This window comes from Castanea sativa, chromosome 3 (assembly GCF_040712315.1).
Source record: "Castanea sativa cultivar Marrone di Chiusa Pesio chromosome 3, ASM4071231v1".
In the NCBI taxonomy this organism is placed as follows: Eukaryota; Viridiplantae; Streptophyta; class Magnoliopsida; order Fagales; family Fagaceae; genus Castanea; species Castanea sativa.
This window is the reverse complement of record NC_134015.1, coordinates 42,111,534-42,255,712: the sequence shown is the minus strand read 5'-3', so window position 1 is coordinate 42,255,712 and position 144,179 is coordinate 42,111,534. Positions and strand designations below refer to the sequence as shown.

General features: G+C 34.8%; 1 protein-coding gene, 3 long non-coding RNA genes and 3 pseudogenes across 11 annotated transcripts; 5 read left to right on the top strand and 2 right to left on the bottom strand.

Annotated features, from left to right (window-relative positions):
* The first annotated feature begins 6,572 nt into the window (after window positions 1–6,572).
* Window positions 6,573–16,083, top strand: LOC142628978 (uncharacterized; annotated as a pseudogene).
* LOC142627633 (uncharacterized) lies at window positions 9,270–10,137 on the top strand. The gene is made up of 3 exons (XR_012842900.1): window positions 9,270–9,337; window positions 9,758–9,854; window positions 10,024–10,137. It is a non-coding gene; the product is annotated as an uncharacterized LOC142627633 (long non-coding RNA).
* Window positions 16,084–19,246: 3,163 nt separating the features above from the next.
* LOC142627012 (uncharacterized) lies at window positions 19,247–23,894 on the bottom strand. Of its 7 annotated transcripts, none has more exons than XR_012842732.1 (6): window positions 23,239–23,894; window positions 22,020–23,127; window positions 20,800–20,863; window positions 20,650–20,722; window positions 20,291–20,386; window positions 19,247–19,545 (listed from the first exon to the last, which is right to left on the bottom strand). It is a non-coding gene; the product is annotated as an uncharacterized LOC142627012 (long non-coding RNA). The 7 variants fall into 7 exon arrangements; XR_012842735.1 differs by lacking the exon at window positions 19,247–19,545 and having other exon boundaries at window positions 20,254–20,386; window positions 23,239–23,344; window positions 23,475–23,894; XR_012842738.1 differs by lacking the exon at window positions 19,247–19,545 and having other exon boundaries at window positions 20,254–20,386; window positions 23,239–23,344; window positions 23,681–23,894.
* A 4,121-nt stretch (window positions 23,895–28,015) lies between these two features.
* Window positions 28,016–34,028, top strand: LOC142629928 (putative ABC transporter C family member 15; annotated as a pseudogene).
* A 27,413-nt stretch (window positions 34,029–61,441) lies between these two features.
* On the top strand, window positions 61,442–138,471 carry LOC142628977 (uncharacterized; annotated as a pseudogene).
* LOC142627595 (putative ABC transporter C family member 15) lies at window positions 83,839–89,891 on the top strand. Its single transcript, XM_075801472.1, has 10 exons — window positions 83,839–84,773; window positions 84,871–86,300; window positions 86,396–86,482; window positions 86,580–87,185; window positions 87,288–87,452; window positions 87,715–88,009; window positions 88,329–88,849; window positions 88,961–89,024; window positions 89,146–89,385; window positions 89,737–89,891. The coding sequence occupies exons 1-10, from the start codon at window positions 83,948–83,950 to the stop codon at window positions 89,859–89,861; spliced, it is 4,359 nt and encodes a 1,452-aa protein (XP_075657587.1). The 5' UTR covers window positions 83,839–83,947; the 3' UTR covers window positions 89,862–89,891.
* LOC142627596 (uncharacterized) lies at window positions 131,152–133,285 on the bottom strand. 2 transcript variants are annotated; one of them, XR_012842889.1, is made up of 2 exons: window positions 133,153–133,285; window positions 131,152–132,548 (listed from the first exon to the last, which is right to left on the bottom strand). It is a non-coding gene; the product is annotated as an uncharacterized LOC142627596 (long non-coding RNA). The 2 variants fall into 2 exon arrangements; XR_012842888.1 differs by having other exon boundaries at window positions 131,152–131,443.
* Window positions 138,472–144,179: the final 5,708 nt, after the last annotated feature.

Sequence of the window (144,179 nt, the reverse complement as noted above, 5' to 3'; positions counted from 1 at the left end):
GACAATCTCTCATTTTCAATGCACTGCTCCTAGTACGTGACTAACCAATTGCGCGGATCCTAGTACGCAACTTCAATCACCAACTTGAGAAAGATGTTGGCTGCAAAGTTCTTCAGTTCATCCTCACAATGAAGAACAAGAAGATGCTTGGTTACAAAACCCTATGGGGCATAGACACAGCAGCTTCTTCACAAAGAGATGAACTAGGGCAAACTTTGTCTCCGGTCACAAATTGCTTGAACAGACTTTGCTCAATGCTTGTGCAACTTGTGTCTTCTTTTACAGCCCTTAAAATAATCCTTTTATATGTCTAGGGTTATGAGAAAAGAAGGCCCAAAGACATATCCACGGATTGGAATCAAAACAGATCTAAAAAACTGTTTTTCTTAAACCTCGACAGCTAGAGGTGTCGAGATGCTATCGAGCAGCTATCAAGCCTTGGGGCCGAAACAGCTTCTTAAAGCTCGATAGATGTAGATGTCAAGCCAGCTATCGAGCTTTAATGACAAGCACTTCTTCAACTTGTTTCTTGGACAGACTTGCATGGCTTTAACAATTGATCTTAAAACTTTGTTTCTTGACGTATTAAAACATCCTAGATCTACCCAAATACAAGTAAAGTGCATTTTGTCAAAGGATTAACCAAGTACATAAAAGAATGACATATGTTCTTAACAAGTGAACCACATATGTCCTAACATTTATTTGCCCAACAATTAGCTTAGAATCAATCCTTAATCTCAAATTCTTCATTCCCAAGGCTCTTGCAATTCTTAGGCTAGCAAGGACAGCTTCATACTTTGCTTTTGGAGTTGAACTCCATACTTAAGGACGCCGTTCTCCGGTGACGTCATAATGATACCAACGCCTCTGAGCCCTAGAACAGACGAGCCATCTGCACAGATCATCCATTACTTTGCCTTTTGATCTAGATATGGAAGAGTGAATTCTACAATAAAATCTGCTAAAGCCTGAGCTTTGATCGCTGTTCTTGGCCTGTACTTAATGTCAAACTGGCTTAGCTCAACAACCCATTGGACCATGTGCCCTGCAGCATCTGGTTTGCTCAACGCTTTTTAGATTGGCTAATCCGTCATTACCATGATGGTATGAGCTTGGAAGTATGGACAAAGCTTCCTTGAAGCCACAATTAATGAGAAGTTCATCTTCTCTATTCGTGGGTACTTTGCTTTGGCACCCTGAAAAGCTTGACTTGTGTAGTACACGGGCTGTTGTACCTTGGATTCTTCACAGATTAATGCCAAGCTAACGACTGTTTATGACACAACTAGATATAAAAACAAATCCTCTCCTTCTACTGACGAGCTCAATAATGGAGGCTTGGCCAAGCACTGTAGGAAAAACATAGTTTGCATCGCATACAAAACATACATAGTGAAAAATTAACGGATCTACTTTATTCGCAATTGATAACATGTACTATGTAAATTTTTAGAATTTAAAAACAAGAAAGCGTACCATGGTGTAGTGAAATTCAAAACCAAAAATTAGAAGTACTTGGGAACACTTTTAATCTTCACTCCAATTTTACTTATGCCCAAGAAGTGTGGTCTCTCAATAGGTTATACGTATGTGTTCAAGGGAGAATAAGAGAGTGGCTTACACTCACATAGACACAATTTTCATATCTTACCATACATACTAAAATTTTGTATGTTTCTTTCCTTATATATAACTGATTATCTAATTGGGCTAGCCTTTTGGGGCATTCCAATTGGGCTTTAGTATGTGGCTTGGAGTGGGACCAAAAGGGACAAATAAGACACTAGATCTAATGGGTTTTTGGCCTTTCTATCAACTCTTGATAAACTCAAAATTACCATTAATTATATTTAATACCACTATATAAATATGATTGCACTCTAGGCCTTATTAATAAATTATTTTCCAAGACTTTATTATACATTCAACCCCTTCATTAAAATATTCGTAGTAATATAAAGTCATGAATGTTGACTGTCACTTTGAAGATTACTGCATCTTAATCCTCGAGTACCCGGTTTAATCTTATAAATTATTCATCATATATTTATGAAATTTAATTTCATAAATATATACTTTAGTAATTTCTTACAAAGTGGTTAGGCCTAACACGCTGAATAACCAAACACATTAAACTTATCTCAAATGAATATTTTATGTCTCTATTAAGAGATTATGAATTTCATCTTGAGAATATATGTTCCTTCAACATTAAATATGGCTAGCCAACATACTGAGGTTTTGATCGTGACTTAGATCTCACTCTTGATATATCAAAGTAACTTACACTTCATGATCAGGTTCATTATTCTCTCAAGATTGAGAGTTCCTGTAAATAGAAGTCATGGGATTTATTATTCATTTGATAGTCGTTAGTAGAATAATAAATCTCACAGCGGTCCAGTTCAATATGTCTTAACACTTAAAACATATCAACATATCAACTACAAGTCTCCACTTCCATGATCAAGACAAATCATCTTAGTTGATATGTTATAGTCTTCGTAGATGAAATGTCCAATTTCATCATCGACTACAAACTAAAATTATGAGTTTACAAAAAACTTGTGATTTATATCTTCTATGACTAAATCACATATTATGCATCTCATGGTCTATATGATAATATCCAAATATTCATGTTACCATTATTTTAGATAATAATAAAAACAATTTTATTAATCACAACATAATATCATACATAATGTCATACATAGCATCATACAATAGGATTTAAAGGGCACATATCCTAACAAGTACTCTGTGAGATTCTGAAAGTTTGCCTCACACTCATCCATCCAATGGAAAGCCTACTTAAGAGTTTTTAAGAAGGGGAGACACTTATCAGTGGCCTTTGAGACAAACCTATTTAATGATGCCACTTGCCCTGTCAGCCTTTGCACCTCATTGACTATCTTGGGAGAAGTCATGTCAAGTATGGCTATAAACTTCTCTGGATTTGCCTCAATTCCTCACTGAGATACCATGAAGCCTAGGAATTTTCTTGATGAGACCCCGAAAACACACTTCGCGAGGTTGAGCTTCATTCTATTCCTTCTTAAAGTATTGAACTTCTCTTAGAGGTCTTCAAGGTGGGTTTTGGCCTCCTTGCTTTTTACTAGCATGTCGTCCACATAGACCTCCATATTCCTGCCTATTTTCTTGCTAAACATCTGGTTTACCGATCTTCGGTATGTGGCACATGTGTTCTTCAGTCCAAATGGCATGACTTTATAGCAACATAGGCCCTGGCTAGTGACGAACGCAGTTTTATCCTAATCTTCCTTCTTAATTAGGATCTGGTTATAAGTTGAAAAAGCATCCATGAAGGTTAGCAGTTCATGACCAATTGTCGAATCAACGTGCTGGTCAATTCTGGGAAAGGGAAAACTATCTTTGGAGCATGCATTGTTTAAGTCTATGAAGTCCACACACATTCTCCACTTTTTGTTGGACTTTTTTACCATGACAACATTGGCAAGCCATTCGGGGTAGTAAACCTCTCGAATAAATTCAGCGGCTAAGAGCTTTTCCACCTCTTCCATAATTGCTTTGTTCCGCTCTAGGGCGAATACTCGTCTCTTCTATTGAACTGGCTTCTTTGTTGGCTCGACATTGAGACTGTGCTCTATTACTTGTTCGTCAATCCTTGGCATATATTCACGGCTCCATGTGAAGACATCCAGTTTCTTTTTCAAAAACTTCACTAGCTCGTCCTTTAAGGACTGTTGAAGCTCCTTTCCTACCTTGGTAGTTTTCGATAGGTCTCCTTCCACCAACTCTAAGTTTTTTGCTTCTTCCATGGCCTTGGGTAGTTCCTCCTCTACCATCCAGGTGTGATTCTCTCTAGACGCCAGGACTGCTTAGTAACATTCACTGGCTAAAAGTTGGTCTCCATAGATTTCTCCAATCCCGTGGGGGGTCACGAATTTCACTTTTAAGTAGTATGTGGAAGTTGCAACCTTAAGGCGATTAAGGGTTGGTCATCCAAGAATCACATTATAAGATGAAGGGCAATCGACGATCAGAAAATCTACCTCCCTTGTCACCTAAGTGGGGTAAATCCCTAATGTAATCTACAATGAAATGATGCCCTTTGGATAAACATGGTCTCCACTGAAACTGACCAACAGGGATCCAAAGGGTTTGAGGCATTTTGGATCCAACTTCATCTGTTGGAAAGCCGTCATGTACATTACATCTATCGAGCTTCTGTTGTCCACCAGCACTCTTCACGTGTTATTCCCTTCAATGATTAGCATAATGACAAAGGGGTCATTGTATGGCTGCTTGATCCCCTTCACATCTTACTCGGAAAAAACGATGTTGTCATTCCCGGTACGATGATGTTTTGCTATTGGGTGTATGATATGAACAATGTTTACTTGCCTTTGGACTGCCTTTCTCAGGGATTTGTATGATCCCCCAACAATCGTCCTACGGTGATCGTCCTTATTTCTCCCACGATCTGCTTGGGATTGTCTCAATCTTCTTCCTTATGGTCATTGATAGACTTCTCTTCCATCCGCTAGCAAACCTGATAATTTTTCTTGACAAACTTTTGAAGTTTTCCCCTCTAGATCAACTCCTCTATCTGTTCTTTCAAATCTCGGCACTCGTCAGTATAATGACCATGATCCTTCTGGAAGCGGCAGTATTTCTTTGTATCTCTCTGTTTTGAGGACGAGCTTAATGGTTTGGGTCATTTTAGTGCAGGGTCGTCTTTTATCTGTATGAGGATTTTGTCATCAACAAAGGAGTGAAATTCAACTTTTTCTTTGATGATGTCTCTACACACTTTTGCTGGCCTTGGCTTCAGTGAGATTATCTTTGCGATCCCTCTTCTTGCCTTGGGACTCAACGCTTTCTTCGTTCTTTCGCTACTCGTCAGTCCCTTTGCAGTCAGTGCATCTTCCCCATTCATGTATTTTTGCGCTTTGAACAATAGATCTGTCATTAAAGTTGGAGGAGTCTTCCCTAGAGAGAAGACGAGGTCAGGATTGTTCAACCCTGCTTGTAAGGTCGTCATTATCACCTGGTCATCTACTTCATCAATTTCCAGTACTGCTTTGTTGAAACGTTTTACATACTCTCTTTCGGTTTCCCCTTCTTGCTGCTTCACAGTTAACAAATAGAAGGTGGGTCTCTTATGGCATTGTCCCCCAATGAAATAACAAACAAATGAGTCGCTTAGCTGGTCAAAAAATGTAATTGATGTCGCAGACAGCTTACTAAACCACACCCTTACTGCTCCCCTAAGGGTTGCTAGAAATGTCCTGCAAATGACTTCATCTGGGGTCTACTAGAAGCTTAGAATTGTCTTGAATTCCCCTATGTGATCCAGGGGATCCTTAGTGCCATCGTAAACTTCTAGCTGAGGGAGATGAAATTTGGGAGGCAAGGGCACTCCAAAATGCTGGAAGTGAAGGGTGAGTCCGTCCTTTTGATCATGCCATCAAGGTTTACTGATGTCTTACCCTTCATGGCGTTTTTGACTTCGTCCAACTCCTTCCTTATGTTCTTCATCATTTGATCACTGCCACAAGTTGACTGCGCAGTGTGTTCTAAAGTTTCTCTTCTGCTATTTCCTGGGCTGTAGGCTTCATCATCATTGTCGTTGCGGTTACACTGAGACTGCGACATACTTGTGCCCTCAGGACATGCTTTCCATTTCAAGTCTTCATTCTTTTTCATCAATTCTTGCACATTAGCTGTTAGTGCTTGAATTTGTTGAGCCATTACCACTGGATCCAGTGGTGCAGTAGTGGTTGGGTCCATCAGTTATGTGGAACTTAATCAACAGTGAATTCAACGACTTATGGTCGATTCCCACAAACGGCGCCAAACTGATGAAGCAAGATTTCGCCTTGTCAGTATATTCCTCATCAGTATGATGAATGACTTGGAGATCCCGTGCAAGAGAAAACACTAAGTGGATAATGGCACTGGTTTGGGGCTTGTTAAGGACCCTCCGATGCCTTAATTAGCTTAGGCTCTTTAGAAAATAAGTAATCTGCAGAGCAATCTGTGTGTATATGTGTTTGTATGAATCATTTACTTGGCTTTCTTGGCTTTATATAGCCTCTGTGTGAATAAATGCTTTGTGTAACGTTGTACTACAGCTGGAGGAGTTATGGCTCAATGATGACCGCTTAATCCCAGCCTTTTACTATCCGTAACGGTCATTTAAATGCACATTATTGGATGGTAATAACGGTTTCGCGCTCATTTATCACTCAATTATTGAATATTGTCTGGAATTAATGCATTTACGTTCATCCATACTCTTACTCGTCATTATTATGGACGGTTTGCAAGTACGGACGACCATTTATATGCTACTTATCAGTAGTGGATATATTATTTTATTCTGTTGTTTATATTATTTTATTTTTTTGAAAGCTAAAACAAAACTACTGACGTTGGGTGTTTTGTAAAGTGAGAAGGTAAGATAGATAAAATAGTTTTTTGTGGGGCCATATTGCTAAATTTATGACTCCACCAGTGTGGATGCTCTAACAATCAACCGCCCTTTGCATTGCACTCATCAATCAATCATACACTCTAACATGGCTCCATCTGTTTCCATATCCATTCTAATAGTAGCATTATGGATTCTTTATATCTTGATGCACTCCACAACTATGGATATTGCAGCTAGCTCTGTGGCAGCATCTAATTCATTAGCGCTTGAAGGGAAGGTTCTCTTGGAGAATGGGTGGTGGAGTGGTGAGTCTACCGATACGTCCTTAAATCATTGCATGTGGTTTGGAATCAAATGCAATGATGGTAGAAGCGCCATAGAGATTGACATGGCTAGGGTCGATCTGGTGTTCTATCTGGGAGATGAGGGAGATGAGTTCAGTAAACTCAACTTCTCTTCTTTCCCAAATTTAGTCTATCTTAGTGTTTCTTATTATGGGCTTCGAGGGAGCATCCCAGTTGAGATAGGCATCCTTTCGAAGCTCACCCACCTTGATCTATCCCATTATTATTTCATCGGTGAGTTATCTCTTTCATTGGGAAATTTAAAGAATCTTCTTGAATTGGATCTAGGTACAAATAATTTAACTGGTGTGTTATCTCTTTCACTTGCAAACCTCACTCAATTACTGACATTTGACATTTCTTCTAATCATCTCGGTGGTTCCATTCCCATAGTTTTGGGAAATATAAAGAATCTTCTTGAATTAGTTCTAGGTGGAAATTATTTTAATGGTTTCATTCGGATTGAGATCTGGTGCAATTATTATCCTAATCCTTCCTGTTAATTTTCAAATTGTTTTATCCAATAATAAATTAGATTCTCAAAATTATATATATATATATATAAACACAAGTTTTTTTTTTTTTTGCTACAAAATAAACGTGTAATATTTGTTCATTTTTTGAAACTGGCCTCATAACACTCATGGTTGTATTAGTAGTTCTAAATGCGTAATATTAATGAGAAAAACGTATAAACACTACAAAAAACGCGCTTTTGGGCTGCGTTTTTGTAAAACGCAGCTACAGTCAGGGGTTTTGAACCGCGTTTTACAAAAACGCAGCTCCAGGAAACACGTATAGCTGCGTTTACTAAACGCGGCTATAGACCCGCACTGAAGCCGCGTTCTTTGGTGTTGAGGCTGCGTTTGGCAGGTAGAATTTCAGCCGCGTTTTTAGAAACGCGGCTACAGGGATTTCTTTATTTTTTTATTTTTTTTTCTGGAGCCGCATTTAAAAAACGCAGCTCCAGACCCGCAGAAGTTGCGTTTGATTAAACGCAGCTCCTAAATGTTGAAGCCGCGTTTGATTAAACGCAGCTCCAGACATGTTGAAGCTGCGTTTAATTAAACGCAGCTTCAACATGTCTGGAGCTGCGTTTAATCAAACGCGGCTTCTACGTTTAGTATAAATATAAAACAAAAAAAAAAACCTTCCCTAAATCATTCCTAAATCAGACGCAAAAAAACCCTAAATCAGAAACCCCTCCTCCATCTGCCCAAACCCAAACTCTCTCTCACTCACCTGCCCAAACCCAAACTCTCTCTCATTTCAAAGCTCTTCTTCGGCCTCACCGACTACTCCTCCTCCTCTCCCATGACCGCACGATCAAGCTCTAGAACACCCTCGGAGAATGCAAGTTCACTATCTCTGACCAAAAGGCGCACCAGAACTGGGTCTCGTGCGTTCGTTTCAGCCCCAACACTCTCCAACCCACCATTGTTTCGGCGTCGTGGGATAAGACTGTGAAGGTTTGGAACTTGACCAACTGTAAGATGGGGTGATCCTTTTGTGGGATTTGGCTGAGGGGAAGAAGCTGTACTCGCTTGACGCGGAGGGTACTGGCTTTGCGCCGCCACGGAGTAGAGCATTAAGATCTGGGATTTGGAGAGTAAGAGCATTGTTGAGGATTTGAAGGTGGATCTTAAGACTGAGGCTGAGAAGGCCGATGACACCACCTCTTCCAATAGTACAAAGAAGAAGGTATAATTTCAATTTGAGCAATTGTTTTTGAATTTATATTGTGTGTTTATGTTAATTTCAGTTATTCATTAATCAATTGAATAACCCTCCTCTCCCACCCTTCTTTTTCAAGCCAACTAAGTGTCATTTGGTTTCCAGGTTTCACCTTCCCATTGCGTATCATGGACGGGCTTCATCTATTGTTATCTCTGGAACAGACATCATTCGGCCAAGGTTTGACAATATAAAAATTTTAAATTTTAAATTTATAGTTTTTATTTATTTATGTTTTTGATAGGATTTTTTTTTTGATCCTTGGTTTTGTTCCTAAAACATAAAGATAACAAAGATGTCATTTAGCAAAAGTACCCTGAAAAAAGAAATGCAAAGAATGCAGAAATGGGCAAAATCATACAAAATAATGTCATAGAAATTTTTATCTTGTTTGTTACTAACTTACTATAACTTTTTTAAGTACTAATAATTTCTTACAAATAATAGCAAAATCTGGTTTATCAGTATCCTTGGTTTTGTGGGCATGTGAAAGGTACATTCGCGTGTGTTCAGTATTATGTGTTGTTTCTCTAGCATCTATATACATGTTTTTCTCATGCTTAATGAGACAGGCTACCTGCCACTCGGTGTCACACAGAACTTGTGCCTGAAGTGCATTACATGTTTTCTTTTTATGTTTTGATGTAGTGTTCAATCTGCTGTAATCTTCTTTATATGTCTTCTAGAAATGTGTTTTTCTTAGACTTAATATAGTTGAATCTTATGGCTCTCTAAAGAGAATGATGAAATTGCATTCTTGCTACTAGGTTCAAATTAAACCTGCTGGACAAGAAAATTCATCTGTGGTCACGAGGAGTAATTTCAACCATTTGTAAGGAGTTCAATTACATAATACATTCACATTGTTTCTGAAGTTTCTTTGGATGAGATTGGTTACTGCTTGTTGTGAGTTATAACATCCATTGTATCAGTCTCTTGCTTGTTATGTACTGGGCAATAGAATATCTTATGTGCAATGCTAAACATTTTTTATTTTCAGAAAATTACTCTCCTGGGCGCATCATAAGCCCCTCATATTGTTAACAAAATGTTCACAACTCCAATTAAACAGAAGGCTTGAAAATAATTATATATCAATATGTTTTTCTTTTGGGTATTCTATATCTATATATATGAAAACCTATATGAATCTAAATAAAGAAGAGTTCTATTTTATTATTTTGTGTTTGTGTCATTGTGTGTATTATGAGTTTGGTGCTTCTGTTGTATATCTTAAATTTTTGTGTTGCAGATATTGGACACTGACTCAGCAGCTTGCACACCACACCATTAATGGTTGCAACTTAAGGCCTGGTGATCTCCTTGGAACTGGGACCATCAGCGGACCTGTATGGTTTCATCTCACTTATTATAATTTATTTTATTTTCATTTCACATGGTTGTACTTCTGGAACCGTGCTCATTTTGTTTTTTTTATAATTGTGTAATTTAAGTTAGAAATGTATAATTTCTGTGTTGTTCAATTGAAGTTCAGCCACCACTTGTATTTCTGAACAGGAGCCAGAATCTTATGGATGCTTGCTAGAGTTGACATGGAATGGACAAAAACCACTGTCCCTAAATGGGACAACTCGAAAATTCCTAGAAGATGGAGATGAAGTCATTTTTAGCGGTTATAGTAAGTTTTGTGAGCATACAAGTTTTCTTCAAATCTCCTAAGCATATTGTTTTCATATTTTCTCTATCATGACCAAGGAACTCATGCATTTTATCTTCTTAACTTCAATTTTTTCAATGTATTTTTCAATTTTAACTATATTGTATCCATCATGTGAAATTGTAAGTTAAATTCATTGATTTGATCACCAAACACCCAATAGTATATGAGAAATTTATAAAGACGAGGTTTTTTCAAAATCCTTTTTTGTTAAAATTTTTCAGCTGCTGCTGTTGGGGCATGCCCAGCATCAGCTGCTACAGCTGGGCATGCCCAGCTGCTGCTGCCCAGCAGCAGCTGGGCATGACCCAGCAGTAGCTGCATCAGGGCAACTTAGTATAATTGTAATTATAGCAATTGATAGGGATACAATTTTTTTTCACAACTTTTTTTTTTACTATTATTGCCCTAATTTATTGTGATCAAAGCAACATAATTTTTACATAGGTCAAACATTGACAATACTTTTTTGTACTACTCAATCATAATGGATCACGTCAGCAGTTATATCAAATGTTATGTTTACAGACTCTTATAATGACTCATAGACAATCAAATGAAATAATGTGATAGGAAAAGCGGTAATAGTGGTGTTACAAAAGGGTCAACGGAATGACAATTATAATGGCACTAAGAAAACTAATGGGCTAGGAGGGCTGTGATAGGGGTAGTTGGCAAAGTGGTAGTGATGTTGGTACTATTAACAATAGGGGTGGGGTAAGTAATGCTGGTTGGGGGGACTGTATATATTTGGTACCTCTACAAATGTTGGTTGGGGAGCTAGTGGTGCCATTTTTGGCAAAAAGGGTGAAGGGAATGAAAATTGGGGCAATAAGAAAACAATTGGCTGGGAGGGCTGTACTATAGTGATGCTGGTGTGGTTGGGGTAAGTAATCTTTGGATGGGGTGCTAATTACGGATGGAAGTAAAATAGTTTTGGGGTGGTGAAATCATGTGCACGAGAGAGTTAACAAGATGCGAGATCCTCTTTAATTGTTTTTACCCTCGTGACCAAATATCATTTGTCGATTTGTTTAATTTTTGTTTTCCATTTTCAAGATTGTAATATTTGTTTGTCTTAGCTGTATAATTCCTGCTTCAATTACATATTCTATTGACGGAGTGCATTCGTATTGCATGTCATATTGAACACTTAAGATTAACGTCATTCGTATAGAAATAGTAGAAAGAATAATTGATAAGTTGTGTTGGAAACTTGTGATAGCAGGGATAAATCAATTCAGTTGTGATAACAGGGAAAAAAGAAAGAAAAAAAACAGGGAAGAGGAAAAAAAAAAAAAAAGAGACGCTATAGCCGCGTTTTTTATAAACGCGGCTATAGTTCTAGGCTTCTCAACTGATAGAGGGCTATAGCCGCGTTTTTTATAAACCCGGCTATAGTCCGCAGCCTATAACCGCGTTAATAACCGCGGCTCAATCGGGTCTATAGCCGCGTTTTTTAAAAACGCGGCTATAGACCCGAAGCCTATACCCGTGGTTCAAAAATGCGGCTTCAGGCTTGAGCTGTAGCCGCAGTTATAAAAACGCGGCTACAGACCCGCAGGGTCTGTTGCTGCGCCGCTTAGGCATGGGTTGTAAACGCGGCCATAGAAAACGCGGCTATAGGTTATAGCCGCGTTTTCGGGGTCTATAGCCGCGTTTCTATTTTTTTGTAGTGAAACCTCAAATTGGAATAAATGAAAAATTATAACACTATAAAATTTTTTAAAAAAGGGGCCTTATGCGAAGTCTATGTAATGAGGCTAGTATATTTTAAGTGCGTATTGATTGGAGTCAATCTATGCAAAGAGACCCAGTCAATAGTGGGTGATACAAAAATCTTTCAGAGAAAAATACGGACGCGGAAAATTTATTTGACAGTAACAGTATCTTGACTTTGATTTGGTCCTCATTGCATTTCCACGGATGGTTCCCCTTCCTTGATAAGTCACCAGTCTACACTGAAAAATCAGAGGATCACGACTTCTTCCTGCACGTTGGCGTGGCAACATGAAGTTTTTGCTATATGAGAATGAGAGAACCAATTAATCCACTCGGTCACTTATCAGATTTTTAATTCTCAATCGATTTTCAATTTTCAACTATATTCTCTAATATGTAAGGATAACACTAAACCTAAAAGTCTAAATCTATAGATTTTGATATAATTATATTATATATCCACTAACTAGGGGGTAATTATCCAATGTAGGAATTCTAACAATTAACTAACCACATTATTTACCAAATAAAAAAAAACTACTAACCACACTATTCTCACATGAATATTTTAACAAAATGTGCTACTTGTTGCTGCAGAAATAGTAATCCAAGGACAGTGCAATATAGAAATGTTTCACCTCAATTGCATTAGGAGGAAAATCCAACCAAAAAAAAAAATCCAATTACAAATCCTTGAGAGGTTCTTAGCCTAAACACTTACCTCATTCAATCCGAGTGTTGAGAGAAGTTTTGGTGCATATGGGAAGTATTGGAAGAAGCTATTGATTGGCAGATGCAATTTGCAGTTAATTGCGGGATTCAGATAACTAATGAAGATAAGACTCGGTGAAATTCGTTGGGAGTTGGAACTCAGAAGGTTTAAGTACAGTAGGTAGATTACGCTTGGAGGTTCTTTTTGATATCATTGTACTCCAACTTTATTCATTAGTGGATCATTTCAGTTTGGAGGGCCGCGGAGAGGTTTTTCACCGAGTATTTCGGTTTCCTCTTCGATAGCACGTCTCGGTATTATCTTATGTTTGCATCTCTCTTTCCTTACTCTTTGTGCTTTACATGTATTGTTTATTGTTTATGTTTATGCACTAGAGAGTAGTTCCGGTTTATTCCATTTCATTTACTCTTATTCCGCACTTAGTTAAGTATAGTAAAACCAATTTAGCAACTAGTTTAAAATTGGGGGTCTAAACAAGTAATAGTGTTTTGCACTATTTGAGCTTTCACACTTGGAAGGTAAGTCAAGAAAGAGAAGTGAAGAAGCAAGATGGAATATTCATTTTTAGAGTGGATTTGTTTTTATTCGTGACTACGAGCACTTAAAGGCCGAGGGACCGTGTGGACCTCATGTGGAACTTTTAACAAAGTGTTCACATTAAGATTGTTGGTAACGACTCCTGACTTGGAATTTGGAAGTGCAAGCTTCATAGAAAGTCCGCTAGATATAGTCAACCAAAGACTGAAAAATTTGAAAAATCATGAAATATGGTAATGAAGAAATTTCCAAGACATCCAAAATGTGAAAGCCATCGTTTTGATTGCAAGGAACTTTTCTGCGCTTCAATTGGGTTCAACAAGGCAACATTTCCACATTCACTTTCCAGTTGTGTCTAAGTTATTGAAGAGTGTTGAATCATAAATATAACAATATATCGACCATTTTCTCTTACATTCATCAACCAAAAACTTCAACATGGCTCCCTCTGTCTCTATTTCCATTCTGATAGTAGTTCTTTGTATCTTCATGAATGTCCCAACTATAGTTATTGCAGCTGGTTCTGTGGCAACATCTAAATCCTCCTCGCTAAAACAAGAAGTGCAAGCTCTGATGGAGAGTGGGTGGTGGAGTGGCTCTTCCAACTATACCTCAAGTCATTGCTACTGGCTAGGAATTAAATGCAACTTTGGTGGAAGCATCACAGTGATTGACATAGCTGGTAATATCTATCTTGCAGATAAGTTTAGGAAATTTAACTTCTCTTCCTTTCCAAATTTAGTCCGTCTTAGCCTTAGTAATAATCAAATTCTGGGGAGCATCCCATTTGAGATAGGTTCCCTTTCGAAGCTCACCCACCTTAATCTGTCCCACAATTATCTGACAGGTCAGTTGCCTCTTTCACTTGCAAACCTCACCAAATTAGTGAAATTTGACATTTCTTTCAATAGAATTACTGGTTCCATCCCCAAAGAATTCAGAAATTTCAAGAATCTTCTTGAATTAAATCTGAGTCATAACAAATTCACCGGACCGATCCCTTCAACTCTTGGCCTTTTAACCAATCTTTCCAATCTGAATTTGTCCTTCAATGAAATTAACGGTTCTATAGTGTCAGAAATTGGACTGCTAAAGAATCTGTTAAATTTGGACCTCAGACAAAACAAGCTCACTGGTCCGATCCCTTTATCACTGGGTCATCTGACCAATTTAGTCTCTCTATCTCTCAGCTACAATAACCTCACAGGCAATGTTCCCATTTCTTTTATTGAGATGCGTGAATTTAACCTGTCATATAATTCATTGGAGGGTCAAGTCCCAATTGATTTCAAAAATTACGGATTTGAAGTATTTATCGGCAACAAGGATTTGTGTAGTGACATCAAAGGTTTTGCTAAATGCCCATCTCCATCTTTAATTTCCCCTTCGGCTCCACCTCTTGCTCTTGAAAATATTGTGTCTAAAGATGAACACCCAAACTTCAACAAAAAAAAATTAGTTCCCCTCATAGTTTTCTTTATTTCTTTTTCATTTTTTACCCTTTTACAGCTTTTTGGGTATTTTCTCCACTCTCAATGTTGGGTCAAGAATCTTGTACTTCCAATGAAAACACACGCTGAGTTAAAGGGAACAAAGCATGGGAACTTGTTCTCAATATGGAATTATGATGGCAATATTGCATTTGAAGACATCATTGAAGCCACAGAGGACTTTGCCATTAGATATTGTATTGGTTCTGGTGGTTATGGTAGTGTTTACAAAGCACAGTTGCCTAGCGGCAAAGTGGTTGCCTTGAAAAAACTTAATCGCTTAGAGGCTGAGGACCCAACTGTTGACAAGAGTTTCAGGAACGAGGTTAAAATGTTGACAGAAATTCGACATCGGAACATTGTGAAACTTCATGGCTATTGTTTGCATAAACGATGCATGATTTTGATCTATGAATACATGGAAAGGGGAAGCTTATTTTGTGTGCTAAAAAATGATGTTGAAGCTGTGGAATTGGATTGGACAAAGAGGGTGAACATCATCAAAGACATAGCACATGCCATATCTTACATGCATCATGATTGTATCCCAATAATTGTTCATTGAGATATAAGCAGCAATAACATTTTATTGAACTCTAAGTTGGAGCAAGCATCTGTCTCTGATTTTGGTACAACTAGACTTCTTGATCCTAACTCCTCCAATCAAACTTTAGTTGCTGGGACTTATGGTTATATTGCTCCAGGTGAATTGTTTTTTATACTATATCTTATATCTCTCCCATTTTCCAACATATTATATTAAAAAGTTAGCTATGTGAGGCATTGCAAATAATCATGCTAGTTTGGTTACCTTATTTTTTGTTAAAGGAATTGAATCATGCACAGTATCAAGCAATCACTTCCACCATGTAATTTTTGTGCAATGACAAGTTTTGACCAACCTTTCCATGAAGAAAACTTATAAAAAATATATATAAAAGAAAACAAAGAACAAAGATATTACATTTTTAATAGCATTCTTTTCTCTTTTTTCTTCCTATGCAGAACTGGCATATACTATGCTGTTTACTGAAAAATGTGATGTTTATAGTTTTGGTGTGGTGGCATTAGAAATATTAATGGGAACACATCCAGGAGAACTCTTGACTACATTATCATCATCATTGTCATCGTCATTTTCTCGAAATATGATGTTAAATGAAATATTAGACCAGCGCTTGCCACCTCCAAATCGAATAGTTGCACGGGATATTTTCTTTGTTGCAACTATAGCATTTGCATGCTTATGCACCAAACCAAAGTCTCGGCCAACAATGAATTGGGTGTCCCAAGAATTTCTTTCTCGTAAGAAACCAATAGCCAAGCCCTTACATGCAGTTTCACTATAGCAGTTGAAGAACCAAGAAAATTATATGGTTGGAGATATTGAAACTCAATCATGAAGTGCTTATTGCTAAGTTTAGTATCAAATTGCTTGAAGAACTTATACGAAAAGAAAATGTTGTGTACTAAAATAAGCTGTATAAAATTCTTGTAATTCGGTATGGTATATCTGTTCATCTTTACAATTATAGCTTCTATTTTTCATCATAAAATGTATGTCCTTACCACTTATCTAATGCGACATATCTATAATCCTCATACACATTGTGGAGATTGCAAAGGCTCATCCATACTTGACCACAAGGACTTCCACGTGAACGTTGTTGACGGAGACTTTGGAAGTGATGGTAAGGCTTGACTCACACTGTTCACTATAGCATCTTCTATCTTCCAACTTTTGACAGTCTTGATCTCTCTACCTTCATGTTTCATGCCTGCTGCTATACTCATGATCAAGGCAAGGAATTCTTGACTAATAACATATATTTCATCCCGATTAAATTGAAGGCTTTTATAATTTTATTCATAATTTAGCTTGCAAAATTTTATATGTATTACTTTTTTTTTGATAAGTTATATGTATTAACTATTAAGCACTCTCATATCTTGCCGGTTAGAAAAGCAAACCATGACATACTTTTACAATTTTTTTTCTTTTACCAAATAATATATTTGCAGATTTTATGCACAATTTTATTCAACGTATGTGTAGAAATATTTGCATACTAATTAAGCTAATTTTTATCTTTTATTTATTTTATATATCATTTGGTTGATTGGTAAATAATTTCAACAGTAATCAAGACTAATATCGCGAAGTGAACATTGGCTTGTGTCCAATAGCTATATATAAGTATGTTTCCATAGGGTTGCTTTCTGTTTAGAGGATGTGGCCTTATAAGTGAAGTTTGATCTAGATTAATCTTGTGTAATGTACTCTGGGCATGACAAGCCATATTCTTGCAATTAAAAACGATATGTTTCAACTGTAAACATTTTTTTTTTTTCTGAGAATAAAAAATTTTTTTATTCTAATGGTGGAATTTCCCATAGGGTTTGTTATGATTATGTTTTTGTTAAATTTTTACTTCTACTCAGTATTTAAAGGGAGAAGTTAACAGATGTCCTAAGAACATTGATTTATGTTATTTTTTTAGAAATTTTTCTGTGAAAAGATAAAAATAAGTTCACATGAAAGTGGTGTTAAAATTTTCTTAAAATGGATTATTAACAATTGACCTAAGAGCACTATTAACATGATTCTTTTTTTTTTTTTTAGATAAAAATGATTCATAGTTAAAATAACATTCTTAGTTTGAGTTTTCATGCATTACAATAATAATAATAATAATAACTAGTCACTAACCCGCGATGCACGGAAAAAGTGTTAAGTATGATATAATTTAATTTCTTTGATGAACATATATGATTTAATCTTGATTTATTTTAATACATTCAAATAAATTGAATTTGTAAATAACACTATACAGCTAAAATATATATTAACAATTATATGTTATAGAACGAAGAAAACATAAAGTGGATTTCATCTTCAAAATCAAATAAGGTGGTCCTCCAATATGTACAACTTGGATTTCATCTTCATCTTCTTTTTCATTTTTTTTTTTCTTTATTTTTTTTTATGAATAGATGGGTTTGTTCTTCTAACACTCTAGAATCAAGAATTGGATAGTCATAAAAACAAACTAATTTAGAAATTCAAAAACCGAAAATCAAAACCAAAGTAGGAGTGGAAAAATTAATAAGAAATTGGAATCTTATGAAGGAATTGAAGGTTGATGGTAGGGGATTTGGGATGCTCACGCTGTTTTTTTTTTCAATAGTCCTCTCTGATCTTTTGTGTTTGCCTTATGAGAAGGAAAAAAAAAAAAAAAACACAATTTTTATAAACTCCATTATGCAAGAGCTTGGAAAACCCATCAAAAATAAAAATAAAATAAAATTCTGCCCAAACTCGAGCACTACAAAAAACGAGGGCTATAGCCGTGTTTAAAAAACGCAGCTATAGGCTATAGCTGCGTTTTCCATAGCCACGTTTTCATACACGGCCTATCCTGTGCGACTGCGGCTATAGGCTTTTTTTTTTTTTTTTTTTTTTTTTTTTTTTTTTTTTACAATTGTTTCTTCCTAAACACATTCCTACAACCTGCCCAAAACAAGAACTGTAATTCCTTGGATAAGTTGCAAATGTCATTATTAGACAGATCCTAAGGATCTCAAGGATCTCAGGAAATCGTTAGTGCCATAAGCCTGCTCTGATACCGTATTCAGATATGAGCCATTCCATCTCATTTACTAACCACTATAAGCCAATGACTTATTTTTCTACTAATAAAAAAACACACTCACACACATCTTCCATCCATCCTACTCAACAATTTGATACTTTTTATGTTATTTTTCTTAAAACTAATCATCATAAAACTTAAAGCTATACTTCATATGCATTTTTCCCCCTAGTAATAAGTAGTTATTGTGTTAGCGGCTTAAATACACAAAAATAACTTGGCTTTCAAACGCGGCTATGTAAAATAACTTAATGAAAACATTATAATTAAATCCACATTCTCAATTATAAAAAAATTACAAAACCTCAAGATCAAACTTTAGAGATGCCTGTGAAACTTAATCAGCGTCATTTGGACACACACATGAAGCAACTTCACAAATGACAAACGATCAAACAGGACACAAATCATCAAAGAAACCCATGTTGGAGGTTGAGGAGAGGGGAGTTGTTCTTTGCAATTAAGCAAAATCAAAACAAAGTGATTGGAAAATAAGTTACTTTGCAAAATCAGAACAAACAGAGGGGAGTTATTCTATCCTCTCATTTTTCTACCCTTCCAACCAAATACATATGAGAGAATTAAATCTCTTCTATCCTCTTACTTTTCCATCCCTCCAACCAAATGGGCCCTTAGAGAAAGCTGTGTCACCATGTAGCTGACTGTTAAAGAGTTATTTAATGTTATAAACCCTAATATAAATATATGCTAAGGTAGGGGCTGACTATTAACGCCTAACCTTATTTTCTTCTCTGTTATCTGTTGCTCTCTCCCTTTTATTTTCCCCTTCTTCCTTCTCTTTAGCCTAAACTTCCATAGTTTACAATTTAACTCTGACGAAAACTAAACATATTATTTTATCAGTAACATACTAACATGTATATGAAAACTAAACTTTTCTAGTTTTTTAGTAAAACATGAAAGTCCTTTAAGAGAGAACCCACCAAATGAGATAGGAATCATAGCATAAAAACAAAGACCCTTTCCCAATGCTCACTCAGCAATACAAGTAATCACCTCAATTGCAATGCCACGTGCTTTTTTGCTAAGTTGCTCTCAATTGTTTCCCTTTATTTGGGGCAAAAATTAGTGTGTGTGTGTATTCGAGAGAGACCTGAGGACCAGGAGGAGCAGCAAAACTTTGCTTCATTAATGTGCTTCACATCAAGCCCAATAAACCATGATCCAGAGCTTACATCATCATGGGCATATGTACGAAGAATAGATCTGGAGAACCAAAAAAAGATGTCAACTCAATAATGCCAGGTGTCTATATTGTAATTAAAATTACCATAAAAGAGGGAGAAAATACTTGTTTATTGATGAAGGCTGTAGGCTATAATAATCAGCATAGACTATAGGCTGTACGCTAAAATTACAATCAGCATAGACATAATAATCTGTTTAGGACTATAGGCTTCAAGTTCTCTTAATTGATGAAGGCTGTAATTGCTGGGTTTTTTTTTTTTTTTTTGCTTAGTAAATTTCTTTTAATTCATGTCAAAATTGAGCTTTATACTGTGATAATGATGTATTTAGTGTTCAAACATCAGCTAGTATGTAAAAGGATTGAAATAAAACTAACAAATTTCTGTGACAAATCTTAATGGGGTAAACAAGGGAAAATGTCAAGGAGGGAGGAGGATAAACTAGTTTCCTGTAACATTTCATGTGCCATGTGTTCTTGCATAGCCTACAAGATTCTCTCTCATTCTTTGTATTCTAATTATTATTTACTATTGCTCTTAAATTTGGTATATATTTATATAATGTAAAAAAAGTATGTTTAGCAATATATTAAAAATATAAATAAAAATATTTTTAATAATTTTTTAATCGCCGCACCCCGCCGCACCCGCATCCTACTTTTTCAAAAATTGCCGAGTCCCGTACCCGCTCCCGCACCCACACCCGCACCCGAATCCCGAAACGCACCCGTGCTTCATAGGTTAACATAGACATCATCATTGACCCTAGCATAAAACACAGCATCCCAATTCTCTACTGCATGAATAAAAATTGATTTCATCTTTTTTGGAGACTCCTCAGGTGCCTCCACTTGACCATCCTGTAGGACAGAAGACAAAAGAATTGGACTATTAATAACTACTCCTAGTTTGTATTCCTATTTCCTATGAACAAATCAGCCAACTGCCAACTTCAGCTATTAACAAGTGATTCAACTGTATTAAAAAAACTGAAAATAATAAAACTACATTTAAGATCTATTGAACCTTTAAGAGTTAGATATCTTTATGTGAAAGAATTGTTAAAGCTCTAAAACACCTACTATTTATCATTGACTTAAATTTAGTAAATGGTTTAACGTACAAGAATGATGAAATCATTGGTGTGCCTATTTTCATTGTCAATTTCTCTGTCCAAACTGTCTCCATGATTTGCACTGCAAGATATATAAACTTAACTAAATTAAAAAATAGAAAATTCTTTCAATTAGTGTTGAGTTAACAAAATAGAGACCTTCCTCCTATGACAAATCGTACAATGATGCCCTTTTCATCGGCCAGTTTTTCTACAGCTGCACCTGCACCTGCACATATATTTTTTTAAAGCTTTACCATCATAAAATTCAAATAAAAAATGCAATCAAGGAAAAAAAAAAACCCTGAAAGTAGCAGTTGCAAGATACTCATTCAAAAGCACATGTAATGCATGCATAAGAATCCAAGTGTGCGTTCCACCGAGGAGAGAATGCACGTGAAACTGTTTATCATGTTCCTAAGCTATGCCTCTAAAGAGTGTAATGTCATCTACTTGTGTTAGAAATATTACAAATCTTACTACATCATTTTTATAAAGTAATATGACATTAATTATATAAAAAAAAGGTAATTTACACATTCGTTTATTGTGTTTTTTTGAAATCCATTAATCACTTTTGTTATTATTACATTGTAGATGTTATCATAAGCGGTAAATTCTGTATTATTTTAACATTTTTCTTGTATTCTATCAAGAGCTTCCATTTCAATATGATATCTATTACCTTAAAAAAGCTGTTTACTTTTAGAGTATATAATCGACAACCATTGGCTCAACGCTCTGTTTGTTTCAGCAATGATATTTTCTAGAAAATGAGTCATTTTCTAATAAGTATTTTCTATAAAACTATCTCATTTTTCAATGTTTGGTAGCAACTTTAAATGAGTTGAAAAACAGCTTCCTAACTTCCCTTAATTAGCTTATTATGAGATATAGTTGTTTTCCAAAAAAATTTAATGGAAAACAATCTCTAAAAATAAGTCATACTTTTTATGTTTATCAAAGATAATTTTCCACTGACTCATCTTTTCTTATGCTACCAAACACTGGAAAACATAGAAAACTATCTTTACATAAGGTTTTCCATCGAAACAAACAGAGCGCAAGTGTGGGCTATCAGTTTTTTGTTTTTTAGCTTCATTTCTATAATCCATGAAAGTCTAGAATGCATTATCAATATAAGAGCCATTGAGCCAATACAATGAGGTCATAAGTCAGAACTCTCTCTCTCTCTCTTCTCTTTCACTGAGATAGAACCACATGCAAGAACAATAATCAGCAAAGTGCCATAATTAGCTTTATATATTTTAAAAACAATACGCACGCATTAAATATATTTCTCAAAATTATCTTAATAAAATTGCCAACGACTAGGTAGTTTGACAAATATATTACTCATTTAAAACCCTTATCATTACCTTAAGTAGTCAGTGCCATATTCTTTTGGAGTAGTTTTTAATGGCCAACTCATTTGGGAATTTTCTCTCTTGTCTACTTCTTTCTCTTGTTTAACAAAGTCTTTTCGATGAAGCCAATATCCTGTGTCAGAAAGAAGGGGTTGTCCAAGACCAGTATATGTGTCATGTATGTATGTTTCTCTAAACTAGCAGTCTTAAAAAGGGCTTTTCTTTTTCCAACAGGTGGATTTGCATTGTCACATTTGGTTGGGTGGAGTGGACCAAGCATTTGCACGCCACACCTCACTACGCATTGATAAAAGTATAAAAAATTATGGATTTCTATATTATATTTCTGAGGCTTGCTTTCATCTCACAGTACCTCATATATGCCATGAACTCTTGGTCTCTAATAGATTAATTAAATTAAATTATTTCAAGTTAAAAGGGCAGCCATATGAGGATGAGGTCATGAATCTCACTGAAGTGAAGTGCTAGGTTTACATTGTGTTTGGTAAATGTGGTGGGGGGGTGACATTGTGAGGAAAACTATATAGGATGGATATTGTTTGACAAAATCAAAGCAAAAAACCCAAAAGAAGATGAGAGGAGGGAAAGGAAACCTCATCTCGACCCTTTCTATTCATGAGAAAAGGGAAGGGAATCATCAATCATCACACATTATGTTCGTTTATGACAACAAGGTATTTGGAAGATAGCTTAGATTAAAATATCTTTATAAGCTTACTAAGACTTATTACATTAGTGTTTGATAATTCAATCATCCTGCAAAATCTCATATATCCACTATAAAATGGACGCCTCAAAAAGTATCGCAAGCTATTAGCAAGAACCTGCAAAATCTCATAGAATGTTGATCAAAAAGTTTACAATCATGTTTCTCATATTCATTAAGAAAATTAAAAAACATAGGTAGTGGACCTGGGACAAATCAGAAATGTTTTTTCAAGTGACATGGATGTTAGGAAGGTACTTAAAATTCACTTGAAATTAGAAAAAACAATTCTAAAGCTTTATTGTTAACAGAATGCTAGCTTACCAGCTGGAGTGGCTTGCTAATGGGTTTATCCCTGTAACTAACATGAAACTTTGCCTTGGCCAACAACCCCTAGGTCCAAAAAGCAAAACATACAAATAAAAATAATGTCACTCAATGTCCAATTAAAAAATAATAATAATAATAATTTAAACTTGCAGAAATCAATGAGAAATAACCCACCTCCGTGTCAAATTCTCCTGATTGAACGGCAATATTGATGTCAGTTATGATCTTTACAAGATCCACCAATAACCCCGGGCAATCAGCTGTTTCCACAGAAAGCAAACTGCAAAAATAGTATTATAATTAGTAGAGATCACTTCAATTCTGCGAAGAACACAATGGTTAAAAAAAACCAATCTTTAACAAATCCCATAACAAAAATGATTTAAAGATTATAGTATAAAGAGAACCACCAGACACAGCCACCAAAACCCAGCACCGATCGAATTAGCAACCACGGCTACACCATCAGAACCCACCCAAAATGAAACCCAACAAAAGCTAACACACACAAAAGCCTTGGAATAACGTTGCTCACTAAGAAGCTTGGCTCACTCCATTGGGCCATGATCATGTGCAACAACCCTGCCATCAAATCACGATGAAATTGTTTTATTACCTTCAGCCTTGAAATAACGTTGCTCTCTAAGAAACTCTTAGGGTTTTGTTCTTCTCTTCCTAAACGTAGGATTATAAGTCAGAGATAAAACATATAAGAGGTTGCGAGATATTGGCTGAATTGGTAAGATTGGAGAGTGGAGATGGAGCCAGGTAGAAGGGAAGGAGTCATCTTTTTCTTTTTTTCAGAGAATTTAGTCGGCTATAAAATCATAACATAATATTTATTAATTAATTATAATATTTATTTAAATAATGCTTACGTGGAAAGAAATAAAGAACAATGTTAAGAACACAGTAAATTCACAATTTATTGAGGCAATATGTTGTAATTGGTGGGTAAACATGATTCCTGTCACTATTATTTTTCCATTTATAAGCTGTAAAAGAGTATTTGAAATATATGGGTTATTATATACATATATTTGCTCTATAGTGTCGTAGTGAAATCTTACAAAACGCAATAAATAAATAAATAAATAAAAAGGAGTTGCATGAGGTTGGAATGAGGACATACATGAACGTTCTTACTTTCTTAGTGTGCAAAAGTGACAGCTTGAATTTATGAAAATAGATATGACTGTTATTAAGATTCTGGTCTCCATTTGACTTTTATTCATAGTATTCCGTTCAGGATTAGAAGTGACAGAGTTTTTTTTTTTTTTTCTTTGAGAAGTCAGGGATAGTTTATCTGTTTATGTGATTGTTGTTTTATTTATTAGTGTTGTGTACAACACTTTCAACACTCCTTGTGTCCTTAAAAGAGCCACTTGTGTCCTTTCACATTTTCGAAGGTTGCTCCTATTATAAACTGTTGGGTGCAAGCTGGCACCAAAGTCCAGCCCACGTAAAGCTCCTTACTAAGCTAAAGCCCAACTGATGAGGGCTTCTATTTCAACTTGAAATAGGGGATACGTGAAAAGTCAACCCTCCATATGTTCAGAGGAGTGTGAGGCGGCAGAATTGTGCTAGAGAGCAGTACACAAAAACAAGAAGAAAAAGGAGGTGCCGCGTAGTGAAATGAAAAGAAAAAATAGTGGGTAAATGTTCCAGTTAGTTCAATTAGTAAAATTTTTGATAGTTGTATAAGAAATTTGGAGTTCAATCCGGCTTCACAAAAAACTGATTAGTGTCTTGGTTTTGATGATAAAGAGCTATCATCAAGAGCGAATGCCATAAGTTGAAACTCTCTCTAAAAAAAAGAATGGTACGTGCTGCATAGTGAAAAAAGAAAAGAAAAAGAATTGCCGCCTTTAAAAAAGATAATTTGTGTGTGTGAGTAGGGATGGAGCTAGAACTTGGAGTTAGAGGAGGCAAAAAGTATAAACAATTTTTTTTTTTTTTTTGAAACTCTAAATAAGCATTCTTTTAGAAAGTTAATTTTGTTTTTTTTTGTTTTTTTTTTGTCTTGATCTTTAGCTGTTAGACCTTTTTTTTTTTTTTTTTGTCTTGCGTGTTGTCAGATATGTGTAGGTGTTCACTTAAACTAATTAGAATCGGCTTAAAATTTTTATTTTTATTTTTATTTTGTCTGTGTCTTGCATGAGTTTGTTTTGGGGTGTTGTTTGGGTTGAAGCTTGTTATTGGTAAATTTTGTTGTTGAACTTGTTAAATTTATTTCAAATTTTTTATCAATGAAATTTCTTATAACCTTTAAAAGGATCAATAATTTTGTTGAGAGGGGCTAAGTGCAAATTTATTGAAATAAATTGCTAAAACTAATACATATAATATATACTAAAAAAAATTGAAAAATTTGGGGTGGGGGGGGGGGGGCAGTCCAAGCATAGATCTGTCACTGTGTATGAAAGCAAAGAAAAATAAGAGAGATTTTTTTTTTTTTTTTTTTTTTTTGCCGTGAGGCATACACAAGAATTATTGTAATTGATTTGATAATAGTGAAATTATTCGGAGTTTTTCCTGTGATTTTTCCCTTCAAAGAAAAAGGGTTTTTCAAGTAAATATTTGTGTTCTTGTGTGTGATTGCTATTTTGAATTGATAGTTTTTTTTTAAAATATTATTTGGGACCCAACAAGTGGTATCAGAGTTAGGGTTAGAGTGGAAGCAATGGCCAGAGAAGTAAGCAAGGGTTCAGGAATTGAGAAATTTGATGGAACAGACTTCGCATATTGGAGGATGCAAATTGAAGATTATCTCTATGGGAAAAAATTGCATTTGCCTCTTTTGTGGACGAAACCTGAAACTAAGAAGGATGAAGATTGGAACCTTCTTGATAGGCAGGTATAGGGAGTTATTCGATTAACTCTATCAAGATCAGTTGCGCATAATATTGTGAAAGAAAAGACTACAGTGGATTTGATGAAGGCTTTGTCTAGCATGTATGAAAAGCTGTTGGCTAACAATAAGGTGTATTTGATGAAGAAGTTATTTAATTTGAAGAAGGTAGAAAGCACTCTTGTAGTGCAGCATTTGAATGAGTTCAATACAATCACAAATCAATTATCCATGGTGGGAATCGAATTTAATGATGAGGTTCATGCATTGATACTTTTGGCTTCTCTGCCAAACAGTTGAGAAGCCATGAGAATGGCAGTGAGTAATTTTGCAAGAAAAAACAAACTCAAATATGATGATATTCGAGATTTGATTTTAAGTGAAGAGGTTCGCAAGAGAGATGCAAATATAGACAATGCACAATATCAAGATTTTGTCACAAAGAACAAGAGTAGAGGTAGAAGCAGAGGATCTAATGATTAAAAATTCAATGGTAGGTCACAATCAAGAGATAGATCTCAATTTAAGGAAACTAGAGAATGCTTCCATTGTGGGAAAAATGGTCACTTAAGAAGTGATTGTTGGCATTGGAATAAGGAAAAAAATAAAGGAAAATATGAAAAGAATGATAATGAGAAAAATACTACAGCTGCTGTGATTGATGATGATGTTGTTGTGCTCTTTATTAAAGAGTAAAAGTGTGAGCATGTTGCTAATAATAATGTTGAGTGGGTTGTTGATTCTGCAACCCCCCACCATATTATCCCTACGAAGGGGTTGTTTACCACGTACAAAGCAGGGAACTTTGGTATAGTTAAGATAGGTAATTATAATTACTCAAAAATTGTAGGAATTGGTGATGTGTGCATTGAAACCAATGTTGGTAGCACTATGATGTTGAAGGATGTGCAACATGTTCCAGATTTAAGGATGAATGTGTTTTCTACATTGGCTATGGATTGAGCAGGTTATTGTAACTACCTTGGTAATGGAAGATGGAAACTTACTAAGGGGTCATTGGTGTTGCAAGAGGACATGCGTGCTGTTTGTATAGGACTCATGTGAAGACTTGTAAGAAGTTCAATGAGATTAAAGATTTTGAGAAGACTCTGAAGATAAGTGTTGGGATTAATGGCGTTGAAACCAAGAAGGTGAAATTCTTATTGCCTAATAGTGCTTCAAAAAAGGAAGTGGTAGGTGATGAAGAATATGAAGATGCTAATTCTACATGGGATGATGATGAAGTGAAAGATCCTAGAGGTCTTGAGCAGGGAGAGCAATATCCTCCACAAGATATTGTTGAACCTCATGAGAAGATGATTGCTGGAGAACATCGAACTGTTAGCTTCAAGAATAATTAGGCTTCTGATAAAGGGGAGCCAAAAGATTGGATTAAGGATATCCAAGATAAGATTAATTATTTGAGAATGAAAGGGATTGACGTTGATGATGTGTTCTCAATGTTAATGGAGATAATGAAGAAGGTCAAGCTTGGAGTCGGCTTAACCGACATGGAATTGAATTGAAGAGATAAATTGAAAATCTCCTCCTATTGGTGGGATGGAGGGGAGATTGTTGGGTGCAAGTTGGCACCAAAGTCCAGCCCAGGTGAAGCTCCTTAATAAGCTAAGCCCAATTGATGATGACTTCTATTTCAACTTGAATAGGAGACACGTGGAAAGTCAACACTCCATATGTTCCTAGGAGTGTGAGGTGGCAGAATTGAATATATAAAAGGCATGCGTGTGGTGTGCTAGAGCAGAACACAAAAACAAGAAGAAAAAGGAGGTGCCGCACAGTGAAAAGAAAAAAAAGGTGGGTGCTGCATAGTGAAAAAAGAAAAGAAAAAGGATTGCTGCCATTGAGAAAGATAATTTGTGTGTGAGAGCAAAGAAAAATAAGAGAGATTTTTTTTCTTTAGCCGTGAGTCATACACAAGAATTATTGTAATCGATTTGGTAATAGTGAAATTATTCGGATATGCAGGTCTTGTTGATTGCAGACTCACTTTTTGTTCTTAGTTCTTCGCCACGTATTTCATCTTTTGGTCTTTGGTTTGTGATTAGTGAAGACTAACTTGAACTGGGACTCTTGTAGAATATGGAGTCAGTCATCATTGATATCTCCTTGGAGATTCTCATCTTAACATTTGTCATAGCATTTCTGACATGGGTTTTGCAAAACGTTTGGAGACAAAGGAGAGAGGGTGAAATAAATGAGCATGGACCAGTTAGAGGGTGTAGAGTTTTTACAATGATCACTGTTCTATCCAATGTCATCATCTCAATAGTGTACCTTGATTTTGGTTTGTATGAATATTGGAATCATAGGATCATCACTATTAAATCTGTCTTCTTGTTCATGACTTGGATTTTAGCAACTTTAGTAGCAGTCTTATCAAAGAATAGAACTCTTAGTGGAAACAAAAGGTGGCCATTGATCCTTATCCTCTGGTGGGTCTTTTCCTTCATCGTTGATTCAGTATCTCTCACCATTTACACTATCACACATTTGAAATCCATAGATTTTCCAAGTCCTTTTCCAGAACCTAATATAGTTGATTTTGCTTCCTTTCCTTTCGCAATACTTCTTTGTTTCAATGCTTTTCCTACTAGTTGTACTAGGAAACACAGTGACATAGTAGAGCCTTTACTGCAAAAGGAAAATGAAAGTTCCCTTGGTGATGATGGTGCATTCACAAATGCTGGAATTTGGAGCCAACTTACCTTCCAATGGTTAAACCCTATTTTTAAAAGAGGTCGAGTTCAAAAGCTTGAATTACCTCATATTCCTCCAATTCCTCAATCAGAAACAGCCGAAAATGCTTCCTTGTTGCTGGAAGAATCGGTCAGAAAACAGAAATTTGAAGCATTGTCATTACCAAAGGCCCTAGCATGTGCCGTATGGAAACCCTTGTTCATGAATGCAGCTTTGGCAGGTACCATTCTGTCCTTGTAGTCTAATAATTATTTTATTTTCTCCTTCACATATTTAATATACTTTTGTTCTTTTTCTTTTTTTCTTTTTCTTCCCTGTAGGAGTTAACACAATTGCATCCTATACCGGTCCCCTACTAATCACAAACTTTGTGAATTTCCTGCTGGGAAAGGAAGATGATTCAAGCACCCACTATGGTCTGATTCTTGCATTCATTTTCTTCTTTGCAAAGACAGTGGAGTCACTAACTCAAAGACAATGGTATTTTGGTGCTCAGCGAATTGGCATAAAATTACGGGCAGCTCTAATGGTATTAATTTACAAGAAATCTATATCCACTAAGTATGTTGGTTTAAGCAACGGTAAACTGATAAATTTAATCAATGTGGATGCTGAAAGAATTGGAGACTTCTGCTGGCATATTCATGGAGTTTGGCTGCTTTCAGTCCAGGTCATTCTGGCCTTGATCATCCTCTACAGGAATCTAGGAGCTGCCCCCTCCTTTGCTGCTCTTTTTGCCACACTTTCAGTGTTGGTATGCAACACGCCTTTGGTTAAGATGCAAAAAAGGCTTCACTCCAAGATCATGGAAGCTAAGGATTCAAGAATCAGAGTGACTGTAGAGACTTTGAAGAGCATGAGAATTTTGAAACTGTATTCATGGGAACCCTCATTCTTAAAGAAGCTCCTACATCTCAGGGAAACTGAGAGAAGCTGGCTGAAAAAATACCTGTATTCTAGCTCAGCAGTGGCCATTCTCTATTGGGCTTCACCAACTTTTGTTTCAGTTGTCACTTTTGGTGTCTGCATTGTATTGAAGACACCATTAACAGCAGGTACAGTCCTCTCAGCCTTAGCCACTTTTCGAATTTTACAAGAACCTATCTACAACCTACCATCTACCAGAGCTCATTTCAATGATTGCTCAAACAAAGGTCTCAGTTGAGCGTATCCAAGATTTCATTGGTGAAGAAGATCAAAAGAAGCTGATACATGATCATCCTTCAAATGCTTTGAATATCGCAATTGAGATTGATATAGGGGAATATGCTTGGGAAACAAGTGAAGAAAAATTAAGGAGACATACAATAAAAATTTTGGAGAAGATGAAGATAATGAAAGGTTACAAGGTTGCAGTTTGTGGTCCGGTTGGGTCAGGAAAATCAAGTCTTCTCTCTAGTATACTTGGTGAAATTCCCAGGATTTCTGGGGGAGGAATAACAGTTTATGGAAGGAAGGCCTACGTGCCCCAAACTGCTTGGATTCAAACAGGTACGATTAGAGAGAATGTGTTGTTTGGCAAGGAAATGAACGAGGCATATTATGAGGATGTACTAGAAGCCTGTGCTTTGAATCAGGATATCAAGATTTGGCAAGACAGAGATTTGAGTGTAGTTGAAGAGAGGGGGATGAACTTGAGTGGAGGACAAAAGCAAAGAATCCAACTGGCAAGAGCTGTCTATAGTGATGCCGATGTTTATTTCTTGGACGACCCTTTCAGTGCTGTTGATGCACATACTGGAACCTATTTGTTCAATGCAAGTTACATTTTTTTCATTGTGTCTTAACTTCTTGTTTGTTATGCATGCTCCATTCGTGGATTTCAATTAAATATAGAATGCTTTTTTGCAGAAGTGTCTCATGCAACTATTGTCACAAAAGACTGTCATCTATGCTACACATCAAGTGGAATTTTTAGATGCTTCCGACCTTGTTTTGGTAAGTTATTGAAATCCTTGTCCAACCCCTCTATGAAACTATGATCATTGTCCTCTCAAGCTTCTGATCACTTTGTTTTAAATGCATATTTTGATAGGTGATGAAAGCTGGAAGGATAGTTCAGTCAGGAAGGTATGAAGATCTGATGGCAGATTCGAATGGTGAACTTGTTAGACAAATGGCTGCTCATAGAAAATCACTAAACCAAGTTAACCTACTCCAAGATGATAATACCTTAACTACTAGATCCCATGAGATGAATCAGATAGAAGTTACAGAAGAAAATTTTGAAGGTCCCATCAACAATGGAAAACTTAAAGCAAGAACTGAAGAAGAAGAAGAAACAGAAACTGGAGTAAAATGGAGTGTTTACTCGACCTTTGTTACTTCTGCATATAAAGGAGCTCTAGTTCCAGTTATCCTTCTCTGTCAAGTTCTCTTCCAAGGACTACAAATGGGCAGCAATTACTGGATTGCGTGGGCAACAGAGGTAGAAGGAAGAGTCAGTAGAAAGCATATGATAGGGATATTCGTTCTGATGTCTGGTGGGAGCTCAATCTTCATATTCGGAAGGGCAGTTTTGCTAGCTACTATTGCTGTTGAGACTGCTCAGCGTCTCTTCTGTGGAATGATCACATCAATTTTCCGAGCACCCATTTCCTTTTTTGACTCCACACCTTCAAGTCGAATCCTTAGTAGGGTATGTTTTTGGTTATTTAAAAGTAAAAAATATATTGTTTTGTTTGAAGTTTGTATGAAAACTGCAGAATAACTTCCCCTTTTTTCTTTTCACTATTGCAGAATTCTACAGATCAAAGCACCGTAGACACAGACATTCCCTACAGATTAGCTGGATTGGCTTTCGCCCTTATTCAGCTGTTAAGTATCATCATCCTAATGTCCCAGGTCTCTTGGCTAGTCTTCGTTCTCTTCCTTGCAATTATTGCCATCTCTATGTGGTATCAGGCAAGAACAGATCCTGTTTTAAATTTTTATTTGACATTTTGACAGCTTCACTACGATATAAGCTATATATGTTTCAAAAGAAAATGTACAGCAGCATCACACTTCACGTAATTCTTAATGAAAAAGGTTAAACATTTTTTATATAACTATACTCTTAAACATATATGCTGCACGCATCATTTTCTTTTAATCTTTAAAAAATTTTCATGTTTCATACAATGGTGCATCACTAAACTGTGATGTTCATTTAACCTTTCTGTAGGATTATTACATTACCACTGCTAGAGAACTAGCCCGAATGGTTGGGATTCGAAAGGCTCCAATCTTGCACCACTTTTCAGAATCAGTTTCTGGGGCAGCAACTATTCATTGTTTCAATCAGGAAGAGTGCTTTGTGACAAGAATTCTGAGCCTGATTGATGATTATTCTCGTATAACCTTTCACAATTCTGCCACAATGGAATGGTTGTGTGTTCGGATCAACTTTCTTTTTAATCTTGTCTTCTTCCTTGTTCTGATAATCTTGGTGAGCCTGGATAGATCAGCTATTGACCCCGGTAAGTTTCCTTGCCCCTCTTCTTATTTATAAACTAACAGAACAAGTGTAGTAAATGGTAACTAAATACAGGTCAAACAAAGAAAGACAATCTAACATTTATTTCTACTCGAGATTAAAACCCTTCAATGATAATGTGTGGAAATGTACATATATTAAGTATGCTTCTGCCTACTATTGATACTTGATACCATCCATTCTAAAGTGCCCAACATATCCTGTTCTTGTCCTTTTGACAATGATCAAGTTATCTTTATAGTTCTTTGACTAAATCCTTTAATTTCAATGCTATACTAATGCACTGGTTGAACCATCTCAGGCTTAGCAGGACTGGCAGCTACCTATGGTTTGAACCTAAATGTTCTTCAAGCATGGGTGATATGGAATCTGTGCAATGTTGAGAACAAAATGATATCAGTTGAGAGAATTCTCCAATTTACTAATATACCAAGTGAAGCACCCCTAGTGATTGAAGATCACAGGCCAAAGCCTGAATGGCCAACAGATGGAAGGATAGAGCTTGAAAACCTTCATGTCCAGTATAATCCTGCACTTCCAATGGTTCTAAAAGGGATCACTTGCACCTTCCCGGGAGAGAAGAAAATTGGAGTTGTGGGGAGGACTGGAAGTGGAAAGTCAACTTTAATTCAAGCGCTCTTTAGGGTGGTGGAGCCTTCACGAGGACGGATTCTGATCGATGGAGTTGATATTTGTAAAATAGGTTTGCAGGATTTAAGGTCCAGGTTGGGTATAATACCACAAGACCCAACATTGTTTCAGGGAACTGTGAGAAGTAATCTGGATCCTTTGCAACAGCATTCGGATCAAGAAATTTGGGAGGTTGGTACTCAAAAATACTTTTTTGAAAGAATCACTGAAGCTTCTCCCTTTCTTTTTTTTTTGGTTTCCTTCACTAATTTAGCTTGATATGTCAGGTTATCAGAAAGTGTCGTCTTGCAGAGATAGTGAAACAGGACCAAAGGCTTCTTGATGCACCAGGTATAGAAATTAGTAAATAAGTTTTGGAAAACTTATTGTTTTCTTTTCCCACTCTTTCAGAAACTCATTTTTCTTTTATTGCTTGGATTTTCATTTTGGAATGTGGGCAATGATGCAGTGGCAGAAGATGGGGAAAATTGGAGTGTTGGACAGAGACAGCTTGTTTGCCTGGCCAGGGTTCTCCTCAAGAAGAGAAGAATTCTTGTGTTGGATGAGGCAACTGCTTCTATAGATACTGCGACAGATAATTTAATTCAAGAAACAATAAGAGAAGAGACAAAGGGATGCACAGTCATTACTGTTGCTCATGGTATACCCACTGTAATTGACAATGAATTGGTTCTGGTTCTTGATGAAGGTAAATCTAGGAAATCCAATAAACTTTAAAGTTCATTCCATCTTAAAAATGGGTAGAACTCAATTAGTGGGCTTTAAAAATGTAATATTTAGTTTGTCCCTTTATTTATAGCAAGCCTATAAGTAGATAACACACACACACACACACACACACATAAATTGACCTGGTTTGAAACATAAGCATACTGCTTACACGAACAGAATCTAGTACCACTGTAAGATGGTATCCCAAGCACTTGGAACATGAACGATTCACTGTCTGACTTTCAGACGAATTAAAATCCAGAAAACATAAATTAGCACTATAGAATTACTTAATATTAGATTCAACTGTGAATGATTTGAGCCTATTAGTGCTGATATTTTGCTTAATACAGGCAAAATTGTAGAGTATGACTCCCCAGCTCAGTTACTCAAGGTTAAGTCCTCTTCATTCTCAAAGTTGGTGGCTGAATTCTTGAGGAGATCATCCAAGAGTAACTGCCATAGGGATATATCTTGAATGAAGACCAAGATTATGATGCAAACCAATAATAGCAGCCCCCTTGAAAGTCAGACTGTGAATCGTTCATGTTCCAAGTGCTTGGGATACCATCTTACAAACCAAAACATCCTGAACAGCCACAATGAGACTTCCAGCAAACAGCTCCGACAATTGACACGTTCAAGATTCATGAAAGATAAACCTTTATTCTGAATAAATTGTATATCATCGATGACACCGTTTTTATAGTTTCTAACGCATTGTTGCTAGAGAATGATATTGTGTATGCTTTGGCAACACCATCAAGTAATGAAATATACTAACCAAAGAGTTACAGTTAATGCAATTGCAAATTTGACAAAACCTATAACTGCGAACTTTTTCTCTCATGAACTTTGGTGTACTACTATTTGGATTGGAGAAGCTGATCTTTTCTTGTTTACAAGAAATTAATTGGTATGGTTAAAATCTATGGACTACCAGATACTGCCTCTGTAATGTGGTATAGCAATGTGAGCTAAAGCAAGAAAATTGTTGGTAAATTACCTCTGTTTCAGTTGAGAGATAGGAAAAAGGATTTTACAACACTTCAACTACAAATGTATGAATGTGTCAACGCTGTGATCAAAGAGCTCCACTCCCAAACACACACACACACACACACCAACAAAAAAAAAATCCATGCTCAAAAGCTTTAAATAATTAACGATCCAAACCTTTTGTGAAAGCCTCAAAAAAGATAAAACCATTGTAGCCAAAGCTATTAACGGAAATTCTTTTATTCAACTTTCTAAGTTATAACATGAAAGAAAGTCATGAAATCAGCATTCGAGATCCTTACATATTGGTGAAAAGTAGGGCTGAAGTTATGAACACAAAGCATGAACCCTATAATTGCATTGTACTCAGTGCAGCAAAAACAATTCTGGAAGTAGATGAGTAAGGTGCTGTGCTACCTATACAATGCTACCTACCTGTGGCATGTTATTTGCCAATCTTAATTCTTAAATCTTAACCAAAGGTACCGTAGCATTCAGGCAATTAAATCAGCTAACTTGACAATCTCAAACTCTATTTTGAGGCAATTTCAGATAGAGATTTTTCTTTTCTGTGATATGTGTTTCTTCGTTTTTTTCTTTTTTTTTCCTGAAGTAATTGTAGGCCGAGCTTTTGCATTGATACCGCAAAACTGGTTCAGGATTGAAATCATAATGCTTTGTATATTTGGAAGCTTATCTGAGAAAATTTCTATTGTTAAAAATTCTGTGATCTGCACATTTTCACATTGTGGAAGCTATGTAAATGATATGCAATCCGTGCTAATTCTCGAATAAAAAACTATATATACATTTTTTGTGTTGCCGTTAACCTTAAATTATGATTTGGCAAGGAGATGAACAACGACTTTTACGAGGACGTACTGGAAGCCTGTGCTTTGAACTAGGATATCAAGATTTAGCTAGGCAGAGATTTGAGTGTAGTTCGAGAGGTGGCTTAGAACAAACGCCAATAGTAATGTCAATGCATATTTCCAGGACAACTCTTTTACTGCTATTGATGCGTATTCTCAAATCATTTGTCAAGAAGTGTTCTTCCTGATTGAAACAATGACTGTGCTAGTGATATGAGTCTTACGAACTCCATCCATTTGAGCCAGTTCTCTGGCTGCGGTAATGCTATAAGCCTGCAGAAAAGTTGAAATAAGCACAAACTACATATAAAAGCAAATGATGCATGAAGTATACATGCTTATGAATTATCATTATGGTGAGATAATACATATATGCTTATAGGAGTTCTATGGTGTTCAACCATAATGATAATCATAAGCATGTATGCTACATGCATCATTTCTAGACTTCATCAGCCACATTGCAGTTTAGGTTGCACCGACACGCCATTTTTGGTGACATGTTGGTGTCCGACATGTGTCAAACACCGAAACCGGTATGATTCGCAGGACTCCGGTGTCTGAGTAGTGTCTTTTGTTTTCGCTTCTCCGACATAGCGCCGACATAGCTATGGCGCAGCTCCAACACGTCAGCAGTGAAAAAAAAATCACAGATTTTGACAAATGGACTTACCAATGTCATTAATTTTGTGATACACCCTAAAAAAACAAAGTAAGCTTAGAGTTTGAGAAGTCATCTATATCTATATCTATATCTATATCTATATCTATATCTATATAATAGACGAAATTGAGAGAAAGTTGGTTCCTGCATTTAAGGACGTGTTGACAAATAAGATAACTGCCTATTTAAAATTCAGACACGTTTCACTTTAAAAAGCTATACATTATATTATTTCACAAGCTAAACACCGTTTGACTGTTTTTTTGGTATCTTAAAAATAAAAAACCGGTTAAAATAAAATTGGAAAAAATGTTGCAATTAAAAAAACCTAACCACGTTTACAATTAAAATGTCAAAAGTTACACTGTTACGCTAAAACACGTCTAAAAACTGAAACCTAAACACTGCGTTTGAATAAAACCCAAAATACGGTTCAGACTTCAGAGAAATATACGTTGCGGAAAGAAAAGAAAAGGAGAACGACAGAGGAAGAGATTCGATTTGTCATAGATGGTGGAGAGCAAAAAATCTGAGACCTTTGCCACCATCAGACCACCGTACCCTCCACCGGTATAGTCTTTGTTTTTTGTACTGAAGGTCAGCATACTCCTTTCCTCTTTAAATACTTTTTTGTTGTTTTAAAGACTGAAACTCCTCACCGTTGTTTTTCCTATTCGAATTAGAATCTTAAATCTTCAATATATCTATGTTTTTGAATTCAAAACCGGTAGTTCCCCTTACTTAATTTTCTAGTGTTCTTCTTTTACCCCTTTTTAAATTAAAAAAAAAAAATTAAATGGATTGATTTTCTTTCTTTGGTTGCTTTGGTTTCAAATTGCCCCTCTATATTTTTTTTGGTGGTAACATTAGGGATTTTGCCCTTGATTTACTGTGGTTAAAAGTCAAAATTCACCTTAAATTATTTAAAATCTGAATGTATTAGACAAAAAACTTAATTTTTAATACGCAATTTGTTTGATAAAATTACTAATCGATCTTTTGTTTTGTTCTAGAATTCTTAATCCACGTTGCCAATTAAATTGTGAAAGGTTGTTTCGTATGCATCTCAAAACTCTAGAAGTTTTTTTTTTTTTTTGGTTGAATGGGTTTAGATTTGATTCGTTTTTGTTTTGGGTTTTTGGGTTTTCTATCAAAATTTTTGTTTCCTCAATTTTAGATATTTGCTTTTGTTTTGGAATTTTTGGGTTTTCTATCAAAAATTTTGTTTCCTTAATTCTAGATATTTGCTTTTGTTTTGTTTGTTTGTTTTTTTTTTTTTTTTTGTAAGATTACTGAAATCACTAAATCATTGAGATTGTAAGATTGAAATCATTGGGTATTTCCATTTCTAACAGTTATTTTCCTCCAATCTTATTTTAGGCTTTTCCTGCTGGAACAGCACCAAATAGAGTCCGTAAGGCATATAGAGACAAGTCGTGTACTGTAACTGGTAAAGTTATTGTTTTTTTTTTTTTTTTTTTCCCTTTTTGTTTTCAAATCTGAGGATTGAATATGATTTTGGTTTGAATATCTTGGTTGGATTGGTTTAGATTTAGTTATAGTTAGATTTGGTTTTGAGTTAGGCTTCCATTAGCATGCCTCTAATACGTAATTTGGCCGATTGTTTATTTTTTACATCTTAAATTATTTTTTCATTGGTTCTGGCTTGAATTAGATTGGTTTGGTTTGAGTGATCATTTATGAAATTCACTGCATTTGTTTCTCAAGAAAAAAAAAAAAAAAACTGTCGCCTACAATTCCATCTTCTCCCACTTTTCTGCTCCTTCCCTGTAACAAGAAAGGTTCCATTCTTAATTTCTGATCTTACATATTTCATGCCTCATTATTCTTTCTATACCATTCACTGTTGGTTAGATTTTTTTTTTTTTTGGGGCTGATTTTTGTTAGATTTGTACTTTTTTCCATTTGCCCTTGAAATTTGAATTGATATCATGTTTTGTTGATTATTGTATTCTGGTTAGATTTGGTTTTTTTTGGGCAGTTTTTTGTTATATTTTTTTCTTCTTCTGCCTCTAGATTTTGAATTCATTTAACTCTAGCATTAAAAACGCTTCAAAATTATGCACATTTCGGGTCCAAGAATTAATTCAGTTTTCACTGTTTCTGGATATCCATTTTCTTTTTTGCCACCTTTGAAACGAAATCTTTCTAGATCAGGATCCATACCAGAAGGTTTATTGTTAGTCACTTTAAACTCAATGCTTTATAAAAGTTCACACTTTTGAAACTTTTGATTAGATAAATAAAGGAATATGAATATTGCTTAAAGAAAACATACACATTGTTTACATTAAACTTTAGGTAGATGGTATAGCTCCATATGAGAAATTCATAGATGAGTATGTGGATTAAAAAAAAAAAATTTTGTTTTAAGTTGTTAGTGTTATCCCTTGAATCCTCTATATAATTGATACCTGCCTTTGTAATTAATATTTAGGATATAACAGCCCTACAACTCTTTGGTAACAAAGGCATTCTTTCTGTTTGGCAGAAAGTGAAGTCCTTTTGGCATTTGTAGCATTCTGTTGTGGTTATATGTTTAATATTCAATTGTAGAAGTCCTAAAATAACGTTTTGCAGCTGAAGATGCTATTACTTTACAATTTGATTAAGAATTTAGTAATGAAAACAATTACCACCGGCTATTGGCAGCATTACAAAACTTGAGTAGACTTTGCCCTTCCTATTTTTAGCAAAAAAGTCTTGCCTCTCAATCTTCAATTATATCAAAATCATCTATGTTATGACTTATGAGTCAATATCTGTTTCTACTTTGTTTCTCGAGGAATATTAAGAAAGGAATTTCTTTTATTAATTTGATTAATGTATATATCTTCATCAATATTCTTAATGTGAATCACTTATCAAATATTATTTTGAACATACCCAGATTCACCCCAAGTCCATTCTTGATGGGGCACTTGGTTTTTTGCGGGAGTATCAATGTTTGGTAGCTGCTCAATCAAGCAACTAACAGTGATCTGCATGTCTGATGCAGCTTCTGCATAGTGTTAATTTCTGCATAATTATTTGTTGTTGCAGAAATTGTTTTGTTTTACTGCATAATTACTGTTTCTGCAGAATAGGTCCGGTATTGCACATTCTGTAGCAGATTGTCCTGTTTTGTTTTAAAGGTTTTGGATGTATTGTTTTGTGTTTCTGTAGAAGTTGTTGTTTTCTGCATAATTGTTATGCTATTAGGAGTGGATCAGTTTCTCTCTTTGCTATAGATAGTGTTCAGTTTTTTTCTAGGCAGGAGTTGCTGTTTGATTTAGGTAGTGTTCAGTTTTTTTGGCTAGGCAGATGTTGTTGTTCTTATGTATAATTGTTGCTATTAGCAGAGGGTCAAAGGTCCGAACCCCCTGTTTTGTTTACACATGTAATGTTTTGCATATTCATTAAATAAATTTCTACCTTTTATCTCAAAAAAAAAAAAAAAGACATATTTTAAGGCTTTTGAAAACAAAATAAAGTCATGCCCGGTCATGATTTGCTTCTGGACTCTAATTTTAGTGTAGGTGTGAGGAAGAATGAAGGGTATTATTCATTTGATGGAGAATTTCTATTTGGTCTCATTCGAGAAATTTGTCATTTGTAAATTTCATAAATTAGTTTAGTTGCTATAATTTTTTTTTTTCATCTCTGCTAATTTCCTCATTTTGTGTTATACATTTTCATTCTTAGGTTTTCTAACTTTGCCTAATAGAGCCACAAAATTATAAGATTTGGGGAGAAATAAAAAGAAGCAGCTTCTTCTTCTTTTGGAATTTTTAATTAAGTTGTAGTCTTTGTTGAGTATTATGTAGGTATGAGAGCTGCCTATGGGAATGTGTAGAATATCATTCATTCTTCTTCAACTTATTAATATTGTATGTGATCTTCATTTGAAATCAATTTAACATTAACATTTTGTTTTGAATCTTCTGGTATGTCTAGGTATGCAAAAAGATCCTCAATGGCTTGGTTGCTTACAACATTAGACCCATAAAGACTTTTAACAAAGAAAGCATGAAATCCATAAACAAAGGGCTAAACTATTTGACTTTTGGTTTATTTTAGGATTATAAATGTTATTTTGAGCTATGGATCTAAATTTTTATGATGTTATGAAGAATGGTTTTTTTTTTCTTCTGCTGTAAGTTTAATTTTATTCCCGTTATTCAAATTATGTTAATATATATTATTATGATGAAGTATTTTTTACTTTTGATGATGTTATATAAAAAAAGAAGTGTACTTTTGATGATGCTATAAACAAACAACTAGCACAATTATAAAAATCCCGTGCATTTGCACGGGTTATAAGCTAGTTAGATTAAAAGTTGAAACTCACATCTCAAGTTCTCAACCCACCCTCCCTCTGACCTCTACCCGATGCCGCTGCCCTCTGTCCGCTGCCGCTGCCCTCTGTCCCTCACCATAGCTAGATCGGGCTGATCGGTGAGCTCCATAGACGTTGACGCCGTGCCCTGTCCCTTCCGATCTCTCTCTCTCTCAGCGTGGACAAGAAGTCCAACCTCTTCTCTAAGCTTCTCTCTCTCTCTCTTTTCTTTCTTTCTTTCTTTCTCTCTTTCAGATATTTGACTATTTGGGTGAATGGGTAACTAATACTCACTTATAACATAACTTATAACGCGTTTTGCTTTTCTTTTTCTTTTTTTAATCCCACTCTCACTGTCACTATGTGAGAGTGAAAGTGAGATTAAAAATTATAATGTTGTTACTGCCATATAAGTTATAACTTATAACTAATATATTTTTTTGTTTCTTTACTCAGCCTTTTGTTTTGCCTTATAAATTATAATGTTTATTATGAATTTAGTGATTTTTGATTTGTTTGTCCTACTATAGCTTTATTTATTTAACTTGTTGATGTTGAACTTGTTGTTCTATGGTAATCTTGAAAGTTTAAAGCTTGGTTTCCTTTTATGTTTTTAGTTTGATGTTGAATGTAGCCTATTTAAACTTTTGGTTTGTAATCTAAACATTTTATGTGTATTATTGTACTACTTTGGGTGTTAGTTTACTTATTTGTAGTTCTTACCAATGTTATGAATACCGTTTCGAACCCCGTTTCGGTACCGGCTTATTTCGACGTACCGTTTCAGGGTGTTTCAGAATTATTGCTATTTTATAATAAAAATATATACATTATTAATAAAAAAAAACCTATATAAATTATTAAGAGTTTTAAAGAAGTTATAAATACATATTTCAACTAATATGTAATCTTTAAGCCATAATAATAATAATAATAATAATAGGTATTAGTTCAATCATTTATAAAATATAATAAGAGTAATAATATGATTTAAAAAAAATCCCCAGAGTTAATATTAGCAGGTGGAATAAGGCTGAACATTCTATTTTTATTGTTAGTTTTGTGGGGCTCACAAAAACATAACAAAGAAAAAATTCAAATTTTAAGACAAGTGACAAGAGCATCACGTGGGCTGGCAAAACAAAGTAAGAAACAAAAAAATTAAAACAAAGACATAGCATTAAAGGAAGCGTAAAGGAGGCTGACGGTCAAAGCACATCTCCATTTAGTCATTTACCTGTATAGCACAGTGAGCACACAAATAAAAAATGAAAAGGAGGCAGGACCGAAACCCACCAGAAGAAAAGAAGAAGAAGATGGGTTTGAAACCCACCGGAAGAAGAAGAAAAAAACAAGAAGAAGAAGAAGGAAAAAAAGAAAACAAGAAGAAGAATGATCTGAAACCCAAAAGAAGAAGAAGGAGGAGGTAAGATTTTTTTTTTTTTTTTTTAAAGCCAAAATCTGGTACCAGCCAAACTATGTATTTCGGCCGGAATTGGCCGGAATTGTCCGGAATGACCGGAATGGCCCGAAATTGCTCAAAATCTGACCCGAGGTTGAACGTGGGGTATTCTGGTACCGGTTTGCATACCGAAACGAAAAATTTCAGCCGTTCCGGCCAGAACAGAACGGAATCAATAACAATGGTTTTTACATAATTTAAATTCTAGACATAAACGTATTTTATGTCTAAATATATTAAAAAATATGCCTAAATATAAAATTTAATTAATTATTAAATTGTCGTGTCCACGCCATGTCGTATCCTTATTTTTCAAAAATTGTCATATCGCTGTGTTTGTGTCCGTGTTTGTGCATCATAGATTGCAGTACGCACCAGCTAGTTCAAGTTTCAAAAGATAGCTTACAGGAGTTCTATGATGGTCAACCAATACCAAAACCTCATGCACCAGAACCTCGGGTAAAATGGGAGCCTCCACCTGCTAATGTGATTTAAATAAATTTCGCTAGGGCTATTTTTTATTTATTTATATGAACAAGTCCGGCATTGGCGTGGTGATTCGGAACTCTCAAGGTTTGGTGTTGGCCTTCCTATCACAACAATTTTTTCAGAGTTTTAGTCCACTGAGAGTCGGAAACTTTGGCTGCCAAGAGAGCTATCCAATTTGCTTCGAAGTTAGCCATTCCTTCAGCTATTTTAGAGGGTGATTCTCAAACTTTCATCCAATCTTTACAAAGTGGTGCATAATATTTGTCACCTTTTGGTTTACTTGTTGATAACAGTCATTTAGTTGCTAGTTCTTTTAATCAATTACATTACTCTCGTGTTAGGAGAGAATGTAATAAGGTTATGCATAGTTTAGTTAGATTTGCTGTTAATGTTCTAGACCTCCTTGTGTGGATGGAGGATGTTTCACCACACTTAGTTCCTGTTTTTCAGACTGATTTAGCTAATTTTTCTTAGTTTAATAAAGTTATGTCTGGTTTCTCAACAAAAAAAAAATTTATTTGTTTACCTCCCACAATGTAACACTTTTATATATATTTTTTCTTCACCTATACGTTTTTTTTAGAGTAATGCTATAGATACAAACTTTTTTATACAATAAGTTTTACAAATTACTAATGTAGTGAGTGGTTATTGGTAAATAAAAAAGTAATATTAATGGTGGATTTAGATGAAAACCATTAAGAGGTTGGTCACGTCATCATTTTGTAAAAATATTATAAAACAGTTTATGGTCATAGAATTACTTTTTTTTTAAGAGTAATGCTAGAGACACAAACTTTTTTACAAAAAATGTTACAAACTTCTGATATGCGGAGTAGTTATTGTAAATGAAAAAGTGATATTAATAGTAGATCTAGATGAAAACCAATAAAAAGTTGCCCACAACAATAGTTTATAAAAATGTTGTAAAATAGTTTGTGACGGTAGCATTACTCTTTTTTTAAAAGCAAATCAAAATTTACTTAAATCTTCCTCTTTTTTTTTTTAGATCATACCACTGTTGATGAATACAATTTGGTATTGTGTGTTTTGAGTTCTCCATCACAAGCCTCTCTCTCTCTCTCTCTCTCTCTCTCTCTCTCTCTCTCTCTCTCTCCCTCTCTCTCTCAAATAGCTTTTGATTGTTTTTTGTTTGACATAATACTTAGTTATTTTGAAAGTTAGAATTTGAATTTATATCAAAATACAATCTTGCTATGTACTTGAATGTGTCTGTTAACTATATGAGTAATATCAAGTGTAATTTTGTGGTAAATTTTTATTATCATGATAATCTCCTTTAAAAGAATGATAAAATTGAATAATATATTTGAAACTTAAAGAGTTTAATTGTAAAAAGAAAAAAAAAATGTACCATAACATAATTTAGAAACATATGGACCACCTTAAAAAAGAATAATATCAATCAAACAAACCAAAAATATTAAAATGATATATTTGTAAAGATGGATAGATGAAAAATAATTTTAGAAATTGTTTAATTTTTATGAAAAATAAATTATCTTCCACAAAATTTAAATAAAAATTTATACATTATACCATAATTACCAAATATTTATTTATCCCAAGCATCACATGGGTTTGCGATTAGTCCAAGACTAAAATTATTTGTTTAGATAAGCAGTGAATCCTTCAAATCATAATACCACACTCTTCCAATTACAAAAATGATTTGGTTTTAAAGCTTGTTATTGTTATTGTTGTTGTTGTTACTGACCAAAGACAAGATGTTATTTTTATTTATTTTGGTTAAATAAAGATAGGGTGAACTTAGAATAAAGAATAAAAAGAAAGTGAACTTTTGTTGCATATGAGAATTTTTTATTAAAAATGGCTTGTTGTGTGTAATCATTGCCCCATGGCCTATGGTATATTGCCTCTTGGGCTTTTTGGTAAACCCATAGGCCATGGGTATTATCAGCTCATAACATTGCCACGATTTTTATATATTAGTAAGTATGGGTTGATACTAGCACTCAAACTTACAACCTCTTGCCTATTGGCACTTGGTTCAAAGTGATAGGTCTTCTCGAGGGCTTCACACTGCGGCACCACACTCGTTGATGGTTGAAAATATATTAATTTCGAAGTTGTTACAACTCACACCTATTAAGGAATATCCATTACATCTCTTTTGGAAAAGAATAACCTAATTATTCCATGTAATAAAGATGCATCAAAATAACATAATCACTTTATTTCTATAAAAAAATTATCTTGTCATTTCTTCTTTTTGATCTCATATCATAGAACATATAATTAATTATTAATTAATTATAATAAACTACTTATATGCATTATGTATAATGAAATCCGCTATAAAAAAAATGAATGCTTTGGGTAAATGCTGGATATTACGATTTACACATGAATAATCTCTCTATTATGGGATCTATTTCCACATACCAAACATTTCTGGAATGTCATAAATATTTATTTTTTTAGAAAGTGTTTTAAAACAAAGGTTGATATAAGTTGTAAAATCAGGTGTGTGATGTCTGAGACTTTTTGTCCCTATATATATTCTTAAGCAAGACGTGCTCTAGGACTTTGGGTTTTTTTTTTTTGTTTTTTTTTTACAAAATAGAAATTCTACCTAGCCTAATCTAAATATATGTGTGTGAAACTCCCTTCTAGAGGCTTGAATCTCGGCCCTTGACCCCCACACCCCATAGGCTTTTATATTTGTGGAGTGACTATCGCACCAAATGCGTACGGTGATAGGACTTTGGATTTTGGTTGAGAGGAAGAGAAGAAATAAAATACGAAATCTAACAAGATCCATGAGATTGAAAGTTATATCATTATCTGTATTGTAGGTTCTGTAACCTCATGCAATTAAAATGTCTAAATTAATTTTTACTTGGTTACCAAATTTATATAAAATGTAATGTTTATATATGTAGAATTGGCCCATACTCTGGAGGTGACCGAAAATGTGATGTTTATAGGTTTGGAGTAGTGGCACTAGAAATACTGATGGGAAGACATCCAGGAGTTGTTTTGGAGTAGTGAATACTTTACATGCAATTTCAATATGGCAGTTGAGAAACCAAGAAACCCATACAACTACAGAGAGTGAAACTCAATCAGGAAGTACTTGCTTTCCGGATGTAAACCATATTGTTTGATGAACTTCTTAAGAAATAATAAATAAAAAAATTGTGTACCACAATAAAAATATATTAAAAAATAAAAACCTTGTAAATTGTATCTATTTTTCTTTATGATTTGTGACCTGTATTTTGTAGCGTGACCTGTATTTTGTAGCATTAAATTGAAGTCTTTATGAATTTGTATTTTTCAACATAAAATAGAGGTCTTCATCACTTTTCTAATGTCACACACTTAGAATTCTCATATGTAATCGTGGAAGTTGCAATTAAAGGCTCATTCACATGGTTAATCCTTTTCTTTTTTTTGATAGATGGTTATTTCCCATATAGTTGCGTTTTTAGGGTCTATAGCTGCGTTTTCGAAACGCTATAGCCCTCGTTTCTTGTAGTGAATGCTTTCCTTTTTCTTTTCTTTTCTTTTCTTTTTTTTTTCTTTTTTTTGTTGAGAAGGAGCTTAATGCTTGATTTAAAAGATTTACTTGTGCAAGCTATTCCTTATTGAAGATTCAACAATAATAATACAAATTTGATGACTAAATAAACAAAAGGGTTAATTAGTAAAATATCACTTTAAACTAAGGAATACTTGCACTCCACATCCCAAATTATGAAAATTTCCAATTGGTAATCTTTTAATTTTTTTTTTTTTTGGTAGAAGATGTTTAGTGCATATTATTAAGAAATGTTATTCAAATCAGCCTGTAGCACAGAAATAATGTTTTGTAGTACATCTTCCATCCAAACTGACAAGGGTGAGAAAGAATTGCAACACCCAGACCTGCACTGTTATCTTCATCAAAGATAGCTCCGTTGAAATTTATTTTGTAACAAGGAGATTCAAGAGCTGTCCATGAGGGTACTTGTCAAGTTGGGTATACAGGTGCAATCGTAGGGAAGGTTGAAAATTCCAGTATTCATTCTTTCGTTTGTTCCAACAATTGGCCGAGGGTGATAGTTTGTTTACCCAACTAGAGATTAAATCATATTGTACTTTGCTTGAGAGTGCCATGGTTTCATATTGGAATTGTATTCCAAAAAACCGCCAATCTTGGGAAAAGGAAGAAAGCATGAACCACGTCCTCTTGGTGATTACAGATTGCCTTGTGAGAATTGATATTCTATTCATAAAAATTTTTGCAAATTAAATCAGACATCCAATTGATGGTTGTTGATGCCCATTTTTTGAATTCATACCCAAAAGCCTATACGGAGGAAAGCCTAATAAAAAGCAAAGCCCAAAGACCCACCAAGAAGACCGAAGAGTAAGAAAGATCCAAAGGAAGAAGTGCAAGGGAAAACGATCTACAGCAAAACGCAGATCTATAACAGATTACAAATCTACACCAGAATACAGATTTGCCGTAGAATACAGTTCTTTAGCAGAATGACTTTGATAGATCAAGGCAAATTGTGCCCAAGACCCTTTTGATGTAGTTAACATTATTTGGCCCATAAAGGCCCAAATCCATTTGTATAAAAGGATAGGTGTGAAAACTAATATGAAGAAGCATGATGAAAAGAAACAAGGAACAACAGGAAGTGTCAGTAGCAAGAATTGTGTGAAACAAAGAAAAGACAAACTAAAGCAAATGACAAACACAGCAGGAAACGCATGAAGAAATAAGACAGAGACACGCAGCAGAACAAAACAAAACTAATTAGCTACAACAAAAATGGGGTGGGAATGAAAGAAGACAAAAACAAAAGATAGTGGAGCAAGCACACAAGGGCCGAAGTACCACCAACCTGTACCCAGCCAATACAAGGGAGGTGGGCCTACAGTCAAGAGGATTCAGAGCGTGTGGTTTGGTGGTAGGGGGAAAAGGGGGTCTATATTTGGTTTCCAACCATGACTTCTTTTTGGAATATACCTTGTTGGGATGGTATCTTACCCAAAAGAAGTAATAGATGGTTGAGACCATTTGATGCATGCCATAGAGCTATGTAGTGAGATAGCTCAATCCTTATTTATTTGAACCTAGAGGTAGAGGTATATAGCAAGAAAAAACAAAATGGAATTTTGTCGTGAAATTAGTAATGGTGTAGCAAACATGTACTGAGCAATGACAGTGGTCGGGGCAACCAATGGGTTGGTAGGTGGTCCTAAAGAGATGCCCACCACAAACCAAAAATAGTTGGTGAAGCCCTAAGGGTAAAAGGGAGAAGTCCCATTGAATAAGCTCACTATAAAAGGAAGAGGTAGCCATGGATGAAAGGGGGGAAGCACCGAAGGGGGGAATCCATGGTAAGAGAGCAATAAGCATCTAAGGAAGGAACTTAGAGAGAGAGAGAGAGAGAGAGAGAGAGAGGCACCTACAGAGAGGGACCCAAGAAAAGGAAAGACCAAAGGGGAAACAACCCACTGCAAGAAAGTAGTAAGAAATTAAGAGTAAAAAGCATGAAGAGAAAGAAAGAAAGAAAGTGGTAAAAAGAAAGAGAGAAAACATGGCAGGAATAGGGGCATGCATCAATAGATCATCTTTTCCCTCCTTCTTAGCAAACCCACTCTTTGAAGTCTCCCAAAAGCAGTAGTCAATAGCCATTTAGGCTTATTCTCCAAAATACACAACTTTGATGGCAAAAGCCTATGACAAGGTTGTTCAAGTTGGGGTTTGGGTTCCTTCTTGGTTTACTTATTCTATGGGAAGATTCAATACTTGATTTTGATTGCAAATATATTTGATTTCACTCGTTAGAACTTATATATGTTGTATTTTGTCATTCTACTGTAGCACGTTTGATCACGTTTACTGCATCAGTTGTCCTACTATGATATCTTTACTTAATGAACTAGTTATTCTGCTGTAGCACATTTTTATTATATTTACCGTGTTTGCTATTATACTAGCTAACCATTTTCTGCTGAAATTTTCTTATTTCTTTGTTATTACGTATTTTACTTTTGACACAAACTAATCATTATCCTACCATAAGTATATATATACATATATTTTGTTTCTCATTTTCTGCAAAATATATTTTATAGATGTATATGAAAATACGTATAGGTATATTTATGAATACATGTATGTATATATTTGAGAATATGCCAACCCATGTAAGCTAACATTTGCTTGATTGGTATTTTCTTTGGATTTTAGATTTGTTTATGTGCAGGAAGTAGAAAAGTATTTCTGCAGTAAAAAATGAAGAGTAGTCATTCACATTGCAAGAAAAGTGCAGAAAGCTTTACTACACAACAAAAGATGTTACTGCACAGCAGAAAGCTTTACTTTGCTGTAGAAAACTTTACTACACAACAGAAGGTTTCACTGCACAGCAGAAAGTTTTACTGTACAGCAAAAAGCTTTACTGCACAACAGAAAGTTTTATTGTGCAACAGAAGATTTTACTGTAGAGCAGAAAGTTTTACCGCACAGTAGAAAAGTCAATCCTGTGGCAGAAATTAGAGAAAAGTTCCTTCTGTGGCAGAAACAAAGGATAAGCCCACTTTGCAGCGTCTTTCCTTAGACTTTGGACTCAATGTTTGGGCGAAAACTAGCGGTAGCAAAATGGTACTTTGGAGCTCATTCCGTGAAGCTCCAGGCCCAACTTTCTTCTTAGAAAAATCCTAGACTAAGTGTTGTCCAATAACATCAAGACTCGTGTCTAAGGTACAAGAAACGTAAAAAGAACCCTCAATAATGGTTAACAAGTTGCATGATGCATGAGACTTAGAAACTAATTTACTATTGTACTCCCGCTAGTGATTTGAAAGACTAATATAACTTTTCCAAGAGCCTTATAACTTAAATGATACATTTAGGACCACACCTCTAATTATAGGAAAAAAAAAACAATGAAATTAAAAACCCTAATATAACTTTATAAATTTTCCTCATGAACTAAAATATCCTATCCATTGTCTTCTGTAACTCATCTGATTTCCCTAAAAACTCCCTAACTCTCTTCACCCATAAGACCCACCTTACTGTGCTCGACCTGACCTACGCTGGCAAGACCCATTGCAAAGAGCACTAGATCGAGTGAAGTCATACTTGGTGAGATTTTGTGACACACCGTCGTTGTTTGTTGTGCAAAGCCTTTCATCATTGTGGTTCGGATGTCGACCCAAAACAAAACAAAAAATAAAAATGAATAAAATCTTGGATTGTACTTATTGAATTTCTAAGAAATCCAATCATGCGAAGTTCCAAGCTCCTTCAATCAAAATTTGAAATAACACTTTTAAGTTTTGAGTTGTAAATATAATTAAATAAATTAATAAAATAAAATAATCAATAAAATAATCTCTATTGAAAGCCAGACTCTCAATTCCATGCAAATATTGTGTGGCCGAAGAGTTTGGCACTGAAAGCTAGACTCTCAGTTCCATGCAAAAGGTAGGTTTATTGGTAATTTGGCATTTATGAAGTTCCATAGGCATCTTACAATCTAAGAATAGGAATAAAAGAACTTTGTGGGTTGCGATGCCTAATACGATTTAGTCAAGATTATGAATGGATGATTTCAGTGCATTTAAATTAAGTTGAATTCAATGGTTGAATTTCTTTTTCAAAAAAAAAAAAAAAATTAAGTTCAATTCAATGGTTGAAGAATTTGTCAAAATGCATCAATGTTTTTATATTTATTAGAGTAAATTGCAAATTACACCATTCCCTTAAAGTTTGGGGGTGTTTGGATTTTACACCCTAAAGTTTCAAATTTGAGATTTTACCTCTTAAAGTTTGAGATATTTGAATTTTACACCTTGATATTTTAGAATTTAGATTTTATCTCCTAAAATTTGGAAGTATTTGGATTTTCCACCCCAAATTTTAAAACTTTAGGGTGTAAAATCCAAACACTCCTAAACTTTAGCGAGTAAAATCTAAACACCCCTAAAGTTTAGGAGATAAAATCTAAATTCTGAGATGTCAGGTTGTAAAATCCAAACACTCCTAAAATTTAGGAGATAAAATTCAAATTCTGAAATGTCAGGTTATAAAATCCAAACACCCCAAAATTTTAGAGGGTAAAATCCAAATTTTGAAATTTCAGGGTGTAAAATTCAAATACTCCCAAACTTTATGAGTGTAATTTGCAATTTACCCTATTTAATAATCAAGTATCATCCATACATATGCATTTGAACTTAAAATGTGTCTTTTGCTCTTTCATGAATGGACAAGTATAAACTCTGATTACTTTGGGATACTCAGCCTCTATGACATTGCTGAAATATTTAAACAATAACTAAGTGAATTCTATTCTTTTTTTGACAGTGAAGATAGAATTTTATTAAGAAATCGGGTATAACCCATTGAACTGTACAATCTGTTCGTGTCCACTTAACAACATGTAAAAGACTACACAACATAAATTAGGGAGCTCCATTTGGGCTGGGTGTATGTGTTCTTGCGAGATGCTTCGACATGCGCTGGTAGTCTTGTAACAGAGTCGTGGCTCCATGGAGTATTTCAGCCGGTTGGGACTGCTTACGCTTAAATAAATCCGGTTTCTGGCATTCCAAATGGACCAAGTGACCATCGCCCATACTTTTAAGTCCTTCACCGTGAGCTTCTCTTTCATCCGTCTGGCGAGTGAGTGAAAGTCCTGTGCTGCTGCTGCTGTACATTTTTGCAATTTTCCTTTGACTAATGCCCACACATTGGTGGCTAGTGGGCACTCCTGTAAGGCATGACAGACCGTTTCTTCTTCGTGTCCGCAGATTTCGCAGTGAGGATCAATAGGCAGTCTCCTTCTAGCAAGGTTAGCTCATGTGGGGAGAATATCAGAACAAGCTCTCCAAAGGAAGGTTTGCACCTTCGGTGGTATATCCATCTTCCAAAGTTTGTGCCAGAGCCTCTTGTCTTCCTGCGCTTTGGAATGCTCAACCCCACCACTATGGTTCAAACGAAGGGCAACTATGTAGGCAGACCAGACTGTGAAACATTGGGCTTTGTTTTCTTTCCAGCAAATTCTGTCCGGCGTTTGGGGATCGCCAATTTTGATGCTGAGGATATCTTCCTGTGTGGACTGCATGAAAGTACTTTGTATCAACGGTCTATTCCACTGATTGGTTTACTGATCAATAAGGTCTCCCACCTTCAAGGACATGTCAGCACCCGGTTTGAAGAGTGGTGGGCGGGGCAGCCACCTGTGATTACAGATGTTGATGCTCTGGCCATTACCAATCTGCCACTTTGAGCCCTCTAGGATAATATCTTTTGCAGCCATCAAACTGCGCCACACAAAGGATGGGTTTTGTCCAATCTACGCCTCTAAAAATGAGCACTTGGGGAAATATCTGGCTTTATATACCCTATAAAATAGGGATTGTGTACCTGTGATCAATCGCCACGCTTGCTTGGCTAGCATGGCTAGATTGAAGGCGTGGATATTCCAAAAACTCATTCCGCCCATGTTTTTTGGGGTGCACAGCCTATTCCAACTTATCCAATGGATCTTCTTCTCATTACAAGTTTGTCCCCACCAATACTTAGCCAACACTGAATTTATGTCATCACACACCTTCTTAGGGAATTTAAAAATACTCATAGAATAAATGGATATTGCTTGTGCTATTGTTTTTATCAAAATCTCCCTTCCCACCTTTGATATTGTTTTCTCCTTCCACCTCATCACCCTTTTTGTTATTTTTTCTTGTAGGCCCTTAAAAGTGTTCACCTTAGACTTTCTCCCAACCATAGGGAGACCAAGGTATTTTTCACAGTTTGTCATGACTTGAGCCCCCAACAGCTTCCAGATTTCCTCCTTGATTCTAGGGGTAGTGTTCTTGTTGAAGAAGATTGTGGTTTTTTGCTTGTTGATTGCTTGACCTGAGGCCTCCTCATATTGTGTAAGGATGTCAAGAAGTTGCTGGCATTCATTTATCCTAGCCTCACAAAATAGCAGGCTATCATCTGAAAAGAGAAGGTGGGAGATACGAACACCCCCCTGGCAACTTTGGATCCCCTTCAATCTATTAGTAGTCAGTACCTTCCTAATCAAAGAAGATAACCCCTCAGCACAAAATAAGAAGAGGTAGGGAGACAAAGGGTCACCTTGCTTTATTGTGCAATCAAGAGAATTTATTACAAAGTTCTTGTAAAAATAAGATGGAGGGTGGTGGTAATGAGGTCAATACTTACACAGGTTGCCCATGTGACTCATAGTTAAACATTAACTTTAACTAGTAAGTTGCCCGTGCGATGCACGGATAATATTGTAATGTTTTATGTAAGATAAGTTTGGAGAATGTTGTACATATATTATACCATAATTGTCATAGAACTTTGTTAGTAATGAGTTCATTATAAAAAGTAACAAAAACTAAACAAAATAATGAAATAAAGATGAAAAAAACCTTAATACACAAAAATGCTAAAATCCTCGATTCATACATTATTGAAATTCATAGAAAAGAAAGCACACACCACATATAGATCATTATACAATCATCGTTAAAACTCAAAAAAAAAAAAAAAAAAAAAACATTAACCCAAAACTCAATTTATTGTAGGAAAATAGTCAATATGTATTTCTTTAATGAAATATCAAGAGACTTACTCGAGAAAAAAGCTTTGGAGTCTAAAGAATGCGGATTGAATAGTCGTGTTGTTTTTCCTCTGCAAATTCAATTGTCATTGACTAAATCTCCTCCACCCTATCACTGCACACCCTTGGTTTGATGGTCACTCCACAAGTATAAATGCTTATGGGGGTATGGGGGGCAATGGACGGGGTTCAAGTCTCTAAGAGAGAGCTTCGCACACATATACACTTAGATTTGGCTAAAGTAAAATTTCTATTTTGTATCAAAAAAAAAAAAAAAAAAAACCCCTCCACCCTAGATGATAACTGCTTGATTCCTATAATCCAATTTGTGATTTACAACATGTTTAGCTTTTGTTTATTTTGAAAAGACCAATCTACTAAAGTCATATGCAAAGATTAAACAATCTTGAAAGGACAATGACAATGAGACTTTTATACTAAATAAACAATTATTGATTTCTCAGTTCTAGACTTCAAGCATATTTTGGAAATCGATATACACAATAACACAACCTATAAAAGAAAATAGGAAAACAAAGAATCTCACAATCTTAACCCTACCGATTGTAAGTGAAGAAATGAAATTTTGAAAGTAACAAAAGATAGCTTGAACTCATACATGTCAAGGCCACTTAATGTGCGATGGATAGCCATTGGCTACAACAAAAGATCACAAGAGCAATAGATTTCTTCCATTGGTTTGGTGTTTTAAAAAATTGTGAGTATGGAAGCAAAATTTGAGAGTAGCAGTAGTTTAGGAAATTTAACTATTAAAAGTTTTTTTTATGAGAAAGAAAGTTTTTTTAAGAGAGAAAAAAAGAGAATGGAGGCATATGGTCAAAGTTGAGAGGGGAAGGCAAAGCGTGAGAGAGTGGTTGGAGAGTCAAAGATTTAGAAAATCCTACATTAATCATTATAGCAGAGTATTGATAATGTACATAATGTGAAAACAAAAAGGCAAAAACCAAAACGTCATTTTGGAGGCAAGCTGTGATTAATACATCTACACAATCATAATGGCAAAAACTTTTTAAATAACTAACGTAAAAACTTGCCATACCAAAAAAAAAAAAAAAAAAGACTAACAGGGGAGGGAGACTTTATTTATGAAATGTTTGTATGTAAATTCATAACCATAAAATAATAAGGATTCCCATAGAATAAAATAAAATAATAATAATTATAGTAAATAAAAGATATGAATTTGTGTAATTTAGGCAACAGAAATGCTAGAATATTATCTATCTCGATCTCATTAATTATTAGCATCCCTTTTTATTTTAAAAAAAAAAAAAAACTGAAACATTTGGTATACTAAAAGACATGAAGAAGAGAAAGAGTTGTGATGTAAACTCAGTCAATTAATGGAAGAGTTGGATGGTTGTAGAGAAACTTCATAGAAAGTGCCACTTGGCAAAAGCTTAGACCCTCACACAATGAGGTCTCTGCTTTTATATATATATATTGATTTGTTTATTTTTATGAAATTTTGTTTATTTTAGTGTTTGATGGACTTCTTTAGATTATATGATTTTTCAATTTGGTTTGACTAAATAAAGAGTTACACTCTGAAGTTTTTTCTTTTTCTTTTTCCTTTTGATAAAAGTTACACTCTTAAGTTGATTTGTCAATTTGGCTAGACTAAATTGCAATTTACACTCTTAAATTCGAGAAATTTGAAATTTATCTTTTAAAGTTTTAGAATTTTGGATTTACACCTTTTTTTTCAGTATTGATGGATTTACAACCCTAACATTGCATGGTGTTTGCAAAAAGACCCTTCCGCCCCTATTCATGAATGAGGCAACGCTTAAATGTTACATTACCTCATAATGATATGGTTTTGAATAAATCAATTAAATATAGGAATTGTAGTTTATGGAGCCACCATCATATTTAACTTCAATTAAATCTTGAATAGTATATCCAACAATCTTGATTATAAATTTTTTGACATTCTTAATCAATTCAATCTTCTTCGCTTTTGACCAATCACACCTTGCCCCAAACTTGGATTAGCTATTATAAACTTCAAGCAAAAATTAACAATTGCATCTTCTTTTCCACTTATTTTAAACCACTATTCAATTTCAATAGGAAAAAACCAACTAATTCCACACATAATTGCCAATAACCACAAAAATGCAAGAACTGATGGCCGTATTGACTAGAGTTAGTCTATGCAAAGGGACCCATGCCATGGAAAATCAACTTGCTTTGATCGGGAGATGATGACACAATGAGAAATCCAAAAATCTTCTAGAGACCAATATTTCTTTGTTAGTATATAGGATCTTGATTTGAAGTTTATAAGAGCTAAGTAGCTAACCCATTATTGGGGTTAGGTGAGTTTTTTTGTCATTGCATTTGCATGGGTGTTTCCCCTTCCTTGACAGGTCGCTGGTAATAAATTGTCTTCACCAAAAAATCGAAGGAGCACGACTTCTGTAGCAAGTAGCAACTAAAGCTTTTGCTATATGAGAGCACCAATAATTCTACTCGGCCACTATTAGATTTTCAACTATATATCCTCTAATATATAAGGATAATAGTATAAAACTAAACCTAGAAGTTTAAAACTATGTGTTAATGACATATTTTATGTAATTGGCTAATCTTTTGAAAAAATGTACTTTACTTGTAATTGGGTAGATCTAAGATGGGGTTAGTACTTCAAGAAATAAGAGTTCAAGTCAAGTGTTAAAACCATGAAGATCTGACCAAGAAACAAGTGAAAAAAAGTTGTTTACTAAAGCTCGACAAAAGTCTCTACAGAATCTTTTTTATCGAGATTTAATGTTGAAGCTCGACACAAGCTGCTTCTGTCAAGAACTACAAAATCAGAATTTTCAGATCTGATTTTTGGCTCATGATGACATGTATGTGTAAGTTTCTTTTCATATATAAGACTTATTTTAAATGCCGTTATACATAGAGAACACATGCAGAAAGTGACCTAGTACCTTATTCTCTCTGCAAGAAGTTACTGCATCTTTTGCGCCTTAGGTTTTGTAACCAAGTACTTCTTGATCTTCATTATTGATGAAATGAAGAACTTTGCAGCCAACAACATCTTCAAGTTGCTAGAGTTAGTCACGTACTAAGATTTGTTCAAAAGGGTGGCATTCATATATTACAGAGTTCAGAGGTTCTAAAGCGGTAAAAGGTTTCTGTTGTAAGTTTATCCATGAGGATTGTAGAGTCTAGGGATAAAGATTTTGTACTAGATCTGAAACTTTTCTTTACTATAGTTAATTGTTTTTCGAGAAGGTTTTCCCTTAGGTTTTTTACTATGAAACTAGTTTGTTTCATTGGTTTTCTTGGGTCATCATATTTTGTCTTATTTACTTTTCCATTATGCATGGTATTGATGTTTGTTTGTTTTAACAAGGTTTATTTATAATAAATCTAGTTAACAACTTGGGTTTAAAACTTATTAATTCTATCAACCAGGATCTAAATTTCCTAACACTACGAATTTTGACCCAATTATATTTTTTCTAATTGAATCAATCTTGTGGTAATTATCCAACAAAATGTACTAGATGCTGCTGCATTAGGAGGAAAATCCAACTAAAAAATCCAAGATGCTTTTACACTGGACTAATCTTGTTCAGCTTTTTAGTCTTTATTACTCATAGCTTTACTCCTTGCAACTTCCGTTGTTTGTTACTGTATCCTTGGTTCTAATGTGACCCAATTATATTAATCATCCACTCTTTCTTGTGGTAATTATCCAATCTCGCTCCTTGTGGTAATTATCCAATATGAGATACTTAAGAGTTAACAAAAAATTACTCATTCTAGCAAAATGTGCTAGATGCTCCTATAGAAATAGTCATCCAACTACAGTGCAATGTGAAAAAGCTTCACCTCAATTGCGTTAGGAAGAAAGAAAAAACAAAAATTCAAAGATGCATTTACACTGGACAAATCTTCTCACTTGTAGCTTAATTTATAATATCCTTATTCCTTGCATACTTCCATTGCTATTGTGGCCTTGGTTCCCTTTGAAGCATATTTTCTAATTTACTGTTGATTAGTATCAGCTTCATATAGCAGGAACCGACTTTAACATGGAATATCTAATAATAATTAGTTAATTACAATGCTAAAATGGAGGCTTAATTACTTGAATCGCCGCCCAAGCATATATATAGTAAATGGACTTGTACAATTCCACAAATAAGGTTATTGCAGCTGGCTCTGAGTCTGTGTCACTATCTAAACCATCAGCACTAGAACTAGAAGCGAGGGCTCTGTTGGAGAGTGGGGGGTGGGGTGGCTATTCCAATGATACCTCTAGTCATTGTAAGTGGGTTGGTATATTACATGCAATGATGGAGGAAGCGTGACTGAGATTTACAGGTATGGCATCATCTTTACTCTTTATGACACCAGACTCCACATTGTAAAGTTGTGTGATTGTGTGAGATAATTTAATGATAAGCAAAAGTATGGAAGAAAGAGCATGTACAAAGGTTTATGTAGTTTGGTCGAACGGCCTACGTCCACAATGTGAAAACCCTTAACGACTACATATGGTATTAATATAAGCAATACTTTTTACAATGAACTTGATTTGGGGTTTATATACTAGAGAATATTTGACTAATCCTAGAATAACTTAAGATTAATATGCAAAGTTAATTAGTAATTTGGCATTTCATTAAGGGAGAATATGCAAAATTATCAATTAAAAAAATTAATCATTTGAAGTTATCCGTTTAGTGCTAAACGTTGGAACCTTTATTAAAGTGTAGGGCTTTGCACCATTTTTTTTATTCCACTAATCTAATTAAGGACCTCATATGAAACATTTTATAATTTATTTATTTTTTATACAAGATAGAATTTCTACTCGAGCTTAATCTAAGTGTATATGTGTGTGAAGCTCCCTCCTGGAAACTTGAACCCCGACCCTTACCCCCCACACCCTACAAGCATTTATACTTGTAGAGTAACCACTGCACCAAGGGAGCGCAATAGTCGTTTTATAAAATTTTAGAAGTAAATCATGGCTATTACACCATTTACCAGATTCCACTAATTAATCTTATTAAGGACCTCATATGAAACCTTTAATGAAGTGTTAGAAATAAATCATGACGATTACATCATTTACTTATTCCACTAATCTAAGGACCTCATATGGAACCTTTGATAAATTGTCAGAAATAAATCATGGCTATTAACATTTACCGATTACACTAGTCAGATCCTTAAAAAAAAAAAGAAAAAATTGCAAACTTCATGGCAATTCCACTATTGGTTACCCAACAAGGGCGCAATTGCATTATGAGGTTATATTCAAAAAGAAATTTCTAAGATGATTTCGAGGAAATCATGCCGATAGATTCATGTAAATTTCTGCACTTCAATAGGGTTCAAAAAGACAATGCTTCGTGATTGTTAGAAATACTGAATGAATAGTGTTGTATTTCACAAGTAATAGAGTATGTATGAGTGCCTTTATATAGGAGGCAAAGTGTGTAGTACAATTAAGTGTGCTCTACAAGTAAACAAAGTAGGCCTAAAGCCCACAACCCATTAAACATTAATAGCACCCTTCAAACTCAAGGTGGGTGTGAGACCAACTTGAGGTTGTTAACCAAAGCACAGAGGCATCCCTTAGGATGTGACTTGGTGAAAATATCTGCAAACTGATCTTTAGAGGAGATCGAGAACAGCTTGAGAGCACCATGTACAAGATGATAACGATAAAATGACAATCGATCTCGATATATTTAGTCCATTCATGGAAGACATCATTGTGAGTAATATGAATGGCACTCTAGTTGTCACAATAAAGAGGAGTAGCAGATGATGTGGACACACCTAAGTTCTTAAGAAGCCATCGTAGCTAAAGGAGCTTAGATGTGGTATCAGTAAGGGCATGATATTCTGCTTCAGTACTAAAGCGGGCCATAAAGGATTGTTTCTTACTCCGCCAAGAAATTAGAGAAGAACCAAGGAGAAAGCAATAACCAGTGGTGAACTTGTAATTAATGGGATCTCCTGCCCAATTAGCATTAGAGAATGCATGAAGAATAAGAGGAGACTGAACAGAGTAAAAAAGACCATAGAAGAGAGTGTCCTTCAAGTATCGAAGAATGCACAAAATAGCAGCATAGTGAGTCAATTGTAGAGCAAACAAATACTGGCTCACCTGGTGAAATGTCTGGATGAGTAATAGTGAGATAAATTAGGCTGCCAACCAATCGTCTATAAAGAAAGGGATTAGACAACGGTCCCCCCCCTCTCCGAGGGAGTCAGATGCGCATTAAGTTCAACTGAAGTATCAACAGTCTTGCTATCAGTAAGTCTAGCGCAAGAAAAAAGTTCAGAAGTGTACTTGGCTTGAGTAATATAAAATCCATATGTGGAATGATTGATTTCAAAACCCAAGAAGTAACTAAGATGTCCAAGATCTTTCATCTCAAAGTACTGACCGAGAAAATCTTTGAGTTCTTAAATGCCACTGAGGTTATCACTAGTTATGATCATATCATCCACATATAAGAAAAGAAAAATGGTGCCTTTATCAGTGCGAAGAAGAAATAAGGCAAAGTCATAAGGATTGGCAGTGTAACCCAAGCGAAAGATGGTGGAGCTGAACTTAGCAAACCAAGTTCTTGGAGCTTGTTTAAGGCCATAAAGTGCACGTCGAAGGTGACAAACCTTGGTTGATTCAATAGAGAGACTAGAAGGAGGTTGCATATAAACTTCTTCACTTAAATCCCCATTAAGGAAGGCATTGGTGGAGTAGACTCAATTTTAGCAACAACAGTAGTAGATTTGTTGCGACGGTAACAAGTCTCAATAGTGTGGCCAAGACGCTTGCAATAGTTGTAGAACTTTTTGTTGGTCTGCTTGCAACGATTGCTAGAGCCAGAGGTATTAAACCCTTATTGTAGAGGTTGCTCTATGGGTGGAGTAGAAGGAGCAATAGTTAGAACATTGAGCTTATTATGGGCTTGAGGGGTTGCAAGACGAGCTTCTTCTCCAACCAACTCATTTATAGTAGTATTAAGAGAGGGAGGAGGACTATGATTAAGAAGCTAACCTCGGATAGGCTCATAGTCCTCGTGAAGTGACGTCAAGAGTTCATATAGACGAAATTCATCTCAAACAATAGCATATTGCTGAGCATCCTTCGAGCATGCCTAAGTTGGATCAGAAAGGTCAATTTTGTCCCAAATTAAGCGAAGCTAATCATAGTAGGCATTGATAGATTAACCTAGTTCTTGCTTGAGTTGATGCAACTCAACCACTAATTGATATTTCATGGATCCTTGAGTAGTGGAGTATCTTTTGGCCAACATATCCCATGCCAATTTTGCATCATCAAAGCTGCTCAACAGATTGGAGATGGAGGAAATGGAAGTGTTCCGAATCCAAGTAAGGATCATGTGGTTGTGACTATCCCATTCAATCATGCGACTAATGAAGGCAGCATCTTCTTCACTTGCTCCCTTGACAGGAATAGTGATTGTACCAGCACAATATTGCTAGAGCATGCAACCCTTAAGAAAACTGTGCATAGCTTAAGACCAAGATAAGTAATTCTTATTCCCCTCCAATATAGCATGGATGGAGCGAGGAAGAAAAGTATCCTTTTTATCATTTAAAGACACAATATGAAAAAACAGACTGCAAAAATGAAATTTACGCAAAAAAAAAAAAAATGGGTAAGAAGAACCTAGACTGCAAAAGTCAACGGTCAACAATTTGGTCAAAGTCAACAGTCAAGTCAACTCTCGGTCAATAGTCAGCGGAGATGATGTCAGAAAGATGACATGGCATCTAACGTTAGTAGATGACTGGATGCTGACATAAGCTAGGGTTGATGTGGCACTACTGATATCACGGTTGACATCAGCCTAGAGCTGTTGACGGCGCATGGGGCGCGTGAGTTTCGGTGCAGAATGTTTGAGCGGCGCGTGACCTTTGGTGCATAATGTTTGAGCAACGCGTAGGGGCATGTGCAAACTCCGATGGCTGCGAGGCTTTCGCGAGTGAGTAAATCGGCGCAAGACGATCACAGTGGTACCTGCAAAAAATTGATCAGAGCAATATTTGTGGAAGTGATGAAAAGAGCAGTGGTCTTTATGGTGTAAGACTCTTCAACGGTGGCGGCTGCAAGTTCAAAACCCAAGGACGACGGTTGGCTGACGTCAGAGGTTCAACGGCGAGGGGCTGCAACGGTTGCTATGACGACAGAAGCGATATTGAGAATAAACTAACACCAATAGAGACAAGACTACTAAGAAAAGGTCGGAGTTATGGCTCTGATACCATGTTAGAAATACTGAATGAATAGTATTGTATTTCACAAGTAATAGGGTATACATGAGTACCTTTATATAGAAGGCAAAGTGTGCTCTACGAGTAAGTGTGCTCTACAAGTAAACAAGGTGGGCCCTATTATACGTTAATGGTGATAATCACATTGGTATTCATTCAAAGTGAGCACACTCATCAATCAATCATACACTCTAACATGGCTCCATCTGTTTCCATTTCCATTGTGATAATAGCATTATGGGTTCTTTATATCTTGATGCACTCCACAACTATGGTTATTGTAAATGGCACTGTGGCAGATTGGCAACATCTAATTCATCAGCGCTTGAAGGGAAGGCTCTCTTGGAGAATGGGTGTTGGAGTGGTGAGTCCAACAATACATCCTTAAATCATTGTGTGTGTTTTAGAATCAAATACAATGATGGTGGAAACGTCATAGAGATTGACAAGGGTCGATCCGGTGTTTTATCTGGGAGATAAGGGAGATGAGTTTAGTAAACTCTACTTCTCTTCCTTCCCAAATTTAGTCCATCTTAATGTTTCTTATTATGGGTTTTGGGGGAGCATCGCAGATGAGATAGGCACTATTTCGAAGCTTACCCACCTTGATCTATCCCACAATTATCTCACAAGTGAGTTACCTCTATCATTGGCGGATTTAATGAATCTTCTTGAACTGGATCTAGGTACAAATAATTTAACTGGTGTGTTACCTCTTTCACTTACAAACCTCACTCAATTACTGACATTGGACATTTCTTCTAATCATCTAGGTGGAAATTATTTTAATGGTCCCATTCGGATTGAGATCAGGTGCAATTATTAATTTTCAAATTACTTTATCAATTTATAAATTATATTTTCAAAATAAAAATTATATATAAAAAATTAAAACACAGTTTTTTTTTTTTTTTTTGCTACAAAATAAACGTGTAATATTTGTTCATTTTTAGAAACTAGCCTCATGACATTCCTAATTGTATTAGTCGTTCTAAATGCGTAATATTAATGAGAAAAAGTGTAAATCTTAAATTGGAATGAATGAAAAATTATGACACTATAAAAAATTAAAAGTTATTTTAAAAAAAAAGTCTTATGACTTGCACGCGTGTAACGAAGCTAGTATATTTTAAGCCTATATTGACTAGAGTAATCTATGCAAAGAGACCCATGCAATAGAAAATTTAGCTGCTTTGCACTACGAATAATACAAAAATCTTTCAAAGAAAAATACAGACACGGAAAATTTATTTGACAGTAAGAGGATCTTGACTTGATTTGGTCCTTATTGCATTTGCATGGATGGTTCCCCTTCCTTGATAAGTCGCCAGTCTACACTGAAAAATCAGAGGATCACGACTTCTACCTGCACGTTGACATGGCCGTGAAATTTTTGCTATATGAGAATGAGAGCACCAATTAATTTACTCGGTCACTTATCAGATTTTAATTCTCAATCGATTTTCAATTTTCAACTATATTCTCTAATATATAAGGATAACACTAAATCTAAAAGTCTAAATCTATAGATTTTGATCTAATTATATTATTTTATCCACTAACTAGGGGGTAATTATCCAATGTAGGAATTCTAACAATTAACTAACCACATTATTTACCAAAAAAAACTATTAACCACACAATTCTCCCATGAACATTTTAACAACATGTGCTACTTGTTGCTGCAGAAAAAGTCATCCAAGGACAGTGCAATGTAGAAATGTTTCACCTCAATTGCATTAGGAGGAAAATCCAACCAAAAAAAAAAATTTCCAAGATGCATTCATACTGGACTAATCTTTTTCAGTTTTTCACTTGTAGCTTAATATTTGTTAAGTTACCAATGGTCCTAAAAGCTGGAGCTACATAACTCCCATTTAAGTGTGAATTCAAACTATCTTTTAATAAATGAGCCCCAACACGTGGGATTCTAAACTCAAGACTTTTATATTGATAATATGTTAAATTACAGATTGCCCTCAAAAGCTCAAACTATTGGTAAATTATATTTAATTATCCAACCACATAATTCTAGCGATATCCTTACTCCTTGCAACATCAATTGTTATTGCGGCCTTTGTTATTATTATTATTATTATTATTTGCTAAATAATTGTTATTGTGACCTTGGTTCCCTTTGAAGCATATTTTCTAATTTACTAGTACTATTGATTAGTATCACAAGCTTCAGATAGTAGAAACCGACTTTAACATGTATCTAATAATTATGAGAAGTGCTACATTCACAACATTTTCTTAATAAATCATAGGTGGTAAGTTATTATAGATTTTGATGTGGGACGAAAACGCTGACCATCCCTGGACGGTCATCACCTCGACAGCCGTCCAGGAGTTATCCTCAGAACGAGGGTAACGGGTAAGGCCGTCCTGAGGATGATGGCGAAGCTCCATCCCTCGTCCATGGGATGCGCACAGCTTATCCCGAGAGGACTCGTCCACATAAAGATTTGTGGACGAGTATGCTATTGGAATTATCAGGCACACTCGACGAAGGAATTCCAGGACGAGGATATCATACTTAGGAAAATCTCCGAATATAATATGATAATCCCTTATCCTACGCATAACTGTCATATATCCGTTGTGAAATAGAAATGTAACTCTTAAACGGTTATGGCAGTTACATTTAATCCTTTTGCCTCCTCGAATCTAGGGGAGGTTCCAGTATTCAATAACCGTCTATGGGAACGCTATATAAACACTGATTCTGACAAAGCAAAGGTATGTGAAACTTACTCCAAAAAAGTTGGAACTTCAAGAATAATAGAGAGAAAAACTAACTTTGCCATCGGAGGGTTTTTGGCCGGCAGCCCCGGTCGCCTTTTGATTCACTTTTCTTTTTCTTTAGGCCGCAGAGAGAGCAAGTGGTCCTTTCAAGTCCGAAGCATCCAGCCTACTGATCTTCTTTGCATCATCAGATTTTAATTTAAACCTACAGCTGAAATTTCTTTTTTGCCCACCAATAACAACCAATAACAACCTGCCATTTAGGATTTGTTATTTAGCATTTCTCAATAAAAATGCTAAAATGGAGGTTAACTTGAATTGACCCATGCTAAGATGGACTCAAGGAAATCCAACCATTTGCCTATCTAGATACACTTTGTAAAGTTGTGATTTTCAACTATATTTTGTTGGCTTTAATTATGTGTCAAATTTGATTGTATTTCTGTCAATCTTTTCTCTGTATGTTTGTGGGATTTAATATAAGGGTTGAGTGTGAGGGTTTGGTGAAGATTTGTGAAGAACAGTGAAGTTCGCAACTAGCTCGCGGCTGGCTCATGAGCGGATAACCCGCGAAAGGCCACGTGAGAAGCACATGTTGGAAATTGAATAGTCAAGTGCCAAGAGGCATTTCACGATTGGACCAAGTCGCGAGTGACCCACGAAACTCTCTGTTTAGCTGTTTTTTAAATGCGCTTTCCTCACTTCTTTACCTACACTATATAAGCCCACATTACCCATAAAATTGTAAGGAGACTTTCGGTGAGAAAACCCTAGAAATACACTTGAGAGTTCGAGATTATAAACCCACAATCTTCTACATAATTTCTCTTAGTTTTTCTCTACTCATACCTCTCCAATTACAAATCATTGAGAAGTTCTTAGCACAAACACTTACGTCACCCAATCTGAGTGTTGAGAGAAATTTTGATGCATGTGGGAAGCATTGAAAGAAGCCATTGATTGGCGGATGCAGTTTGAAGCTAATTGCGAGATCCAGATAATAGTGAAGACAAGACTCGGTGAAATCCATTGGGAGCTGGAACTCATAAGGTACAAGTACAATGAGTAGATTACATTTGGAGAGTCTTTTTGATATCATTGTACTCTAACTTTATTCACTAGTGGATCATTTTGGCTTAGAGGGCCGCGGAGAGGTTTTTCACTGAATATTTTAGTTTCCTCTTCGATAACACGTCTCGGTGTTATCTTGTATTTGCATCTCCCTTTCCTTACTCTTTGTACTTTACATTTATTGTTTATTGTTTATGTTTATGTACTAGAGAGTAGTTCCAGCTTATTCTGCACTTAGTTAAATAGAGTAAAAGCAATTGAGCTGCTAATGTAAAATTAGGGGTTTAAACAAACAATAATGTTTGGCACTATTTCAGCTTTCACACTTGAAAGTTAACGTCGAGAAAGAGAAGTGAAGAAGCAAGATGGAATATTCATTCTTAGAGTGCATTTGTTTTTATTCGTGACTACGAGCACTTAAAGGCCGAAGGACCCGTGTGGACCTCATGTGGAACTTTTAACAGAGTGTTCACATAAAGATTATAGGTAACCACTCCTGACTTGGAATTTGGAAGTGCAAGCTTCATAGAAAGTCCGCTAGATATAGTTAACCAAAGACAGAAAAATTTGAAAAATTATGAAATATGATAATGAAGAAATTTCCAAGACATATCCAAAATGTGAAAGCCATCGTTTTGATTGCAAGGAACTTTTCTGCGCTTCAATGGGTTCAACAAGGCAACATTTCCACATTCACGTTTGTATCATTATAAAGTTAAAAGAAAATTCATTTACTCACAACTCACTTTCTAGCTGTGTCTAAGTTATTGAAGTGTATTGAATCATAAATATAACAATATATCGACCATTTTCCCTTACATTCATCAACCAAAACTTCAACATGGCTCCCTCTGTCTCTATTTCCATTCTGACAGTAGTTCTTTGTATCTTCATGAATGTCCCAACTTTAGTTATAGCAGCTGGTTCTGTGGCAACATCTAAGTCTTCCTCGCTAAAAGAAGAAATGCAGGCTCTGATGGAGAGTGGGTGGTGGAGTGGCTCTTCCAACTATACCTCAAGTCATTGCAACTGGCCAGGAATTAAATGCAACTTTGGTGGAAGCATCACAGAGATTGACATAGCTGGTAATATTTATCTTGGAGATAAGGAAATTTAACTTCTCTTCCTTTCCAAATTTAGTCCGTCTTAGCCTTAGTAATAATCAAATTCTGGGGAGCATCCCATTTGAGATAGGTTCCCTTTTGAAGCTCACCCACCTTAATCTGTCCCACAATTATCTTACAGGTCAGTTGCCTCTTTCACTTGCAAACCTCACCAAATTAGTGCAATTTGACATTTCTTTCAATGGAATTACTGGTTCCATCCCCAAAGAATTCGGATATTTCAAGAATCTTCTTGAATTAAATCTGAGTCATATCAAATTCACCGGCCAATCCCTTCAACTCTTGGCCTTTTAACCAATCTTTCCAATCTAAATTTGTCCTTCAATGAAATTAACGGTTCTATAGTGTCAGAAATTGGACTGCTAAAGAATCTGTTAAATTTGGACCTCAGACAAAACAAGCTCACTGGTCCGATCCCTTTATCACTGGGTCATCTGACCAATTTAGTCTCTCTTTCTCTTAGTTCAAATCAAATCAATGGTTCCATTCCCCAAGAAATTGGCAACATGAAGAATTTGAATGGCTTGTTCCTCGATAATAACATGCTTATAGGTATGATCCCTTCATATCTAGGTCATCTAACTAGATTGGTCTTTTTATTTCTTGATTTCAACCAAATTAATGGTTCCATTCCCTTGCAAATAGGAAATATGAAGAATTTGAGATACTTGTACCTCAATAACAATTAACAACTACCTTGTTGGCCAAATCCCTTTGACAATAGGTCATTTAACAAAGTTGGAAACTTTGAACCTTAATTGGAATATGATCAGTGGTCCCATCCCCACAGAACTAGCTAATTGCTCTTTGATAAAATTCTTGTCTTTAAGCCAAAACTATTTAAATGGAAGTGTTCCCTCTTGGGTTAAGGACCTTTTTGCCCAAATTAAGATTGATCTCAGCTACAATAACTTCACAGGCAATGTTCTCATTTCTTTAATTAAGATGCGTGAATTTAACCTATCATATAATTCATTGGAGGGTCGAGTCCCAATTATTTTAAAAAATTATGGATTTGAAGTATTTATCGGCAACAAGGATTTATGTAGTGACATCAAAGGTTTTGCTCAATGCCCATCTCCATCTTTAATTTCCCCTTCGACTCCACCTCTTGCTCCTGAAAATATTGTGTCGCATGGAAGATGGTAGAGAGAAAGATGAACACCCAAACTTCAACAAAAAAAAAAAAAATTTGGTTCCCCTCATTGTTTTGTTTATTTCTTTTTCATTTTTTACCCTTTTACAGCTTTTTGGGTATTTTCTCCACTCTCAATGTTAGGTCAAGAGTGTTGTACTTCCAATGAAAACACACGCTGAGTTAAAGGGAACAAAAAATGGGAACTTGTTCTCAATATGGAATTATGATGGCAATATTGCATTTGAAAACATCATTGAAGCCACAGAGGACTTTGACATTAGATATTGTATTGGAACTAGTGGTTATGGTAGTGTTTACAAAGCACAGTTGCCTAGCGACAAAGTGGCAGCCTTGAAAAAACTTAATCGCTTAAAGGCTTAGGACCCAACTTTTGACAAGAGTTTCAAGAACGAAGTTAAAATGTTGACAGAAATTTGACATTGGAACATTGTGAAACTTCATGGCTATTGTTTGCATAAATGATGCATGTTTTTTATCTATGAATACATGGAAAGGGGAAGCTTATTTTGTGTGCTAAATAATGATGTTGAAGCTGTGGAATTGGATTGGAAAAAGATGGTGAACATCATCAAAGACATAGCACATGCCATATCTCACATGCATCATGATTGTATCCCAATAATTGTTCATCGAGATATAAGCAGCAATAAAATTTTATTGAACTCTAAGTTGGAGCAGGCATCTATCTCTGATTTTGGTATAGCTAGACTTCTTGATCCTAACTCCTCCAATCAAACTTTAGTTGCTGGGACTTATGGTTATATTGCTCTAGGTGAATTATTTTTTTCATACTATAACTTATATCTCCCCCTTTTCCAACATATTATTTTAAAAGGTTAGCTATGTGGGGCATTCCAAATAATCATGCTAGTTTGGTTACCTTATCTTTTGTTAAAAGAACTGAATCATGCATGGTATCAAGCAATCACTTCCACCATGTAATTTTTGTGCAATGACAAGTTTTGACCAACCTTTTTATGAAGAAAACTTAGAAAAAGAAAATATAAAAGTAAACAAAGAACAAAGATATTACATTTTTAATTATACTATAGTGTTTACTGAAAAATGTGATGTCTATAGTTTTGGCATGGTGGCATTAGAAATGTTAATGGGAATACATCCAGGAGAACTCTTGACTACATTATCATCGTCATCTTCTTGAAATATGATGTTAAATGAAATATTAGACCAGCGCTTGCCACCTCCAAATCGAATAGTTGCACGGGATATTTTCTTTGTAGCAACTATAGCATTTGCATGCTTATGCACCAAACCAAAGTCTCGGCCAACAATGAATTGGGTGTCCCAAGAATTTCTTTATCGTAAGAAACCAATAGCCAAACTCTTACATGCAGTTTCACTATGGCAATTGAAGAACCAAGAAAATTATACGGTTGGAGATATTGAAACTCAATCATCAAGTATTTATTGCTAAGTTTAGTATCAAATTGCTTGAAGAACTTATATATTTGAAAAGAAAATGTTGTGTACTAAAATAAGCTGTATAAAATTCTTGCAATTCGGTATGGTATATCTGTTTTGCTGGCCAAAATGGGCTTTTGCCCTTTTTGCGAAAAAAAATCAGCATGTTGCCCCCTTTCCCAAACTAATTAGGGAAATGCACCTCTTTTGAAACTCAATTTTCTCAAAATCGAGTTAAGCTCTATAGCGACATTTTAAGGAGCTTATAGTGATGTTTTTAATGACATATAGCGGCGTTTTGTAACTCAAGCTCCATGAAGTCGAGTTATAGGTAAAAATAAAAAAAAAATAAAAAAACTTGCATGTAACTCAATTTCATGGAGGTCGAGTTACAAAACGCCGCTATAGGTCTTTAAAACATTACTATAGGCTCCTTAAAATGTCGCTATAGGGCTCTAGAATTTTTTTTTTTTTTTGAAACTCGATTTTGAGAAAATTGAGTTTCAAAGAGGGGCATTTCCCTAATTAGTTTGGGAAATGGGGCATTTGCCCATTCTCGCCATGTTTTTCTTTACAATTATAGCTTGTATTTTTCATCATAAAATGTATGTCCTTACCACTTATCTAATGCGACACATCTATAATCCTCGTACACATTGTGGAGATTGCAAAGGCTCATCCATATACTTGACCACAAGAAGGACTTCCACGTGAACGTTGGTGACGGAGACTTTGGAAGTGATGGTAAGGCTTGACTCAAACTGTTCACTATAGCATCTTCTATCTTCCAACTTTTGACAGTCTTGATCTCTCTACCTTCATGTTTCATGCCTGCTTCTATACTCATGATCAAGGCAAGGAATTCTTGACTAATTTAGGCAAGGAATTCTTGACTAATCACATATATTTCATCCTGATTAAATTGACGGTTTTTATAATTTTATTCCTAATTTAGCTTCATGAATCCTTCATTCTAATTGACCTTGCAAAATTTTATATGTATTACTATTTTTTTGGGGGGATAAGTTATGTTGGGTTAAGATAGCTTGACCCTGGTTAATTATTCAATTGTTGATTAATTAAGTTTAATTGCATGCAAAATGTGAAGACACCAACAAATCACCAAAAATACTAAGTGCAGCGAAAAATAAATTAGACATGGTAATTTGTTGACAAATGGAGAAAACCTCGCAAGGCAAAAACTCCACTAGGTAATTTTAAGTTCACCATTCCTAAGAATCCACTAATCAATAATCAAGCGGTTACAAGTATAAGGAATCTTACCAACTACCCTAGCCTATCCCGAAATACCAACCTACAGTTGAACCTTTACTCCAATATCCAATTGGACTTGATCTTGTAGTAGTCTTCTTTCCTTTGATGCACAAACCTTCAATTTGTGACTAACCCTTTGCACGGATCCTAGTATGTGACTAACTCTAGCAATTTTAATTTGAACAGATGTTGGCTGCAAAGTTCTTCACTTCATCAACAATGAAGATCAAGACGCACTTGGTTACAAAACCTTATGGCTTACAAATGCAGTTGCTTCACACAGAGAAAATAAGTCTCTTGGTCTCTGTATCCATGTGTGACGGCTTTTAAAATAAGCCTTATATATGTCTAGAGTTGTGAGAAAAGAAACCCTAAAGAAATACATAAGACTGTGCCAAATTTCAGATCTAAAAATTCTGAAATCGTAATTTTCGATGGATCAAGCTGCTGTCGAGCTATCTATCAAGCTTCACATTAAGTCTCGATAGCAGGCATTTGTCAAGCTATCTGTTGAGACTTAATGAACAGCTTTTCTTTACTTATTTCTTTGACCAATCTTCATATCTTTAATACTTGACTTGCATAACATGTTTCTTAAAGTACTAAACCCGTCTTAGATTTACCCAATTACAAGTAAAGTGCATTTTGTCAAAGGATTAGCCAATTACAATAAATATGACCCCAACAATCTCCCCCTTTGGCAATCCATGACAAAACCCCAAAAAGTAATTATGAGAGAAGTCTAACATAATTGTCCCATAATTAACAAAAGTACATAAATCTAACCCTACAACGAACTCTTGAAAACTTTGCAAAAAGAGAGATCATGGCATGATAGACTTGCAACCTGTCTTATCTGAAACACTTAAACAAGATTTATTAAGGCATCAAGTGTGAAACATAGACAAGTTGTATAGGGCAAACGTTCAAGTGTGAAACATAGACAAGTTGTATATGGTGTCCCCTTTGTGATTAGCTATAGGGCAAAAGTTCAAGATTTTCTTTTGGTAAGTCCAATCCCAATCAATGAAGTGTGCGGTGACTACCATGTAGTTCAAGTTTTGTATGGACATCCAAGTATTCGTTGTCACACAAACCTGTTGCCCAATAAAAGCCCCTCTCAAAATATCCACCTCACTAGAATAAATATTCATACAAGCCTTTGCAATGGTAGTGCGATGGCGAATAGGAAATCACCCTCCTAAATATGTCCTCCTTTAGAGTATTACTAATGTCGTTCTCTGGTTATACTCCTAGCAGTATAACTGGAGGGATACTTCCGTACTTTTATGGTTGGGTTGTGGCACTTTATTAAATCCCTTGAATAGACTTATCTTTTACTATAAAGATAGGGGCTATTCAATGCCGTTCTACTGGTAGTATGTATTCGGACTCGGCTGACCGAAAACCTCTCATAGCTGGAGGAAAGTCATAAAAGGAAACAGAGTGAAAGCCTTAACGCTCCACAAATTTAGAAGGTAATTCATCAATAATGATCATCCTTGCCAACGCCAACCTTATCATCTCTACACTATAGTTTGCAACCACTAACACATTTGAACCACTTTCCCTTCACTCTTAGTTTGGAAAGATAAAATTTTTTTACTTATCATCACGGGGAAAAGGCCACTTCTTATAAACCTTCATGTGTTGCAACATCCCAAAGTACCATTTTTCTTACCATGGCAATTATATTGATTTTTACAATACTTGAGATCAAACCTAGGCTTCTTGGGATCAAGACCAGCCAACTTAATGAAGCGCTGCCATACTATAGATGGGTCCTTACCACCTTGTTTAGGTGACAGTGGGGGAAGTGATGCACCAAGACCAATTGGTGCTGCAGGTTCAGGTGGATTAGGGTTAGCACTACTAGGAGGATGTGGGTTAAGGTCCCTAGGGGCACCAAATCCAGGTGGAGCATCGACATCCATTTAATAACAAAATTTCCAACCAACAAAAAAACAAAGTTTCCACAACAATGTCAAATTATAACTTTTCCAACAAATACAATATCAAATAGCTCACTCTTAATCAATGAATGTCGCAACCAAATCCAATAATAGCAATAACTAATCAGTTTAGTTACAACAAGACAACAATAATAGACTAACAATCATTAGTCCTTACTGAACAATTCATGTCACTAATGTTAACAAGGAATTTATTACATTATTCTCAATACAAATATAAAATAAAAGTTAATTATATATATATATATATATATATATATATATATATAAACTTAAAGAAGTTGTTATTGAGTACTAAAAATTTAAGAAAATGTTGAATATAGTGAGTGATTAGTGTTTAGTGATTACCTCTCGATGAAGGATTGAAAGCGAGAACTCTCTCAATCTCGTCTCCCTCAAAAACTAAAATGCTGAAGAAGAAAAAAAATGTTAGTACTTAGTAGACTGTAACACACCGAGTCACTAATTAGCTAGCTCATGCAATGCATCTATGCAAGAAAGTTAAAGAATTAAGTGGGACTAAAGTAACAATGTAACACTCCAAAGTCCAAAGTCCAAACAAGTGCTGAAGAAATGATAAATAAATAAATAAAAATGATAAGTATTACTAAGTTTATAGTTGATACTATTACTATTATCATTGAGTCCAAACAACTGAAACCAAACAAGTGCTGAAAAGTGATAAAAAAAATTTAAAAATTAAAAAAAAAAAAAACATGATAAGCTTAGTTTGGACTTTGTTTTTTTTTGAGAGGTGAGAGAGGAGAGGGGCTTATGGCTTACCGGTGGTTTGCCACGGTGAGCCGGTGACTGGTGAGCACCTGCTACTGCTGCAGAGGCCAGCCAAGTCAAGCGACAAGAGCTCAGAGGAGAGGAGCCAGGCCGGTGAGAGCGAGAAAGAGAGTTAAGGTTATGAGAGATAATAGAGTGAATTTATATTTATGGTAGAAATCTGAAAACCTAGCATAAAACGCCATTTTTTTTTTTTTTTGGTTTTTTTATAAAACCCAATACAACGACGTTTTATTAAAAAAATTTAATGGATACTCGATAAAACGACGCCATATCCAAACATCTGAAAATTATACATAGGAATTAGTTTGGTTCGGCGAGACTCGATTTCAGATTTCTGATTCGATGATTGCACCGCACCAGCATCAGAACTCCCTTCGTGCTCCGATTGCCGGCATCGGCTCTGTTGGTCGGTTGCAGTGGCAGTGCGGGAAGGTCGGCGTTGGTCAGCTGGATCGGTCACAGTGACTTTCCACACACCCCTACTTCACACTCCAGCACCACACTTGTTGATGGTTGAAAATATATTAATTTCAAAAGTTGTTACAACTCACACCTATTAAGGAATAGCTATTACATCTCTTTTGAAAAAGAATAACCTAATTATTCCATGTAATAAAGATGCGTCAAAATAACCTAATAACTTCATTTCTATACAAAAATTATCCTGTCATTTCTTATTTTGATCTCATATCATAGAACATATAACTTTAATTATTAATTAATTATAATAAACTATTTATATGCGTTATGCATAATGAAATCCACTGTAAAAAAAAAATGAATATTTTGGGCAAATGCTGGATATTACAATTTACACATGAATTATCACTCCACTATTGGATCTATTTCCACATACCAAACATTTCTGGAATGTCATAAATATATATATTTTTTAGACAGTGTTTTAAAACAAAATTTGAAATAAGTTGTAAAATCAAGTGTGCAATGTCTAAGACATTGTGTCCCTCTATATGATCTTAGGCAAGACATGCTTTAGGACTTTAGTGTTTTTTTTTTTTTTTTTGGCGAAAATACACTTTTGGTCCCTACATTTTGGGTCAATTTTCATTTTGGTCCCAAAATTGATTTTGTTACTAAAGTCATCCCTAAAAAAAGAAAATCGTTTTTAAAATGGTCCTTGCCGTCATTCAACCAACGGAAAAATCTTACGTGTCTAACGGAATGCCCAGCTTGCTGACCTAGCACTGATGTGACCATTAAAATATTATTAAAAAAGATTATTTGGTATTTTTTAAATGTCACGTCAGCATTTTAATTTTTTTTAAATCCATGTCAGAAAATTTAAATACAAATAAATTAATTTTTTTTTAAAAAGCCTTAAATCTTTTTTTTTTTTTTTACTTTTAATTATCATTTCATAATAACATAACAATTTGTTCTTCAGGTTCTTCCCAAATCCAAGAAACAAACCCAGCAACCAAATCCAATCTCCAGCAATCAAATCCAATCTCCATCAATGCTAGGAAAACAAGAAATAAATCCAACAAACCAACCAATCTCCAGCAAACCTATAAACTCATAAATTTCACATTCAAATTATCAAATTCCTATTCCAAATTCATCTTGATCATGAACACACAAGAACAACAAACCCAGAATGTTCAATCCCAAGAACAAAAGAATAGAAACACAACCCAAATCATCGTAGTGTTGCAGTGGAGCCGACGACATCATCATCCAAGATCCACAACCCAAACCACCCAAACAACCCGCCTATCAAAAGCTCCGCCTCTCTCTCTCTCTCTCTCTCTCTCTCTCTCTCTCTCTCTCTCTCTAACTAAGTGAGCAAAAAAAAATCTTCATAATCTTTCTGTTTGAAATATTAGGGCCAAGCTTTAGATCTCAGAGACTATAGAAATGGCAGTCAATCGCATCCGATTCTTGCATTGCGGTCGCTGAATTTTAGTTGCCGGAATCGGAGTTGGCAGTGATTGATTCCGCCAGTTGATGCTTCTCTGTGACATTCTTGTTCGGACTCGCACATGGACTGAATCTGGAGCTCTAGACCACCGCTGGCCTTCTTCCCCTTGATCTGCTCTAAACCACCGCCGGCCTCCTTCTTTTGGATCTGCTCCAAACCACCGCCAGCCTCCATCTCATCATCTCCTCATCTCCCTGCTCTAAACCCAAATCATGGGTTCTCTCTCTCTCTCTAAACCCAAATCATGGGTTCAAAATGGGCTAATGAAAAAAATGGTCTAATAAAAAGAAATCGTTGAAATCTAAGAGAAATTAAAAAGAAATCATGAGAGGCAAAGCTTGGGGTCTTTGGCCATGGGTGTTTGGGTATGGAGCAAATCAAAGAGAAATCAAAGAGACAAAGAGTGAGAGAACAATGGGAAGAGAGATTAAGATTTAAAGTTTGTTTAAATCAAATTAAAATTAAGAGAGTGAGAGAACAATTTTAGTTTAAGTCAAATTTGTATTTTTAGTTTGAATTAAAATTAAGAAATTAAAGGTTTGTTTTTAAATTATATTTAAGGTTTGTTTTTTAATTTAGTTTAAATTCTCTTATGGGGTTTTTTTTTTATTGATTAAAATGCTGACGTGGCATTTAAAAAATGCCAAATAATCTTTTTTAATAATATTTTAATAGTCACGTCAGCGTCAGATCAGCAAGCTGGGTATTCCGTTAGACATGTAAAAATTTTCCGTTAGTTGACTAACGGCAAGGACCATTTTAAAAACAATGTCCTCATTTTAAAAACAATTTCCTTTTTTTAGGGATGGCTTTAGTAACGAAATCAATTTTTGGACCAAAATGGGAATTGACCCAAAATGTAGGGGCCAAAAGTGTATTTTTGCCCTTTTTTTTTTTTTTTAACAAGATAGAAATTCTACTCTAACTTAATCTAAGTATATATGTGTGTGAAACTCCCTCCTAGAGGCATGAACCTCGGCCCTTGCCCCTCACACTCCACAAGCACTTATACTTGTAGAGTGACCATTGCGTCAAGTGCGCGTGGTGATAGGACTTTGGATTTTGGTTGAGAGGAAGAGAAGAAATAAAATACGAAATCTAACAAGATCCACGAGATTGAATGCCCTATAATTAGTTGTACTGTAAGTTCTGTAACCTCATGCAATTAAAAGGTCTAAATTAATTTTTACTTCGTTACCAAATTTATATAAAATAATTATTAAGAGAAAATTGCAAAAAGACACTGGAATTGGATCACATTCAAACTCATCCCTTTGAAACTAATAAAAGTCCCTAACATTTATGTGCTCACTAGAAACGTGATAATATTTTAATAACATAATTATTTAAAAAAAAAAGTAATTGAAATTTTATTTTGCTAAATAAAGATAGGGTGAACTTAGAATAAAAACTAAAAGAAAGTGAAATTTTGATACACTAAATGGAGACTACAATAGGAATAGTAATCTCTATCAATGAGAATAAAAGATATTGTAATCGAATAATTTTTTCTATTCATATATTTGGTTGTTATATATAAAATGTTTGAAAATGATTATGCATATGATAATTTTTACTTTTTGAAAAAAAACATTGAGAAAAAAAAAAAAAAGGATCACTTGTAATCATTACCCCATGTCTCATGATACATTGTCACTTGGGCTTTTTGGTAAGCCCATGAATACCACCAGAGCACAATATAGTATGCCACTACTTGACCATATTACCACGATTTCTGCAAATTAGGAAGTATGGGTTAATACTAGTACTTGAACCCACAACCTCTTGTCACTTAGTTCGAAGTGATGGGTATTTTCAAATTTCAAGGGCTTCCTACCACTCACCATACTCACCCATGGTTAAAAATATATTAATATAAAAAATTATTACATGTACAACTTACACTTATTAAGGAATAATCACTACAGATTTTTTGGAAAGGAATAATTATTTTTCAATTTAAATAATAATTTTTCCATGTAATAAAAATGCAACCGAATAACTTTATTACACATGAATATTTTGGGACCATAGCATTACTCTTGGATCTATTACCACATACCAAACATACTTGAACTTCATAAATTTTTTTTTTAGAAAGTCTTTTGAAACAAAATTTAAAATGAGTTGTGAAATTGGACGTGCAGTTAATATTCTTAGGCAAGATAAAGTTTTAAGGTATGAAAAATTTATAATTTAACCCTTATCAATGCGGGGTGAGGTGGGGCCGGTTAGGTCTAAATAGTCTAAACTCATCCCCGCCCCGCCCCGTGGTTCGGGGTTAAAATCTCACCCCATCCCCACCCCATCACCTTTGCAGGATGGAGAAAACCCGCATGGGGCAAAGCATGGAGGGGCGGATCAAGCAAGGCGATACAAAATTGCCATCCTTACCTATAAGGTTATACCTCATGCAATTAAAAAGTCTCAATTAATTTTTAATTATTTACCAAATTTATAAGAGTATAAAATAATTATTGCTAGAAAATTGTGAAGAATACACTAGAACTAGATCAAATTCAAACCCATCCCTTTGAAACTAATAAAAGTCCCCAACTTTTACTTTTGTGTGCTCACTAGACACGTGATAACATAATATTAACATAATTATTATTTTTTAAATTAATTAAATTTTTATTTTAAATTTCAATTAATTTTTTCTTTTTGTTCCTTGTTGACTGTCCACCAAGAAACCACCACCAAATAAGTGCACCAATTCTTCTCTTTTAACTTGTCTTCTTTAACCACCGTATACCCTTGGTGCGATGGTCAGTCCACAAATAATGGTGCTTGTGAGGTGTGGAGGGGTAAGGATCAAGCTTTCAGAAGGAAGCAACACATACATATAGGTTAGAGTAGAATTTCTATCTTTTATATATATAAAAACTTGTCTTCTTTAAAAAACAAAAGCTCAATTCTTCTTTTTTATAATTCAATTGTTACCATAAATGAGGTGAGGGAGATTCAAATTAAGCTTAATTCTCCACTTAAAGGAGACTACATTATGCCACTGAGCTACAAACGTTTTATCAAAAACTCAGTTATTGTTCATTATATGGCACAAACCAACCACACATAAGTAGTGATTTAGCCCAAAACTCCACCAAAAGAAAACTTTTTGTTAGCGTGAAATATATTCAAGTATCATATAAGTACAATTTATTGGTGAACTTAATACACATCTCTCAATGGGAAGAAAAAATGAAACATGACTTCTCTTGTTTGCAGGAATCACCCTTATCACATTACATGACAATATACAAGATCTTTCGCGTGTATTATATTATTTAAACACGCTCAGGTAATTCGCATTCTCACACAATGCTCCAATCATGCTCACAACTGGAATAGTACTTATCTTTCATTTAACGTCATCATGTTTCACAGTCAAATATAATTTAAACACGCTAGTAACATAAAATAAATACAAAAAATTAGTAAGTTCAGATATTGCAGAAATGATATCCTTAGGCCCCTAGGTCCATAAATGCACATAATAAATTAAATAACAATATAACACTAATGTTACGTGCATACAAAAAGGACTGCTTTTTATTTTTCCCCTTCCGCTTCATATTTTTAGATATAAATATGTTCTCTTTGTCCCTCTTATAATTTTCACCATTACATTTTTTATTTTTGCTCTTCAATATTAGAGGCACCTGTCTCTCTCTGCCTCCCTTGAGTCTTGACCACACACACATATTAATTTTTCTATTAATTTCTAACCTTATTACTTTATTTGTGTTAATACTTCTTTTTGTTTTATAAATTTCTCTTCGTATATAGGATTCAAGATTAAATGATAATTGAGAAGAATGATTGATTTACATATTTTTATTGTTCAAAAATTGTTGTTATTATTTTGATGTTAATTTGAATATTTTTTTTCTTTTGGCGTTTTGATTAGTGGGTGTTTTATTTTTTTGTTGGTTTGGAGAAAAAAATTTAGTGGGTGATATTAAGCTTTGTTATTTCGTATAATTAACTTTTGTCCATTTATGATACAAATGTTTATTCATATTTACATGATTGTGGAATTTACTATGTATTTGAAAGTTTCGAATAGTTCTATCCACGATTTTTTATCCAATACTATCCAATACATGGGTTAGGATTATTTATGTTCATCCTTAAGTTATATACAACCCTTTCCTTTCATATTTCGAATAAGAAGTTTTATTTCCGTTTGATGCAAGAGCGACCTTCTAAATAAGAGTTACATATTGTTTTATACAATCTTATTAAGTTTCAAAGAAAAAATACACACACACACATATATATATACTAGCCTCTAAGCACGCGCTCACGCGCGTGCTCAGAGACTTTTCTATTTTTTGGATAAGGGATAATTTAGAGAATTTATTATAATTTGGGATTACTACATTTTCCAATCACAAAAAAAAAAAAAAAAAAAAAAACCTAGGGTTGTTGTTTTGTCTAATCCTAAAATGTAGTTTTTTAATCCTAAAATTTAGCCATTTACTAAACATCCATAGCATAAGTAAATAAAAGCTTAAATTTCAAATTTTATGACAGGAGATACACGTTTCTTTTGGTGTTATTGTTCTTTTTAAAAAAATTTAATAACATTTATCAATTTTTATTTAATCCAAAATTTTAGTTTTTTAGTCCTAAAAGTTAGCCACTTGCTACACATCCATAACAAAAGTTAAAAATAGTTTCAATTTCAAATATATCAACAATATCTACAAGAGAGGTGCTACGTCCACAACATTTTTACAACATTTTTACAACAAATCATAGGTGGTTAGTTATTATTGGTTCAAATTTGAACTTAACACTAAGATTACTTTTTTGCCCCAACAATAACAACCAGTAACAACCTGCCACTTAAGATTTGTTGTAAAAATGTTGTAAAAATGTTGTGGACATATCATTTCTCTATCTACAACCTTTAAAACTAAGAAAAAAGTACGTAATATTTTTTATGAAGTCGTAAAAAGAGACATTTTTCCCGGGCCAATCTTGGTAGACTCTAGTTCATTCCAAATTGCTGCCCCGAAAATTTTGAACCAATTGTTCCAATTGATCCTTTGCAACCCTTTTGAAAGTAAACAACTTCTCCCACATAGTGACCATGATATTCCCACCCTTCTCGCTAACTTCAGGATTTTCTCTGCCGATTTCTTGTTCTGATGGGTCAGAAAGAAATATGTTAGGCACCATCAATTCCATTGTGGGTTGACGACACTTTAAGCATTTGAATTTATTTGCTGTAGTGAACCACAATACAATTATAACTGACTTTTGAAAACTGTTTTTTTTTTTTTTTAAATCTTTTGAAATTTAAAAACGGTTACCATTGGTGCTAAATTGAAGGCCTAGGCCTAGCCCCCTTAGTTTGTTCTTTTCTTTATCCTTTGCTTTGTTCTCTCTCTCTCTCTATACACTTCTTTGCAGGCAAGAGAAGTTGAAGTTGAACAGAAGCGAGAGGACTCACTAACTGCTAAGTTCTAATTACCAAACCGTCCATGTCAGAGCTTCCTTTCTTTATAATGACCTCAGACCCCAGAAACTCTTACGGCAGTGACATTACTGCCTACAATACCTACAACATGAAATGACAATTAAGTACAGTGGTAGAGTATATGAAGAAACCATTAATTTCAAAATTACATTTAAAAAAAAAAAAAAGTAGAGTTCAAAGAAAATCAATCATAAAGCAAAGAAAACAAAACAAAAAGGAACTTGTAAAAGATAGAACTTGAAAATTTGTTGGAGCCTTTGGCAATAAATGTCTTTAATCTAAAGAAAAAGAAAGGAGGATGTAGAGCTAAACTAAATATATTCAATATGAAGAAGAATGAGAGATAAAAAGTGAGATAGAAACTGCAAAGCGCACGTGAGTTTATGGGTTTTAAAGTGTAGGAGTTTTAATTTACATATTTATCCTCGTTAATTGGAAACTTGTAAGTGGATATGATGAGGGTACTTTAGGCATCCAAAATATGGAATCCAAACAGGGGAAGCCCCTTAAATAGTAGTATATATATATATATATATATATATATATATATATATATATATATATATATATATTCTTATTGAAACTCACTATTAACAGAGACATGGTAAAAAATTGACGTCATACATTTGAAGGAATTTGTTTTTGAATGTTTTATACACCAAGCCAAAGTCTCGGCCAACAATGAATTGGGTGTCCCAAGAATTTCTTTCTTGTAAGAAACCAATAGCCAAGCCCTTACATGCAGTTTCACAGTTTCACTATGGCAGTTGAAGAACCAAGAAAATTATATGGTTAGAGATATTGAAACTCAATCATGAAGTGCTTATTGCTAAGTTTAGTATCAAATTGCTTGAAGAACTTATATGAAAAGAAAATGTTGTGTACTAAAATAAGCTGTTTAAAAATCAGTAATTCGGTATGGTATATCTGTTCATCTTTACAGTTATGGCTTGTATTTTTCATCATAAAATGTATGTCCTTATCACTTATCTAATGCGACACATCTATAGTCCTCATACACATTGTGGAGATTGCAAAGGCTCATCCATAAACTTGACCACAAGAAGGACTTCCACGTGAGCGTTGGTGACGGAGACTTTGGAAGTGATGGCAAGGCTTGACTCACACTGTTCACTATAGCATCATCTATCTTCCAACTTTTGACAGTCTTGGTCTCTCTACCTTCATGTTTCATGCCTGCTTCTATACTCATGATCAAGGCAAGGAATTCTTGACTAACCACTTACATTTCATCCCGATCAAATTGAAGCTTTTTATAATTTTATTCGTAATTTAATTAGCTTCATGAATCCTTCATTCTAATTGACCGTGCAAAATTTTATATGTATTACTATTTTTTTTTTTTAATAAGTTATATGTATTAACTATTAAGCACTCTCATATCTTGCATGTTAGAAAAGCAAACCATGAAATACTTTTACAATTTTTTTTCTTTTTACCAAATAATATATTTGCAGATTTTATGCACAAATTTTTATTCAGCATAAGTGTAGAAATATTTGCATACTAATTAAGCAATTTTTTTTTTTTCATATCATTTGGTTTTTTTTTGAGAAACAAACACACACATATAAGGGAGAGAGAAAAATATTCTAACACAAAGACACATCACAACTTCACTCAAATCATTTAGTTGATTGGTAAATAATTTCAACAGTAATCAAGACTAATATCTCAAAGTGAACATTGGCTTGTGTCCAATAGCTATATATAAGTATGTCTCCATAGGGTTGCTTTCTGTTTAGAGGATGTGGCCTTATAAGTGAAGATTGATCGAGATTAATCTTGTGTAATGTACTTTGGGCATGACAAGCCATATTCTTGCAATTAAAAATGATATGTTTCAACTGTAAACATTTTTTTTTTCTTTTTGAGAAGAAAAACATTTTTATTCTAATGGTGGAATTTCCCATAGGGTTGGTTATGATCATGTTTTTGTTAAATTTTTAGTTCTACCCAATATTTAAAGTGAAAAATTAACAGATACCCTAAGAACATTAGTTTATGAAATATTTTTAGAAATTTTTATGAGCAAAGAAAAAAAATAATTTCACATGAAATTTATGTTAAAACTTTCTTAAAATGGATTATTAACAATTAAAAATGTACTCTGGGCATGACAAGCCATATTCTTGCAAATAAAAATGATATGTTTCAACTGTAAAGATTTTTTTTTTTTTTGAGAAGAAAAACATTTTTTTATTCTAATGCTGGAATTTCCCATAGGTTTGGTTATGATCGTGTTTTTGTTAAATTTTTACTTCTACCCAATATTTAAAAGAAAAAGTTAACAGATACCCTAAAAACATTGGTTTATGAAATATTTTTAGAAATTTTTATGAGAAAAGAAAAAAATAATTTCACATGAAAGTGGTGTCAAAATTTTCCTAAAATAGATTATTAACAATTTCCCTAAAAGCACTATTAACATGATTCATATTTTGTTTTGAGATAAACATGATTCATATTTAAAATAACATTCTTAGTATGAGCTTTCATGTATAATAATAATAATTATTATTATTATTATTATTATTATAATTTACGCCAAAAAAAAAAAAAAAACCGTGCCAAGCCTATTGCGAGAAATGCACACTTTTCTTTTACATTTTTTTTTTTTTTTAGAAAAACTTTTCTTTTAGAGCTGAATGGCTTTTACTCTCCACACTCCTACCCTCATTCAACACGTGTCCGCTTGAGCATGAGCACACTTCAGTTTTTCCTAGATTTCGGGTTGACACTTGTGGTCTTTACATTTCCTTAAAAATTTATGTCAGCTAAGAAAGGAAAAAATAAGTAATAACGTAGGAAAGAAATAAAGAAGGATGCATAAATTTCAAAATCCTAATTATAGTGTAGAACAAATGTTATGAATACACTAAATTTCACAATTAATTGAGGCAATATGTTGTAATTGATGAGTAAACATGATCCTTGTCACTATTATTTTTCCATTTATAAGCTGTAAAAGAGTATTTGAAATATATAGGTTATTATATACATATATTTGCTCTAGTGTCACAGTGAAATCATACAAAACTCAGAAAATAAATAAATAAAAAGGAGTTGCATCAGGTTGGAATGAGGACATACATGAACGTTCTTACTTTCTTAGTGTGCAAAAGTGACAGCTTGAATTTAGGAAAATAGATATGACTGTTATTAAGATTCTGGTTTCCATTTGACTTTTATTCATAGTATTCCATTCAGAATTAGAAGTGACAGAGATTTTATTTTATTTTATTAATTTTTTTTTTGAGATAGAAGAAGTGACAGAGATAGTTTATCTGTTTATGTGATTGTTGTTTATTTATTTATAAGAATCTCAGACCTGTAGCAGTGTTGTGTACAACACTTTCAACACTCCTTGTCCCTGCCCTTAAAAGAGCCATGTGTGTCCTTTCACATTTTCGAAGGTTGCTCCTCTTATAAACGTCCCTACTGCTACTTGTTCTTTAAATCCATATCCTCTGTTTTAATCACAAATATTTCAAATTCAATTCGGTTGCTTTTCTTGACATTGTATTACATTATCATGGCATTGATATGCAGGTGTTTATATATGCAGGTCTTGTTGATTGCAGACTCACTTTTGTTCTTAGTTCTTCGCCACGTATTTCATCCTTTGGTCTTTGGTTTGTGATTAGTGAAGACTAACTTGAACTGGGACTCTTGTAGAATATGGAGTCAGTCATCATTGATATCTCCTTGGAGATTCTCATCTTAACATTTGTCATAGCATTTCTGACATGGGTTTTGCAAAACGTTTGGAGACAAAGGAGAGAGGGTGAAATAAATGAGCATGGACCAGTTAGAGGGTGTGGAGTTTTTACAATGATCACTGTTCTATCCAATGTCATCATCTCAATAGTGTACCTTGATTTTGGTTTGTATGAATATTGGAATCATAGGATCATCACTATCAAATCTGTCTTCTTGTTCATGACTTGGATTTTAGCAACTTTAGTAGCAGTCTTATCAAAGAATAGAACTCTTAGTGGAAACAAAAGGTGGCCATTGACCCTTATCCTCTGGTGGGTCTTTTCCTTCATCGTTGATTCAGTATCTCTCACCATTTACACTATCACACATTTGAAATCCATAGATTTTCCAAGTCCTTTTCCAGAACCTAATATAGTTGATTTTGCTTCCTTTCCTTTCACAATACTTCTTTGTTTCAATGCTTTTCCTACTAGTTGTACTAGGAAACACAGTGACATAGTAGAGCCTTTACTGCAAAAGGAAAATGAAAGTTCCCTTGGTGATGATGGCGCATTCACAAATGCTGGAATTTGGAGCCAACTTACCTTCCAATGGTTAAACCCTATTTTTAAAAGAGGTCGAGTTCAAAAGCTTGAATTACCTCATATTCCTCCAATTCCTCAATCAGAAACAGCAGAAAATGCTTCCTTGTTGCTGGAAGAACTGCTCAGAAAAGCATCATCATTGCCAAAGGCCATAGCCTGTGCCATATGGAAACCCTTGTTCATGAATGCAGCTTTGGCAGGTACCACTCTGTCCTTGTAGTCTAATAATTTTTTTTTTTTCTCCTCCACATATTTAATATACTTTTGTTTTTTTTCTTTTTTTCTTCTTCCCTGTAGGAGTTAACACAATTGCATCCTATACTGGTCCTCTCCTAATCACAAACTTTGTGAGTTTCCTGCTGGGAAAGGAAGAAGATTCAGGCACCCACTATGGTCTGATTCTTGCATTCATTTTCTTCTCTGCAAAGACAGTGGAGTCACTAACTCAAAGGCAGTGGTATTTTGGTGCTCAGCGAATTGGCATACGATTAAGGGCAGCTCTAATGGTATTAATTTACAAGAAATCTATATCCACTAAGTATGTTGGTTTAAGCAACGGTAAAATTATAAATTTAATCAATGTGGATGCTGAAAGAATTGGAGACTTCTGCTGGCACATTCATGGAGTTTGGTTGCTTCCAGTCCAGGTCATTCTGGCCTTGATCATCCTCTACAGGAATCTAGGAGCTGCCCCCTCCTTTGCTGCTCTTTTTGCCACACTTTTGGTGATGGTATGCAACACGCCTTTGGTTAAGATGCAAAAAAGGCTTCACTCCAAGATCATGGAGGCTAAGGATTCAAGAATCAAAGTGACTGTAGAGACTTTAAAGTGCATGAGAATTTTGAAACTGCATTCATGGGAACCCTCATTCTTAAAGAAACTCCTACATCTCAGGGAAACTGAGAGAAGCTGGCTGAAAAAATACCTGTATTCTTGCTCAGCAGTGGTGTTTCTCTTTTGGGCTTCGCCAACTTTTGTTTCAGTTGTCACTTTTGGTGTCTGCATTGTATTGAAGATGCCATTAACAGCAGGTACAGTCCTGTCAGCCTTAGCCACTTTTCGAATTTTGCATGAACCTATCTACAACCTACCAGAGCTCATTTCAATGATTGCTCAAACAAAGGTCTCAGTTGAGCGTATCCAAGATTTCATTGGTGAAGAAGATCAAAAGAAGCTGATACATGATCATCCTTCAAATGCTTTGAATATCGCAATTGAGTTTGATATAGGGGAATATGCTTGGGAAACAAGCGAAGAAAAATTAAGGAGACCTACAATCAAAATTTTGGAGAAGATGAAGATAATGAAAGGTTACAAGGTTGCAGTTTGTGGTCCGGTTGGGTCAGGAAAATCAAGTCTTCTCTCCAGTATACTTGGTGAAATTCCCAGGATTTCTGGGGGAGGAATAACAGTTTATGGAAGGAAGGCCTACGTGCCCCAAACTGCTTGGATTCAAACAGGTACAATTAGAGAGAATGTGTTGTTTGGCAAGGAAATGAACAAGGCATATTATGAGGATGTACTAGAAGCCAGTGCTTTGAATCAGGATATCAAGATTTGGCAAGACAGAGATTTGAGTTTAGTTGGAGAGAGGGGGATGAACTTGAGTGGAGGACAAAAGCAAAGAATCCAACTTGCAAGAGCTGTCTATAGTCATGCCGATGTTTATTTCTTGGACGACCCTTTTAGTGCTGTTGATGCACATACTGGAACCTATTTGTTCAAGGCAAGTTACATTTTTTTTCATTGTGTGATACCTTCTTGTTTGTTATGTATGCACCATTCGTGGATTTCAATTAAATATAGAATGCTTTTTTGCAGATGTGTCTCATGCAACTATTGTCACAAAAGACTGTCATCTATGCTACTCATCAAGTGGAATTTTTAGATGCTTCCGACCTTGTTTTGGTAAGTTATCGAAATCCTTGTCCAATCCCTCTATGAAACTATGATCATTGTCCTCTCAAGCTTCTAATCACTTGATTTTAAATGCATATTTTGATAGGTGATGAAAGAGGGAAGGATTGTTCAGTCAGGAAGGTATGAAGATCTGATGGCAGATTCGAATGGTGAACTTGTTAGACAAATGGCTGCTCATAGAAAATCACTAAACCAAGTTAACCTACTCCAAGATGATAATACCTTAACTGCAAGATCCCATGAGATAAATCAGATAGAAGTTGCAGAAGAAAATTTTGAAGGTCCCATCAACAATGGAAAACTTAAAGCAAGAACTGAAGAAGAAGAAGAAACAGATACTGGTAGAGTAAAATGGAGTGTTTACTCGACCTTTGTTACTTCTGCATATAAAGGAGCTCTAGTTCCAGTTATCCTTCTCTGTCAAGTTCTCTTCCAAGGACTACAAATGGGCAGCAATTACTGGATTGCGTGGGCAACAGAGGTAGAAGGAAGAGTCAGTAGAAAGCATATGATAGGGATATTCATTTTGATGTCTGGTGGGAGCTCAATCTTCGTATTAGGAAGGGCAGTTTTGCTATCTACTATTGCTGTTGAGACTGCTCAGCGTCTCTTCTGTGGAATGATCACATCAGTTTTCCGAGCACCCATTTCTTTTTTTGACCACACACCTTCAAGTCGAATCCTTAGTAGGGTATGTTTTTGTTTATTTCAAAGTAAAAAATATATTGTTTTGTATGAAGTTTGTATGAAAACTCCAGAATAACTTCCCCCTTTTTACTTTTCACTATCGCAGTCTTCTACAGATCAAAGCACCGTAGACACAGACATTCCCTACAGATTAGCTGGATTGGCATTTGCACTTATTCAGCTATTAAGTATCATCATCCTAATGTCCCAGGTCTCTTGGCTAGTCTTCGTTCTCTTCCTTGCAATTATTGCCATCTCTTTGTGGTATCAGGCAAGAACAGATCCTGTTTTAAATTTTTATTTGACATTTTGACAGCTTCACTACGATATGAGCTATATATGTTTCAAAAGAATATGTACAGCAGTATCACACTTCACGTAATTCTTAATGAAAAAGGTTAAGCATGTTTTATCTAACTATACTCTTAAACATATATGCTGCACGCATCATTTTCTTTTAATCTTTAAAAAATTTTCATGTTTCATACAATGGTGGATCACTAAACTGTGATGTTCATTTAACCTTTCTGTAGGATTATTACATTACCACTGCTAGAGAACTAGCCCGAATGGTTGGGATTCGAAAGGCTCCAATCTTGCACCACTTTTCAGAATCAGTTTCTGGGGCAGCAACTATTCATTGTTTCAATCAGGAAGAGCGCTTTGTGACAAGAATTCTGAGCCTGATTGATGATTATTCTCGTATAACCTTTCACAATTCTGCCACAATGGAATGGTTGTGTGTTCGGATCAACTTTCTTTTTAATCTTGTCTTCTTCCTTGTTCTGATAATCTTGGTGAGCCTGGCTAGATCAGCTATTGACCCCAGTAAGTTTCCCTGCCCCTCTTCTTATTTATAAACTAACAGAACAAGTGTAGCAATTGGCAACTAAATACAAGTCAAACAGAGAAAGACAATCTAACATTTATTTCTACTCGAGATTAAAACCCTTCAATGATAATGTGTGGAAATGTACATATATTAAGTATGCTTCTGCCTACTATTGATACTTGATACCATCCATTCTAAAGTGCCCAACATATCCTGTTCTTATCCTTTTGTCAATGATCAAGTTATCTTTATAGTTCTTTGACTAAATCCATTAAATTTCAATGCTATACTAATGTATTGGTTGAACCATCTCAGGCTTAGCAGGACTGGCAGCTACCTATGGTTTGAACCTAAATGTTCTTCAAGCATGGGTGATATGGAATCTGTGCAATGTTGAGAACAAAATGATATCAGTTGAGAAAATTCTCCAATTTACAAATATACCAAGTGAAGCACCCCTAGTGATTGAAGATCACAGGCCAAAGCCTGAATGGCCAACAGATGGAAGGATAGAGCTTGAAAACCTTCATGTCCAGTATAATCCTGCACTTCCAATGGTTCTAAAAGGGATCACTTGCACCTTCCCGGGAGAGAAGAAAATTGGAGTTGTGGGGAGGACAGGAAGTGGAAAGTCAACCTTAATTCAAGCACTCTTTAGGGTGGTGGAGCCTTCAGGAGGACGGATTCTGATCGATGGAGTTGATATTTGTAAAATAGGTTTACAGGATTTAAGGTCTAGGTTGGGTATAATACCGCAAGACCCAACATTGTTTCAAGGAACCGTGAGAAGTAATCTAGATCCTTTGCAACAGCATTCGGATCAAGAAATTTGGGAGGTTGGAACTCAAAAACACTTTTTTAAAAGTATCACAGAAACTTCTCCTCTTTTTTTTTTGGGGGGGGGTGGGTGGGGGTGTTTCCTTCACTAACTTAGCTTGATATGTCAGGTTATCAACAAGTGTCATCTTGCAGAGATAGTGAAACAGGACCAAAGGCTTCTTGATGCACCGGGTATAGAACTTAGTAAATAAGTTTTAGTAAAGTAACTTATTGTTTCCTTTTCCCACTCTTTCACAAAGCCATTTATCTTTTAATGCTTGGATTTTCATTTTGGATGTGGGTAATGATGCAGTGGCAGAAGATGGGGAAAATTGGAGTGTTGGACAGAGGCAGCTTGTTTGCCTGGCCAGGGTTCTCCTCAAGAAGAGAAGAGTTTTAGTGTTGGATGAGGCTACTGCTTCTATAGATACTGCAACAGATAATTTAATTCAAGAAACAATAAGAGAAGAGACAAAGGGATGCACAGTCATTACTGTTGCTCATCGTATACCCACTGTTATTGACAATGAATTGGTTCTGGTTCTTGATGAAGGTAAATCTAGGAAATCCAATAAACTTTAAAGTTAATTCCATCTTAAAAATTGGTAGAACTCAATTAGTGGGCTTTAAAAATGTAATATTTAGTTTGTCACTTTATTGATAGCAAGCATACAAGTAGATGACACACACACACACACACACACAAATTGACCTGGTTTGAAACATAAGCGTACTGTTTACAAGAACAGAAACTAGTAGCACTATATATTTAATTTCACTAACTATAAAAGATTCAGACGAATTAAAATCCAAAAAACATAAATTAGCACTATAGAATTACTTAATATTAGATTCAACTTTGAACAATTTGAGCTTATTAGTGCTGATATTTTGCTTAATACAGGCAATATCGTAGAGTATGACTCCCCAGCTCAGTTACTCAAGGTTAAGTCCTCTTCATTCTCAAAGTTGGTGGCTGAATTCTTGAGGAGATCATCCAAGAGCAACTGCCATAGGGATATTTCTTGAACGAAGGCCAAGATTATGATGCAAACCAATGATAGCAGCTCCCTTGAAGGTCAGACAGTGAATCGTTCATGTTCCAAGTGCTTGGGATACCATCTTACAAACCAAAACATCCTGAACAGCCAAAATGAGACTTCCAGCAAACAGCTCTGACAGTTGACACGTTCAAGATTCATGAAAGAAAAACTATTATTCTGAATAAATTGTAGATCATCGATGACACCATTGTTATTTTTTCTAACAGCATTATTGCTAGAGAATGATACTGTGTATGCTTTGGCAACACCATCAAGTAATGAAATATTTTAACCAAAGAGTTACAGTTAATGCAATTGCAAATTTGACAAAACCTATAACTGCGAACTTTTTCTCTCATGAACTTTGGTGTACTACTATTTGGATTGGAGAAGCTGATCTTTTCTTGTTTACAAGAAATTAATTGGTATGGTTAAAATCTATGGACTACCAAATACTGCCTCTGTAATGTGGTATAGCAACGTGAGCTAAAGCAAGAAAATTGTTGGTAAATTACCTCTGCTTCAGTTGAGAGACAGGAAAAAGGATTTTACAACACTTCCACTACAAATGTATGAATGTGTCACGCTGTGATCAAAGAGCTCCATTACCAAAAAAAAAAAAAAAAAAAAATCCATGCTCAAAAGCTTTAAATAATTAATGATCCAAACCTTTTGTGAATGCCTCAAAAAAGAGAAAATCATTGTATCCAAAGCTATCAACGGAAAATTTTTTATTCAAATTTCTAAGTTCTAACATGAAAAAAAGTCAATGTATCAGCATCAAGATCCTGACATATTGGCGAAAAGAGGGGCTGAAGTTATCAATTGACCTCCCAAGTTCTAAGTTCTAACATGAAAGAAAGTCAAGGTATCAGCATCCGAGATCCTTACATATTGGTGAAAAGCAGGGCTGAAGTTATGAACACAAAGCATGAACCCTATAATTGCACTATACTCAGTGCAGCAACACCATTCTGGTAGTAGATAAGTGAGGTGCTATGCTACCGATACAATGTCAGGGTGTTAAGGATATAAGATATGGAAGTTCCTGCCTGTGGTATGTTAGCCAATCTTAATTCTTAACCAAAGGATCCATAGCATTCAGGCAAATAAATCAGCCAACTTGACAATCTCAAACTCTGTTTTGAGGCAATTTCAGATAGAGATTTTTCCCATATGTGTTTCTTCGTTTTTTTTTACTATTTTTCCCTGAAGTAATTGTAGGTAGAGCTTTTGCATTGATACCACAAAACTGGTTCAGGATTGAAATCATAATGCTTGTATATTTGGAAACTTATCTGAGCAAGTTTTTATTGTTAAAAATTCTGTGATCTGCACATTTTCACATTGTAGAAGCTATGTAAATGATACGCAATCCGTGCTAATTCTCGAATAATATATATATATATATATACATACATTTTTTGTGTTGCCGTTAACCTTAAATTATGGTTTGGCAAGGAGATGAACAACGACTTTTATGAGGATGTACTGGAAGCCTGTGCTTTGAACTAGGATATCAAGATTTAGCTAGGCAGAGATTTGAGTGTAGTTCGAGAGGTGGCTTAGAACAAACGCGGGGGCGGAGCCACGTAGTGGCTTGGGGGGGCCATGGCCCCTGCAAAAAAAAAAAAAATCCATTAGCCTATGCATAAAAAACAATTGGCCCCCCCAATATATGACATCCAGCCCCCCCATACCCATAATATCTCTACTATTCTCACTTTCTCAGGCCCCAGCTTCAGTTTTAGGGCTAATATACTCCAACTCCAAGTAAAACAAAATATTGACCCACCTATATTTATATAGTGAAGTCCAAAAACAATAAAAACAAAACTACACTTTTCTCTCAATCTCAAAACCCACCCCACCGAATCCCATTCCCTTGACTTCCTATTCTTTCTTTCTTTTTTGTCTTCTTTGATACACTTCCTTCTTTGATACACTTCCCACTCCGTTGCCTACCAGAGTACCAGCCCTAAAACTCAGCACCATCAGTCCCCTGTTCTCACAGTCCGAGAAAAAAAAAAAAAAAAATCCTGACCAAAGAAAAAAGTCTGCTGGTGAGTTTTCTTCTCTTTCTTAAGCATTAGACTTATTCCTTGATCATTTGTGATTATAGGAACAATGACACTGAATCATTCTTCATGAAACATTCTCTTTTTTTATCTTCTATTGAATCATATATGTTGTGTACAAGCTGATTTGTTTTTTTTGTTTTTTGGTTTTTCTTTTGAGGAAGTAGAGGTCCTTTGTGATGTGATTTGAATCATTTGATCATGTTGCTTTGGGGCAATTTCATGTGTAACTCTTTGTCTTTGGCTAGAATTGTGTCCATCAGTTGTATACTTGTATTAGTGTGTAATATTAGCGAAAGACTTTAGCCCTCTTGCTTAAAATTCTATGGTGGCTAGTGATTCGTAGTATTTAAAAGGTGGGTGTGGCACTGCTCAATCTCCCATGTGGATCAAAGAACCAATTGAATCCGGAATTCCCCTTCCCCATTTTTTATAAGCACATATATGGTATTTAAAGGTGGGTATGGCATGATTATGTAATAATGTAAATTTACTTACCAAAAAATGTACATCTAATTTGGAATTGTGTTTGATAAGAAGTTGGAAATTCTCAACTTCCCTCAAATGACATAAAAATATTAGAGAAGTTGAATTTCATGAACTCTATGGGCCATTATAATGACATAACAAGATAATTTCATGTTGGTAGTATTCAACTATTACAGTGAAAATGGTGGTTGTTTTGTGCTTGGTTTTGGGTTGGTTTCCCTGTTGCTGGTACTAATAGACATTCATCTATTTTTAGAGAAATACATTATTGAAGGCGGTCTTGAAGGGAAGATCTAAAGTTGTAGGCAGAGGCAGTACACACAGCCCACACCCATCTTTGATCTTTGCACTTTGTGAAGACAAAATTTCTAAGATAAAATTATTTTGATTTATTACCTATTTTTAATTAGTTAGATATCATGTGATGTTGTTGTGAGTGTTGTTAAATTGTTTGGTTTATGTCGTATGATAATACTTGTGTGTTTAATTTTTTATGTGATTATGGATGAATTATATTCCATAAAAAATCGTCATCAGACATGATTTTGATATGAATTGTTTTTTTTGTGTGGATATTTTTGTATATCTAGACAGTTTTTGTTTGTTCATTAATGTTTAAGATATATCAAAATTGAAATTTCATATTCAATAGACTTGTAATTTATGTTTTTTATATCAATACTTCGAATCGGCCCCCCATGTAAAAATTCTTGGCTACGCCCCTGCAAACGCCAATATTAATGTCAATGCATATTTCCAGGACAACCCTTTTACTGCTATTGATGCGTATACTCAAATCATTTGTGAAGAAGTGTTCTGCCTGATTGAAACAATGACTGCGCTAGTGATATGAGTCTTACGAACACCATCCATTTGAGCCAGTTTTCTGGCAGCGGTAATGCTATAAGCCTGCAGAAAAGTTGAAATAAGCACAAACTACATATAAAAGAAAAAGATGCATAAAGCATACATGCTTATGAATTATCATTATGGTGAGATAATACACATATGCTTACAGGAGTTCTATGATGTTCAACCATAATGATAATTCATAAGTATGTATGCTTCATGCATCATTTCCAGACTTCATCAGCCACATTGCAGTACGCACCAGCTAGTTCAGGTTTCAAAAGATCGCTTACAGGAGTTCTATGATGTTCAACCAATGCTGAAACCTCGTGCACCAAAACCTCGGGTGAAATGGAAGCCTCCACCTGCTAATGTGATTAAAATAAATTTCGATGGGGCTATTTTTTCTGATATGAACAAGTCTGGCATTGGCGTTGTGATTCGGAACTTTCAAGGTTTGGTGTTGGCCTTCCTGTCGCAACAAATTTCAGAGAGTTTTAGTCCGCTGGAAGTCGAAACATTGGCTGCCAAGAGAGCTATCCAGTTTGCTTCGGAGTTGGCCATTCCTTCGGCTGTTTTAGAGGGTGATTCTCAAACTTTGATCCAGTCTTTAAAAAGTATTGCTGAATATTTGTCACCTTCTTGGTTTACTTCTTGATGATGTTATTTAGCTGCTAGTTTTTTTAATCAATTATGTTACTCTCATGTTAGGAGAGAATGTAATAAGGTTGTGCATGATTTAGCTAGATTTGCTGTTAATATTCCAAACTTCCTTGTATGGATAGAGGATATTATACCACAGTTAGTTCCTGTTTTTCAGGCTGATTTAACTGGTTTTTCTTAGTTTAATAAAGTTGTCTGGTTTCTCAAAAAAAAAAAAAAAAAAAAGAATTGTTTGCCTCCCACAATATAGCACTTTTTTTCCCTCACCTATACGTTTTTTTTTAGAGTAGTGCTAAAGATGCTAACTTTTTTTACAAATTTTTTTACAAACTGTTGATATGGTGAGTAGTTATTGGTAAATAAAAAAATGATATTAATTTTGGATTTAGATGAAAACCATGAAGAGGTTGATCACATCATCATTTTGTAAAAATATTATAAAATAATTGGTGGTTGTAGAATTACTTTTTTTTTTTAAGAGTAATGCTAGAAACATAAACTTTTTTACAAAAAATTATACAAATTACTGATATGAGGAGTGTTAGGACATATGTGTTTCACTTGTTTAGAACATATGTCATTCATTATTTATGTAATTGGTTAATCCTTTGTCAAAACGCACTTTACTTGTAATTGGGTAGATTTAGGATGAGGTTAATGCTTCAAGAAACAAGATTTCAAGATCAAGTGTTAAAGCCATGCAAGTCTGTCCAAGAAACAAGTTTAGAAGTGCTTTTCATTAAAGCTTGACAGTTGCATCTATCGAGCTTTAAGAAGCTAGTCTAGCCCCGAGGCTCGACAGCTGCTCGACAACACCTCGACACCTGTAGCTGTCGAGATTTAAGAAAAACAGAGTCCTAGTTCTGTTTTGATTCTAATCTGTGGATGTGTCTTTAGGCCTTCTTTTCTCCTAACCCTAGACATATAAAAGGATTATTTTAAGGGTCGTCAAAGGGTGGCAAGTTGCACAAGCATTGAGAAATCCTTGTTCATGCAAATTGTAACTTGAGACGAAGTTCTTGCCCTAGTTCATCTCTCTTGTGAAGAAGTTGCTGTGTCTTTGCACCGTTGGGTTTTGTAACCAAACATCTTCTTGATCTTCATTGTGTGGATGAATTGAAGAACTTTGCAGCCAACAATCTTCTCTCGTTGGTGATTGAAGTCGCGTACTGGGATCCACGTAATTGGTTAGTCACGTACTTGGGAGCCATGCATTGAAAGGAGAAATTGTCACTACAGAACAAGTCCAATTGGGTATTGGGGTAAGGGTTCAACTGTAGGTTGATAAGATACTTGAGATTCCTTTACTTGTAACCACTTGTTGTGATAATAGTGGAGTTTTGGGAGTGGTGACCTTAAAATCATCCGTTGGGGTTTCTGTCGTGTAGGTTTTCCCCATTCGTAAACAAATCATCGAGTCATTTATTTTTCACTGCATACTTAGTTTAATTGGTGATTTTTTTGTGCTACCTCACACTTTGCATATTAACTTGATTAATTAATAAACTTAACTAATTAATCAACTTAATCCATCACAATGAGTCAATACGTTTTTTGGCCTATCAAGTGGTATTAGAACAGGCACACTCTGATTAGGGTTTATCTTTGTGTGTGATCCATTGACCCCTATTTGTCATGGATAGAGGTTAGTTCTTATTATACCTCAATTTTTTTATGGTACTAACTATGCATACTGAAAAGTACGCATAAGAGCTTTCTTGCAGTCTCTAGATGAGAAGGTGTGGCAAGCTGTAGAGATAGGCTGGACCAAGCCTAAAGAAGCGCCGAGCGATTAGGATGAAGCCAAGATCAAGGCGGAAAACTTCAACAGCAGAGCATTGAATGCCTTATTCAGAACGGTCACTAATGAGGAGTTCAAGAAGATATCCTCCACTAAAACTGCTAAGGAAGCATGGACCATCCTCTAGACAACCTATAAGGGAACAAAGGCTGTCAAAGATTCGAAGCTACAAATGCTCACTACAAACTTCGAAGGAATTAAGATGGAGGAGGATGAGTCATTTGATGAGTTCTATGCCAAGTTCAAGGACATAGTGAACTCAGCCTTCAATCTTAGGGAAACCATTCCTGAACCCAAGATTGTGAGGAAGGTGCTCAGATCTCTACCCGAGAGATTCCATGCCAAGATCACGGCGATAGAGGAATCAAAGGATATTGACAAGATTCCTCTGACTGAGCTGGTCGGTAATCTACAAACCTATGAGCTAGGGTTGACAAGAATTGGCAAGACGGGTAAAGGCAAGAGCATGGCACTGAAGACCAAGAGCAGTAAGACAGATGAGTCATCAGACGATGAAGACTCTAAAATGAAGTCCTACATCACAAGGCAGTTCAAAAAATTCATGAAAAATGCAAATGGAAAAGGCTTTGACAAGGACCGTAGGCAATCTAGTTCTTCTCAGTTCAAGAGCCAAGATAAAGGGAAGAAGGATGCTAGGGAAAGCGGTCAGTACACTGTTCCCGCAGGACCTAAGTGCTTCGGATGTCAAGGCTTCGGTCACATGAAACAAGAGTGTCCCGCATATCTCAAGAGCATTGGATAGAGCAAGGCACTAGCTACTACTTTGAGCGACACTGAGCCTGAGAATGATTCCGACAATGAAGATGACAAAATTTTGAATGCCTTCACTGCCACTGTCAATCCTCCTAAAGGGATTGTTGAAGATGTGGATGAAGAAGAGGAATTGGTGGAATCCAAGTTTGAAAAGATGGATGATCAAGATGATATCCATACAGCCTATGAGAAACTGTATAAGCTTTCTGAGAAACATGAGAAACTCTATAGGCTAGCCACCAAGAAGCTAAGTGATGTGGAACTTAACCGTGAGGAACTTCCCACAAAGTTTGATGAAGCTAATCAAACTATTGGGGCAATGAGATTCGAGAACAATTTCTTGGCTGAGAAGATCAAGAAACTTGAAGCGGAGCTGTTTCAAGTTAGAGCTCAATTGGAGAGGGCATCAAGTGCAAAGCTGGATGAGATGCTCAACATTCAGAAAGCTGCTTCCGATCGAACAGGATTGGGGTATGAATTCTCTTCTTCTAATATTGCTTCTGCTAGTACTACTATTTTTGTTCCGCCTGCTAATAATATTAAAATTGATAATAATGATGTTAAAACTGATTTAGCAAGTGAGAACCTAGACAAGGGTAAATCTATCTTAGGAGCACCCCCTAAGCTTGAGAAGAAGGACACTAAAAACCCTAGGACTAAGAAGGCCAACTCTCAAAAGCCTAAATAGAAGAAGCAGCATCTCTGTCATCATTGTGGTATTGCCGGTCATACTTGACCAAATTGCTATAAGTGGTTAGCCACTCAACAGAGCAATGGCATGATAGCATCTGGGAACCAAAATCAGCTTCAAACCTCTCTTGCTCCTCTTGGATATCTTCTCAAAGCTCTCATGTTCCTTTCAAACTTGAACGGTTTCAATCCTTCCCCCTCATCACCGGCTCAAGGGTTTTCTAAGAGGAAAGGTTCTTCCAAAGTATGGAAGGAAAAATGTTCCAAGTGATTTATTCACTTTTTCTCTCTCTCCCCTTCTTGTTTTAGTTTTTGCATTACTTGTGTGTTTTGCTTTAATGTTTTTAAGTCAGTCTAGTTTTATGCATTGCTTTGCTTTGTTTAACATGTTTTTGCTTGTGTGTTTTCAGTTTTGTTTTTTTTTTCAAATAAAAAAAAATTGAAAAATACAAAAACAGTGTGTGTTTGTGTACATCGATTCTTATGAACCTTAAAATGGCCTTTGAAATAAAGTTTTCTAAACTTTGTATCTCTTGTAGCTTAGATGAGCATTCTTATGCACAACTAAGCAAGTGAGCTTTGTGGTTCTTTGTTTGTGATGAGTACGGTTAAGTGATCTCTTGAACTTAACACTCGTATCACTCTTTTTGACGGATAGGACTAGAAAATCCTAAAAGAAAGGCATAAATAATCATCTCACCACTGTTACTCGCCAATCATGACATGACATCTGTATGCTTCGGCATAGCAAAAGTGCAATGTCAAAAGCTCAACATAATTGGGTATCTCTTCTCTCTCTTTTATAGACCTATGCATGATTTGCTTAATAAAAAGAAAATATGCAAAGAAAATAAAGTCAAAAAGATCAAAAATGCTTTAAATATGATTGCAAGCATGTTTTCTAGGAGATATGGGAGTTATAGGATGTACTTCAAAAGTGATAGTCCTCATCAAATAGTTATGATTGTGTGTGAGTTAAAGTGATTTTCTTATATCTCAAATCGTCATAACATAGAGACACTTATGCAATCTTGCGATGTTTTCACACATAACATGCAATATTCTTTGCTACTCTTGATACATGTGCAGGTACAATGTGATTTGGCCATCACAAGGTTTATATGTGTTGATGTATGCTCACTAAACTACCTTGACTTGTTTTTGAAATATAAAATCAGTTAGACTTGTTTAGTGTGTGAGTGTGTATTTTGAGATCCCTATGCTTAAAATTGTTGTTGAGAAATGATTTTGAGAGTCTAATATGTTGATTGGATCATTGGTTAAGTTGCATGCGTGATTGCATTCATGTTTGTGTTTTTCCCTTCTCGAAAAAATGTTTTGAAAAGTTGGCTCGACACCTCCTCGATACCTCCTTGACACCTGGCTATTTGTCGAGCTTCTCAGATTTTTCTTCTCGCAATCTCGATAGCTTCTCGACACCTTCTGGATCGATCAAGAAACCTTATGTCCTCTCGATAGCTTCTCGACACCTGGTGGATCGATCGAGCATCTATTCTCGTGTCCTATCGTGTTCCTCGACACCCTCTCGATAGCAGGATCTGTTGACGTTGTATTTCTCGACACATACCTCGACAGATGTCTCGACACCTCTCGATATCTGTATCTGTCAGGATTTACTGAGGTTATATATAACTGTTCTGCGCGATCTGGTTTTCATTTCTCTCGATCTCTCTTTCGACATTTTTGTCTTTTCACCTTCCAAACCTCTCTCTCTCACTCCAAATCCTTTTCTCAAGGTTTTCTCAAGCTTCTTCAAGTTTTTCTTCACTTGGTAAGCTTCTTATCCTTCATTCTTCATGCATTTCATGTTTTTGAAACCTAGGTTTTGGAGTTTTTGAAAAATTTTGGGGTTTTTCAAAATTGATGAGTTCTTGTTGAAATTTTTGGGATAGGTCTTGTAGATTTGATCTTAGAAACTCCATGCATTGCATCTCATTCGAATTCTAACGATATTCTCATGCATTTAGATGTGTGCAATATGTTTGTGTGTTGGTAGAATTGGATTGGGCTGAGCCCATGATGTTTTTCATATTGCATGTTCCATGTTCATGCATTCCCCATGCATACATTCTCTCTTCAATATACTTGTTATCTTTGAATTGGTTTTGGGACTTTTCTGAGTGTTTCTTTTTCCCCCTCTCTGTCTGTTTATGTTAGTAGTGTCTATGGCACCAAAACGTAAGTCTATTCCGACCCAAAACCCTCTTCGTTCTAGGGCCTCCTCATCTACTGATCCTACTCCTCTTTCTGTTCGGTTCCATGATGAGAAAGCCCATCAGGACTTCTTGGAGAACTTCTCTAAACGAGGTGTTCATTCGAAACGCCAAGTTGTTCTGGCGGACTTTGCCGACACCGACCTTTCCGATGTCTTTCACAACAGGAATGGGAGTCACTGTGTGACGTCCCGGTCACTTGTCCTTCCGTGCTGATCCAGGAGTTTTACTCCAACATGCATGGATTTGATTATTCAGTACCTCTCTTTCTCACTCACGTTCGAGGTACGCGCATAGTCGTCACACCGGAGTTGGTATCCGATGTGCTCCAAGTACCGAGGGTTGCGCATCCTGACTATCCCAGTTGTGAGCGTCTACGGACTGTGTCCAAAGACGAAATGATTTTTGCTTTCTATGAGCACCCTTCTGATTGGGGTGAGCACTAGTTTACATCATGTCGACCTTTTGCTAAAGGTCCTCGTTTCTTAAACATGGTGATGACTTTTGTCTTGCATCCTCTCTCTCACTACAACTCTATCACAGAGCCTCGTGCTCATTTTCTGTTGTCTCTTATTGAGGATCTTACCATTGACTTTCCTTCACATTTCATCTTTTCTATCATAGATGTGTATAAAGATACGGCTACCTATGATAAGCTCATCTTTCCTCTCGTTATCACGAGGATTTTACGCCATTTTTCTATCCTTTTTCCTGTCTCCGACACTTTTTCTGTCATGGTTGCCATAGATGCCGCTATCGTAAAATATAGTGAGGCACAATTTAGGTCACGTCAGACAGGTCCTGCAGCTCCTTCCTCTCGTTCTGCTCCATCCCGATCTACTCGAGCTTCATCCGTTCCCTCCTCTTCTTCGAGCAATGTGTCACTAGGAGATATCATGGCGCAGCTTCAGCGCATGGATGCTCGCCTGGATACGCTTTCTACAGAGTTGTATCAGGTGAATGTTCATGTTGGTCGCATTGCTAGGCGACAGGCAACCATGGGTGGTTTTGCTCCCGAGGTTTCTCCTCCACCACCTCCTGTGGCTTCTCCGTCTGAGGATGATGATGGTGATGACGTTGATGCTTCAGATGATGATGATGATGGAGATGCTAGCTCTATCGATGAGATGTCTACTTGACACTCTACCCTTTGTCACTCGTGACAAAAAGGGGGAGTAGTTTTGGGGGTTTGAGAGTAGTCATACTTAGGGGGAGAGCTTGTATAGGAAATTTTTGATAGGGAAAGTGTTGAGTGCTGAGGGATGTAGTGAGGATACTTATATCTTTTTTTTCTTTTTCTTTTTTCCTTTCTCTACTATTAGATATAGTTTTCTTCTTGTACCTAGGTCTTGTGACCATTATTACATACATTGTGCTTATTTTTGCTATATATATGATGATATATGTTTATTTCACCTATCTCTATATGTGTTGTTTCTTTTCTCTCTTTATACACATGTTTCTTTATTTGTATGCAATCTATTATTTCTGTTTCACACTAAGATGCCTTGATGAGTTTTGTTTAAAGTGTTTCAGAAATATAGGTTGTCAAAGTCTACTTGTCATAAACTCTCTTCTTGCAAAGTTTTTCAAGAGTTTGTGTTAGGATAGATTTTATTGTATTCAACATGTGAATATGAGTTGAGTGATTTATGACTTCTCTTATATGTTCATTTGTTAGTTGTGGTTTTGTCACGGATTGCCAAAGGGGGAGATTGTTAGGACATATGTGTTTCACTTGTTTAAAACATATGTCATTCATTATTTATGTAATTGGCTAATCCTTTGTCAAAACGCACTTTACTTGTAATTAGGTAGATTTAGGATGAGGTTAATGCTTCAAGAAACAAGGTTTCAAGATCAAGTGTTAAAGTCATGCAAGTCTGTCCAAGAAACAAGTCTAGAAGTGCTTTTCATTAAAGCTCGACAGCTGGCTCGACAGCTGCATCTATCGAGCTTTAAGAAGCTAGTCTAGCTCCGAGGCTCGATAGCTGCTCGACAGTACCTCGACACCTGTAGCTGTCGAGATTTAAGAAAAATAGATTCCTAGTTCTGTTTTGATTCTAATCCGTGGATGTGTCTTTGGGCCTTCTTTTCTCCTAACCCTAGACATAAAAAAGGAATATTTTAAGGGCCGTCAAAGGGTGGCAAGTTGCACAAGTATTGAGAAATCCTTGTTCATGCAAATTGTAACTTGAGATGAAGTTCTTGCCCTAGTTCATCTCTCTTGTGAAGAAGTTGCTGTGTCTTTGCACCGTTGGGTTTTGTAACCAAGCATCTTCTTGATCTTCATCGTGTGGATGAATTAAAAAACTTTGCAGCCAACAATCTTCTCTAGTTGGTGATTGAAGTCGCGTACTGGGATCCGTGCAATTGGTTAGTCACGTACTTAGGAGCCGTGCATTGAAAGGAGAAACTGTCACTACAAAACAAGTCCAATTGGGTATTGGAGTAAGGGTTCAACTGTAGGTTGGTAAGGTACTTGGGATTCCTTTACTTGTAACCGCTTGTTGTGACCTTAAAATCACCCAGTGGGGTTTTTGCTTTGTACGTTTTTCCCATTCGTAAACAAATCACCGTGTCATTTATTTTCCACTGCATACTTTGTTTAATTGGTGATTTTTTTGTGCTACCACGCACTTTGCATGTTAACTTCATTAATTAATAAACTTGGCTAATTAATCAACTTAATCCATCACAAGGGGTCAACACGTTTTTTGGCCTATCAAGGAGTAATTATTGATAAATGAAAAAAGTGATATTAGTATTGGATTTAGAGGAAAACCAATTAAAAGTTTCTCACAACAATGTTTGTAAAAATATTATAAAATAGTTTGTGACTGTAGCATTACTTAAAAAAAAAAAAAAAATCAAACTTTACATAAATCTTCCTGTTTTTTAGATCATGCCAATGTTGATGAATCATTATATTTTTATAACACTATTTTGAGTTAATACGATTTGGTATTGTGTGTTTTGAGTTCTCCATCACAAGCCCTCCCCCCCCTCTCTCTCTCTCTCTCTCTTATATAGCTTTTGTTTGTTTTTTGTTTGACATAATACTTAGTTATTTTGAAAGTTAGAATTTGAATTTATATCAAAATACAATCTTGCTATGTATTTGAATGTGTCTGTTAACTATTTAAGTAATATTAGGTGTAATTTTGGATAAATTTTGATTATCATGATAATCTCTTTTAAAAGAATGATAAAATTGAATAACATATTTCAAACTTAAAGAGTTTAGTTGTAAAAAGAAAAATATATATATAACCTACCATAACATAATTTAGAAACATATGGACCACCTTAAAAAAGAATAATATCAATCAAGCACTCCAAATGTAAGATTGAATTTATTCAATCATTTTTTTGGCTTTATTCCATGACAATTTGCTTGTAATTCAGCATTTAAAAATCCTATATTTCGGTAGGAATCAAGTAAGGGTAGTGTGTGAAAGAGTGTACAGAAAAGCTAAAGAGTGTGCACTCAAGCAGGGCCTCGCGACTAGATCTCGCAACTAGCACGCGACTGGCGAGTCACCAAAAGGCACATGTGTGAAGCATGCAAGGGGAGCTGAAGGGTCACGCCAGCTATCGCACTACAGGACAAAACCTCCAGCTGGCCTGACAGTTAGCTCACAACTCGTTCCAGTCGCGAGCTTAAGTTGCCAAAATGCCTTGTTTGGCTAAAACTGACCTTTTGCATTCTAAACACACACCAGTATAAATCCCTTCTACCCATGTATTGTAGAGAGCTTCTAGAGAGTATTTTGAGAGAGAAACCCTAGAGAAAAACAAGATTGACTCATCCACAATTTTCATCCTTTGATTCTCCAAATTCCTCTACTCTCACCCTCTCCATTGTTACATCCTTGAGAGGTACATTTAGCCAAATCCTTTTCTCACCATACCTACATCTGTGAGAAGGCTGTTTGGTGCTTGGAAAGTAGTTAGGAAGGAACCAATTGATATTGGTTGATGCTATGAGCTATAGTGGGTTCTGGTAAGTTAAAGAAGACAAAGGTTCGGCGTAACCTCGCTGGAGCAAGAAGCTTAGAGGGCTTAGGCACATTGGGTAAATTAGGCTTAGAGGGTCTTCTGCTGTTCATGTATCCAAACTTCATTCTCTAGTGGAATATTGACCACTTGGAGGGTGGCGGAGAGGTTTTACGCCGATGACTTCGGTTTCCTCTTCGAGAACACATCGCTGTGTCATCTTTGTGTTTGCATAGCTCTTCCCTTGATTTTTATCTTTTAATTTTTGTTGTGGTTGTGATTAATTTTGGTTTAGATTGTATTACCAATTATGATCTAGCTTATTTTCATATTTCGCACATACATTGTTTGATAATAAGCTTGTGTTGGTAATTTGTAAATCGCGGGTCAAGCCAGTCGCATGCCTTAGTCGCGAGCTTATTCAGTAGATTTTCGCGACTCCTTGGCAGGTTAAAGTCCCAGTCGCAAAAAAGACTTAGAAAATTTTTCAAAAATCTGAGTTTTTAAATTTCTCGCAACTTAGTTTGGCGACTTGTTCACGAGTGGAAGCTTCAGTTGCGAGTTTACTTAGAAGGTTTGGCGACTCCTATCGCGACTTACTCGCTGGTGGAACTTTTAGTCACGAAAAACACTTAACAAAATTTCCAAAATTTTGTCTCAAGGGTTTTTGGCAGCTTATTTTGGCAACTTGTTCTCAACTCAATCTAGTCGCGAAAATTGCGTGTTTTACACTCTAAAGGTTATTTTAGGGCAGTTTTCAAAAAAATTTCAGTTTTCCCTTGGACATTGTGATTGATCATTGTGTTCTCTCTCACAAACTCACCGTGTTTCTCCATCAAAAACCTCCATTTTCATCATCTCCAAACTTCAATCTTCAAGAAAAGGTATGGGGTTTCTAACTTTCTCTAAGTATTCATAATTATAGACTTGATTTCTTGGATTTTGAGTTATTGTTGAGATTTGATACATATGATGATTCGAATATGGGTTGGGGTCATTTTGTTGAGTTTCATGAATGGGTTTTAATGGTTCAGATAATATGTTTCTTGATATGCTTGATGTTCATTCTTGAGTATGATTATTGTTCTGAGTTCTGTTGTGCATATCATACCTATTGGAAAATGTCTTGTGGACATGTGCTTGAGTTTTTAGGGTCTATGTGAGTTGGAATGATTGTGGATTGTCTATGATATACTCTGATTGCCTATTGCATATCTGCCTATGTAGTTTCCATTTTGCCCTAAGCTATCCATGAATGTTTTGAACCCACATGCACAGAGTTGTGTTCTATTGCTATTTTTTATTGTCCAGTTGGTTCTAAATTGTGTTATAGACTGAATCTTTGGTTTAATTCTTTTTGGTGCTGCTAACTTGGTACTAATTTGTGGTGTTATCATATGTGTGCTCTATTTTTGTGGTCTTTGCTACTATGGTCTTGCAGATGACTCCTACAAAGAAGAAGACCATTGTAAAGAAGGGTGACAAGAGGATGAAAATGGACAATTCAAAGTTCAAGTCTACCAATCACTTTAAGAGATACACCTAGTTCTACTTGAAGGCACCCATCATCCAAGAAATATTTGTGGATTTGGTTGATTTGAAGGACACTTTCATTCCCAGTTGTTTTCAAGACAGAGGTTGCGATAAGCTACTGAGTGATCTGGTTGGGGTATGCAAATCTCTGATTAGAGAATTCTATGATAATGCTGTTTTAAGAGAGGATGAGATCAACCATTGGATACGAGGACATGAATTCAACATAGATCTAGATGATATTGATGAGGTGCTAGGTTTTGAGGAGTTGGACCATAATTTCATACACTACAAGGATAGGATGCTCTCCATAGAAACTGTCCAATCTCATATTGGTGGAGTTAGAGAGGGGAGATGCCTCAACACTACTGCTTTTCCAGCTGACATGAGATGTCTTACAGTGATCATGATGTTCAACTTGTACATGGTAAAGAAGATGACCACCATAAATAATGCTAGAGGCATTTTCCTCATGGAGCTCAAGAAGACCACTTACATTGATATAAGTGCTCATATCTTCAACATTATTGCTGATGAGACAAGAACCACTTCAAGGGCAAAGCTAATTTTCTCAAGTCTACTCATGTGACTCTTTCGAGCAAAGGGGGTGGAGATTCCTTGAGAAATCGGTCTCATGTCTACTCCTCCAGTTATAAATACTCTAACCATTACGCGGATCAAAGATCGTCTTCTGGGTGATGAAGAGGAGGGTGCTCAAGAAGAAGGAGAACTAATGGTGACTGAGACAGAAGCTGAAGGATAACCATCAAGTTCAAGAGGCCGTGGCAAAAGGAGCAGAGCTTCATCATCCTCTACAATACCTCCAGATGCACTCCAGATCATCCTTGAAAGGATTGATGGAATTCGAGATGTCCAGAATGAGCAATCTGATAGGCTGGCTACTATCCAAGAGCAGATGAACCTACTTTCAACAAAGTTTGACAGTTTTACCACCCAGCAGTAGCGCTTTGGCCATTCCGGTCAAAAAGGGGGAGGATTTTGGAGAAGAAGAAGTGGTAGCTCTTAAGGGGTAGCTCTTGAGGGGGAGCAAGCCAAAAGCTTCTTTTTAAGCCTTTTACTTCATGTTATCTATGGTTTTTGGGTGTTATGGTTTGGATATTTTTCATTATGGGTTTGCTAAGTACTATGTTAAATACCTTGGTTAATTATTTGGTTTAAAATTCATGGATATGGTTTTAATAGTTTGGTTAAAGCTTTTGAGGCATTTTGGTTCATATATATATAAGATGATATTCAGTATTTTAATTTGTACCCATGCTTTGTAGCTTAGTACTTGTTGTTACTGTCATGCATTTCTTTAAGTACATCACTCTTGTGCCTTTGTTGGATTTTATATCCTTGATGCAATTACCTTATGTTGTTGTTTTCAGGATATACTTGTCTGTATGCTTCAAGAGCTTCACAGATTCTAGAGTTAGGTGTGAGTGAGTTTTGTTCAACTATTCCCAACTCACATGTTAAGTTTAGAGTTTGTTTTAGAGTTTTGTCACGGAATAGCCAAAGGGGGAGATTGTAAGATTGAATTTATTCAATCATTTCGTTGGCTTTATTTCGTGCCAATTTGCTTGTAATTCAGCATTTAGAAACCCTGTATTTAGGTGGGAATCATGTAAAGGTAGTGTGTGAAATAGTGTGAAGAAAAGCTCAAGAGTGTGCACTCAAGCAAGGCCTCGCGATTGGCAAGTCGCCAAAAAGGTACACGTGTGAAGCATGCAGGGGGAGCTGAAGGGTCACGCCAGCTGTCACACTACAGGACAAAACCTCCAGCTGGCCAGGCAGTTAGCTCACGACTCAAACTCGCGACTCGTTCCAATCTCGAGCTCGAGTCGCCAAAATGCCCTGTTTGGCTAAAACTAACCTTTCGCATTCCAAACATACACCAGTATAAATACCTTTATACCTACGTATTGTAGAGAGCTTCCAGAGAGAATTTTGAGAGAGAAACCCTAGAGAAAAACAAGATTGACTCATCCACAATCTTCATCCTTTCATTCTCCAAATTCCTCTACTCTCACCCTTTCCATTGTTACATCCTTGAGAGGTACATTTAGCCAAATCCTTTTCTCACCATACTCACATCTGTGAGGAGGCTATTTGGTGCTTAGGAAGTAGTTAGGAAGGGACCAATTGATATTGGTTGATGCTATGGGCTATAACGGGATCTGGTAAGCTAGAGAAGACAAAAGTTCGACGTAACCTCGTTGGAGCAAGAAGCTTGGAAGGCTTAGGTACACTGGGTAGATTAGGCTTGGAGAGTCTTCTGCTATTCATGTATCCTAACTTCATTCTCTAGTGGATTATTGACCGCTTGGAGGGTGGCAAAGAGGTTTTACGCCGAGGACTTTGGTTTCCTCTTCGATAACACATCGTTGTGTTGTCTTTATGTTTGCATCTGTCTTCCCTTAGTCTTTACCTTTTAATTGCTGCTGGGGTTGAGATTTAATTTTGGTTTAGATTGTATTACCAATAATGATCTAGCTTATTTTCATATTTCACACATACATTGTTTGATAATAAGCTTGTGTTGGTAATTTGTAAATTGGGGTTTTAAACGTTCATAGGCGTTTTACACACTTTTTGAACATTCACCAAAAATATTAAAATGATATATTTGTAAAGATGGATAGATGAAAAATAATTTTAGACATTGTTTGATTTTTAGGAATAACAAATTATCTTCCACAAAATTTAAATAAAAATTTATACATTATATCACAATTACAAAATATTTATTTATTCCCACGCATCGTGTGGGTTTGCGATCAGTACAAGACTAAGATTATTTGTTCAAACAAGCAGTAAATCCTTCAAATCATAGTACCACACTCTTCCAATTACAAAATGATTTGGCTTTAAAGCTTGTTATTGTTATTGTTGTTGTTGTTGTTACTAACCAAAGATGAGATGTTATTTATTTATTTATTTTGGTTAAATAAAGATAGGGTAAGGTGGTGAACTTAGGATAAAAAATAAAAAAGAAGTGAACTTTTTATGCATATGAGAATTTTTATAAAAAATGGCTTGTGTGTGTAATCATTGCCCCATGGCATATAGTATATTGCTTCTTGGGCTTTTTGGTAAACCCATAGGCCATGGGTATTATCAGCTCATAACATTACCATGATTTTTACATGTTAGTAAGTATGGGTTGATACTAGCACTCAAACTTACAACCTCTTGCCTCTTGGCACTTGGTTCAAAGTGATAGGTATTTTCGAGGGCTTCACATCGTGGCACCACACTCGTTGATGGTTGAAAATATATTAATTTTGAAAGTTGTTTCAACTCACACCTATTAAGGAATATCCATTACATCTCTCTTGGAAAAGAATAACCTAATTATTACATGTAATCAAGATGCGTCAAAATAACCTAATAACTTTATTTCTATAAAAAAAATTATCTTGTCATTTCTTCTTTTTGATCTCATATCATAGAACATATAATCCGCTATAGAAAAAAAAAATGAATATTTTGGGTAAATGCTGGATATTACAATTGGGTTATGCTAACAAGTGCTCTTAGGGCATTGGGTAACAATCCATTTTAGGAAAGTTTTGATACCACTTTTATGGGAAATGAAAAAAGCTGTCAAAACATTAATTGTTTTTTTTTTTCTTTTCTCATAAAAACTTTCTTTAAATGGATTATTAACCAATGCCCTAAGGGCATTCGTTAGCATTTCCCATTACAATTTACACATGAATAATCACTCTATTATTGGATCTATTTCCGCATACCAAACATTTCTGGAATGTCATAAATATATATTTTTAGAAAGTGTTTTAAAGCAAAAGTTGAAATAGGTTGTAAAATTAGGTGTGCAATGTCTGAGACTCTGTGTCCCTATATATATTCTTAGGCAAGACATGCTTTAGGACTTTGGGTTTTATATATATATATTTACAAGGTAGAAATTTTACCTAACCTAATCTAAGTGTATATATGTGTGAAATTCCTTCATAAAGGCTTGAATATTGGCTCTTGCCTCCCACACCCCACAAGTGTTTATACTTGTGGAGTGACTATTGCGCCAAATGTGTGCGGTGATAGAACTTTGGATTTTGGTTGAGAGGAAGAGAAGAAATAAAATATGAAATCTAACGAGATCCACAAGATTGAAAGCTGTATCATTAGTTGTACTGTAAGTTCTGTAACCTCATGCAATTAAAAGGTCTAAATTGATTTTTGTGTGCTAACTAGAAACGTGATAATATTTTAATCACATAATTATTTTTTAAAAAAGTAACTGAAATTTTATTTTGCTAAATAAAGATAGGGTGAACTTAGAATAAAAACTACAAGAAAGTGAAATTTTGATACACTGAATGGATACTACAATAGGACTAGTAATCTCTATCAATGAGAATCAAAGATATTGTAATCGAATTATTTTTTCTATTCATATATTTGGTTGTTATATATAAAAAGTTTGAAAATGATTATGCATATGATGATTTTTACTTTTGAAAAAAAAATTTGAGAAAAAAAAAATCACTTGTACCTAATCATTACGCCATGCCTCATGATACGTTGTCACTTGCGCTTTCTGGTAAGCCCATAGGTACCACCAGAGCACAATATAGTGTGCTACTACTCGACCATATTACCATGATTTCTGCAAATTAGGAAGTATGTATTAATACTAGTAATCGAACCTACAACCTCTTGGCACTTAGTTCGAAGTAATGGGTACTTTCAAATTTCAAGGGTACTTGAACCCATGACCTCTTGACACTTAGTTCGAAGTGATGGGTATTTTCAAATTTTAAGGGCTTCCTACCACTCACCATACTCACCCGTGGTTGAAAATATATTAATTTCAAAAGTTATTACATGTACAACATACACTTATTAAGGAATAGTCACTGCATCTTTTTTGGAAAGGAATAATTATTTTTCAATTTAAAGAATAATTTTTCCATGTAATAAAAATGCAACCGAATAACTATATTACACATGAATATTTTGTGCTCGTAGCACTACTCTTGGATATATTACCACATAACAAACATCGCTGAACTTCATAAATATTTTTTTCTTAGAAAGTCTTTTGAAACAAAAGTTAAAATGAGTTGTGAAATCAAATGTGCAATTAATATTCTTAGGCAAGACAGGACTGTCAGGACTTTGAATTTTGGTTGAGAGGAAGAGAAAAAAAAAAATACGAAATCGAATGAGATCCATGAGATCCATGAGATTGACAGCGCTATAAGTTTATACCTCATGCAATTAAAAAATCTAAATTAATTTTTAATTATTTACCAATTTTATAAGAGTATAAAATAATTATTGGTAGAAAATTGTAAAGAATACACTAGAACTGGATCAAATTCAAACTCATCCTTTTGAAACTAATAAAAGTCCCTAAAGTCCTTAACTTTTACTTTTGTGTGCTCGCTAGACACGTGATAACATAATAATATAAATTAATATAATAATTATTTTTTAAATTAATTAAAATTTTATTTTAAATTTCAATTAATTTTTTCTTTTTGTTCCTTGACGACTGTCCACCAAGAAACCACCACCAAATAAGTGCCCCAAATCACCAATTCTTCTCTTTTAACTTGTCTTCTTTAAAATACAGAAGCTCAGTTGTTCTTTTTAATAATTCAATTGTTACAGTAAATGAGGTGAGGGGGATTCGAAGCTTAATTCTCTTTTTAAGGAGATTGCATTATGCCACTGAGCTACAAATGTTTTAGCAAAAACTCAGTTATTGTTCATTATATGGCAAAAACCAAACATGCATAAGTAGTGATTTAGCCCAAAACTCCACCAAAAGAAAACTTTTTGTTAGCGTGAATTATATTCAAGTATCATATAAGTACAATTTATTGGTGAACTTAATACACAACTCTCAATGGAAAGAAAAAACTGAAAAATGACTTATCTTGTTTGCAGGAATCACCCCTATCACATTACATGACAATATATAAGATCTTTCACATGTATTAAATCATTTAAACAAGATAGTAACATTAAAGAAATCCAAAAAATTAGTAAGTTCAGATATTGCAAAAATCCAACTATTATTATTTTCGTGTGTATTCTAATAAGTATTACTGTTTACTTAAAAAAAAGGCCACAGGGTCCATAAATGCACATAATAAATGAAATTAATAACAATATAACACTAATGTTACGTGCATACAAAAAGGACTACTTTTTTATTTTATTTTTCCCCCTTCCACTCCATATTTTTAGATATAAATATGTTCTCTTTGTCCCTCTTTATACTTTTCACCATTACATTTTTTATTTTTGCTCTTCACTATTAGAGGTACCTCTCTCTCTCTCTCTCTCTCTCTCTCTCTCTCTCTCTCTCTCTCTCTCTCTCATTTTTCTATTAATTTCTTACCTTATTCCTTTATTCGTTTTAATACTTCTTTTCGTTTTATAAATTTCTCTTTGTATATAGAATTCAAGATTAAATGATAATTGAGAAGAAAGATTGATTTACATATTTTTATTGTTTAAAATTGTTGTTATTATTTTGATGTTAACTCAAATAGTGGGGGTTTTTTTTTTGGCGTTTTGATTAGTGGGTTTTTATTTTATTTTATTTTATTTTTAGGTTTGGAGAAAAAAAATTTAGTGGGTGATATCACTACAAAAAAACTATACCATTGTGGCGGGCCAAAACCGCCGCAAAAGCCCAAAAAACTGCCACTAAAGGTCCATTTGACCTTTAGCGGCGAGTGTTATTGCAGCAGTTCTTCCCATCACTGTTGCAGTGCCGTTATAGATCTATTGCGGCAGGATCAAAAAGCCCCACAATAGATCTGCCATTTAGTGACGCTTTTGGTCTATTGCGGCGAGCTAAAAACTGCCGCCATATGAGGTTACCATTTAGGTCAAGTGGCCTTTTAGTGGTGAGCAATAAGCACCGCTATAGGGCTTCATGTACAACAAATCCTATGTACCTTTTAGCCATATGTTTGAAGCTTTAGCATTGGCGATAAATGCCGCTATAGATCTTCAATTATATTAAAATGTTAGTCCTTCAGCGGTGGTTTTACCTGCCGCTATAGGTGAATTTTTTTCCCCTCCTGGGTTCTAAACCCACTATTACAAATAACCTGTAATAATTTTAGCACCACTAACACAATACCATAAATGTAACTAGATAATGCCACAAATGTCTCCCAACTAATATTATATTAACATAGAAATATATTATCAAATACATAATATTGTCTATAACTATTATCAAAGTTCCAAAGAATTTAAACAAATCATTCAACACTTCCAAAAAATGCGGTTTCTTAAAAGTAGTTCTTTGTACACAAAAAGCCATCAAAAAATTATATGTTGGGGACATATTTTTATGTAATTGGCATATCCTTTGACAAAACGCACTTTACTTATATCTGGGTATATCTAAGTAGGTTCAAGATGATCATTACAAGTGGTTAAATTGAAGACATGAAGATTACTCAAGAACTGCTTAAGAAAAGTGCAAACTACAGGTCTCGATACCTCCTCGACAGAAGCTCGATCTGTCGAGATTCATTAAAGCTCGACAGATGTCCCGATCGATCGAGCTTATGGGATTCAGATTATAGCCAGCAACGTTTTTACTCTAAAAGGCTATTTGTTTATGGGTTTGTATAATTCTTATTGGACTAGGAAAACCCAAGGTTTGTGTAATCCTATTTGGAATAGAAGAGCCCATTAAGCTCCTATTTAAAGGAGGTGGAAAAAGAAAAACCTAACCCTAGAGAGCTTCATAAGGTTTTCTTCTTGAAACCCTAGCCCCCTTTTACAGAAGAAAGAGTTCTTCCTGCATTTCTTGTACGCCTTTGGGTTTTGTAACCAAGCAAAGTCTCTTGCACTAACATTGAAGATCTTATTGGTGTTTCTATGTGAAGCTGTTGCAAATCAACTACAACAATCAAATGGTTGTTGTGGAGTTAGTCACGTACTGGGATTTGTTCAAAGGAGTAAGCCGCGTACTGGGATCCGCGCATCAAATTGGTTAGTCACGTACTTGGGAGACGTGCATTGAAAGGAGAAATTGTCACTACAGGATAAGTCCAATTGGATATTCGGGTAAGGGTTCAACTGTAGGTTGATAAGGTACTTGAGATTCCTTTACTTGTAACCGCTTATTGTGATAATAGAAGAGTTTCGAGAGTGGTGACCTAAAAATCACCCGGTGGGGTTTTTGCCGTGTAGGTTTTTCCCATTTATAAACAAATTACCGTATCATTTATTTCCCGCTGCATACTTTAGATTATTGGTGATTTATTTTTGCTACCACGCGTTTGCATGTTAATTTGATTAATTAATAACTTGACTAATTAATCAACTTAATTCATCACAAGGGGTCAATACGTTTTTGGCCTATCATTATAGCATCTTCATTATTGTAGCATCTTCATTATTGTAGCACCATCATTAGTAATTGTCACGTCTTCAATATTATCAATGAGCATATGAAACCAGCAACCAAAAAGTAAATCAAAATTATACCCTTTTGTAGAACTACATAGTCCAAATAAAAGCTTAGTAATAAAAAGCTTAGAAAAAACTTACAATGGCTTACCATATGAGAGGATGCTGCTTCATTACCATCACATGGACAAAACTAATTTCCAACAACACCCCACTATGAGTGGAATCCTGCACCAAAATTTAAAGAAAGAAAACTTAAGCACCAACCAAAAATTTCCCTAACTCATATTCTTGCATGAAATAACACAGTGAACATCATCCATATTAAGATTCTCTAATTCCAAATTGGAAAGGTTCTAAATTTATTATTTTGTTGGAAACCAAATCAAGATAAAATAGAAACAACTCAATCCATCATCAACTTAAGCCCAAAGTAAAGGGGGATTAGCTCTATTCAAGAGCTTGACTTCAGCACAACAAGAAATGACTCAAATGCACTAATAACCCATTTAATCCCATAACCATAACAAAGAACAAATAAGAAATCCATTTACCACTATGTTTTGCACTCCCATAACTCATTTCCTCAAATTGATACTCATTAACTAAACAATATTCCATTCAGATGCTTAGAAATTAGAAAGTGTATCACAAAACTTACAATAAGAAGGGAAAAATCAAAACTTTAAAGCTCAGCCTTCTTATTCTTTGAGACCCAATAAGACAAAAACACTCTACTCCTTATCAAAACATGAAGTTACACCCTTCTAAGGTTTACCTGAGTCGTACATACCATGTTCAGTAAACATAAATACAATGTAAAACCAAACACAAATTTATTTTCTCAAATGATTGTATTAGAACATAATGAATTCTTTAAGAAAAAACACACAAACATTGACATATAATTTTAAGGAGAAGAAACTAACCAGAGAGAGGTTTTGAAACTCTAAGACTCATCATCACTAGACTCATCATCATTGCAGTCATCATCATTGGACTCATCATCCTTAGACTCATAAACATCATCGCTAAGCTCTTCATCATCAATAAAGTCTTGCTCAAGCAATTCATTCTCACTGATCAACAGTGTATCATAAATGGTTCCTTCTTCATTAACTCGAGCCCAAACATGGTTGTCATTTGCATCATCACATGCATCATCAGTAGTTATATTATAAGAGATATTCTCAAGATAGGTACCCATATTATCATCATCATCATCATCATGTGAAGCATTAATTCCAACATCAAACACCTTCCTAGGTTTTTTTTTTACCACCACTGCCCAATCTTTATGTCTTACATCTTCTATGTAAAACACTTGTGAAGCTTGAGATGCTAATACATAAGGCTCGTCAATCAATCGACCACCCGTGTGTATCAATCATGAAAAATTGACAAGGGGAAATCCAAACTCATCTTTTTTGCATCCTCTCCCACTAATAACATCAACTCATTGACATTTGAATAGTACATATCGATACTTGTTAGAGTAGTTCAACTCAATAATATCGATTAGTACACCATAATAAGTAGCACCACCTTCAGCAACAACACAAACTCCACTGTTTTGAGTTTTCCTAGTTGCCTCAAAGTCTTTGGTGTGAAACTTCACACCATTTATAACATAACACTTGAACTGTTTTACTTCATTATCTAGATATCGAGCAAGCCATATGACTTTATCAGAGAGTTTCTTTTTCTCAAATGCATCCATTGACATCACCTAATATAGACATTGACGTTTATTATAAGTATGTTATCTAAAGTGTTACAACCAAGTTTTATATATGGACATTGACATCACCTATTATAAACAATAATGTTTTATGTATATGCTTTACTTACATAGTTCCTAAACCAGCTGCAGAATTTCTTTATGTGCTGCTTTTGAACAACATCATCGGTTACATGAAAAGGGAAATCAGCCTTGATCTTCGCTATGTGTACACCATCTAGACAAATGTGTTAGTGTTAAGTTAGAATATTGTACTTGAATGTCATGAAAGGATACGCAATGACATATTACTTACTTGCAAAATGGGGTGATTTCTTCACAATTAAATAACACATAACGATGTGCTTGGATCCATGAATTTGAATCTAGTGTAATGCTCACCACCGCACCCATGGATTCCTCGACATTCCTTACAGGCCGATTGAATGCAGTTTCAACAGATTTAAAATAGCATAAGCAGAATGCTAAGCATTCCTCTGCTATATACCCTTCTACAATGGAGCCTTCTAGATAAGTTTTATTATGCATGTAAGACTTAAGTCTTGACAAATACCTATTGGAAAACCCAAAACCAACAATAGGAAATTGGTGTGAAAAACAATTAATTAGATAGACCAAGTTACTATACATGTTACCTCTCTATGGGATACATCCAACAATAATGAACTGTGTTGAGGACATTTTTATGTAATTGGCATATCCTTTGAACAAACGCACTTTACTTGTGTTTGAGTATATTTAAGTAAGTTCAAGATGATCATTACAAGTGGTTAAATTGAAAACATGAAGATTACTCAAGAACTACTCAAGAAAAGTGCAAATTGCAGGTCTCGATACCTTCTCGACAAAAGCTCAATATGTCGAGATTCATTAAAGCTCGACAAATGTCTCGATCGATCGAGCTTATGGGTTTCAGATTATAGCCAGCAACGTTTTTACTCTAAAAGGTTATTTGTTTATGGGTTTGTATAATTCTTATTGGACTATGAAAGCCAAAGGTTTGTGTAAACCTGTTTGGAATAGGAGAGCCCACTTAGCTCCTATTTAAAAGAGGTGGAAAAAGAAAAACAAAACCCTAGAGAGCTTCATAAGGTTTTCTTTTTGAAACCTTAGCCTCCTCCTACAGAAGAAAGAGTTCTTACTACGTTTCTTATACGCCTTTGGGTTCTATAACCAAGCAAAGTCTCTTGCACTAACATTGAAGATCTTATTAGTGTTTCTATGTGAAGCTGCTGCAAATTAACTTCAACAATCAAAGAGTTGCTGTGGAGTTAGTCACGTATTAGGATTCGTGCAAAGGAGTAAGCCGCGTACTGAGATCCGCGCATCAGATTGGTTAGTCACGTATTAGGAGCCGTGCATCAAAAGGAGAGATTATCACTACAGAATAAGTCCAATTGGGTATTGGGGTAAGGGTTCAACTTTAGGTTGGTATAAGGTACTGGGATTCCTTTACTTGTAACCGTTTGTTGTGATAATAGTGGATTCTCGGGAGTGGTGACCTTAAAATCACCCGGTGGGGTTTTTGCATTGGAGGTTTTCCCCATTCGTAAACAAATCACCGCGACAAATTTATTTTTCACTGCACTTTAGTTTGTTGGTGATTTGTTTGCGCTACCACGTGTTTTCATGTTAAATTGATTAATTAATTAAGCTTGACTAATTAATTAATTAATCCATCACAAGGGGTCAATACGTTTTGGGCCTATCAAACTGGGCCAGCAACTTTGACTTTGCTAGCCAAATGCATGACTAGATGTACCATCACTGTAAAGAAAGAGGGAGGGAATATCCTTTCCAACTCACACAATGTCACTACAATTCTCTTCTTAAGAGTCCCAAGTTCCTCCACATTTAGTACTTGGAACATATCTCCCTAAAAAAAAAAAAGATAAGTCAATTAAAGGCCTACTCACTCCAGGGGGAAAAGATCTGCATATTGCTATCGGAAAAAGTTGTTGCATTAAGATGTGATTATCATGGCTTTTCATCCTACTAATCTTGCATTCTTTGAGTTTAACGCAACGTGAGATGTTTGAAGAATATCCATCTAGCACTCTTACATCCTTCAAAACATGCAGAAAACCATTCTTTTCACTAGCATTCATATGGTAGAAGGCATGTGGCATGCGTGTCTGATAATTCCCAACCTTTTCCAAGTGAAGTTCACTTCTTATACCCATATCCTTTAAGTCTTGATGTGCCTTCAAGTTATCCTTTGTCTTGCCATCCAAGTTTAACAACATGCCGATTATATTATCGACTACATTCTTTTTAATATGCATCACATTAAGGTTGTGACGCAACACATGGTCCTCCCAATAAGGCAAGATGAAAAATATACTTCTCTTCTTCAACATAGTTAAGGCTTCCTCCCCTCTTTTTCTTTTATTTTGCTTACAGAATTTATGATCACTATCCAAGAATCGCCTATGTTCAATGTGACTAAATTTCCTTCCATATCTTAACCAAGGAGACTGACTATCATAGTTACAAGGGAGACATGCAAGAGCACCTTTGGTACTCCAACCTAAGATATCACCATATGAAAGAAAATCATTTATGGTCCATAATAATGCAACATGCATTTGGAATGAGTTTTTGGAAAATACATCAAACGTTTTTACTCCAACATCCCATTACTTCTTCAGTTCTTCTACTAGGGGTTGTAAGCACACATCTATATCGCTCTCGGGCGAGGTTGGACAGGGAATCAATAATGATAGCATGAAAGAAGACCTTTTTATGCACATCCATGGAGGGAGATTGTATGGGATCTGAAAGTTCAGTTAGTGTGTAAACCACTAATGAATGTTTAGACCCCCAATTACAAAATAACCAATACAAGCTATATTCAAAAAATGTAATGTGCTGAAAAAGGAACCTATTAAGAGATAAACCCTAAGAAAGGTCGGCCTCGCAATTGGAACGAGTCATGAGTTAACTGCCAGGCTAGACTGTACTTTTTGTCCTGTAGTGCTCCAACTATCATGATCCTTTAGCTTCCTGTATGCTTCACACGTGTGGAACTTTGGCAACTTGCCAGTCGCCAGACTCTTCTTGAATGCACACAACTTGAGTTTATTCACACTCTTTCACACACAACTCTTACATTATTCCCAGCTAAATACAGGGTTTCTACATGCTAAATTACAAGCAGATTTGGCACAGAATAAAGCCAACACATGGTTGATTAAATTAAACCTTACAATCTCCCCCTTTGGTTATTCCATGACAAAACACCCTAAAACAGACTTTAGACTTAAACGTGAGTTTGGGAACAGTGGTAAAACTCACTCACACCTAAATCTAGAAGTTGTGATACACTTGGAACATTCATTAGTGTGTAAAAACACTAATGAATGTTTGGACCCCCAATTTCAAATTAAACCAACACAAACTTATACCCAAATAATAGATGTGCGGAATAATGGGTACAAGCAAAAATCCAAACAAACAAACACCTCTACACTATAAATAATCACAACACAATAGCAATAAAAAGTAGAGAGCAAGGGTTAGAGAGATGCAAACACAAAGGTAACACCGGCATGTGTTATCGAAGAGGAAACTAAAGAACTCGATGAAAAACCTCTCCACCTCCCTCCAAGCAGTCAAATGATCCACTAAAGAATGAAGTTGGGATACACGAATAGCAATAGACCCTCTAAGCCTAATCTACCCAATGCACCTAAGCCCTCCAAGCTTCTTGCTCCAACAAGGTTAAGCATAACCATGTCTTTTTTAGCTTCTTAGATCCCGTAATAATCTCATTGCATCAACCAAGTGAATTGGTCATCTATGAACTGCCTCCCAAGCACCAAAATACCTCCTCACTGATATGGGTATGGTGAGATAAGGATTTGACAAATGTACCTTTTATGGATATGTCAATGGAGAGGGTGAGAGTAGAGGAATTTGGAGAGTAAAAAATTTAAGATTGTGGATGAGTCAATCTTGGTTTTCTCTCTAAAAAAATCTCTCTGGAAGCTCTCTACTTTTCATGGGTATAAGGGTATTTATAGTAGGGTATGTGAGGAATGTGAAAAGACAGTTTTCATCCAAACAAGGCATTATGGTGACTTGGCCTCGCAACTGGAACTAGTCGTGAGTTTGAGTCGCGAGATAACTTCCAGGCTAGACTATATTTTTGGTCCTATAGTGCTTTAGCTGTCGTGACCCTTCAATTCCCTGCATGCTTCACACGCGTGCCACTTTGGTGACTTGCTAGTCGCGAGTCAGTCACGAGATCCAGTCGTGAGGTCCCTTTGAATGCACACATCTTGAGTTTTCTTCACACTCTCTCACACACAACCCTTGCATAATTCCCACCTAAATACAAGGTATCTGATCGCTAAAATTACAAGAAAATTTGGCACGGAATAAAGCCAACACATAATTGAATAAATTCAACCTTACAACATCAAAATGACTAGCCATGTAATATGAGTACTACTCATATTTCCATACGGGTTGAATCCATTGGCTGCTAATCCAAGCCTCACATTATGAGGCTCGGATGAGAACTCTATGTAAGTCAAATGATTTCCAAGCTTCAGAATCAGCAGGATGCCTTAGTAACCTGTCATTCACATGACCATTGGCATGCCACTTCTTATGATTGGCTGTTTTAGGAGACATAAATAGTCGTTGCAATCTTGGTTTTAAGGGGAACCACCGTAAGATCTTTGCAGCTTTCTTCTTTCTTTTCTTGGAGGAAGCATTAGTACTTTTGTTGACTTTTAGACTCATTACTTTCCCATCTTGAACGGTTACAGTTTGGACAAGCTTCAAGGTTGGCATTCTCCTTCCAATATAAAATACAATCTTTAGGACAAGCATGAATCTTCTCATAGCTCAAGCCCAAATCCTTAATAATCTTCTTAGCCTCATAACAATCTTTTGGAAACTTAGCATTTGAAGGAAGAAAATCAAGAAAAAATTGCAGCAACATGGTAAATGATTTGTTGGTCCAACCATTGAGACACTTCATGTGGTACAAATGCACAATGACTGACAATTTGCTAAAATGCTTACTGCCTTCATAACAAGGTTAATTAGCATCTTCAAGCAATTTCATAAATCGAAGTGTATCTTCATTAGGACCTTCTGTAGGACCTTTTGTGGGTTGTTGCACAATAAGGACTTGTTCCATTGGCCCAGATGCCATATCTTGTATGGGAACATGTCATGCAACATGTCACGAAGATCGGCATACTCTATCAGTTTTTTCGGACATGACTATTAGGAATTTCAGAAGAAGTATGTGCATATGATAATTCTCCATTGAAAACCCAATCGTTATAACCCCTACAAATCCCTTTTGACACTAAGTGAGCCTATACGACATCTATAGGGCACGAATTTGTATGCACACATTTTCTACACGGACATGAAATCGTTCCATCTGGGTGTGCATGGCTAGATGAAAATTCAGAAACTATTGGATTCCATCTAAATATTCTCGTGACCTTCTATTCGTAATTTTCATCCAACTCCTATCCATTGCTATAAAGTGGTTTACAAGAATACCTATAATGTGATTTCATGAAAGCACAAAGAAAGAGTTAACACACATTTTATTTACACAATTTCACTTTAATTTAAGAAACAAATCATCTTTAGTCATTCACTTTTAGCTATGTTCCTAACAGAACAATGAATTTAAACGCATAGAGAAGTTATCAATACATTTGGTAACTATAACATTATTACGAGCAATAAATGAATTAATCAAATAAAAACAACTCAACAAGAATCATCCAATATTACACAAAACAGTCAACACTCCCAATATCAGCTAAAACCACCTTATTACTCTATGCAAGCCACTTGCTTGCCCTAATTCAACAACCCACCACAACCACAGAGAGAGAGAGAGAGAGAGTACCTTAATTATTTCACCAACTTCACTTACTTTGCCAGCAATTAGTTGTATCTATATTGCTACTCTGCACATATATAGTCATTATCAACATATCTAGTCATTACCACTTTGAACCTCATATTTTTATTAATCTCAATCTCAAATATTATAATTTCCAAGTGTGGGGTTTGAAATAAGTAACATATAAAGTATAGAATGTAATTTGATATAAAAAAAAAATTATAGGAATGTCTTTAATTTACATAAGTTGCTGCTCAAAAAGTGGTTCAAGTAAGGCTTTGCATTGGACTGTGTTGCTTTAATTGCATTAATGATACAGTGATAAGAGGTATTTTCAATAGGCCAAGCTTTCACATATTTATATTAGTTGGACAAATTAGCTCAACATGTTACTCTTTGTGCAAAGAGATGCCTTCTTGGCCATTGTTCATCATGTTAAAAGAGTTGTAAAAAGAGAGTGTGGGGATTGCTTTCTTTTTCATCGTATTCCTGGCAAGTCAGAATATGTTTGCTCCTTTAAAAACCCACAACACTATAAAAAGAAACATCTTTTCTTAGTCTTCATCCATTTAAACAAAGCAAATGGGAAGAGAAAGGAATAAAAACATTTTTAAGATTCTATAGCATCATCATTAAAAAGCACTTCTCGTATCTAAGAGAATGGTGACAAGGAAGGTCATGAATTATTTTTGATCAAAAGGAGCCCACACCAACCTCCACTCCTTTCCATCCATCTCCATCCCTATTTCCTCACCAAACCCTCATCGCACAATGACAAATATTTTACACACTCATCAATGACTTTTATCAAATTCCCCCATCCATCCCCAATCTCTAAACTCATTTGTAAAAACAAATAGGTCAGCAACTAAATGGGGAAAAAAATATCTACAACCATACCAACCCTATAAATTATAATAATCCAAAAAGATTAGAAAGAGAGAATACCAATATAAAACATGCATAATGAGTTACAAAATATTTGTTTATTCGATGCTTTTATTATATATGGAGCAGCCCCAAAAAAAAATTGTATTTTTTTTTAAATCTCGAATGTCGATGAAACAGGAAAATATGGTTGGCAATTTCAACTACTTGATTGGGCATCAAGCCTCTCAAATTGTTAACGAACAAGCTCCTCATTCCGAAATTCAAATGAAACATCAAGACATTGGTTAAAAAGTTAAAAAAGGAGACTACCTGTACTTAATCTACTTCTAAGAACATAAAATCCAAATGACATTTCTTAGATGCAGAATACAAACCAACAATTTATTCCATTACTAAACATTAAAAACCCAAGAATTTAACAAATGCTGTTTTTAGGTCGGTTTAATTTCAACAATATTATTAAAAAAAAAAAAAAAAGCAGATTGTAGAAAGAAATAATTTTTTTTTTCATGGTAAAAAGAGAGTGGGAGAGAGATACCTGAAGAAATTGAAGTGCCTTTGTATTTTCTTGTAGATTCCAATCATTATGCTTCAAAAACCCCAAATTTTCATTCCAAAAAAAAAAAAACAATTATTTGGTTTCTTAATTTACATAAAAAGAAATGAGAGAGAGAGACAGAAAGACAGAGAGAGAGAGAGAGAGCTCATGATGTCTCCGATGATTTGAGCAAAACATTCCTTGCACTGAGAAGGAAACCGAGAAGCACCGATCAAAAATAAAAAAACAAAAAAAACAGATCGATCTGATGAAGGAAAGCTAAAATGCAAAGAATGAAACTTACCAAAAATTAGTGAAACTGGTGAGTGAGTTAGTCTCTGGCAAGTGGGTTAGCTCGGATTGAAAGCTTCGATGGTGAGTGCGAAGGTGAAGTGACGGTAGTGGCGGCGGAGATGGAGATGAAGTGAGGGTCTTGGAGAGAGTGAGAGTTTGGAGAGAGTAAAAGTGAATAAGTGGGAAAAGTGAAAACCTAATAAGAGGGAAGACGAAAAAAACAGAGGGAAATTTTGGGGCTGGAAATTTAAAAGTCAATAGTGGTGGTCCGACCCGCCACTATATCTAGGAAAACGCACTGCAAAAATGAGAACCTATTGTGATGGTTTTGTATACAGCCGCTATAGTATCTACGCAAAATGATATATATTGCGGCAGGATTTTGAAGCGCCACTAGATATATGTTAACGCCGCTAAAACAGATATATTTTCGGCAGTTTTATGTAGCGTTGCTATAGGACGCTGCAACAGACTATGACTACTGTGGTGGTCCCAAAAAATGCCGCAATATGTGACATATAGAGGCGGTTTTTGCACCTGTTGCAATAGTACAGATTTCTTGTAGTGCATTCAGCTTTGTTATTTCATATAACTTTTTTCCAATTATGATCCAAATTTTATTTATATCTGCATGATTGCGGAATTTACTATGTATATGAAAGTTTCTAATAGTTCTATCAACGCTTTTTTATCCAATATTATCCAATATATGGGTTAGAGTTATTTATGTTCATCCTTGAGTTATATACAACCCTTTTGTTTCATATTTCGAATAAGAAGTTTTATTTCTGTTTTATGCAAGAGCAACCTCCTAAAAAATAGTTACATATTATTTTATACATTCTTATTAAGTTTTGAAGAAAATACACACACACACACACGCACATATTCTTATTGAAACTCACTATTAACAGACACGGTAAAAAGTTGACATTATACATTTGAAGGAATTTTTTTTAAATGTTTTATTTTTTCCCATAATCTATATCTCATTATCAAAGAAATTTTATTATCACATATTTTTATTTCCTTCACATTAAGAATGATATAAATATGGTGAAAATAGCCAAATACCACGTTTTTAGAAACTATGTGGCAATCTACCACTGTGTAATTAGCAATCCACCACTTTTTCAATACACGAGCTTTGTGAAATCGAGTTTTGAACGGAACTCGAGTTCTCTGAATTCAGTTTGCCAGCGTGGCAGTGGCTAAGTTGGAATTTTGCACATTAAAAATGCCACCTGGAACTCGATGGTCATAAGCTCGAGTTCTTTGTTAATTAAACTCAAGTTTCTAGGACTCGGGTATTGTGTTATTTTACATACACAGTACCCGAGCTCCTTAAATGCGAGTCTGGCTCGGGTACCATGCTATTTTAGCCCACCATACTCGAGTTCAATGAACTCGAGTACTATGTAAGTTTTTTTAATTAGGCTTAGTCTTAGTTTTTAATCTCACTCACTAGGTCTAACTCTCAATCTACCTCTCTCTCACTTAGTCTTACTCTCAATCTCCCTCCCACCTAACTTCCTCTCACTCTAAATCTCACTCAATCTAGCTCTCGCTCTCACTCTCACTCTCACTCCCCCTCTCGCTCTTGCTCTCCAGTGTACTCTCACTCTCAATCTCAACATTGACGATATCGAGGTCTTCAGTTGGGGATCTACATCTTCAATTTCAAATCAAGAGGTAAATACTCAATCTCACTCTCAATATTTGTTTGACCGTCTGGTTTAGGGTGAATATTACGGTTGTGGGGTTAGGGTTATTTGTGGTGTTCTAATGTTATGGAGTTATTTGTAATTATCAATTTTCATTGATTGTACCCATGGTAGCTATACATGTATTTGACCCTTTTGAGGAACAATACACTAGACATTGTGAATATTCTTACTATTTAAATAAATTGACCAATGATTTCTGAACATACATCATGTTTTGATTATTTTTGTCTAAATTTTTACATTGAGATTTATTATATTTATTTTGAATTATTTTTAGCCACCCTTATTAATATTGCTCCTTGTTTCATCAGTTTTTCACTTTGTCATTATGTCATTGCCTTCTTGTAATTGATTTACGTGATTAGTGACATCTTATTTGATATGCTTCTTATGCTTCAACTAATTTTCACATAATTCGGAATAACTAGTTAATTTACTAAGTAAACATCAACTTGGGTCTAAAGCATAATAATCGCTTATTAATCTTAATTGAGTGTAGAGATGACAACAATTGAAGCCTTATGTCAGTTAAATTGCTAGTTAAGTAGTTAGTAACTTAATAGTGTTCCTAATTTGAATTTTGTGCTCCAATGCATCTTCAGTTAAGTCCACAAAAAAGATATCTTAGATGAAAATTTTGCATTCTTATCAGCCATTTCTATTACTCTAAACAAATTAATAAGGAAAATGAGATATATTCAATAGCTTTCTAGCATTGCTTTATACTAATTACAACAATATTATAGCTTTAACCTCGCCAAGAAACTTGGGCTACATCTCTCTTCCTAAAGAAATTCGAATTCCCCTCTCTATGACTTTACCAATTCAAACCTCAACCTTCAAACTCTCTTCTACCATGAGGTTTGTTTGACGTAACGGCACCATGAAGAATGCTGTTAAAAGTTTTTATTAATTTCTTTTGTGTGTTTTGGGAGTTACTAGTGAATAATGGATTTTTTTTTTCATTTTTCATTTTTTCTTATTATTTGCCTTTCCTTTGGCTCTCTCTCTCTCTCTCTCTCTCTCTCTCTCTCTCTCTCTCTCTCTCTCTCTCTCTCTCTCTCTCTCTCTCTCTCTCTCTCTCTCTCTCTCGTCAAAGGCTATCTATTTAGGTATGCATTCCTGTATTCTTCTTAGCATACACAGTATGTTTAGTGAATAGTTGCAACTTGCAACATTAGAATAATTAATGCGTTAGGAATTATGCTTTATATGTATAACTAACTAGTCACAACTTTAAATTAGCAAAGATTGAGATAATCTGGATAGGATATGTTATAACTTATTCATGGCAAAAGTATGATGCTATTTAGATTAGAAGTGTCGAGTTTGCTAGAATGTGACTGTTTTGTTGTAGTTAGACTACTACAAAGATTTAAAGTATTTATTGTAATACTAAATTTTTATATATCGTTGTATTTTTAAAATAATCTATATTACAGTTAAAAAAGTTTAAATAAAGCAAACATATTGTACCATATTTTATATAATAATCTTTTGAGTGTTTTATGAATAATGTTAATATATTGAAGGATTTTCGTGGACCTTTTATGTCATATTATTCACTCAAAATAATATAAATAAAATTTTATTCACTGTTTTACTAATATTATTTATTCATTTATTATGATTTTTTTGGTTAAATTTTTACTTCTAGGCAATATTTAAAAGAAAAAGTTAACGGATGCCTTAAGGGCATTGATTTAGGAAAATATTTTAGCAATTTTTTATGAGGAAATGAAAAATATTTTGACGGCTTTTTATATTTCACTTGTGAGTGGTGTCAAAACTTTTCTAAAATAGATTATTAACAGTTGCTCTAAGGAACAATTAACATAATTCATATTTAAAATAACATTACTTATTATAAGTTTTAATCCATTACAATAAAATTAATATTAATTTACAAATATATATATATATATATATATTTAAAATAAAATAAAATAAGAAGCCTACTGGCCTATTACTAGTTACACTTATATTAGCACAAGAAGTGCACACTATTACTAGTTACACTTATATTAGCACGAAAATATGGCTTTCTAATAACAACTTTGATAAAATGATATATTTTTGTTGCAATAAATAATTTACTATTTTTAATATCTTATAGTAATAGGCTATTATTTGTAAATAGTTGACAAAAAAAATTTGGTTAAGTTATTGCAATATATTTTCGTTGTTATAGATAATTGTTTTATGATTTTCATTGCAATAGATTGTAAAATAATTGATATTTGAAATATTTTCATTGCAATTTCATGATTTTCACTGCAATAAATTTTAAAATAATTGATATTTAGTTATTGCAATAATATATTCATTACAATAAGATATCACTTTAAAATTTTCATTGTAATAGATTGTAAAAATAATTGGTATCAAGTTATTGCAACGATTTCTTCAATTTAAGTTATTGCAACAAATTTCACTAGTGCAATTTTGCTTTAAAGCCTTTATTGCATCCGAACATAAACATAAACAGCTTGAATTACCTCATATTCCTTCAATTACTCAATCAGAAACAGCAGAAAATGCTTCCTTGTTGCTGAAAGAATCACTCAAAAAACAGAAATTTGATGCAACATCATTGCCAAAAGCCATAGCCTATGACATATGGAAATCCTTGTTTATGAATGCAGCTTTTGCAGGAACCACTCTGTCCTTCTAGTCTTATAATTATTTATTTTCTCTTCCACATATTTTATATGTTTTTGTTCTTTTGCTTCCCTATTGGAGTTAACACAACTGCATCCTATACAGGTCCCCTCCTAATCACAAACTTCGTGAATTTCTTGCTGGTAGAGAAAGATAATTCAATCACCCCCTATGGTATGATTCTTGCATTCATTTTCTTCTTTGCAAAGGACAGCGGAGTCACTAAATCAAAGACAATGGTATTTGGGTGCTCAGCGAAATGGTATACAATTAGAGCTGCCCTTAATTGTATACCATTTCGCTGAGCACCCAAATACCATTGTCTTTGATTTAGTGACTCCGCTGTCCTTTGCAAAGAAGAAAATGAATGCAAGAATCATACCATAGGGGGTGATTGAATTATCTTTCTCTACCAGCAAGAAATTCACGAAGTTTGTGATTAGGAGGGGACCTGTATAGGATGCAGTTGTGTTAACTCCAATAGGGAAGCAAAAGAACAAAAACATATAAAATATGTGGAAGAGAAAATAAAATAATTATAAGACTAGAAGGACAGAGTGGTACCTGCAAAAGCTGCATTCATAAACAAGGATTTCCATATGTCATAGGCTATGGCTTTTGGCAATGACGTTGCATCAAATTTCTATTTTTTGAGCGATTCTTTCAGCAACAAGGAAGCATTTTCTGCTGTTTCTGATTGAGTAATTGAAGGAATATGAGGTAATTCAAACTGTTTATGTTTATGTTCGGATGAAATAAAGGCTTTAAAGCAAAATTGCACTAGTGAAATTTGTTGCAATAGCTTAAATTGAAGAAATCGTTGCAATAACTTGATACCAATTATTTTTACAATCTATTACAATGAAAATTTTAAAGTGATATCTTATTGTAATGAATATATTATTGCAATAACTAAATATCAATTATTTTACAATCTATTATAGTGACAATTTTCAATCATTTTATAATCTATTGCAATGACAAACATAAAACAATTATCTATTACAACGAAGATATGATTGCAATAACTTAACCAAAATTATTTTTGTCAACTATTTACAAATAATAGCCTATTCCTGTAAGATATTCAAAATAGTAAATTATTTATTGCAACAAAAACTATATCATTTATCAAAGTTGTTATTAAAATATCTAAAATTTATTGCAACGAAATTAGTTGGTGCATAAACCTATTACCTCAAATTTTATTGCAACATCTTGCATCAACTATTGAAATAACTCTAACGTTATCACAGCTATTTTTTATAAAGAACATTTTTTCTTGTAGTGCGTGCTCATGCTCAAGTGGACACATGGTGAATTATGATAGAAGTGTAGAGAGCAAAAGCCATTCAGCAGTAAAAGAAAAGTGTGCACTTCTTGTGCTACTATAAGTGTAACTAGTAATAGGCCAGTAGTCTTCTTTTGATATATATATATATATATATATATATATATATATATATATATATATATATATATATTTCTGTAAATTAATATTAATATTATTGTTGTAAGCGCACAATTGCACCTGGACCCAAAGACAATCACGGGCTCAGGCCCAATGAGCCTTAAACAATAAAATTTGTAGAATGTGGGCTTGAAACCTAGGTTAGAAGTACTAGGAGCTTGATAACAGGCTTTTATAAGCAAACACAAGTAAATAACGAACGATAATGACAAATGGATCTCCTCGGACTCGAGCCGAGGACTACTTCTTTATTATTTCTCTTTCTTCCTTCAAGATTACAAGTTCTTAATTTCTTTCTTAGTTTTCCGATCCCCCTTTTTCTTTGGCCTTTACCCCCCTTTTATACTTCCTTTCCTGATACTTTTTGAACAGTGACTAGAAGTTTCCACCTCATTGTTCAGGGGTCACCTCCCCATTAATGCGGCCAGGGAGGTAGGTGCAGAGCCTTTAATGCGGAGGTGGCAGCCTTTATTCTTGATATTTTCTTTAATACTGGTGCATCTAGAAGATTCAGGATGTCCCCTTTTAACCACTGGTCTCTCCAGAGTTGTGCTTTGACCTTCATCATGAAACTTTGAATTCTCTAGGGCTTTTCCGAGGAGAAGCTCGTCCTCGGCTGTATCCTCGGACCCTCGGCGAATGGGCCGACTCATAGGGTTTAATCCTGGAGCAGGTCGGCCCTCCATGTTACAGCCCAAAGGCCCATATGCCCATTTGGGCCCTTTTACTCCCCACAATTGTAATGCATTAAAACTCATAATAAGCAATTTATTTTAAATATGAATTATGTTAATGGTTCCTTAGAGTAATTGTTAATAATCTATTTTAGAAAAGTTTTGACACCACTCTCAAGTGAAATACGAAAAGCCATCAAAATATTTTTCATTTTCTAATAAAAAATTGCTAAAATATTTTCCTAAATCAATGCTCTTAAGGCATCCATTAAATTTTTCTTTTAAATATTGCCTAGAAGTAAAAATTTAACCCAAAAAAATCATAATAAATGAATAAATAATATTAGTAAAATAATAAATAAAATTTTATTTATATTATTTTGAGTGAATAATATGACATAAAAGGTCCACGAAAATCCTTCAATATATTAACATTATTCATATAACACTCAAAATATTATTATATAAAATACGGTACAATATGCTTGCTTTATTTAAACTTTTTTAACTGTAATATATATTATTTTAAAAATACTACGATATATAAAAATTTAGTATTACAATAAATACTTTAAATCTTTGTTGTAGTCTAACTACAACAAAACAGTCACATCCTAGCAAACTCGACACTTCTAATCTAAATAGCATCATACTTTTACCATAAATAACTTCTAACATATCCTATCCAGATTATCTCAATCTTTGCTAATTTAAAGTTGTGACTAGTTAGTTATACGTATAAAGCATAATTCCTAACGCATTAATTATTCTAATGTTGCAAGTTGCAACTATTCACTAAACATACTAAGAAGAATACATGAATGCATACCTAAATAGATAGCCTCTGATGAGAGGGAGAGAGAACCAACTACAAGTTAGTAAGAACCAATACAACACAACAAAGGAAAGGCAAACAATAATAAAAAATGAAAAACAAAATCCATTATTCACTAGTAACTCCCCAAACACACAAAAGAAATTAATAAAAACTTTTAACAGCATTCTTCATGGTGCAGCAACGTCAAACAAACCTCATGGTAGAAGAGAGTTTGAAGGTTGAGGTTTGAATTGGTAAAGTTATAGAGAGGGGAATTCGAATTTCTTTAGGAAGAGAGATGTAGCCCGAGTTTCTTGGCGAGGTTAAAGCTATAATATTGTTGTAATTAGTATAAAGCAATGCTAGAAAGCTACTGAATATATCTCCTTTTCCTTATTAATTTGTTTAGAGTAATAGAAATGGCTGATAAGAATGCAAAATTTTCATCTAAGATATCTTTTTTGTGGACTTAACTGAAGATGCATTGGAGCACAAAATTCAAATTAGGAACACTATTAAGTTACTAACTACTTAACTAGCAATTTAACTGACATAGGGCTTCAATTGTTGTCATCTCTACACTCAATTAAGTTTAATAAGCAATTATTATGCTTTAGACCCAAGTTGATGTTTACTTAGTAAATTTACTAGTTATTCCGAATTATGTGAAAATTAGTTGAAGCATGCGAACCATATCAAATAAGATGTCACTAATCACGTAAATCAATTACAAGAAGGCAATGACATAATGACAAAGTGAAAAACTGATGAAACAAGGAGCAATATTAATAAGGGTGGCTAAAAATAATTCAAAATAAATATAATAAATCTCAATGTAAAAATTTAGACAAAAACAATCAAAACATGATAGTTGTATGTTCAAAAACAATTGGTCAATTTATATAAATAGTAAGAATATTCACTGTCATGCCCCAAACCCCAAAGGGTTCAAAGCGTGAGAAAGACATCTCAAATACCTGTAAATTTTTACTTTTTGACAATTCAATCCACATAAATCCTATCAAGTATCAACATCAAGAATTATCTTAATAATTCCATTGAATATACTCTCAAAGTAAGTCAGAGCTCTAAGCATTAATTACAAAGACCATTGGCCACAAAATAATAGAGGTCTGAATAATAATTACATATCAACAACTTGTCCCATCAGTGGAATATAGTCACAACCACTATAATATACAAAAGAATGAGTCAAGTCTATTCTAAAATGTACATCATCAAATAACTCCATTACAAAAGTTCAGCCTCCATCAGTAGTTAGTCTAACTACTATTAGCCACCAAAAAGCTGTCTCAAAATATTATTGCCTACTCTGAAAAGTTTATAAAAATAATGGGATGAGACAGGGCCCCGTAAGTAGCATAATTAATGGGGGTGGGGGACAATGCAAGTTTCATCTTCAATACTAATAATATGACAAGAATGATTAAATAATGAAATACAAAATTTCTCTAAGTAACTACCTTAAAACAATATATTATAATCTGTGAGCACTAACAATATAAATTCCAAAGCCATAATATCTAACATAAGATAAATTATCACAATAATATACCACACTACACATAGACCGGTCAGGGGATCTACCCATTCACAACTGGCATGATATTGTCCTCTCTGGTATGCAGACTCTTGGCCCCATGGACAGCAGCCTCACCTATACCCTCAAGGTTTTTCTCTCCCCCCATGGGCAGCAGAGAAAGCGCGTCAAATTGGACCTCTTTTGCATGTGGTCTTTTGGCCCTATGGACAGCAGCCTCACCCACACACAATCAAGGAACATCTTCCCCCCATGGACAGCAGGGAAGAACGCGTCATTCAAAGTGAAAGGGTACTGACCTAGATTTGATTTCGTTGTCACAAAGACTACGAAAACCAAATCGGGTGATCACCGGGAAATCACACATGGCATGGTGTTAAAACTACATGATGCTCACAAGTTATATTACTTTGAAACACATAGTTTATATCCAAGTTGTTTCAAAAAACTTTACATAATCTACTTCCACAAAGTTTGTAAGGTTTTCAACTTCATTCTTGCCAAAAAGATTTTCTATCAATTTCTCAAGTACTAAGACAAGATAAGCATCTTTAAATTTTCTATTATACCATAGAATTCATAATTTCCTTATCAAAGATTAAATAAAAGATGCTCATTTTTTCATATCAACAATTCATGCATTTCCCCAAATGCAATACCAAATATGATGCATTTTTATATATAATAATATGTAATAGGGTCACAACAAGACAATTTTAAGAAAACATATATCCATATATAATTTTCCAAAATGTGTTTGACCCAAAAACATCGTTTGTGAAATATGGTAATTTTCCAAAAATATCCCATTAAGAAGCTACTTATCTCGCAACCACAAAAGCCTAACTCTCCAAGCTCCAAGGAGATTAGCTAGAACCTAAACAATATCAAGTAAACCTATCACAATAAGTATAAAATTTGAAATTGTATCTAACCAAAATTTAGGATTTGCCAAATAAACACTTAATTAGGCAAGCCTACTATTTAACCTCATCAATAATAAAATAGACCATTCCCAAAGTTTCTCAACAAATTTATTCACAAGGTATCAACTCCAATTTATAAAGTTAACCCATTTCATAATATCTCCAACATTATGACTAGTTTTCATAAGATTTACACTACATCATTAAGAGACCCATGAAAGCAAAAATCAACATATCCTCCAAGACAAGAAATTTAGAATTTCACTAATTCCAAATAAACCCAATGACAATGGCAAAATTAAATTTACCAACCATCATACATTATATCTTAAAACCCCTAAATTTTTCCACCATACATAAACCTTGAATAGCCATTTTAGCACAAAATATATATGCCCACTCATCAAAAATTCCACCAATACAAAACCCATACATAAAAACACATAAATATCACTTCCAATGCTCATAAATCACATGGATATCATTATCAAAGCTTAGATAAAAAATATCCTCAAGCAAAAGTGTAAAACCCACCAAAAGATTAGAAATTTTTACCTCAAATAAAATGATGAAGATGCTTATGAGTTCCTAAGTATTTTTCCGGTGATCTTGCCGGAAAAATGATGGTGAGATGGTGTGTTTTGGAGAGGAGGCCGGTGGGTGAGTTGAGAGATGAGTGTGTTTAAGTGAAGAGAAAAGAAAGAAAAATGAAAGAGAGAAAGAAAAGTGAGAGCCGGCCAAAAGAAAGAAGAAATAAGAGAAAAAGGAGTGGTGGAGAATGATGGCTAGGGGGGTTAGGTGGGGGGCACATGTGGGCTAAAAAAATCTCAACTTAACATTTTTTTTTTTGACTGATAGGGACGTTACATTCACAATATCTAATGTATTGTTCCTTAAAAGGGTCAAATACATGTATAGCTACCACGGGTAGGATCACTGAAAATTGATAATTACAAATAACTCCATAACATCAAAACACCACAAATAACTTTAACCCCCAAACCGTAATATTCACCCTAAACCAGATGGTCAAACAAATATTGAGAGTGAGATTGAGTATGTACCTTTTGATTTGAAATTGAAGATGCAGATCACCAACTGAAGACATCGATATTGTCAATGTTGAGATTGAGAGTGAGAGTACACCAAAAAGCAAGAGGGAGAGGGAGAGGGAGAGGGAGAGTGAGAGTGAGTGAGAACGAGAGGGAGATTGAGAGTAAGATTAAGTGAGAGAGAGGGAGATTGAGAGTATAATGTCAACTCTTCACCGTGTCTGCTAATAGTGAGTTTCAATAAGAATATATATATATATATATATATATATATATATATATATATGTGTGTGTGTGTGTGTGTGTGTGCGTGTGTGTGTGTGTGTGTGTGTGTATTTTCTTCAAAATTTAATAAGAATGTATAAAATAATATGTAACTTTTTTTTAGAAGGTCACTCTTGCATAAAATAGAAATAAAACTTTTCATGCAAAAAAAAAAAAAAAAAAAAAACAGCATTATGCCCCTTTTCCCAAACTAATTAGGGAAATGCCCCTCTTTCGAAACTCAATTTTCTCAAAATCGAGTTAAGCCCTATAGTGGCGTTTTAAGGAGTCTATAGTGACGTTTTAAGAAGCCTATAGCGGCGTTTTGAAACTCGAGCTCTATAAACTCGAGTTATAAGCAAAAAAAAAAAAAAAAATTGCATGGAACTCGAGTTCATGGAGCTCGAGTTAAAAAACGCCGCTATAAGTCCTTAAAACGTCACTATAGGCTCCTTAAAACATCACTATAGGGCTCCAATTTTTTTTTTTTTAAAACTCAATTTTGAGAAAATCGAGTTTCGAAAGAATGACGTTTCCCTGATTAGTTTGGAAAATGGGGCATTTGCCCATTTTGGCCTATATAATTCTAACCCATATATTGGATATTGTTGGATAAAAAAGCGTTGATAGAACTATTAGAAACTTTCATATACATAGTAAATTCCACAATCATGCAAATATGAATAAACATTTGGATCATAATTGGATAAAAGTTATATGAAATAACAAAGTTGAATACACTACAAGAAATCTGTACTATTGCGGCGGGTGCAAAAACTGCCGCTATATGTCACATATTGCGGTGTTTTTTGGGATTGCCACAGTAGTCATAGCCTGTTGCAGCGTCCTATATTGGCGCTACTTAAAACAGCCGCAATATATCTGTTTTAGCAGCGTTAACTTATATATAGTGGTGCTTCAAAATCCGGCCGCAATCATTTTGCGCAGATACTGTAGCAGCGATATACAAAACCGCCGCAATAGGTTCTCATTTTTGCGGCTCTTTTTCTTAGATATAGCAGCGGGTTGGACCGCCGCTATAGACCTTTAAATTTCTAGCCCAAAAATTTTCCTCTGTTTTCACTTGTTGTTACACTCCTGTTGAGCCATATTAGCAGACTCGTCACTACTTTTTTTTTTTTTGTGGGTTTTCCATCTTTATTGATTATAAATTGCAAAATCAATTCTTTGTGGCCAAACAAGATGGACTACATGCCATCATAAATTCTGATTTTTTATTGTCTATATTGAAAGCTCCTTTCAACATCGAGTATCATTTTCTTTTCATCACTCTCTCTCTCTCTCTCTCTCTCTCTCTCTCTCTCTATATATATATATATATATATATATATATGCAATAAATAAAATTTTCTACTCAATCATTGAGCCACATTATCCACTTATTTTCCACATCTTCTTTTCTCTTTTAAACTTTTCTTCTCACCACTGTCAAAAAAAAAAAAAAAAAAAAAAAAAAAAACAACAACAACAACAACAACTACTACTACTACTAAAACAAAAACTTCTTCTTCTCAATATTAGTCCACACATACAGTTACACTTCTTCCAACATTTCCCTTCCCTCTTTGCTTCTTTACCTCCCCGCTACTCTTTACTTCACTATTAAATTTTTTCATCATTTTCTCTTTCTTATAACTTGACTCTTCTTCTTCCCATTTTATTTTGTATAAATTTGATATCATTTCTCCCATTCAATCTGTATTTTTCCTATACAAAAACTATGAGTACTCTCTCTCTCCCTCTCTCTCTCTTGGTAAATTTTTTTTTTCTTTCTTATAACTTTAATTAAGGTTGATTTTTTTTAAAATATGTGTTTTGGTTTTTTTTTTTTTTATTATTTAAATTTCCCATCACAAAGTCTCCTCTCTCCCTTTTATAACTTCGGTTGAATTTCGGTTTGGGTTAATACTTATTATTTATTTTTATTTTTTGGAAATATGAATTTGAGTTTATATCAAAACACAATCTACATGATTATAAATTTGAATATACCTCTTTTATTCTTTTGATTTCCTTTTAATTTTGGATAAGATAATATTGTAATTTTGTGATAAGCTTTGATTCTCATGATAATCTACTTATTCCTGGAGAGATGAGAAATTTGAAACTTATAAAGTTTAGTTATATATTAGGTAAATATGACACACTACAACAAAAGTTAGAAAGATATGATTCACCTTAAAAAAAGTATTAATCAAACACACAAAAAAGAATAGAATAATATGTTTTTAGAGATAAAAAGATATAAAAAAAATATATACTTGCAGAAATATATATATATATTTTTTTTAAATTGACAATTCTAAGGTTCCCTTAGCAATCCTTCAACCCTATTCGATCTCCAAGTTGCTTTTCACATGTATTTATTTATTTTTATTTTTATTTAAAAAAAATCAGAAAAGAAAAATATGACATGTTTACATTTCAAATTTAATCTCTATCTTCTCTTCTAATTTAAACGGCAGTACTAAGTACTAACTGGATTTTATTTTTATTTTTATAAAACTTTGTTTTCAAATTCCAATCTCCATTTGGGTAGATAGATATTTGAATTTGAAATCTAATTTTTATCAATAAATTTTACAAAATTAATAAAATCAAAAGTCCAAGATATAAATAAGCACCATCGAAAAGGTGATTTTTTATTACTATTATTTTTTTAATGGAGAAACTATACTTTTTACAAAAATTAAAAGCACTATTTTTTCATTTTTCTTATTTACATATTTGGGGTGACGCTATCCTTCGGTATAAGGGTATTTTTTTAAAAAAAACCATTCTTCAGTTATGTCATTTACTCTACTTTTTCCATCCACACCCCCATGTTTCTTCGTTTAAGTTCAAATAGGTCACATGTGGATATAGTAAAGTAAAATACATTACTGAAGAATAGTTTTGGTTTTTTTTTTTTTTTTTGTCTGTTTGGTTGTGTTATTTAAACAACACAACATGTATTTCCACAACACTTTTTCATTCACATATATATTTCCACAACACTTAAACAACATTACCAAATGGGCTTTTTTCAAATACTTTTATTCTACTTTTTGTTTTGCATTAAGAAAATGTTCAATTTATACACAATAAAATGAAAAGCTAGTCAGCCTAGACCCACGTAAATGTGTAAATATAATTTTCTAAATAAGAATATTTTTGTGAATTGAACTTATATATAATTTCATTTAAGGTTCTATTTATATGTTGTTACCAAATAGATTAATAATAAAACTAAGGCTAAAATGCAAAATTCTCCCTCTATATTTCACCTGAATTTATTTCAGTACTCTAACTTTGCCTTTGTTCATTTTAGTCCTTTAATTTTCATATTTATTTAATTAAGGTCTCTCCATCATCTTTTGTTAAATGTTGTAGCTAATTGTTCAAATTTTTAAATATTTTCTTCAAATTTTTTAAATCAAAAAAATTCTTTTTTGTCTTGAATGTAAAAGATAGAATTTTATTCAAGCTATTAGTATAGGTATTACATAACCATCTACAAGAGTACACTAATGGGAGTTACGTGGGCCTATGCATGCATCTAAATGTCCCCCAACTATATATTGCCGTACGTAGTAGTATTGACCATACTAGTACTTCGTTATTTCCCTAGCATGCAATTGTGGCTAATAAATCTTGTTAGTGAATAGTGAGAATCACTGGTCCATCATCGATCATTTCTAATAGCAGAGCTATGCTGTGCTGTTAGCATAAAAATCACTTCCCTTGGACTAATAGTCATGTACCACAGCGCAATGTAGTAAATGTTCACTCAATTGCATCATGTGGACTAATCAGCAAAAATTTCCAAGATAATTCCAGGAAATTTTGCTGGTAGATTTCAAAGTTCCGCACTTCAATAGGATTCAAAGGGAGAATATTTCGTGAGAATTACGTAGGTATTTTTTTCAAAGTAAAAAAGAAAAAAGAAAAGGTGAATATAACAATCAACCATTTGCCCTTGCATTCATCCATCAAGTAAACTTTAACATGGATGTTAAAGTGCCCATGCTACTACCAGAATGAAAATGAAGACTGAGGGAGCCATATATGAAAGGCATCACATTTTGTTAATATTATCGTGTTTTTCTCTTATATGTATGTAGAATTGGCCCATACTCTGGAGGTGACCAAAAAGTGTGATGTTTATAGTTTTGGAGTGGTGGCACTAGAAATACTGATGGGAAGACATCCAAGAGAACTCTTGATTTCATTATCATTATCATCACCATCATCATCAACTCAAAATATAATGCTAAATGAAATATTAGTCCAACGTCTCCCACCTCCAAATCGACTAGTTGCACGAGATGTTTTCCTTGTTACTACAATTGCACCTGCATGCTTACACACTAAACCAATGTATAGGCCAACAATGAAATGGGTGTCCCAAGAATTTCTTTCTCACAGGAAGCTAATAGTGAATACTTTACATGTAGTTTCAATATGGCAGTTGAGGAACCAAGAAACCCATACAACTAGAGAGAGTGAAACTCAATCAGGAAGTGCTTGCTTTTTGGATGTAAACCTTATTGTTTGATGAACTTATTAAGAAATAAAAAAATTGTGTATCCCAATAAAAATACATCAAAAAATAAAAACCTTGTGTAATTTGTATCTATTTTTCTTTTTATGATTTGTGACCTGTATTTTGTAGCATTAAATTGAAGTCTTTATGAATACGTATTTTGCAACATAAAATAGAAGTCTTCATCACTTTTCTAATGTCACACACTTAGAATTCTCATTTGTAATTTTGGAGGTTGCAATTAAAGGCTCATTCACATGGTTAATGCTTTTACTTTTTTTTTCTTTTCTTGATAGATGCTTAATGCTTTTTTTTTTTTTTTGTTGAGAAGTAGCTTAATGCTTGACTTAAAAGATTTACTTGTGCGAGCTATTCCTTATTGAAGACTCAACAATAATAATACAAATTTGATGACTAATGAATCAAAAGGGTTAATTAATAAAATATCACTTTAAACTAAGGAATACTTGCACTCCACATCCCAAATTATGAAAATTTCCAATTGGCAATCTTTTTTTTTTTTTTTTAATTTTTTTATAGAAAATGTTCGGTGCATATTATTTAGAAAGTTGTTCAAATTAGCCTATAGCACAAAAATAATGTCTGGTAATACATCTTTCATCCAAACTGACAAGGGTGGGAAAGAATTGCTTTTTTCTTTTCTTTTTTTTCTTTTTTTTTTTTGCAAATGAATGAGCAAGCTTATTACAATGCCTACATACATGAGATAAATTGAAAGCTGAAAAGTGCGAGGTAAGGAAGTGAATATCGTTTGCAGCCAGTTCAAGTGCTCATCTTGTTGCCAAAGTTTCCACCTCAATGACCTTGGGAGGCAAAGGTATCAGTTGTAACAAAGAAGCCATGACTAAACCTTCATTATTCCGAAGGAAAACACCCAAACCTGCATCGTTATCTTTATCAAAGATAGCTCCATTGAAATTTATTTTGGAACAGGGAGATTCAAGAGCTGTCCATGAGGGTGCTTGTCAAGTCGGGTGAACAGGTGCCACCGTAGGGAGGGTTGAAAATTCCAGTATTCATTCTTTCGTTTGTTCTAACCATTGGCCAAGGGTGATAGTTTGTTTACCCAATCAGAGATTAAATCATATTGTACTTTACTTGAGGGTGTCGTGGTTTCATATTGGAATTGTATTCCAAAAAACCGCCAATTTTGGGAAAAGGAAGAGAGCATGAACCACGTCCTCTTGGTGATTATAGATTGCCTCGTGAGAAATGATATTCTATTCATAAAAAATTTTCCAAATTAATCATACATCCAATTGATGGTTAACAAGTTGCTTGATGCATGAGACTTAGAAACTAATTTACTATTGTACTCCCTCCAGTGATTTGAAAGACTAATATAACTTTTCCAAGAGCCTCATAACTTAAATGACACATCTAGGATTTAAATTCTCACACCTCCAATCATAGAATTTTTTTTAAAAAAACAATGAAATTAAAAACCCAAATATAACCTTATAAATTTTCCTCATGAACTAAAATACCCGATCCTTCTGTAACTTGTCTAATTTTCCTTAAAACTCTCTGTAAAGTTGTGATTTACAACTGTTTTGTGTTGGCTTTAATTCCGTACCAAATTTGATTGTAATTTTGTTCAATCTTTTATACCCTGTACTTTATGTGAGATTTTATTGTAAGGGTTGTGTGATAAAGAGAGAGAGAGAGTGTGTGAAGACTCAAGCATTTGAAGACAGAAGATTTCTCGCGGGTATCTCGCGACTAAGCATCCTGTGAAGTGATGCATGTGTCTTGCACATGAATGGAATGCGAAGAGTCATGATAGATGATTACAGCTAGTTTTCGCAAGTGTCTCGCAGGTAAGGCCTTCCCACGAGATACTTGTGAAACAGTCTGTTTTGTTATTTTGTCCTATCTGCTCCACTACATCCTCATACACACTATATATACCATCATTACCCACATATTGAGTAGAGATCTTTTTAGAAGAGAAAACCCTAGCCTCAACCCTTGAGAGCGTGAGATTGTCATACGCACAATTCTACACACCATTCATTGTGGTTTTCCTTTACTCCTACCTCTCCATTTCTAAATCCTTGAGAGATTGATAGCCCAAACACTTACCACACCCATATTGAGTGTCCAGTGAGTTTTTGGTGCTGTTGGGAAGTATTGGAAGAAGCCAAGTTTTGGCGGATGCAATCAGGTGCATTGCGTGATTCGGAAAGCTAGACAAGACACGGTTTCAAGATGCCTTGTTGGAGTAGGAGCTTAGAGGACTTAGGCACATTGGGTAGACTAGACTTGGAGGGTCTTTTGCTATTCGTGTATCCCAACTTATTGTCTAGCGAATCGATTTACCGCTTGGAGGGCGATGGAGAGGTTTTTCGCTGAGTTCTTCGGTTTCCTCTTCGATAACACATCAGCGTGTTATCTTGTGTTTGCATCTCTCTTCCCTACTCTTTTAGCTTTCATTTTACTGTTGTGATTTGTTGAATATGGCTTAGAGTAGTTTTATTATTTGTTCGCTCGCATTTACTCTTGTTTTCGCACTTAGAAAAGTTAGAGTAAAATCAATCGAGCTGTAATTTTAATTTGGGGTCTAAACAAGCTCTTATGTTTTAATAAAAATCTGAGCTTTCACTCCCTAACCCTCTTAACCCACAAGACCCATCTTACTGTGCTCGACCTAACCCACGCTAGCAAGACCCATTGCGAAGAGCACCGGATTGAGTGAAGTCATTCTTGGTGAAATTTTGTGACACTACACCGTCGTTGGTTGTTGTACAAAGTCTTTCATCATTGTGGTTTAGACTCCAACCCAAAACAAAACAAAAAATAAAAAAGAATGAAATCTTGGATTCTACTTGTTGAATTACTAAGAAATCCAATCATGCGAAGTTCTAAGCTCCTTCAATCAAAATTTAAATTAACTCTTTTAATTTTTGAGTTGTAAATATAACTAAACAAAAAAAATAAATAAAATAATCTCCAGTGAAAGCCAGACTCTCAATTCCATGCAAATATTGTGTGGCCGGAAACTTTGGCACTGAAAGCCAGACTCTCAATTCCATGCAAAAGTTAGCTTATTGGCAATTTGGCACCTTATTAAGTTCCATAGGCGTTTTGCAATCTAAGAATAGGAATAAAAGAATTTTGTGGGTTTTGATGCCTAATATGGTTTAGTCAGGAATATAAATTGATGATTTCAGTGCATTTAAATTAAGTTGAATTAAATGGTTGAAGAATTTGTCAAAATGAATCAAAATTTTTATATTTAATAGGGTAAATTTTAAATTACACCCTTAAAGTTTGAGAGTGTTTGGATTTTACACTCTGAAATTTCAAAATTTAGATTTTACTTCCTGAAGTTTGGAGTGTTTGAATTTTACACCTGACTTTTTTTAATTTGGATTTTACCCCTTCAAATTTGGAAGTGTTTGGATTACACACCCCAAATTTTGAAACTTTAGGGTATAAAATCCAAACACTCCAAAACTTTAGTGAGTGAAATCCAAACACCCCTAAAATTTAAGGGGTAAAATCCAAATTCTAAAATGTAAGGTTGTAAAATCCAAACACTTTCAAACTTCAAAGGGTAAAATCCAAATTCTGAAACTTCAGGGGGTAAAATCCAAACACCCCAAACTTTAGGGGTGTAATCTGTAATTTATCCTACTTAATAATCAAGTATCATCCATACATATGCATTTGAACTTAAAATGTGTCTTTTGCTCTTTCATGGATGGAAAAGATTAATGAACTCTGATCACTTTGGGATACTCAGCCTCTTTGACATTGCTGAAATAGCTAAACAATAACTAAGTGAATTCTATTCTTGAATGAACATATAACTATATAAGCAATCAAGAGATTTTATTACAAAGTCCTTGTAAAAATAAGATGGAGGGTGGTGGTAATGAGTTCAATACTTACACAGGTTGCCCCTATGACTCATAATTAAACATTAACTTTAGTTTGTTTATTTTTTATGAAATTTTGTTCATTTTAGCTTTTGAAAGACTTCTTTAGATTATATGATTTGTCAATTTGGTCAAACTAAATAAAAAGTTACACTATTAAGTTGATTTGTCAATTTGGCTAGGCTAAATTGCAATTTACACTCTTAAATTCATTTATAAAAAAAAAAAAATTGCACTCTTAAATTTGTGAAATTTGAATTTTATCTTTAAAGTTTTGCTTGCTCACTCCTAAGTGCAGGAGCTCGTAGCAATATAATTCTCAAAATACCGAGGTTGAACCACAAGGAGTGGAGTAAATTCAAAGACAATATAATTAAACAATAATTTTGGTGAAGAAGAAAAATACTTTTACTTGGTGATTGTTAACAAGAATAATAATAAAAACTTATTTAAATCAATAATATAAATACTAGGGCATCGGGGTGTTTCCCTATATCAATATGAGATTCTTTGTGATCTAAGAAAATATATATTTCATAATTGATTGTTCTTATACAATTAAAAACTTATGATTTGGTTGAACTGAGATAATTCAAGAACCCATGATAATCTCAATTAATAATGCGGTTAGAATAGTTTTCAGAAAAACCCATTCACTTTAAAACATGATTTCTATTTGAAACTATTAGAAATTCATCTAAACAATAAGAAAAACGTGATTGAACTTATTAAAAGCATGGAAGAACTAAAACATCAAAAGAAATCTAATTGAACAATCAAATATATTATTGTCTAAAATTTTAGAGAGAATCACATTGAATATTCATATCATATAGAAGAAACATAACCCCTAGCCCTAGCAAAGAGTTTAGGCTGCCATTAGAGAAAGAAAAATACAAGGTTTTCTCTGCCAAAATTCGTTCTACACAGCCTCCCTTCAAAACCCTCACGTAAAAGTGTCCAAAGAAAATAAAATTTTTACTATTTTAATTTTAGTCCAAGTTTACAGAAGTAACTTGTGAGCTAATTTCAGCCTTCAAAAATTAAAAATTTCAGAAAACTCAAAACTGGAAAGCTGTAGATATTTAAGTCATAGTTCCAACTCATCTAGCCTTGTGTCAATTGGATTTTGGATGAGAGAGATACGCCCAAAATATGGATCAGTGCTCAAATCAAATTTTTCCTTTTCAAATTCTGCCTCTTTGATTTCTTTCCTTATTTAAAGTTTCCAATCATGGCAGATGATCCAAGCACTCCAGCTGCACCTCCTTAGACATTTAAGCATGGTCCTTTAGCTCTACTTTAATTCTAGTTTGGCCTCCATTCTCTCACAAATTCCTTTAGCTCTACTTTAATTCTAGTTTGACCTCCATTCTACTTTAATTCTTGAATGACATCTTATTCAAGAAATTATGTAAAGATAAATAATAAGGACTAATGTAAATCATGGCTTAATTATACAAATTAAGCATAGTAATAAGGAGATAATTCTCACATAAATATATAATAAGTATACATTTTAAGGCGTTATCAAATTTCAAAATTTTGGATTTACACCCCTAACAGTGCATAGTTTTTGCAAAAGGACCCATCCGCCCCTATTCATGAATGAGGCAATTGTTAAATGTCACATTACCTCAAAACAATATGGTTTTGAATAAATCAATTAAATCTTGGAATGGTAGTTTATGGAGCCACCGTTATATTTAACTTCAATTAAATCTTGAATAGTATATCCAACAACCTTGATTATATAAATTTTGACATTCTTAATCAATTCAATTTTCTTCGCTTTTGACCAATCACCCCTTGCCC

Coding starts and splice junctions, on each gene's coding strand:
- LOC142627595 (XM_075801472.1), top strand. CDS start 83,948: ATGGAGTCAGTCATCATTGATATCTCCTTGGAGATTCTCATCTTAACA. Junction 87,186..87,287: donor CAAGTCGAATCCTTAGTAGG/GTATGTTTTTGT, acceptor TCACTATCGCAG/TCTTCTACAGATCAAAGCAC. Junction 88,850..88,960: donor CGGATCAAGAAATTTGGGAG/GTTGGAACTCAA, acceptor TTGATATGTCAG/GTTATCAACAAGTGTCATCT.